At 41.3% G+C, this 144,179-nt stretch overlaps 2 protein-coding genes across 2 annotated transcripts; one reads left to right on the top strand and one right to left on the bottom strand.

Annotated features, from left to right (window-relative positions):
• The first annotated feature begins 18,337 nt into the window (after positions 1 to 18,337).
• On the top strand, positions 18,338 to 56,275 carry paxip1 (PAX interacting (with transcription-activation domain) protein 1). The gene is made up of 23 exons (XM_047368949.1): positions 18,338 to 18,532; positions 19,828 to 19,962; positions 20,957 to 21,000; positions 21,162 to 21,225; positions 21,352 to 21,462; positions 23,528 to 23,603; positions 23,783 to 24,286; positions 24,613 to 24,722; positions 26,437 to 27,196; positions 27,308 to 27,402; positions 27,522 to 27,617; positions 29,445 to 29,582; positions 37,595 to 37,716; positions 37,810 to 37,994; positions 41,056 to 41,099; positions 42,110 to 42,177; positions 42,285 to 42,387; positions 42,470 to 42,638; positions 42,819 to 42,919; positions 48,090 to 48,224; positions 48,431 to 48,506; positions 48,903 to 48,963; positions 56,053 to 56,275. Exons 1-23 carry the CDS (start codon positions 18,452 to 18,454, stop codon positions 56,066 to 56,068), a joined length of 3,294 nt encoding a protein of 1,097 aa, XP_047224905.1. The 5' UTR covers positions 18,338 to 18,451; the 3' UTR covers positions 56,069 to 56,275.
• A 13,088-nt stretch (positions 56,276 to 69,363) lies between these two features.
• si:ch211-207d6.2 (sickle tail protein homolog) lies at positions 69,364 to 133,267 on the bottom strand. Its single transcript, XM_047368961.1, has 19 exons — positions 133,077 to 133,267; positions 131,343 to 131,541; positions 127,440 to 127,533; positions 104,357 to 104,648; positions 101,928 to 102,195; positions 99,353 to 99,622; positions 97,898 to 98,002; positions 97,684 to 97,715; positions 97,421 to 97,590; positions 95,300 to 95,475; positions 92,777 to 92,910; positions 92,142 to 92,289; positions 91,763 to 92,057; positions 86,983 to 87,274; positions 84,873 to 84,968; positions 84,437 to 84,569; positions 84,277 to 84,349; positions 73,240 to 73,334; positions 69,364 to 70,304 (listed from the first exon to the last, which is right to left on the bottom strand). The coding sequence occupies exons 1-19, from the start codon at positions 133,186 to 133,188 to the stop codon at positions 70,259 to 70,261; spliced, it is 3,030 nt and encodes a 1,009-aa protein (XP_047224917.1). The 5' UTR covers positions 133,189 to 133,267; the 3' UTR covers positions 69,364 to 70,258.
• Positions 133,268 to 144,179: the final 10,912 nt, after the last annotated feature.

The raw sequence follows: 144,179 nt of genomic DNA, 5'->3' as shown, positions 1-144,179 counted from the left end.
CCGGACTATCGGCACTAAGCTCCCGCTGGCAGTCATCACAGTGAACGTTTAACACAAGTGATTTCTAACAGTTTACGTTATTATTTTAAGTGTTACTGAAAATCGATTTAACATTTCAGGTGATATTAAGGTTAACCAGAATAAATGGACAGTTTTATGTAATCCAACTGTATCGCTGGAGAGTGTGATTGAGAATAAATAAACTTTTCAATATGAATTTTTAATGAAGAAATGTGCTATATGTTTTAAAAGTTTATTTATAATTCAGTTAGCATTATAATTTCTGATTCCAGGTAAACCCGATGAGAAATACACCTCCAAATGTAAATGAATCTCAGTAAAGAAGTGAAAAGTTTGAAACAGCTAGTTTTAGACATTTGCATAGAAATATTTTCTTCAAATTAAGACAAATGTGAAATTAAAAAAGGCTTTATTTTTGCTCTGATATTAGTATCCAGGGTCAGGAGAGAGAGTCAGTGAAAAGCCCACTGCTGCTACTTGGCCCTGGTTTGTCATTATGGATGAGATGTTGGGACAGAGGTCTTCCACAACACCTCCTGTCCTGATTGCCTCCATCCCTGAGGACACTCCAGGGCCAAGCGGAGCGGTGGACAACCAGATGGAAAAGGAAGACAGTGAGCCAGCAGGAAGGGGTCAGAAAAGAAAGAGAGACATAGATGATGGAGTTGATCAGGGAGGACATGAGGGTACAAAGAATGGACAGACTGTTTTCCATCTTAGAAAGAATGGTACTGAAATAAGGTGCTATATAAGAAATTTTAAGTTTTGTTCAGATTGTTTATTAAAATTTTAAGGTGTTCTAATAAATTTCAAAATTGTTTTTGTCACTAATGTATTTTATTTCCATTTGATCCAACAATACATCAACTTCATTTAAAGTTATAAACAGAATTTATTATGAAAAATACAAACAGCATTTTAAACAGAATGTGGGAAGAAAACATTCAAACAGATCAAGATTACAAGACAAAAGGTATAAAATAAAACTATGTACAAATATTTACAATGGAGACAGCAGGATCAACCTGAGTGACCAGTTCCTGGAAAAACCTCTTGAACAGAACAAAGAGGCAGATGTCTTTCTGAACAGAAAGTCTCTGGAGATGTGGCTAAATCTTTCACAAGGTCAGAGACATGGATGGATGCTACTATTGAGACCTTTGGTTTGTCTTTCTGGATGTTGAGCGAAGCATCACACAGGTGGTCTACAGATGTTTGTGATGTCTCTCTCCACTGTCCACGTCATCGTCCATCAAGTGGGTTTAAAGGGCTGGCTGAATTGACGGCTGCCACATCACTAAGAGGTAATCGGAAAAATGCAGAATTAGAAGATGGTGCTCACAAAATATTACAATTAGTTATACCCCTCAAACATTAATCACATCTATAATATTATACTTGGCTGCACACAGTAGTCATGTTCTGGTGGTACCTCCTCCAGGGCAGACACCTCAGCTGAAAGCTGGTCCTGCCAGAAAGCAACGCTGACTGCCTCAGTCCAAACCTCACCCTCATCCTCTTCTACAGCCTCCTCTGGGTCATCCTCTGGGGCCATGACATCCCCAGCACCAAGGCAGATGTTGTGGAGGATGGCGCATGCTGTTATGACCTGAAAACAATTTAAAAGAGGGTGCATATATGTGTATATATTATGTATATATAAAATGGATCTAGGTCAAGACTTACGTGACGTACAAAGGTGTCATGCACCTCCAGCGCTTGCTGGAAGATGGCCCTGAATCTGGTTTTCATCATTCCAAAAACACGCTCTATTATAGAGCGTGTTTTTGGAATGATGGCTGTTAAAGCACTGGCCTCCCACACCTTGTCTTGTCCTCTTCTAGGGAGTGATGAGGGGGAGTGGATATTGGAGGCATGAGTACCCTCCATCAGCAAGGATAAAATACCCTGGAGGAGGATAAACTGTACAGTGGGCTGTGGTGGAGCACCCTAGAGTCATGCACTGACCCAGGCCAGCCCACATACGTGTCAATAAAATGGCTCTCAGAAACTGCCAGCAGGATTATGGAAGGGAAGAGTTTCCTGTTCCTGTAGCACTGACCATCAGGGCTGCTTGGACACCTGAAGTGGATATGGCAGCCACAGCTTTAAGAAAAACTCTGGCGTGCCAGCCCTGCAAACTCACGGGACACTGCCTTAAGTCCTCAGGGGTCTTTAGAAGGTAGATGACCTGGTGACAAATAGCCACGATCTCCTCTGTAACTCTGTGGACGATGGACAGTAGAGCGAGGCATAACAAACACTCTGCAGACCACTCTGTAGGATGTGCTACTTGCCACCAAGAAAAGAAAAACCAAGGTCTCAATAGTAGCATCCATCCATGTCTCTGACCTTGTGAGAGATTTAGCCACATCTCCAGAGACTTTCTGTTCAGAAAGACATCTGCCTCTTTGTTCTGTTCAAGAGGTTTTTCCAGGAACTGGTCACTCAGGTTGATCCTGCTGTCTCCATTGTAAATATTTGTACATAGTTTTATTTTATACCTTTTGTCTTGTAATCTTGATCTGTTTTAATGTTTTCTTCCCCCATTCTGTTTAAAATGCTGTTTGTATTTTTCATAATAAATTCTGTTTATAACTTTAAATGAAGTTGATGTATTGTTGGATCAAATGGAAATAAAATACATTGGTGACAAAAACAATTTTGAAATTTATTAGAACACCTTAAAATTTTAATTAACAATCTGAACAAAACTTAAAATTTCTTATATAGCACCTTATTTCAGTACCATTCTTTCTAAGATGGAAAACAGTCTGTCCATTCTTTGTACCCTCATGTCCTCCCTGATCAACTCCATCATCTCTGTCTCTCTTTCTTTTCTGACCCCTTCCTGCTGGCTCACTGTCTTCCTTTTCCATCTGGTTGTCCACCGCTCCGCTTGGCCCTGGAGTGTCCTCAGGGATGGAGGCAATCAGGACAGGAGGTGTCGTGGAAGACCTCTGTCCCAACATCTCATCCATAATGACAAACCAGGGCCAAGTAGCAGCAGTGGGCTTTTCACTGACTCTCTCTCCTGACCCTGGATACTAATATCAGAGCAAAAATAAAGCCTTTTTTAATTTCACATTTGTCTTAATTTGAAGAAAATATTTCTATGCAAATGTCTAAAACTAGCTGTTTCAAACTTTTCACTTCTTTACTGAGATTCATTTACATTTGGAGGTGTATTTCTCATCGGGTTTACCTGGAATCAGAAATTATAATGCTAACTGAATTATAAATAAACTTTTAAAACATATAGCACATTTCTTCATTAAAAATTAATATTGTAAAGCTTATTTATTCTCAATCACACTCTCCAGCGATACAGTTGGATTACATAAAACTGTACATTTATTCTGGTTAACCTTAATATCACCTGAAATATTAAATTGATTTTCAGTAACAATTAAAATAATAACATAAACTGTTAGAAATCACTTGTGTTAAACGTTCACTGTGATGACTGCCAGCGGGAGCTTAGTGCCGATAGTCCGGTCAGATCTCTACCGGGTCTAGCTCACCTCACCGCCGGTAGGGCTGGCGAGGCGAGCCGGTTACTACGCCGGGAACGGAAAACTCCGAACACACCGGAGCACATTTGAAAATAAGCGATGTTTAGATAAATCAAGCAGATATTTCACGTCTACATAGTTATATTCCCGCACTAAAAACATTGTAGAACTTAATTTGTGTCACAGAAAGTGTAATTTTCTACAATTTACTCACAGCTTTTGTTGCTATGGTCCGCCATGGCTTCCCCTGCTTGACCAATCCGCTTCGACCCGCAATGAATGATGGGAAATGATGGGCCGCGAAGGATACTCATGACGCATCCTTCAAATCGGGCAAAATAAGGACACATTTGTCGGCAGCATTTGCTCGGAATGATTCATGAATTGGGACAGCCTTCGTCTTCGTTCTGAAATGTAAATTTGTTTCGGTACTTGTAAAAGTGTTTTGCACCCCACGGCCACCGTACATCAGGCCGTTTACATCTTGATATCTTTAACTTCTGAGAATGCATTTGAGTAGGGCACTTTATTGGAAGCTAAACAAGTCCTTACTAAAATACAAAACTGTGAAAAGGAGGTTTCTCTATTAATTTCTCAGTATTTCAACAAAGCTCCAGCAGAAAGATCTTTTTTTTTTAATCAATTGAGATTTAGGTATGAATCAGCAATTACTTAAGAACATTTGGCAGTGACCTGGCTAAAAAAAAAAAGGGAAATTGAGGAACAAAATATAGTCACAAGCATTTTTTTATACCCACAACTTTCTCCTGAAAATGTATCGGAAGAAGATAAGATAGAATTCATTAACTTACAAGAAAGGCTAGACAGCCTTTACAAACAGAGAGCTGAAAGGGTGTTCATTAGGTCGAAGAAGGTGAACAGAATTCTTCATACTTTTTTAAATTAGAAAAGCATCATGCAAAATTAAATAAAATTATTCAGTTAAAAATTGAGGAGGTGGTAGCTGATGACCCTAAAATTATGTCTAGTGTCTGTTTGTCCTTCTATGAAAAACTCTATGAAACAAAATTCTTTGATGCTTTGGATTTTCTAAACAATTTGCAAATAACTCCCAAACTTAAACCAGCAGATAAGGAACCATGTGATGCCCCGTTATCAAAGAAATTGAAGATGCTATAGGTGTGATAATGGTTTTCTCAGACTCTGAATGGACACAACCACGAGGACCAAGGCAATGTTTTAAACAGTTTACACACACAATTCTGCAAGGTTGGTCTGGAACCTGGACTGGAGCAGCGAGCAAAATCAGGATCTCTCTCAGAGAGAGAGAGAGAGAGAGAGAGAGAGAGAAAAACACAAGGAGATCTCAGATTAGCTACACCTGTGCAGCATCATCTGCCAGTCACACCCTGCACAGAAAAAAACAAAGCACACAAACACAGCCTGCATGCAGCCTGCACACAGACCACTGTGAATATGACAATAGGACATCTGAAAAATAACAAATCTCCTGGGACTGATGGCACATCTTGTGACTTTTATAAGAGTAAGACCCAATGATTTTTCACACTAATTCCCAAACCAATAAAAGACTTACAGTACTTCATTTTGACAACTGGCGCCCTGTAAGACTGTTATAATAACGGTTATAATATTTTAGCCCTTATCTTTGCACAAAGAATTAAACTAGTTTTGGATCCTATAATAGATGAAGAACAATCGGGTTTTCTAAATAATATAAGGCTTGTTTTAGAATTATTGGTTTACTCATATTTAATCCCAGACAATGGCTATATTCTATTTCTTTAAGGCATTTGACATCCATTTTTTTACCTCACACTTAAAAAACTTTGGTTTGGCAATTTTTTTTATAATACTATCAGAACTTTATATAAAAATGCTAACTGCTCAATTAAACCCAAACATGGATCATCAGCCAGATTTCATGTTCAACGAGGTATCAAGCAAGGCTGCCCTATATATCCATATCTTTTTCTGCGTTTAGCCCAATTGTTGTGCTTCCACATAAAATCAAGTAATTTACAGGGGCTCACTGTTGCAAATAGGGCGCTCCTTATTAGCTGATGATACAACACTTTTTTTTTTTTTAAACAGTTTGCAAGTTCCCCTGGCCATTACTCTACTAGAATCATTTCTCAAAGCCTCTGGTCTCTGCCTTAACATTAAAAATCTGAATTACTGTCAATAACAGAATGTGATACTGACTATGTTTCAAATATTCCTGTCACAAACTCTGTTACATATCTAGGTATATAAATTATAAAGTTAAACGAAACGCAAAGATGGCGCAGCAAATTTAATCCTATAATTGAAAAAACCAAGAGAAAACTAAACCTATGGCTTCTGCGTGATTTATCTCTAAGAGGAAGAATTCTGCTCTCAAAGGTTGAAAGGCTATCAGGCTTAACTCATGCTGCCCAGTCACTACATCTAGACCGTTAATTAAGCAAATCCATAGATAGAGTCCTTTTAGGTTTTGTTAGATTTTGATTTTTGAAGAAGCATTTTCATTTTGTTAAGAAGACTGTTTTGATGAATGATTACTCTAAAGGAGGACTCATCTTTATTGATTTCACAACATTAAATTACACTTTTAAAATAAATTGGATAAGACATTATTCAAAATGTCCAACCTCTTTATGGAATGTAATTCCTCATCATATATTCTCCAAGGTAGGTGGTCTTGATTTTCCAATTACAATATTAATAAAATTCCGCTTCAATTACTTTTCTCCAGGTCACTTGCTCTCCATCTTCTCACTCCTACTGGTCCAGTTTTTCAAAAACATTATATTGGAGTAAAGTTTGCCTGTTACTGAAGTTTTTTGACCAATAAGGTTAAAGAATTTTTATTTAAAATGCTGCACAGATTTTATCCAACCATTCACTACCTTTTAAGACTCAAAAGTGATATTAATGTTAATTGCACTGTCTGAGATAGATAGATAGATAGATAGATAGATAGATAGATAGATAGATAGATAGATAGATAGATAGATAGATAGATAGATAGATAGATAGATAGATAGATAGATAGATAGATAGATAGATAGATAGATAGATAGATAGATAGATAGATAGATAGATAGATAGATAGATAGATAGATAGATAGATAGATAGATAGATAGATAGATAGATAGATAGATAGATAGATAGATAGATAGATAGATAGATAGATAGATAGATAGATAGATAGATAGATAGATAAGTTTTTCATATGTTAGAAGGTGGTAGCTCTCATCAAATGATGATGCTACAGCATCACTTACCAAGCTTACGTGAAACACATTACAGCACCGTTTTTCTCAGAATCTTCCAGACTACAATTCCTGCTATGTAGACCAGAGCATTTTTCACCAGACCACCAAATATAGTGGAAAGATAGCACTGGTCACACACAACAGCTGAAACATTGGCGAATATAGATGGTGCTCTTCAGCAGTTTCAGCAAAGGACATCTTTACAGCAGACAGGAGCATGGTGTAATCTTGGGCTGCTACAATGCCTTTCTCTCTAGGTGAGGCGCCACACAGAACCATCAGACAGGGAAGATGGTCTGGAACTGGTTTGCAGATGGATTGTTACTCCAGCCACCTTTTAGCAAAAACAGGCACACAATACATGCATTACTCACAAGATATAACATACAAAGATATTCATTAAGAATATTAAGAATACCCTATCTGACATGAATAGGAGCTCCAAGTTATCTTGGTTGAACCTGTATGTGAGGACATACCGCTGAACTTGGAGCAGTTCAGCAATCATCAGCATCAGCATGTCAAAGTTAATTACAAATCTGATGACAGACAAGACAGGCAATGTTGGTGAAAGAAGAGGTGATAGAGGTGCACACAGCCACCCAGGATCTTGCCTCACAGATGTCTCCAAGCGGCACACCCCTGATCGTCGCCCAGGATGTAGTCACACTCCTGGTGGAATGACCCACGACACCAGTGCAAGATCACCCAGAGATCTATACGGCAGAGCAATGTCCTTTACCACCCAATGCGACAGCCTGTGTCTAGAAAGTGCCTGCCCCCTGTTCCACAGGTGGTCCGACTGCAGGACGACATTCGTAGCAATGATGTACAGCTGCAGCGCTCTGACTGGACACAGCAAGTTTGCCAAACTCCTCGGACCGGAATTGGGGGAGGGCAGTATGCTCCCAGCTCGATGGCTGTGTTCACATAGCCCAGGGGCAGAACCTTATGAAGAAGAGTAATGTTTGGCCACAGTTTCACCCTGGCACCATCTGCCCTCTAATGCAGGCAAGCAGGGGTAATAGCAAGGGCCTGGAGCTCACTGACCCACTTAGCTGTAGTCAATGCTAAAAGACAGTCTGTTTTCAGTGACACCAACTTCTCTAGGGCGCACCGACAGCTCTCTAAACCAAGGGAAGGTCCCATATGGCTCCCAGCCTCTATCAGGAAGGACGCAGCCTCCTGGCCCTTTGAGAAACTGCGCTGGCCTGTAATGCGCCCCCACTTGTCTGCCGTCAACACGACAATGATTGGCTGAGATTGCTGCCAGGAGAACCTTCAAGGTTGACAATGCCCACCCAGTATCGAAAACCCATGAGCCACCCCTGTCACTACACCATGCTGCAAAGCATTGCCAACAATAAGCATAAGCCTTCAGAGTGGTAAGAGCCCCGGCATTCTGAAGTGTCTGGCAGATCGAGGGCTCCAGCCCCCTTCAGCGGCCGCACCATGAGCTGAAGGCGGCCCGGGGACGGATGCCACACCTTCCCGTCCATCTGGGACAACAGGTCCCCTCTCACTGGAAGCCACCATGGCTCCCTGTCAAACAGGCAGAGGAGCATCGGAAGCCAGACTCTCATGGGCCACTCCGGCGCCTGAAAGGTGAAGCAGGATGTAGTCATCGCCTCAATGGGTCTTTCTGGACCACAAACTTAAAGCATCTGTTTAATGGAAAAGAGAAACAAACTCGTCAGGGCGCTGGCTGAGATGACAGACTTGGCAAATATAAAAATATAAATATACAACATTCAGGACACAACGTGTCCTTATAATAAATATAAATCAGTGGGGATGGATAATATGTACACTTGGTATGCATATTTAACATCGTTATTGTAGAGGCATAAAGCTGTGTTTGAATAGATTAAAAGTGTTATTATTGTGTTTACCATTATAAGATTAATTCTGTGAATTCTTTCTTCTGTGCACAAGGAAACAGGCCTGTCTAGAAACAGATTACTTTAGAGGAAAAGTTCTTGGCGAGAGGTAAAGACTAATGAGTTTGTTTGTGCAGGCAGTCCAGTTGACCACAGGAAAAAGGAATGATGAGAGCTTTCAGCTGGGAACGTTTTGATATCCCTAAAGTCCTGCCAGGTCAATTTGACCTGAGAGTCTGCATCCTGATAAAGTCATGAGAGTGTTGTTATAAATGTCACGTACGCCAATCTGATGTTTTCCAGATGTTTGGCTAAATGTATATTCCCGGAAAAGTAGAGAAAAGCAATGTTGTGGATGCCAGATGTATTACGTAAATGAGTATGGTGATGTCAATTGGTCAGGATGCAATACAATACACACTAATGCTTTGTATCTGTATAAAACCACCCCGTAAGGACTGAACAGGAAGGAGACTTCTGGAATTGTTGTGAAGATGTTGTTTGTGCGCTTTGAATAATGTTCCTTCTCGTGAAGATTGTTTCAGGGGAGAATATTTCTGAGTACTGTTTTAATAATTTTGGCTCACAGATCCGACCGCTTGCTCCCAAATTATCAACCAAGGATACATTCAGCTTGCCTTTGACTTCACAGAGTCACAGATCCAAGGGTATTAGGGAAATAATGCAAACTAGAAGTAAAAAAACATTTTCATAACTGAAATAAAAATGAGACTTTGCAAAAAAAGAAACCTAACTGAAACTGTAATTGGTGTTTGTTTGTGTCTCACGCATTATAAAGTCTAGTTTCCGATTGTTGTTTTTATTCTCGCTGTGCCGCATTACGCTAGCAGATGGCAGGTACGTCAGTCAAGTCATCTATGCGCTCCGTCTACACATAGAGTCATGTCAGCAAAACTTGGGATAAAGCTCCAGAGTCCAAATTGGAACGTGACTGCGTTTTAGGTAAAAGCACGTGTCTTGTAGTATAGGGTGACCAGACGTTCCCTGATTTAGACGACCTGTCCCTGGTTTTGTAAATGTGAAAAATAAATGTTCTTTGTAGACTTATTACGGTAGCCAGGGATAGAAAGTACGAGTGAACATGTTGCGCCCAACAACTGTCATGTATGGAAAGCCAGCTGGTTCAAAAACATGTGACTTTTGACGTGTTGACAATTGAGAACGCGTCTTAACAACATGTTGTTTATGTGTTGTTTACATGTGAAAAACTAAAGCTAAACAACACGTAATCAACATGAATGTTTGCGCGTTAACAACACGTTGACTACAAGTCATTAACATGTTGTTTACATGTTGATTTCATGTGATTTTGAGCCATTTGGCCAGTTCTCCAGTTTGAAGCAGTCAGTGTGGTATTCTCCCATTGGCTGCTGAGTAGCAGGGTTAAACAGTTTCTGTCAGCCAGAGAGGGTTTTGCCTGCTACTATTTAACATGGTAAGCCTCATAGTTCTTGGTCCTTTTCTTCCTTTTGTGTGTAGCCTATCAAAATTGAATATTTCCATTGCAGTTTCATGACAAAAATAAATTGTGAGCGAGAATCACCTGGTTAAATGTGCATTTCTTCTGTTGTATGAGCATGTAGCTCCAAGTAAAAATAGTTATTGTTTTTTTTTTGCTAAATGGCAATTTTGTTATTTCATCAACTAAGGAAAATAGTTAAATAATTACAGAAAAGTTAACATTTAAAGGATTATCCTGGTTTCCTAGTACCTAAAAATAACCAACTACTAAAGGGTATCCGAAAGAAAAATAAAAAATAAAATTTGTTAAATTGTAATTTTTTAGTATGTTATACATAATGTTTGGAGAGGATTGTGATTATATTATGTCTCTTTTAGAATAGTGAGTGTCTGATAGAAGAGAGAGGAGGGAAATAGAAAGACAGTTAGAAAAAAAGAGTGAAAGAACAGAGGAAGTCATGAAGAGTTAGAGAGAAGGAAAATAGACTGATAGAAAGAAAAGTAAAGCCACAAGTCAGTGGAAGTCAGAGCGGTTAATGGGGCTTCAGTCTGACTGTAGTTTCTCATGAATCTACTATAAAAATTGGCAAAGCCCAAAAGCCGTTGAAGCTGTTTACATGAGTCTGGAGTGGGCCATTCAAGTACAGCCTTTATCTTGTCTGGATCTGAACGAACCTGCCCACCCTCTAAGATGAATCCGAGGAAGGTAACAGAGGTCTTGTGAAACTCACATTTCTCAGCTTTTACATATTATCGGTTCTGTAGGAAGTGTTGAAGGACCAGACGGACGTGTTGTTGATTTTCTGGGAGTAAATGAGAATGTCATCTACAGGTCCTTCTCAAAATATTAGCATATTGTGATAAAGTTTATTATTTTCCATAATGTCATGATGAAAATTGAACATTCATATATTTTAGATTCATTGCACACTAACTGAAATATTTCAGGTCTTTTATTGTCTTAATACGGATGATTTTGGCATACAGCTCATGAAAACCCAAAATTCCTATCTCACAAAATTAGCATATCATTAAAAGGGTCTCTAAACGAGCTATGAACCTAATCATCTGAATCAACGAGTTAACTCTAAACACCTGCAAAAGATTCCTGAGGCCTTTAAAACTCCCAGCCTGGTTCATCACTCAAAACCCCAATCCTGGGTAAGACTGACGACCTGACTGCTGTCCAGAAGGCCACTATTGACACCCTCAAGCAAGAGGGTAAGACACAGAAAGAAATTTCTGAACGAATAGGCTGTTCCCAGAGTGCTGTATCGAGGCACCTCAGTGGGAAGTCTGTGTGAAGGAAAAGGTGTGGCAGAAAACGCTGCACAACGAGAAGAGGTGACCGGACCCTGAGGAAGATTGTGGAGAAGGGCCGATTCCAGACCTTGGGGGACCTGCGGAAGCAGTGGACTGAGTCTGGAGTAGAAACATCCAGAGCCACCGTGCACAGGTGTGTGCAGGAAATGGGCTACAGGTGCCGCATTCCCCAAACCTGGGCTACAGAGAAGCAGCACTGGACTGTTGCTCAGTGGTCCAAAGTACTTCTTTCGTATGAAAGCAAATTCTGCATGTCATTTGGAAATCAAGGTGCCAGAGTCTGGAGGAAGACTGGGGAGAAGGAAATGCCAAAATGCCAGAAGTCCAGTGTCAAGTACCCACAGTCAGTGATGGTCTGGGGTGCCGTGTCAGCTGCTGGTGTCGGTCCACTGTGTTTTATCAAGGCCAGGGTCAATGCAGCTAGCTATCAGGAGATTTTGGAGCACTTCCTGCTTCCATCTGTTGAAAAGCTTTATGGTAATGAAGATTTCATTTTTCAGCACGACCTGGCACCTGCTCACAGTGCCAAAACCACTGGTAAATGGTTTACTGACCATGGTATCACTGTGCTCAATTGGCCGGACAACTCTCCTGACCTGAACCCCATAGAGAATCTGTGGGATATTGTGAAGAGAACGTTGAGAGACTCAAGACCCAACACTCTGGATGAGCTAAAGGCCGCTATCGAAGACTCCTGGGCCTCCATAAGACCTCAACAGTGCCACAGGCTGATTGCCTCCATGCCACGCCGCATGGAAGCAGTCATTTCTGCAAAAGGATTCCCGACCAAGTATTGAGTGCATGACTGTACATGATTATTTGAAGGTTGACGTTTTTTGTATTAAAAACACTTTTCTTTTATTGGTCGGATGAAATATGCTAATTTTGTGAGATAGGAATTTTGGGTTTTCATGAGCTGTATGCCAAAATCATCCGTATTAAGACAATAAATGACCTGAAATATTTCAGTTAGTGTGCAATGAATCTAAAATATATGAATGTTAAATTTTCATCATGACATTATGGAAAATAATTAACTTTATCACAATATGCTAATTTTTTGAGAAGGACCTGTAGATACACAAAGACGAAACGATTGATAAAATCCCTCAGATCATCATTCACTATTGCCTGAAATATGGCAGGGGCGTTACAAAGGCTGAAAGGCATGACGAGATACTCAAAATGCCCCAAGGGGGTTCTTAAAAGCTTATTTTCCATTCGTCCCCCTGGCGGATTCGGACGAGATAGTAAGCATTACTGAGGTCGAGTTTGGAGAATATGGTTGCATCTTGTACAGGTTCGAATGCGGAAGAAATGAGTGGAAGAAGATATTTGCTCTTTATTGTGATCATGTTGAGTCCCCTGTAATCAATGCATGGACAAAGGGATCCATCTTTCTTTCCAACAAAGAAAAACCCCGCCCCTAGAGGAGACGATGAGGGATGAATGATGCCTGCAGCTAGGTATTCAGTGATATATTTTTTGAGAGTTTGTCGTTCTGGGCATGAGATATCATAAAGTCAACTGGAGGGCAGAGGAGCCCCAGAGAGAAGGTCAATGGTGTATGGCCTGTGAGGGGGTAAAGACAGAGCCTTGGTCTTACTGAAGACCTGTTTTAAATCCATGTACTCTTCAGGGACTGAAGGTTCTGGTTGTTTGGGAAAAACGGCTGAATGTAAACAGGATGAAAGGCAGTTAGTGGACCAGGAACTTATTTGACAGTTGGACCAATTAAGGAGTGGATTGTGTTTCTGGAGCCATTAGGGGATTCTGAGAAACAGGAATGACGAAGAAGGATATCAGTTCTCGATGATTGCTTGAGATTATAAATTCTAGAGGCTTGGTCTTGTGTGTGATGTGTTGCAGGTTCTTACCATCAATGGCAGAAACCAGGTGAGGAAAAGGAAGAGGTTCAGTCTCAAACTGAGCCTGCTCCACCAAGCGTTGGTCGATTAAATTTTGCTCACTTCCCGAGTCAATGAGAGCTGGTAAGTGGAGTGAATCTTGGGAGAACAAGATGGTAGCTGGCATGGTGAATCTGTTATTGGTAGGGGTGAAGTGATGGTCCGTCAGGTTCCCCTTTACAGCTGGCGTACCCTCTCTTTTGGTCGCACCGGACAGAAGGCGGTGAAGTGTCCGTGTGTCCCACAGTATAAACATTGCTTGGATTCCATTCTTTGTTGGCGTTCTTCTGGGGAGAGTTGAGTTCGACCAATCTGCATGGGTTCTGGGGTGGGCAAAAGTGGTTCTGGGCGAGGTACCGGAGATGAACTCTGAGGTGCCTGTGATCTCACAGCAATCCTTTCGAAACGTGACTTTCTTCTATCTCTCAATCTATTATCTATTCGAGTAGCTAAAGCTATTAACTCATTCAGAGTTTTAGGTTCATCTAGCAAAACTAACTCATCCTTCAAAGACTCATCCTGGGACCGGAAATAGGTGGCTCTAAGAGCGCAGGTGTCCCAACCTGATGCGGCAGCTAGAGTACGTAACTATATAGAAAACTCTGAAATTGGTTTATTTCTTTGTTTTAATGCCCACAGATGATGGGCTGTATTGTAGTGTCAAAAGTCTGCTTGAATTCACATGTGATTATTATTTTCAAGATGGCGCCGACAATGGCACCCTTGGAGCTTCGCTCTCTCTTTGTTTTTGTATTTTGTGTGTTTTTATGTTTCTCGGGCCACAATTCTGTGGTCTCATTCAGTAGAGAAGAACTTCTTAACATCAGAGAGTCCTCTCTTGGGATTTATTTACCATCTTTCATCAATCCGAGGTTCACTGAGCTCCTGGCAAGCGGAGCTGCGGCACTATATGGGATACTGCGTCAAAAGCGTCGGAGGGGAAACCGTGCTGGCGCGCTGGTAAAGCTCCACAAAAGAGGACTTCGTACACCACTGCTTTCAATCCACCTGGCAAATGTCCGCTCTCTAAACAACAAGACGGACGAGTTGCTTCTCCTCACCGGTAAAAACACGGACCTCCGCGGATCAGCAGTTCTCTGCTTCACCGAGACATGGCTGAGTGAAAACATCCCGGACCGAGCACTGCTGATGCCGGACTTTCAGCTGTTCAGAGCGGATCGCAGCGCGGAGCTATCGGGGAAGAGGCGAGGAGGTGGAATCTGCTTTTATATAAATGAAGGTTGGTGCAGAGACGTAAAAGTGCTGGAAAAACATGTAGTTCTGATCTGGAGTCATTTTCCATAATCTGTAAACCGTTTTATTCACCGAAAGAGTTTTCCTCGTTTATAATAATTGGCTCATATTTTCCACCACATGGCTGCACTTCTGCTGCTGAAAAATATCTTACTGAGCTGATTACAGACCTGGAGAAAAAATACACGGACTCTTTCATCATAATACTGGGAGATTTTAACAGAGCAAACCTCTCCCATGAACTCCCCAAATACAGACAGCATATTAAGTGTCCCACCAGAGACAAAAACACACTGGACCATTGTTACACAGCTTTAAAGGACTCATATCATGCTGTTACCAGGGCTGCTCTGGGTTTTTCAGATCATTATCTAATCCATCTCATCCCAACCTACAGACAGAAACTAAGAGCTTCCAAACCCAAGGTTCACACTGTTAAGAAGTGGACTGAGGAATCAAAGCAGACGCTACAGGCCTGCTTTGAATGCACAGACTGGACTGTTTTTGAAACTTCAGCCACTGACTTAAACCAACTAACTGATGTGGTGACATCATACATCAGTTTCTGTGAGGACATGTGTGTGCAGACCTAGACCTTCTGCACCTTTGGGAATAACAAGCCATGGTTTACTCCACACCTCAGGAATCTACGCAGGGACAAGGAAGAAGCTCACAGCAGTGGAGATTGGGCACGGTACAGGCAGGCCAGGAACAAACTAACAAAGGAGATCAAAGCCGCCAAGAGAAGCTACAGTGAGAAGCTGAAGAACAGCCTTTCTACTGGTGACACTTCAGCCTTCAGGAGGTTGAGCCAGGTTCGTTCGCAGGAAGCCTGAGGAGCCTTGAAACCGGAATGCAGCCAACTTAGAAGATAATCCGTGAAGTTCCCTTGTAAAGAGTGGATCTGGGTTTTCTGTATTAGCAGACTGGATACAGATGCTCAGGACCGGAGGTAACCTGAGAAGGAGGACACGAGAAGGTAAGTACTCAGAATAATCACAAAGAGATCTGTTTTGGCCAGCTAGAGTTACCACTGTAGGTTAACACTCAGACACTGGAGTGTTGGCAGCGTTGGGTTCTTATGCTCCTCTCCTGATGAGGCTGATGGAGAACACCTGTGGACTCAGTTCCTACTGTGCGTCTGGTGCCATCTAGTGGTTGGATGGGGTTTGCAGCAGGCAAAATAGGTGAACCGAAAAAACTCCTATAGCTCTGACAGTTATAGAATTCTTGTGGTAATAAATGGGCTAATTTTTCAAACTCCTGATGCTTGACATTGCAGATTACAATGAAAAGGAAATTTAAAAGTGGAGACATTTCCAGTTTGGCCAAAGAGTGAGGGATGGGAATCAAGAAGAGATTGTGAGATTTGAGGAAGAAAGAATGATAGAGACCAGGAGGGTCATAGGTGAAGGTGGCCACTGAAAGTGAAGATAAGGAAAACTAGAAACCTGCAAGCAGCTTTGAAGGCCCTCGCACCCCTCAGCGCAACTCGGGCTGTTGAGCGACCGCAGGAGCCTGGCATCACCTCATACACGCCACCGACGATGACACCGCTTCACTATACTGAGTGATTTTGAAGTCTGTAAGTCAAAAGCTGTAGGAGGAGTTCGCTCAGATATGCGGGTTAGAAGTGGCCAAAACAGGGTCAAAATGGCAACTTCAATCCAAAATGGCCGACTTCCTGTGGTGTTTGGACCAATGCTCCAATAGAGTTTTTTTGTAGGTCCTGAGAAGTTACCTATGTGTACCAAATTTCAGAATCCTCGGTCAAAGCATGGCATGGGGCTGATTTTTTTTAAATTTTCTAGGGGGTGCTGTGGACGAATTAGGCCACGCCCACCAACTATGTCATCAGATCTCTGTTGGGGATTGGACAAGGTTCAATCACATTGAATTTGGTGCAGATCAGATGATCTATGTGGAAATTAGAGGCAAACGTATGGCCATGGCGTGACGTCTGAGTTCGCGGCGCCGCCATGGCCACGCCCTTTTATGAAAAGTCACTGTGCTTCAAACAAAGTTAGACCCACTTGTTATCTGTGTTCTGAGACAGTTTCAAGTGGATTGGGTCAAGAGGGTCAGAGAGGCACCTTTCCAAGTGAAAAAAGTGACTTCCTGTTCTGAGGGAGCGTGGCTTTGATGATGTCAGCATATGACCCCATAGGATCGTCGGGAACCTGAAGGCCCTCCTTCATGGCAACTTTGGTGTGATTAGGATTTTTTTTGGGAAAGTTGTTGCATTTTTTTATTTTGTGTGCAAACGCTAAGTTTGTGTCCCGGCCACGCCCCCTAAACATGGCCGAAAACTCAAGATTTTGATAACTTTTAATCCCCCATGCCTTAACTGCATATTGACGAAATATGAAGCCGATAGCTCAAAATCCCTAGGAGGAGTACCCCCAAGATACTTTTTTTCTTGGTTTGAGGAGCTCTAGCATTGTGCCGAATTTCAGATCTGTACGACTTACGGTTCGGCCTATCTCACGTTTGGGGGCGTGGCTAAGTAGTGTGGCCACGCCCACTGACGACGATATTAAAGAACAAAGATTTCACGCGGGGGACAATTTGGGTAAAATTTGGTGAGTTTTGGGGCATGGCAAAGTCCCCATATTGCGCCGCCAAAAGTTCCCGGAAGAATAATAATAAGAATTCGAGCGATTACAATAGGCCCTTGCAGTTTTCCTGCTCGGGCCTAATTATGTTAGCATACGTGATGAAGATGAGAAGATTTCAGAGTAAGAGAGAGATAAAGAAGATAGTGCAGAGGAAACTGATGAATGAGAGAAAGAAGTCACAGAGTCAGGGAATCCAGCCTATCCAGCTGGACCACCTGATTTGTATTTACTCTCTGTACAAATTCTGCTGTAGAGATATTACATGTTTCAAAGAATAACATATCAGCACAAGTCTACATGGGTTTTTGAAGTTAGATAGTCCAGACTTTATAGTTGTCAATTTAAGTTATAATTTTATGTTTTAATAAAAGCAAATTTGCAACACAGAAATGCAGTGAAAACTGAATTAGATCATTCTAATTGGCAATATATATATTTTTTTGGATCAATGAACTTCAATGGAGTCCATCATTGAAATGTAAATATTTTGGATTTGGGCTGAAGCCCCCAATGTTTTGAGACCCTAAAAACGCCCCTGGGAGAAACTAAACTAAACAGTCTTTTGTTTATATCATTTGCCTAATGAGTTAAACAATACTTTTATTAGGGTTTTTTTTTTTTTTTACCTGTAATTAAATCCCGTTCTTTTCAGAGATGAACACAATTTGACTAAACATTGATTGTTACCATTTATTTTAAAATAACTGCGTCTTAATTATTTGATCAAAAGTTTGTTGCTCAGCCTTATTCATATATACAGAAATGTAAATATATATGGGATATTTAGTGTAAAGCAATGTTTTTATTGCATATTTCTAACCAATAAAGATTAAAAGAAGCTATTGACAGACTGTATCCGTGTGAAGGTTGGAGAGAAATACCATGTCGGATTTGATGGGGTATTCTGTCTGCAAAAACATTGTTTCTATTCTTTTGAAGGTAAAATTAGCGTGATAATATTAAAATACATTCCTTAAGAAGAAAGTAGTGCTAGCCAGTGCGTCCCTGAGAGAGGACGAACCCCGAGGGAAAATAAAATCGAGCTCATGCCATTTTCCTCCCCCCTCTGACTGCAGACACAGTGCTGAAGTCCAAGGCGCGCTCAGTGATTTGGCGCTTCACTGTCCGGTTAATGTGCAGCAGTCAGGCACATACTTCCTTTCCACATTTCAAACAACTTTGCAATCATCCACCGTTCATGGACAGTCATGTCTGAGGAGGAAATCAAGGTCCCTGATGAACTTTTCAAAGATGTTAAATTTTACGTGGTTGGAGACATTGAGCCAAAGGTAAGGACCTGAACGTTAGCTTGTCGTTAGCTATGATGCTTACATGCTAACCTACCAAATACATTCAGAATGAACGAGAGGTTCGGAGGAAGCTAACTAACAGGCTAACACGACAACATGCTACATGATAACAGCGGGATTCCATCTGTCTCCTGTCTGCTAACGTTGTGAGACGCTGTCTGCGATGGTAGCCGATGGCTGACATTCTGTTGAATCTACTTTAGATCTACAGCTAGGCTCAGCTTGTAGAGTCACAGAGGAGTTTTCCAGGTTAGCTGTTAGCTTCCATGTTATAGACTTTAGATCTGAGGTTGTAGGAATACAGTCGCTTGTTAACTTCCATTATTTCTAAATCCAAGTTTAGTCTAACTGCGGTTACTGTGCTTTCCTTATGCAGGGTAACACAACGCAAAGCTCGCCTCTGTGTGTTTACATCAACCTGTTACAGTCATCGTTTCCGCTACTAGACGCGTTACCGTTACTTCAGCCGCCGCTGCTGCACACCTTCGAAAACATCTGCAAAGTTTTTGACAGCAAAAGAGATAATGCGGCGTATTTCTCAAGCAATAAAACTGAGCCTGAGGCTTCCGCTTGTGGGGAATTCATTCGTTATTTGAAAACAAGCCCACCTGTAGCTGTCCATGCAGGTTTGTATTGGGTGCGTTTGCTGTTGCAAAGTGTTATATGTCCAAAAAGATGGTTTAATCTGAAAAGATAATCAAAAAGCAATCTCATATGTGTTTTTACCATTGGACTACTAAAGTAAATGTCTCCAAAATCCGAATAGGCAGTGTGTGTACCTGCAACTTCTGTTCCAAATCAAGTAGTCCTGAGTGAACCCTGAAGTGAACGTTTTATCATTCGTTTTAAATATTTGGAGGCACAAGTGGGTTTTATTGGCAGTAATCAAACAGGAACTGGGCAAAGAGAGACAGTGGGGGAGACATGCAGCAAAGCATGGAGTGTGTGTTCTACTGCTACTCCATCCTGCCCAATGAAAGCTTTACTTAAAAGCTTTTTTGTTGTCTCAGATGCAGAGGGAGCCTAAAATGTTTTGCATGACTGTAGACAGTTTTAGAATTGAACTGCTGTGAATTCAGCCCATTTCTTCTAATAAATCATCAATACAACTCAGTCCAGTACAACCATGCTACGTTTCAGTGGTCTTAGTATTGTGATTGGGCTGCAGTGTAGCAAGTAAAGCTGTCTCCAGCTTGCTTCATCAGGAATATAATAATGCTTTAGTTGGTGTAGAGTGAAGCATGAGTCGACTGAGTTTTGTGCTCATTTTCCAGGTGGTTCAGCTACTAAAAGCAGGAAAAGGAAAGGAGGTGTCCTACAATGCTTTGGCCACTCACATCATTTCAGAGGACGGAGACAACCCTGAAGTGAGCGAATCAAGGGAGGTGTTTGATCTGCCTGTCGTCAAGGTAAACAGATTTTTTTTTGCCAGCCATGTATTTCTCATTGTTAAAGTTTGGTTGGCCTTAAGTTCAGTTACTTGCCCTGTATGACAGCATTAAAAGCTGGCTTCTAAATACTGTATCATTCTATGCGTCTCACTGCTTAAAGGTTTGGTGTAACATCTTGACATTTAAGCTGGAGACAGCAGAGTAACACACCAGTAAACATGTCAAAGCAGTGTGTGAACATAAGCTGATCTTTGTGCTGTTTGCATTGCTAGCAGATCTACCACTAACATTTTTATTTGTCTAACTAGTCTGTCTACTTACTTTTCGATGAATCTTTTATCCTAAATTATGGTTCTTCCTTCTGAACAACTACTTTAGGTTTATTTCTTTTAAATATTTTTTCAAATTTAAACAATGTTCTTTTTTATTTTTAAAATTTGACTTAAATATATAAAGTACCACCTCCAGTGTGACAAAACCCTTAGGCCCTTATTATTTCCATATTTATAAAAAAAGTTATTAGCAGAACCAGTGTTTAGTCAGACTGCAACTCAAGAGGAAGAAATCTGGATTTAGAACATATGTCTATAGCTTGAAAATGACTAGTATTTATGAATATATGTTTTTGTTTAAATGTGACAAATGGGCATAATCACACAAGATGAATCAAACAGGAAGAAGTAAAATATATTTGGACCTCTGCACAAAGTCCCAGGCAGACAGCAGGCCAGCTGTGCAGCGGACCAATTGTCTCTCCTCAGAGAGAAGTAGTCTCTGTGTTAGTCTCGTCAGCTTCTCCTGCAACAGAATCGCTGTCTATCGCTGCACTCCTTGAAGTACTTGCATACTGTAGTTCACTGCAAGCTTTGGAATATTTGACAAACATTTGTAAACTGAACTACTAATCAAACACTTTAGCTGCTTGTAGCAGTAGTAGCAGGTAGGGCGGCTGTGACCTGGGTAACAGAGAATGTCAAAGTATATTAAAATGCTTCTGTCTGTTGTGTTGCAGCCATCCTGGGTGATTCTGTCTGTTCGATGTGGAGATCTGTTACCGTATCTTTTTACTGTCAAGACCACAATACCTCGGACTGGTGTTGTTATAGAAAATAGAAGAGAAGAAAACTCAACATTTTAGAATTAAAAAACTTTATTTTATGTGGTTTAATTCATGTATTTTGACCTCAGTTGTTTTTCTGTGACTGTGGAAACTCCAGAGTAACTGGTTTCTCTCCAGAATCAGGACAGATATTCTTTGGCGTGACAGCTTGTCTTCCCAGGGTACGTATGTTTTTTCAACATATAGTTTGTATGGTCTGTGGTGCTTTGGTTTGAGCCTCTATGTGTCTTCATGTAGCAGAAGGTTTGTGTTGTACTTAAATGCTCTCTCTCTCTGTTTGTACACAGCTTCCAGATGATCTCAATGCGCTGTGGGCTTTTCTTACCTTTTATGGTGGTGAATGTCAGCTGAACCTAAACAAGAAGGTCACCCACTTGGTGGTGAAGGAGCCAAAAGGCGTAAGTGCATACTCTACTTGCAGTTTACAGAAACACTACTGAAAAGTGTTTCTTGAGTTGTAACTTTGTTCTTACTCTTAACTGAACATTCAGAGTGGGTGCTTGCTCGCTTCTCCTAGAGGAGTTGCTGGCTGATGTCCTTGATTCTCTGCTCTGTACTGCAGTAGCATGTACAGGGGTTGGACAATGAAACTGAAACACCTGGTTTTAGACCACAATAATTTATTAGTATGGTGTAGGGCCTCCTTTTGCGGCCAATACAGCATCAATTCATCTTGGGAATGACATATACAAGTCCTGCACAGAGGTCAGAGGGATTTTAAGCCATTCTTCTTGCAGGATAGTGGCCAGGTCACTACGTGATACTGGTGGAGGAAAACGTTTCCTGACTCGTTTGAACCATTGGATGCACATGGTCCTCAAGAATGGTTCGGTAGTCCTTGGCAGTGACGCGCCCATCTAGCACAAGTATTGGGCCAAGGGAACGCCATGATATGGCAGCCCAAACCATCACTGATCCACCCCCATGCTTCACTCTGGGCATGCAACAGTCTGGGTGGTACGCTTCTTTGGGGCTTCTCCACACCGTAACTCTCCTGGATGTGGGGAAAACAGATCAGAGAACTCATCAGAGAACAATACATGTTTCACATTGTCCACAGCCCAAGATTTGTGCTCCTTGCACCATTGAAACCAACGTTTGGCATTGGCATGAGTGACCAAAGGTTTGGCTATAGCAGCCCGGCCGTGTATATTGACCCTGTGGAGCTCCCGACGGACAGTTCTGGTGGAAACAGGAGAGTTGAGGTGCACATTTAATTCTGCCGTGATTTGGGCAGCTGTGGTTTTATGTTTTTAGGATACAATCCAGGTTAGCACCCGAACATCCCTTTCAGACAGCTTCCTCTTGCGTCCACAGTTAATCCTGTTGGATGTGGTTCGTCCTTCTTGGTGGTATGCTGACATTACCCTGGATACCGTGGCTCTTGATACATCACAAAGACTTGCTGTCTTGGTCACAGATACTGGTGCAATGTGCAATCAATGAAGACTGGCTACCAGGCTGGTCCAATTTAGCCATGAAACGTCCCACACTAAAATGACCGCTGTTTCAGTTTCATTGTCCAACCCCTGTATATACACACCTTAGTTGTCAGTGCTAACTTTATAATGGCTCATGGTCACATGCTGCGCTGAGGTCCTCAGATGGTATGCAGCTTGCATTCACCTTCTGCTGCTCTGCTCACATTTTGTTTTTTCTGCTTTGACTTACCTGGAAAAACTCTGTCTGGTTCAGAAATAAATGCAAATTTAGGCAGCTGCACTGAGAATCAGATGTAGGTTCTGACATTGTCAGTCACCTCTGAAAATAGCAGATTGCTTCCAGACACATTTTATTTACCCTGCAGGACCTTCACTGTAGATCTGAGTAATGATTGCATTTAAACATCTGTATCTGGATGTAGAATCTTTGCTTGCTGGATTCGATCAGGACAGCAGAAATTCCAGTTCAGAGTTGTGCGACAATACTAACATGTTTATGTTGCCAAAAACAGCAGAACTCATCTTTTTCCAGAGCAAAGAGCATTTTATAGAATAAACTGAGGTTTTACACGTCAGGGGAGACTTTTCTTCAGCAGGGACAGGAAGCTGGTCAGAGTTGATGGGAAGATAAATGGAGCTAAATGCAGAAAAGAATTAGATCCAAGCATATTTATGTTTTAGAATGGTCTAGTCAAAGTCCAGATATAATTGTATTTTAAACTATGTGGCAAGTCCTTAATCTTGATGATCACATTAGCTCTTCATCCGATCAGTGTGAGCTTGAGCTACTTCACAAAAAAGAATGAGCATAAATCTCTCACAGAAAATCCAAATGAAATACTTTAAAGTCTGTGGTTGTGATGGGACACCAGTTAGAGAAGTTTAAGGGAAATAAATACTGTTTAAGTACTTCTAAATGTTAATCTCATTGTTAGTTGTTGTTTTGGGGTCTGTGCTGTGATAACCACTGTATATCGCACGCTCTAATTTCATCCCTCCTGTGATTTGCTTGTGTTTCCAGGCGAAGTTTGAGTATGCCCTGAAACAACCGGGCATAAAGATCGTCACTCCAGACTGGATAACAGATTCTGTTAAAGGTAACCTGGAAACCTAATGCAAATACATGTACTGATAATTATAATATCTTTTCAAAAGACTGATGTTAGAGTGTTGACAGGCATGTACAAAGCCTGCCACATTGGTTGCTGTGAGTAGACATAACTTATTTAGTTGTAATACTTGTGGATAATTCTTTTTTTTTGTCTTTTTGTTTTAGATAAAAGCAGGAAGGATGAGAGTCTTTATCACCCCAGACTCACATATGTTGAGCCAGAGGAGGAGGAGAGCGAAGCAGAGTCATATGACATGCGCTCTCATTCAAATGGTAGCTACAGCCCGCGGCACTCCCAGCCATCCAGCGGGGGGTCATCTGGTGAGGAGTCCAGCCCTCGAAGACGGCCAGGACCCAAACGGCTCAACTCCATTTCGCCGACCTCTCCCCGAAAACCTGAGGTCCACAGTGAGAGGATGTTCGATGATTCTGATGACGACTCCTCCACAGAGAAGGAGGGCACCAACCTCAACTGGACACCAGCTGAGGTCGTAACACCACCGACAGTTGCTATTCCCACTGGCATCCCAAGACGGCGGGTTGGGCCAGCTGGCTGCAAAGATCCAGTGTCCTCTACAGGCAGTGGGCTGATTAACCTGTGTGCTACGGTACCTCCTGTTCCCAGCAGTGGAGGAGCGCTACCTGCAGAGGCTCGTGCTGCACAGCAAGGTCAGTACACCCAGTGTATGTGTGTGTGTAAAGAGCCACACCCCACATTTAGCCAATTATTTGGGAAGGTCTAGTAAACTGGACCCACCCCCGAGCCTGTTAAGTGAGATTAGCGGTACGTAAAGTTGGTTAGGATTGCAGAACATTCTATTCCAGCTACTGTTATTTAAGATTTTCTTCTGACCATGAAACTCCTTCCCTTTCCCTCCTTGTGGGTATTTGTAGATCCTTTTCTTGTGTGTGTTAACAGTGGACTAGTGTAGGTTACATGTCTCTTGTTCCTAACAGGAAGACCTGCTAATAAAGGTTTCATCTCTCTGTGTCAGGTGGATCAGGCCCGGAAGGAATGCCTGGATGGAGCCCAGCTATTAGAACGCTCCGCAATATCACCAACAACTCTGACATGCAGCCAGCAAATCGGCCCGTTGTTGCACATGTAAGTGACCCACCTTCCTCACAAGCATCTTCTCAAGTGTTCACACATTGGTCATGAAGGACCTTTCAAGCCATGTTGGATGCTCATCTCTGAGCTGATATATTTGTTGAAGGAAAGTTTGAGAGCTGTTTGGTTCTAGTGAGATGGATCCTGTACGTTCACTGATGGAATGAAAAAAACATCCACCTGCGTGTCGACTTTAGAGGTAGTGTGCATCTTCTGCCCTGCTTGGAGTCTGAGTTTAATCCAGTACCAATATGTCAGTATGTACCAAACTTCAGTGGGTGATACAGTGGGCCAAGAGTGTTTATTTCCTTCAGCCAATATGCTATTTTTGTCACTTTGAACAGAGTTTTGCTAATTTGTGTCACATAAATGTAAAGTAGTAGGGTGATGTGAGCTAGTACTTTTTTTTTTTTTCCTTGCCGTACCTCTCCTGATCTGGTGGTGGAGACGTTTCAGGTGCTTCGTGCGTTTTTATTTTTAGGTAACATCCTTTAGAGATTGGTCTACCCAACCCTCGAGCTGAATGTCACAGACGCCATCAGGCTGGCTGACAACACTAGAACACATAAGTAGTGAAGAAGGTTTACCACGTTTAAACGATTGCTCTGGTAACATTTTGGTTAGAGATGCTCTAATTCCAGATGTTTGATGTTCCAGTATGAACTGAAATATGTGCCAAAACCACTGTCTATTTTTTAAAGCATCTGGGAAGAAGGTGGGTCTGCAGCAGGGTCCTCATTCTGGCATAATAAATCTGAAAACCATATTTATTGAGGTATTTAATATCTGAATACACACTCTATGAGATCACTATTTATTTCACTTTTTCTTCGTAAACGTAAAGTTCTAGAGTCAAAATAAGACGTGCAGTAACATGCAACAATAACAGCATACTGTGCCAGAGTCCAGTTTCTGGAGCGGAACCCATATTGGACCCTGAAGCGGACCAGAGAACCATATGCATAACTTGCTTTGAAAACCAAAATAGCAACAGAAACCCAGATGAGACAGACGTTCTTCTTTATGCGTTTTTTTCTACTCGATCATAACCACTACTTCCAAAACAATCTGTTACAACTGCATGACTTAGTTCGGTCCAGTCTAAAAGATCAGTGTGTGAAAGCAAACTGGGCCAATTGGAGGTGTGAATTTTCTCACTTCTACCGATCCCTGGACCAGACCAGCAGTGTGAAGGGGCCCTCAGGGGCCGCAGCCTGACATCTGATCCAAGAATGTTCTTAGTATGGGGTCTGATAGCAATATTTAATTGGATCGGGCCCATCTCTGATTTCGGGTACTCTGTAGCAGACTTAAGAATCTGACAGAGAATACGAGTGATCTGTAAAGCAAGCTCTGTGACCATACTTCCACTAGCTAACTGATGGCCACAACTAACACTTAACGTTGGCATCTAATTTGGAACCTAAACCAAAGGACTGTTTCATTGTTTACGTATGAACAGCATCTTGAGTTCAAAACTGAAATACTTAAACTGATCAAAACTTGAACTAGATAATTCTACACTAGAAACAAAACAAAGAAAATGTGAATTATTGGTTTTCTCAACAATATTGCTAAAATCTTGCATTTCCAGATGTGGTCTGAAGTGTTCTTTAAAAGCATAGTTTTACAGATGAGCTCTGACGCCTGTTAAAAGCTCGGTCAGCCGCTTTCTGTCTTGCTTGATCTTCTTTGGTATTTTTTGCAGATCATCCAAAACCTGGCTGGCAATCAGACAAAGCCTGTGGAACAGACAAATCAGAGCCATGTTCAGACCCTGAACACTAACAACCCTCCTCAGTTTAGTCAAAGTAAACTTCCTAGACAGCCACTTACTGCAGAGCAGCAGCAACAACTACTCCAGCAGTCACATCAGACTGGCCAGCAGCATCAGCAGTTACCACAGCAACCACCACACCCCTTGATGCACCTCCAGCAGCAGCAGCAGATGATGCAGCTGCAGCAGCAACAGTCACAGGTGCCACAGCCGCAAGGTTTCCCACAGTTGCCCCAACAGCAGCAACAGTTTCTTCAACAGCAGCAGCAAATGCACCAACAGCAGATGTTCTCCCAGCAGCAGCTGCGACCTCAGCAGCTCCTTAGACCAGGCCTACAGCAGCTGCAACACCAGCTGCAGCAGCAGTTTCAGCAGCAGCAGCGCATGCAGATGTTACAGCAGCAGCAGCAGCAGCAGCAGCAACAGCAGAATCAGCAACAGTTCCACCAACAGCAGCTTAAGCAGCAACATTTGCTTCAACAGCAGCAACACATGCAACAAATGCAAAAGCAGCACTTGCACAATCAGCAGCAGCAGGTTCTGCAGCACCAGAACCAGCAGGTCCTGCAACAGCAGCAACAACAACAACAACAGCAGCATCATCAGCAGCAGACGGCCACGACGCTGCCCCCTCAGCTGCAGCAGCCTCCTCACATCTCCCAGCTGTTTGGCCATGAGATGGGTCAGGACAGTGAGTACCACCAGAGGAAGATTTGCTTATTGGTCACACTTCTTGGTTCAGAATAAAATATTACCTCAGTCTGGATTAGCCACTATCACCTCAGTTCTATTCTGTCCTCAGTTCCTCAGGATGGCTTTCTGCTGGGCTGTGTGTTTGCTATTGCTGACTACCCTGAACAGATGGCTGACAAACAGCTCCTGGCCACATGGAAGAGGGTAGGACTTTAACACGGCTAAGGCCTGATGGTTGCACAAGATAAACCAGAGAATTTAAGAATGAAGACAGACTTGTTAAAGATGTAATGTTGAAGTTGTTTTCCAACTTTCTGTTTTAGGTGATCCAGGCATGTGGAGGTGTTGTTGACCCCACTCTTACCAGCCGCTGCACTCACTTGTTGTGTGAAAGTCAAGTCAGCAACATGTATGTACAGGTAGGAATGCATCATGTGACTTAAGTCATGGAGTGAGAGGCAGTGGCGGTCCCACCCACATTCAGCCCTGCTTTAAAGAACATTTAGTTGACTGAGTTTTTCTGCAGTGCTCACTCTGTGTTTAATTTAGACCATTATTCTGGTTGGCTTCCTTAAACAGAAATGCTTAGTTTTGTCTCAGCTTCTTCTTAACATTGCTTCTAATCCTTCTTTGAAAAATGACATTCTTATTTTATGGTCAAATCCAACAAGGACCATGGGTTTTGTATTATCTTTATTGTGATTAAATTGGTCATTGTTATCAATATTATTACAGTTTGTTGAGATGTATTTTATTGAAAATGTTTAGCATGAGCCCTGAGAAAAACTGGTGACCCATCCAGGGTGGACCCTGCCTCCTACCCAATGAGCGCTGTTAAATGGACAAAGTTTGAAATTGTGTAATCACCAAATAGAAATGTATTGCCCACTGAGCATAACTCAGTCATGTAACTTGCTTTTGTCAGTTCTTTTCTATTTCTCATTTAAAAAAATGCTGTTCAACTTTGGTTACTTCCCTTGACTCCTCTTGAGAAAGGTTTTTTGTTTTCTGCTGCCCGCTTAACACCAGGAATGTAGCGACACATTTCTAAAGGTATTGTTCAGTTTTTCTTCTTATAGTGGCATTAAAATGGAAATAAATGACATGTAATAGAATAACCAAAGTGGGCAGTGCCAAGTGTGAGGATGAGCAGAGGGGGTTAAGCAGGGGTGTGGTCAGGAGGGAAAGTGGCAGCTAGCTTAATTTGGTATACTAAAACATGGAGAGTGAGCAGAGCAATGCTGGTACTTTCGCCATGGACAGATCTTTTGAGGTGGAGGATTTTTCTGCTCCCTCATCTCGGAAGGTTGAGAGAGGCTTTTTGAAGCCCAGTGGGCCTGAGCCTTATTGTTTGGAGCCGCTGGTTCAATGCGTTGACTCAGTGATGCCCAAAGCCGATACTCCAAGTGGAGGCAGTGGAGGAACCATTCCAACTCCTGACTTGCTACAGGGGCGTGTCTGAGTAAGATGGTTTTAGACCTGAATGCGGAGTCTGTGACGTAGGCATGTACCAGGCTGTACTGTTTGAACCAATAGGAAAATTCAACTGCAGTGCCCATCGTTCAACCCAAAGAGGACAGCACTGGTTTTAGTAAATGTCACAGAATAAACAAGTTTACATGAAATGTAAAACAAATAGCACAGTAACATAAAGATTGCACCCTTGAGGCTGAGTTTAGTTCCTCTTTAAAAGCAGAGTAGCAGCAACTTATGCATATTGCTGCCTGCGACAAGTCAGCTGTGCAAATTGAACCCAGTTTTTGTTTTTCTGTTCAAATTGCAAACCCACCCCTGTTGCTCATGTGTTGTTCGAATCTACCTGCCACTTCATAAAAGTACCCGCATTTGGCCAGTGGCAGGTGCTACTTTCTACCCCTGCATCCCATCTGCTTGTTGGTTTTATTGTAAAAAGATCTTATTTAGTCAGTATTGAATCAAGTCTGTTTTGTAAAATAGTTCTTCACTGTGTGTGACTGCAGGAAACGAATTCTGTTTTACTGTAGCGTCTGTTCACCTGTTTCTGGTAACAGTAGTCAAACTTTTGGCCTTGTTGGTCTTTTCCTCTGACCAGCTCCTTGTTATCTTCTGTCTGTTATGAGAGCTGATGTTTAAGCAGGTTGAGGAGTACAGCAATAAATGTGCTGGTGAAACACAATGAGCACTGATTAAATACTATCAGATTAGTGGTGGGCCAGTATGTATCTCTAAGGGAATGTGTAATGTTGTTTTTCTGTTTTCTTTGAAAGGCCCTTCGAGAAGGGAAGCGCTGTGTGACTGCTCACTGGCTCAGCACGGTGCTGAAGAAAAAGAAGATGGTTCCTCCTCATCGGACTCTACATCTGCCGTTTGCTTTCCCTCCTGGAGCCAAACCTTGCTCTCAGCATGTAAGACCAGCTTCCATTAGCTACAACTTGAAATCACCCATCACCTGTTTGTCTCTTATTTGTATATGAGTCCACAGCTCCCTTCACACATCTTCTATACAACTGGGTCTTCATTCCTTTTTGGAGTAATCAGTGGACTATATCTACATTAACAACCGAACCAGGTCAGCTGTAATTCCCTCTACTGAAAACATATTGGTGCTTGGGGACATGGCCATTAATGTAGAAAACTAATTTTAGATTTATGACAAGACCGTTCGCCTGCTCCCAGTGGAGCTGGGAACCCTATTGTTTTTACTTCGTTTTTTCATCATTATTATTATTATTATTATTATTATTCTCTGCTAAAAGTCATTTGGCGCAAGAACCAGAAAATGCTGGAAAAAAACTGACATAGCAGCCTAGTAGGGAATCGCAACTGCTACTCAGATACTAAAATTCAGACCCCCTAACAACTAGGGGGCGCTATTACATATGACAAAGCATTTGGGCTTATAACTTCCAAACCGTAAGTCCCACATTTCAAAGGTTTATATCACCTTGTTCCTTGGATAATTCTGCATCACTTTGCAAAGGCCACGCCCACTTCCTTCTAACTAGATTTTTTGCTACGTCGCGACTAAGGTAAAATCTATTTTCCGCAACTCCTTCTACATTCTGAGCTCAATCAAGATAAAACTCTGTACATAACATTTACAGAGTTAGCGGGACACAATGGTATGAAATCTTTGTCAAATGTTCGAAAGTTTTTAAAGCTACATGCGGACAAACTTTATTCATGAACTAGCCCAAAAGTTAATTGACTATATCTCTGCCATATTTCATGATTTCCAAACAAGATTGGAGAACCTTGAATAATAGGGGGCGCTATAGGCACCAGAAGTTTATATCTGCATAACTGATTGATGGATTGACACGCAACTTGGTCATATGCTCAAGACCTTGACCTCAGGACATACTTTTAATATGATTAAAAATTGGGCGTGGCTTATATGCTATCTCACATTTGATCTTTGAACTCAGTGAATTTGAAAGATTTTGTCAGGGAAATTACCGATCATATGCAGAATTGTGCTACCTAGGTACATGAAAATAATTTTTAACGTAAAATGCGTTTCTGTGACTATCTCTGAAACTGTTGCTTGCAGAGACTAAATCTCAATTCCTGGATGCTCTTTGAGTTATTCTTAATCTTGTGAGTTTTGAAAAAAACAAAAAATAGAGTTATGCTAATGAGCAACAACGTTGCGTAATATGCAAAACCTATTTTCATTAACTCCTCCTTAGGGGCAAGGCCAATCAAAGCGAAACCGGGCCTGGTAAGACTGCAGACATAACCGACAAAACGATATGGAAAACATTTCAAAATTATTTTTCGGTTTGCGAATTATAGGCAATCAAACTTTTTTGAAGCGAAAAAAAGATTTTTTGACCAAACTTGAAAATAATTAAGATGTACAAATAATTTTCATACCAGTAGTGCATAAGGTCAAACTGTAGGTATGTACTCATTTTCAGAGGGATCTAAGCCTAGGGGGCGCTATAAACAAGATAAATTTATATAGCCAAAATAGCTGAATGGATTTTTATAATATTTGGTACATTTCTTCAGGTTACCACCTAGAGAATATGTTATCAATATGGTAATGTTTAGGCAAAGTGGGCGTGGCTTATGTGCGAAAATGTACCTCCAACCCTTCACTTATAAAGAAATTCCCCAAAAATCCCTTGTGGTACCTAGAGAGCCCAAACCTTCAGGATATGTTCTGTGCATAATCCTGAAAAGTACCTATTCTAGCTAAAGCTCTATCTCAAATGCGTCACTACAGTATACAATGTTTGGTAATAAAGCTAGCAGTTGTATCTCAAGTTCTGTTGGGCCAAATGCCATGGAATTTTGCACACTACTTAAGTAGACAATGCCTATAATCCCCAATAAACATTGTTCAGTTTGGACTGCCCACTTATGTACAATTAATTCATAACAATATATGTTAATCAATAATGGCGATTATAAAGTAATTTTGATGAACTCATTAAAGTGTGGTGGCTGAAGAAAATCAGGCCTATTCTACATATGAACAAGGTTCTTGGTGAATATTTTGAGATTTTTCTCACAAAGTATGGATTTTATGTGAATTTTGAGATTTTGGTCATTATTACTAATATCATTGAAATGATAGTTAACTATTTCTTTTAAAACAATCATTAAAATTAGAGACATGACAAACAATGTATACAATTCCACATATAGATATGGTTTTTTGAGAATATTTAGGGAATTTTATGAAATACCATATATTTTATATACATTTTTAAATTTGGCTATGTACTATGGATATGACAGTTAACTATTTTTGGTTGAAAGGGTAATTAATTTAGGCACTTGAATAAACAGTTATATTGTTTCTTCTATAGTCACGGAGATCTAAGAATATTTTGGGAATTCTTTGATGAAATATGGATTTTTAAGGAATATTTTAAAATTCGGTTCGTTATAGGTTGTTAATGAATAAACAAAGCATTTTCATTTTTTTGTTCAAGTACTATTACATTTAGGGACGTTATAAACAATATATATTATTGTAGATATAGACAGTTGACTGAGAATATTTTGGACATTTTTAATGAAGCAGCCCTGGTAATTTTTTGATGAAATATGGATTCTGCAGAAAGCTCTCCGTCTGCCGCTCGTGGAAGAAACAGTGCCCCCCCAAATTACGTTAGTGGCCAAAAGATATATTGCATTTGTAGTGTTCAGAACCACTATCTCCGGTCAGTGTTTTGGTTCGGGGTTCAATAACAGCAGTAACCTCTCTGTTTTATTTATGTTTTTTCTGACACAAGTATCAGAACCCTTCTTCCTCCATAGCTGCTAATATCCCTTAAGGGCCTTTCAGACAAGACTCGGTTTGCGCTGTGCTTGCCGCTGGGTTTAGTGCATTCTTTTCCTGCTCTCGGTGGAGGTGGACGCTTTTTCTCTGTCTCCCGCACCCATCCCATATCTGCCCTGCTTCAGCTCTGTGTCTTGTCTTTTTTTTGGAGCCTCTTTTTGCATATCTTCCAAATTCTTCCAAAATACGGATTTGGTCAGCTGGTCTCTCAATGCAATTGATCAAATTTTCTCGACGAGAAGACAGGGGTCGGGAGAGCCCACTTGCCCGGACGGGACATTTTTCTCTGGATACACAATGGACTCCTGGCAGAAGTGGAGGATTGTGTGTCTGTCGACAATGTCAGTCGAGGATGTGGAAGATGTGTATATAATTGGATGTTTGATATCAGGATTTCTGCTTTTTGGAGTCAGCGATTACCTGGCATATTGAGAAATTCAGAGAATGTCATCAGCTGTTCTGGCCATTGTAAGGCTGCCTGGCATGTGTGATGGGATCTTCAGGGCAATCAACACTCAGACCGAGATGTTACATGAGCTGAATCACAGACTGGATGTGATCCTTAGGATCGCAGGCAGGTTGCGGTTCCTGGACTCAGGGGTGAAATGGGATTAATCTTGGAGAAAGTTGTTCGCTCGGATCTGGCGAAAGACCAGGAATTTGGCTGTTTGGATTCGCCTTTGAGAAGCACCAGCGAGACTCTCAAGGCTGACGGAAAATTAAGAGTCAGCCTAACCCAAATAATTATTGTTTTTCTGAATCTGGCTCCCCTGCACGGCCTTGATGGCTGGTTATCTTCAACTTCTCCTGGAAGTTATGTAAACATGACGCTCTGCTCCCTCTGCCCCCCTCCCTTCCCTGAGGACATCTGTGGACCTGCTCAGAACTTGGCCGGTTGATGTACATTCCAACGTACCATCAAGGACAATGGTCTCTGGGACAGTGCTTCATGGACTTACTTGCACACACTCACTTGCACACACACACATGCTCAAGATAAACATATACACCCCTCACACCACCTTCACCGTTCCCGGCATGATGTTGTTTTGTCAACTTGTTGCTTCTTTGTGCTGAGGTTTTTTACAATCTCAAACTGTATCCTGCTAAGGATAAAGTGTGAAATATGATTTTTTCCCTCTACTTACCTAATGTGGTCTCTTTTCTCATCTAGCAAGGGCAGCACCTGTAAGTGGGCAGCAAAGCCTCGGTGACCCCCCCATTGTCTTGTGTCATGATGTATGTTTGGATGGGTTGTACTGGAATTCTAATTTCCCCTCGAGGATCAATAAAGTATCTTTGAATTGAATTTGAATTGATTTGCGTTGCATGCCCCTAAGCCTTTGAGGTCTGAGTGCTTTTGCAACCAAGATCTGACCTGAGCCTTTGGAAAATGTGGTCATGTGTGACGTGGTAGTCTGGAAGGGGCGGGGCAGGGAGGGGCTTTGAACCCGATCATAACTGCTTGCAGTTCTAGTTTAGTTATTGAGTTTATTTGACAGAGACAGTTACTAAGCAGCAGTCCCATGCATGCATCATGGTGCTTATAGCCCGAGCTATTTTGCAGAACTTGGCCCTATATGGACTTTTGTGAACAGTATATTGAAAATACTACAATAAATAGAATATAATAAGGATTGACAGTGATACTAACCGCATGTTAAAATATAGGCAAATACAGCAGAGAGACTAAAACATGACAACAAACCATATTAAATATGATTACAGTCTATTTTTGACACAGACAGGGTTTGGATTGTTATTTAAAAATGTTGAATCTGGTTGAGAGCTGCAGGAAAATTTTTAATTTTGAAAACTATTGATGAAAATTGCCATGATGATATGCATTTGAATCAACCCACATTTTCCAGACTCTCGTACTTGTACTCGTCGTCTTCCGCTTTATCCGGGACTGGGTCGCAGGGTCAGCAGAGACGCCCAGACGTCCCTCTCCCCAGACACCTCTTCCAGCTCCTCCGGGGGGAGTCCAAGGCGTTCCCAGGCCAGCTGAGAGACATAGTCCCTCTTGGCTAGATGGGGCTAGCAGGACCACGTCATCTGCAAAAAGAAGAGACGAAATCCTCTGGTCCCCAAACCAGACCCCCTCCGGCCCTTGGCTGCGCCTAGAAATCCAGTCCATAAAAGTTATGAACAGGACCGGTGACAAAGGGCAGCCCTGCCGGAGTCCAACATGCACCGGGAACAGGTCCGACTTAGTGCCGGCAATGCAGACCAAACTCCTGCTCCGTTCGTACAGGGACCGGATGGCCCCTAGTAAAGGCCCCCCGATTCCACACTCCTGGAGCACCCCCCACAGGGCATCACGAGGGACACAGTCGAATGCCTTCTCCAGGTCCACAAAACACATGTGGACCGGTTGGGCAAACTCCCATGAACCCTCAAGTACCCTGTAGAGGGTATAGAGCTGGTCCAGTGTCCCACGGCCGGGACGAAAACCACACTGCTCCTCCTGAAGCCGGGGTTCGACTATCGGCCGGACTCTCATCTCCAATACCCTGGCGTAGGACTTACCAGGGAGGCTGAGGAGTGTGATCCCCCTGTAGTTGGAACACACCTTCCGGTCACCCTTCTTATGTAGGGGGACCACCACCCCAGTCTGCCAATCCAAAGGCACTGTCCGCCACGCAATGTTGAAGAGGCGTGTCAACCATGACAGCCCCACAACATCCAAAGACTTGAGGTACTCAGGGCGGATCTCATCCAACCCCGAAGCCTTGCCACCGCGGAGCTTTTTAACCACCTCGGTGACTTCAGCCTGGGTGATGAAAGAGTCCAACCCCGAGTCCCCAGCCTCTGTTTCCACCAGGGAATGGCAGGATTGAGGAGATCTTCGAAGTACTCCTTCCACCGGCCAATAATGTCCCCAGTCGAGGTCAGCAGCTCCCCACCCCCACTATAAACAGTGTTGGCGAAGCACTGCTTCCCCCTCCTGAGACGCTGGACAGGTTGCCAGAATCGCTTCGGGGTGAACCGGTAGTCCTTCTCCATGGCCTCACCGAACTCCTCCCAGGTCCGAGTTTTTGCCTCTGCCACCTCCTGGGCCGCGGCACGCTTGGCCCCACGGTACCCGTCAGCCGCCTCATACTGTCTTTGCGTACAAAGCTCCACGAGCCTTTGCATCCCAGCTACCAAAAATAAGCATCACGCATTAAAGTACAACTTGACTGGATTCAAGTGGCCATCTACCTGTATATTATTGTTACATTCATTCCGTGTCAGAATGCATTGAAACACTTGAAATATTACATTGTAGCACTAAGAAACACAAAAACTGGCCTGGAACATATTTTTTTACACAAAATATAAACAACAAACATTTCTGGCCAAGAATGGTGAAAATACCTTCTTGACACATTAGTTTAAATTAAATCATATTTTCATTCCACAGACTATGCTTTTGAAATTGCCCATATGTAAAGACTATGAAGTTGTTAGTGAACTTTAAATAGTGTGAATACATATTAGGGTTGTCACTATACTAAAACTTCAAACCCGATACCTATACTAGGAAAACTACTATGTACCTTTGATTCAGTCATGCATTTATTTTATTTTATTATAACTCCTTATCTTTATCATGCCACTGTGTGCTTCTGGTTGCCTGTCAATTTGATGTTGATACAAATAAATGTTACCCCTACGGCCTGAGCGACCGTTAGATCATCATTAGAAGAAGAGAATAAGAATAATCCTAGTTTCTTTATGGTTTTTTTTTTTGTCTGTTGAGCCATCCATTCCCTTAGCTCTCAGCAGTAATGACTTTATGGGTTTCTTTATAAATAAAATTAATCTTATTGAAGGTAAACAAATGCACGCAACAGGTATGAATCTACCAAATGCTTGAATGACTTTGTAGGCACCTTGTGACAGGATAACTAGGGTAACTACTGCTGGAGGACATAATGACCACTTATACTCACTGTGCTACATTCTCCTACTACTCTCCAATGTTAAATTTTTAAACATTTTAACCCTGTCTCTCTCCTATACATGGCTATTGACTGAGCTTTTGTTGTGACTGTAATGAACTGTATGTGCTCTCTTTCATACTTTAGACCTGAAAACTGGCTCAGAGTTCATCTGCTTAGCTGTGTTTCTCTCCTAGATGAAGCCACTAAATGAGCTACAACTGCCATTAACCTTTTACGCTCACACTAAGCCTGCTTCTGGTGAAGGTTTCTTCCTGTCAAAGGGGAGTTTTCCTCAATGCAATCTGCTGGGTTTCAGATGGAAAACTTTTGAACTAATTTGAAAAATAAGCTGAATTTGACTGCATTATTTGATAACTAGGATTGAATTGGAGTGTAAGCAACTGACTTTGAATCTATCTGTATGAGTAGATTGAATTCACTGTTTATTGTATAGTGCCTTGAGATTTGTTGTGAAATGGTGCTATATAAATAAACAGATTTGAATTAAATGTTCATTCTCCAATTCTTTCAAAATTACTTTTTAAGTATGGAGATTCTTCTAAGTTGAATATATTAGCGTGATTACTAAAAGTTTATTATTTTTGTTTCCGTAAGTGACCAGATACAGTATGATCACTCAGTTAATAGTGTAATTGTCATTCTGATTTTGACCGTAAATATATTCTTAAAATAAATTTCTCTAATTTCTTTCAGGCTTCCCTAAAAAGAGAATATTCCTTTCAGACAGATAGACTTCTGAGAGATTTAAAACTGCTAATATTTTGTGTAATGAGACTGGTATGATTTTTCTATACACGCAAATGCTTTTTATGCATCATGCCTTTAATATTGAATCATTTATCCAACCAGATTAACTCTGCTATAATATCTTACTAAATATTCTGTCTATGCAGTCCTTTGTGACTGAACACTTTGATTTAAAGGTGCTGAAAGCTGGATAAAAAGTAGTCTGTAAAACACGATGGCAAACTTTCTTCTTCTGCAGTGAATTGGGACAGTTCCTGATCTCCGACAGTAGGGGCTTTGGTCACAACGGTCAGATCTCCAGCCTCTATGCACGTTGCATCGCTGAGGCTTCTCTGATCAACACAACCGCTCAGCGCTGTCTCCTAAATGTATTGTGACTTCTTTCTCTCTCTGAGTGTTTCTCTGTTGCTTCTTTCAGATCCTTTCAGTAACGGGCTTTGTGGATGCAGACAGGGATGATCTGAAGCTGATGGCGTACCTGGCTGGGGCCAGATACACGGGGTATTTGTGTCGTGGTAACACGGTCCTCATCTGCAAAGCGTAAGTCAGAGAGGATTGTTGGAAAATATGTACTAATGAGTTGGACTGCTTTGTGTGAGAGGCTACAGTTTATGATGGGTCCTCTCTTCTCAGACCCAGTGGGATGAAATACGAGAAGGCCAAGGAGTGGAAGATCCCATGTGTCAACGCCCAGTGGCTGTGTGATATACTGCTGGGCAACTTTGAAGCACTGCGACAGATTCAGCACAGCAGATACTCGGCGTACACTCAGCTGGAGCCGCTGATGCCAAACCCCCAGCTGGTTCAGAATCTGCTTGGTATGTCCAACATAATGGAAACAAACACTGCAACAGATGAGGAAAATATGACATCACTGTTTAATACAGTCAAGTCTTGTTCTTGTATACCCAAAAGCTCAGTTATAATTTAATTTAGTTCAAAAATACTTTATTAATCCCAAAGGGAAATTAAATGTTGTTATAGCTCATATTATGAAGGTTTCCTCAAAGAGCCGTTGTAGATGCTGATGGCTGTGGGCAGGAAGGATCTCCTGTAGCGCTCCATCTTACAGCAGATCTGAAGAAGCCTCTGACTGAAGACACTCTGTTGTTGTAGGACAGTCTCATGAAGAGGATGATCAGGGTTCTCCATAATGTTCTTCATTTTATGAAGAATCCTTCTTTCCACAATGATCTCCAGAGGTTCTAGAGGAGTCCCAGAACAGAGCCAGCCTTTTTTATCAGCTTGTTGAGCTTTTTTAAGTCCCTGGCTCTGATGCTGCTTCCCCAGCAGAGGATGGAAGAAGAGATCAGACTCTCCACAACAGACTTATAGAAGAAATGCAGCATCTTCCTGCAAACACTAAATGTCCTAAGCTTCCTCAAGAAGAACAGTCTGCTCTGTCCCTTCTTGTAGATGTCTTCACAGTTGCATCTCCACTCTAGTCCAGGTGAACACCAAGGTATTTATACTCCTCCACCACCTCCACTTCTTCTCCCATGATAGAAATAGTGTTTGACCTATTCCTGATTCTCTTAAAATCTACAATCATCTCCTTTGTTTTAGTCACGTTTAAAATGAGATGATTGTTTCCACACCATGCCACAAAGCGGTCCACCACGTTCCTGTACTCAGCTTCTTGTCCATCTCTGATCCACCCCATGACTGCAGAATCATCTGAGTATTTCTGCAGATGACAGGAGTCTGTCTTATACTTGAAGTCTGAGGTGTACAGAGTGAAAAGGAATGGTGAGAGTACAGTCCCCTGTGGTGCTCCTGTGCTGCTGACTACCTGGTTAGACTCACAACCCTTCAGTCTCACAAACTGTGTTCTATTTGTCAGGTAGTCTTTAATCCAGGAGATTGTTGAGGCCTCCACCTGAGTCTTCTGGAGTTTCTGACAAAGCAAATCAGGTTGGATTGTATTAAATGCACTGGAGAAATCAAAGAACATGATCCTCACAGTGCTACTGGCTTTGTCCAGATGACAGTGGGTTTGTTGAAGCAGGTGTTTGATGGCATCTTCAACTCCAACTCCACAGCAATAAGCAAACTGAAGGGGGTCCTGATGGTGCATTGTTTGCTTACTCAGGTGGGCCAACAGGAGTCTCTCTAGGACCTTCATGATGTGAGATGTCAGGGCAACAGGTCTATAGTCATTGAGGACTGATGGGTGAGTTTTCTTTGGTACCGGAACAAGACAGGAGGTCTTCCACAACACCGGAACCTTCTTCTGGGCCAGGCTTAGGTTGAAGAGGTGCTGCAGAATCCCACAGAGCTGCTCTGCACAGGCCTTCAGGACTCTAGGGCTGACATGATCTGGACCTGCAGCCTTATTCCTATTCAGTCTCTCCAGTTGTCTCTTCACCTGACTTCTTGAGACACACAGGTGGAAGGGGGAAGTAAAGGAAGCATCAGCATCTTCTGATATGGTTGAAGGTAAACATGTAGAAGCTGAAGGGTCTAGGGCTGAGGTGGAAGATAAAAAATGTGAGGTGTTACTGGACAGCTGTGGGTCCTGTGGGTCAAAGGAAGATGGAATGTCTGTTTGGCTGTGAGCAGGAGAGGAGGATGCGAAGCTGGTTTCTGAACTGAACCTATTGAAGAATGTGTTCAGTTCATTGGCTCTGTCCAGACCTCCAATGGTCTGATCAACCTTCTGCTTGAAGCCTGTGATCTTCTTCATCCCTGTCCACACATCTCTGATATTGTTTTGCTGGAGCTTGCTCTCCAGCTTCTTCTTGTACACCTCCTTGCTGTCTCTTATCTTGACTTTAAGTTGCTTCTGTATAATCCTCAATAATTCTCTGTCTCCCTCTCTGAAGGCTCTTTTTTTCTTGTTAAGCAGGTCCTTCAGGTCACTGGTGATCCAAGGTTTGTTATTGGGGAAGCATCTCACGGTTCTGGTGGGGATGATGTTATCCACACAGAAGTTTATATAGTCGGTTACACACTCAGTCATGGCATTGATGTCCTCTCCGTGTGGCTGGCACAGTGCGTCCCAGTCTGTAGCCTCAAAGCAACCTTGCAGAGCTTCTTCAGCTTCCTGTGACCTTTTTCTCACAGTCCTCTTTATTACAGGTTGTCTCTGAACAAGGGGCTTGTATTTCAAGCAGAGAAAAACAAGATTGTGATCTGATTTGCCTAGAGGAGGTCTTGCTGTAGAGATGTATGAATCCTTGACATTTGCATAAAACAAATCCAACATTTTGTTTTCTCTGGTAGAGCAGCTGACAAATTGTTGAAACGTTGGAAGTGTAGCAGAGAGTGAAGCATGGTTAAAATCACCAGAAATTGCCACAAACGCTGATGTTGATGACACTTCCTGTCATCCCACATTTCTGGCTTTATTTTTAAAACTCGCACTGGTGTGACATATCGCTGTATGCACATAAATAGCCAGAGGCAGCCCATAGGCACTGGACTTTGCAGGTATGATGTAAATGTTTGGTCAAATAAGCTGAAACTTTTCTGAAATACTGGAACTTTTAAAACCTAGTGGCCCTGCCAGAAAACTGGAAAAAATGGTAATCATTAAGTCCAATCTGGATTTAATGTTTTATATTCAATCAAAGTTCTTGTACACAATCCTCAACAAGAATCTCCCTCAGATTCTGCGTATCATTGTGTTTTCTCATATTAGTTGTACTTTGGAGGATGATGTGGTGCCCAGACAGAGGTGCTGCCTTTGTTTCGAAACTCTCTGTCATACTCGTCTTACCCTAATGGCTCATAGTCCTTACAGTGCTCCTGAGGTTGATCAGGGGCATAATATTACTGACCACAGTCAGCTGACGGTGGGGTGGTAATAACTTGGGTAGATGACAAACTGAAAGGATGATCTGAATACTGAATGGATTTTTGGTTGTTTTTTTTTAGCTGCTTGGAGAACTCCAATCAAAGTTACTCCTGAAGCTTTGGTGGTAAGTCTACTCCACCTTAGTTCTGAATAAAAATCTGTATTAATCTTTATTATCCCCACATAAACAGGTTTACCTGAACATTTTGACTGGTATCATTTCAGAAACAGATTGTATCTCGTTATTGGAACCCTGTTTGCTCTCTTTCAGAGATCTCTAATTTATATGGTCGGTTCATTTTGAGGTGTATCACAGAATAGCAACTTAGAGTATACAAACAACGCGTTTATCAGTTATAGAGGGATTTTCATGTCACTGTGGAAAATACATTTTTGATCCGCAATCAGTCCAGTCAGAATGCTGGTTCCCACATTATATCTGAAAAACTGTTCATTTCAGTGGCATAAATTTAGTTTTTAAAATATGTTATCAGTGTTTCCTTTCCATTAACGTAATTGGGTTTATCATGTAAATTTGATGTAACAGGCACTTTAAGTTGCCAAGTGGCAGCCAAGAAACCTGAAGAATGTAGAGTTTCTGTAACCAGGAGTGAGATGTGTGAACAGCTGATGGCCTGATGACAGTAGTAACCTGGGATTATGGTTGGCAAAGGTTTTTTTTTGTTCTTGGGGAACACTCCTTGTTTTGACTCGGTTACATTCACATTATAGGTTGATGTTCTGCTTCTCTATGTTAAAATAAACACACCATAAATATTGGGTGCTGTTTATATCTTTGTTTGGCAGCACAATCACTAAGTTATCATCACCAACAGAAGGAACTAATAGTTTTACCACATAGTATTTTCCTTTAGCACTTCTTTTAAAATTGTTTACTTTTGAATTTTGCCACCATTAAAAAAAATGCACGGTATGAAAATATTTATTGTAAATGTTTTTTCTGTTAGGCTGCCTTAAGACTTTAAGACAATAAATGTCCAACATTTTTATTCACACAAACAACACTTGGATGTGACAATGTGTAATATTTAGTTGTGTTACTCCACAAGCAGAGTGGACAGGAAGTGCTGTGCTTCCGTCTCATATGGTTGTCTTTTTGTTTGCGTTGTGTAGAGCCTCCAGCTGCTCCAGAAGCAGAAGATCTCCGATTCTGCCAACCAACCTTCAAACAAGAAGGCCAGGTCTGTGGAGATAATCTGCTTTCACACTGCTGCTCTGTCAGAGAAGAAAATTGGTTCTTTTTCTCATCTTGTTTGTGTTAACACAACCTTCGTGGGTTTCTGCACAGACTGGAACCGATCCAATCACCCAATAGGAAGCTTCCTCCAGAGTCCACTCCACGGGTCATGTTCACAGGCTTCGAGCCTATGCAAGTACAACAGTACACCAAGGTAATGTGTTCTACATCACAGAAACAAAAAGCTGCTTGGTTCCTGCTGCATGTGTCCCATGGTGCCTGTTTTTATCCATCAGAGGCTGCATGCTTTAGGTGGTGAGGTGGCAGAGAGCAGTCAGACAGCCACACACCTGCTGGCCAGTAAGGTGACACGCACCGTCAAGTTCCTCACTGCTATGTCTGTGGTGAAATACATCACCACACCAGAGTGGCTGGAGGAAAGCTGGAGAAGCCAAAAGTTTGTGGGTGAGTCCGTGCTCCTGCAGAAGAATGTGGCTGTGTAGTTTTTCTTTTCTGGTCCATTTCAGTGTTTCCTGATGGCTGCTTTTCTGTGTACCCTGATTTGTGTGTTACACTGTGTGTGTGTGTGTGTGTGTGTGTGTGTGTGTGTGTGTGTGTGTGTGTGTGTGTGTGTGTGTGTTGCAGATGAGCAGAGTTACACTCTGAGGGATGCAGAGGCAGAGGTGTTGTTCAGCTTCAGTCTGGAGGAATCCCTGACGAGAGCCCACAGTGCACCTCTTTTTAAGGTTGGACCCATGTTCTAAAAATGTACACAGCTGTCTTCATGTAGGGGCTAAGGGTGGAAAAGAAAATGTAAACTTTCTAAAGAGAAGAATGCTGAGGTGTCTCCTGAGCGATCAGTCTTTGTTCGGTGCTGCTGATGATTTTAGGTTAGCTGGAAGTCTATATATATATATACACTGCTCCAAAAAATGAAGGGAACACTCAAATAACACATCCTAGATGTGAATGAATGAAATATTCTCATTGAATACTTTGTTCTGTCCAAAGTTGAATGTGCTGACAATAAAATCACACAAAAATCATCAATGGAAATCAAATTTATTAATCAATGGAGGCCTGGATTTGGAGTCACACACAAAATTAAAGTGTAAAAACACACTACAGGCTGATCCAACTTTGATGTAATGTCCTTAAAACAAGTCAAAATGAGGCTCAGTATTGTGTGTGACCTCCACGTTCCTGTATGACCTCCCTACAACACCTGGGCATGCTCCTGATGAGATGGAGGATGGTCTCCTGAGGGATCTCCTCCCAGACCTGGACTAAAGCATCCAACTCCTGGACAGTCTGTGGAGCAACGTGACGTTGGTGGATGGAGCGAGACATGATGATGAACCGCACCAGCATATGGTCTCACAAGGGGTCTGAGGATCTCATCTCGGTACCTAATGGCAGTCAGGCTACCTCTGGCGAGCACATGGAGGACCATGCAGCCCTCCAAAGAAATGCCACCCCACACCATTACTACACTGACAGACACAGCAAACCTTCTTGCCACAGCTGGCATTGATGTGCCATCCTGGATGAGCTGCACTACCTGAGCCACTTGTGTGGGTTGTAGAGTCCATCTCATGCTACCACGAGTGTGAAAGCACCACCAACATTAAAAAGTGACCAAAACATCAGCCAGAAAGCATAGGTACTGAGAAGTGGTCTGTGGTCCCCACCTGCAGAACCACTCCTTTATTGAGTGTCTTGCTAATCGCCAAAGATTTCCCCCTATTGTCTATTTCATTTGCACAACTGCTGTGAAATTGATTGTCAATCAGTGTTGCTTCCTAAGTGGATCGGGAGAAGATGCTTCCTAAGTTTGATTTCATAGATAATGAACTTTATCACAATATGCTAATATTTTGAGAAGGACCTGTATATTGAGAACTTCGAAGTGAAACCAAAGAATCTTGCAGTTTGTCTTTGTTCACAGAAGTTTCATTTATTTGTAGTTATATTATGTTGTTTAAGTGTTCCCTTAAACAACAGTATATATATATATATATATATATATATATATATATATATATATATATATATATATATATGACCAACAGCTGTGCTTTTCATAATCATCTTTTTATTGCCCCAAATCAGACACTCAGTTTGTAACTCTGTTTTATGGTGCATTACAGTACATCTGGTACACTGAATTGTCTAAATATCAAAACTCCAAATTGATTTAAACCTTTTTTATTCCCAAATGCACAGTAAAAAAATTATAATATTAATTAATATTAAAAAGGTCCAAAAAAACAACACTGACATCCAACCATCCAGCCAGTAGCTATACTCGCGTGTCATTTATTAATTAAAAATAAATCAAACCAAATCTGGGTGATTTTAACCACAATGTTTCAGCTGTTCTACCAGAGAAAACGTAATGCTTTGTTTTCTGCTAATATCAGGAATGCATACATCTCTACAGCAAGACCTCCTCTAGGCAAATCAGATCATAATCTCGTTTTTCTCTGCTTGAAATATAAGCCCCTTGTTCAGAGACAACCTGTAATAAAGAGGACTGTGAGGAAAAGGTCACAGGAAGCTGAAGAAGCTCTGCAACATTGCTTTGAGGCTACTGACTGGGACGCACTGTGCCAGCCACATGGAGAGGACATCAATGCCATGACTGAGTGTGACCGACTTGTCAGAATTTTCTTTTGTAACAAGAAAAACACCAGAGTACTTAATTTTGTCGATAGTATGGTGTATGATATCTCAGAGAAAATATTGACGATCATGAATGAGCATCAGACAGTGAAAAGCATCATCATACACACAGAAGCCGTTGATGTTGTGAAGCAATTATCGGAAATCTTGAAAGAGGATTCTATTCATTTACTGAACAGAGTTGAAGGTCTCAATATTGAGGTGTTTTTCAGTGGACCTCTGTCGACAGGTTGTTGTAGAGATTAGAGATTCAGCAGACTGCTGCTGCGAAACAAATGGCTTAAAGCTGCATGTGCTGTAAAATCTGTAAACTACAGGTCCTTCTCAAAATATTAGCCGTTTCTGGTTCAAAAGTGGCTTGACCTGGGGAATGCAGCACCTGTAGCCCATTTCCTGCACACGTCTGTGCACGGTGGCTCTGGATGTTTCTACTCCAGACTCAGTCCACTGCTTCCGCAGGTCCCCCAAGGTCTGGAATCGGCCCTTCTCCACAATCTTCCTCAGGGTCCGGTCACCTCTTCTCGTTGTGCAGCGTTTTCTGCCACACTTTTTCCTTCCCACAGACTTCCCACTGAGGTGCCTTGATACAGCACTCTGGGAACAGCCTATTTGTTCAGAAATTTCTTTCTGTGTCTTACCCTCTTGCTTGAGGGTGTCAATAGTGGCCTTCTGGACAGCAGTCAGGTCGGCAGTCTTACCCATGATTGGGGTTTTGAGTGATGAACCAGGCTGGGAGTTTTAAAGGCCTCAGGAATCTTTTGCAGGTGTTTAGAGTTAACACGTTGATTCAGATGATTAGGTTCATAGCTCGTTTAGAGACCCTTTTAATGATATGCTAATTTTGTGAGAAAGGAATTTTGGGTTTTCATGAGCTGTATGCTAAAATCATCCGTATTAAGACAATAAAAGACCTGAAAAATTTCAGTTAGTGTGCAATGAATCTAAAATATATGAATGTTAAATTTTCATCATGACATTATGGAAAATAATGAACTTTATCACAATATGCTAATTTTTTGAGAAGGACCTGTATATTGACAACTTCGAAGTGAAACCAAAGAATCTTGCAGTTTGTCTTTGTTGCACTGCTGCCATTCAGCCTTTCTGCATTACTGACTTAGTTTATGTGGTACTGTTGTTGAGAGAAAGTCATCAGGACATAATGACGTATCTAGACCTACTGATGAGTAGAACTGTGAGTCCATGAAGTAGTAGTAAACTGTCCAGCAGTAGCAGAGGTGAAAATGCAACAATGACAAGCTGAGGATGAGGAGCTGCAAATGAAATGACAAGGAAATAATCTGAGATGGCTGTCTCAAGAAACTTTGCCATTTGAAATAGACAGTCCATGGGATATTACATGGTCCAGAGTAGGCCTGAGGTGATGCATTGGTCCATTTACTAATTCTGTTACATTAAAAGAAGCCTTTAAGCTTTTTAAGGACAATTCAATTGGGTCCTTTAACTAAGTTTACTCTTTCATTTCTACTTTGACCTGTAGCTCAGTCAATGAGCTGGTAGATAACTTCCATTCTACAATTTCAGACATCAATTATTTCATTACTCAACTATAAGTGAAAGTTGTGCCTGGTAAGAAGAAAACCCTGTGGAGAAAAGCTCCATTGGTGAAAAGTGACAAACAGCAGTGTCAAAAGGTCAAGTGGAGGTGGTGAGAGACTGGACTTTAGGTTCACTGTGACATCCATAGAGAAATACTTTATAGATATAACTTACAATGCAAGGGAATCTTTCACTTCTGAAATCATCAACAAAAAACATCAATCATGATCATCCCTTGTTTGCTACAGTTGACAGCTTAACAGACCCTCTGTGTCTTTAGCATCCGAACTCCACTTTGACAAGGCCTGCAATGAAACTGGTAACTTTATTACTGAGAAAATTCAGAACATTAGAGGAGAAGTTTAGAAAATTAGAAGAAGTCTGTACATCAATATGAGGTCCATCACCAGTGCTATGTCCAATCAAAATAAATTTTGACAAAATGACAGAGTTCTTTCAAATCAACCACAAAAATCAACTAAGCTCCTCCTGCTGCTTCGATATTTTACCCACAGCTTTCTTTAAGACGTTTGGCCAGTCATAACGTCTGATTTGATTCAAATAATAAACTCATCCATGTTGTCAGCTGTTTTCCTACCAGACCTTAACAACAGCAATTATCAAATCACTGTTAAAAAAGAATAATCTGGACAAGTTGGTATTGCAAAATTAGAGGCTCGTCACAAATCTCCCGTTCATTGGAAAGATTACTGGAAAAGCTGTTTCAACAGTCAAATACCTTCTTAGCAATGACCAGCTGCTTTGACGCTTCCAGTCAGGTTTTTGTGCTCACCATAGTACCGAGACTGCCCTTGGCAAGGTATTTAATGACATCTGCATAAATGTAGACTGTGGAAGAACCACGATGCTAGTGTTATTGGACCTCAGCGTACTATTTGGCATTGTTGATCACAGTATATTACTGGAGTGACTGGAGAACTTGGTTGGTCTTTCTGGTACAGCACTTGACTGGTTTGAGTTTTACTTGAAGGATAGGAACTTTTTTTGTCAACTGGTAACTTTACATCAGAGTTGACAAAAATCCCATCCGGGGTTCCTCAAGGTTCCATCCTGGAACCCCTCCTATTTAATATCTACATGCCCCCCTCGCTCAGTTTATAACACACCAGAAAAGTTACCATAACTACGCAGATGATACATAGCTCTACATAACAGTTACCATGGTGACTTTGAACCTATTCAAGGGTTGGGTAGATGTGCCATAATTTTCTTCAGTTGAATAAAAACAAAACTGAAGTAATTATTTTTGGATCAAAGGAGGAGCAAACAAGCAACAGCACACAGCTTTAGTTTATTACTCCTAAAAACCACTGATCAGGCCCAAAATATGGGTGTAGTGATGGACTCCTAGGAAAGTAGAGCACATCACCCCAGTTCTAAAGTCTTTACACTAGCTCTGTTTCTCAATGAATAGACTTTAAAATATGTATGTTAGTTTATAAATCACTGAATGGCTTAGCACCAAGATACATTGATTTGTTGTTTTTGTATCATCCGTTCTACTCGGGTCTTCTGGTTCAAGTCTACTCTGCATCCCCAGAATCAGAACCACAGTAGTTCTTAAGTAGAAATAAGAAAGACAACTTACTAAAATAACATTTCTGTTTTTCACTTTGTCTTTATGGTGTTTCTGTGTTCCCTGTAATGAAGGGGAAGTATTTCTACCTCACTCCGGGTATCTGCCCCAGCCTCAGCACCATGAAGGCCATCCTGGAGAGTGCTGGAGGAAAACTGCTGGCCAAACAGCCCTCGTATAGAAAGATCATGGAACACAAGCAGAACAAGGTGCAGTCAATTTGTTGCTTCAGATACGCGCACAAACACACCAAAAAAGTGCTCATATGCAGCTGTTCTATTGAAGCAGCGCTAATTACCTTCAGTTGTTAACATCCTCTTTAAAAAGAACAAAGTCAGGGTTAAAGATTATTGTATTTATCAAGGCAAAATAACATGACATAAGCATCAGTTTTTATGAGTTCTTTCTCTTGCAGAACCTTCCTGAGATCATTTTAATTTCCTGTGATAATGATCTCCACCTGTGCAGAGAATATTTCATGAAAAACATTGGTGGGTTTTTCTCTCCCCCCCCTCTCTCTCACTCTCTCTCTCTCTCACACACACACACACACAGAGCTTAGGTTTTTCTGTCCTTATGGAGACTTTGCATTGACTTCCATTTATTTTTTATTCAGTTATATGGCACCTGTGTGCCCTTGCCCTAAACCTAACCATTACTAGTACATAACCAAACCTAAACCTAATCTAAACGTACTTCACAACTTAGTCCCAAACCTAATCCCTAACCCAACAACAGTATTTTCTCCCATGGGGACCAGACTTTACTCTCCACAAGGAGCAGTGGGTCCTCACAACATAGTATATTTTCAGAAGATTAAACATGAAACAAACACACGCAATCACTGCCCTATATCTCTAATGTTATCTTTGCTTTTCTTTTTCCAGATGTCCACAATGCAGAATTCATCTTGACGGGAGTTCTCACCCAGAAACTTGACTACGAATCATATCCTTTGCCAGAGCACTATGACTCAGTAACAGCTAGAATTTAGATCACTTTCCTTATCCTTTTTCCTCGAGGCAGACTGCCTTGCTAGTTTTAAAGTTTTCTCTGCTTGACACAGAGAAAACTAACAAATGACTTGTGTTTAATAACTACATATATTTTTGATCAGTTGGTTTAAACTTAATTTAGTTGGATGTTGATAATGACATTGACTGCACACTGTTGGGAGGTTGGTAGTACTGTTGCCTTGCAGCAAGATCGTCCTGGGTCAAATTCCCAGCTTAGAGACTCTGTGCATGGAGTTTTCATGTTCTCCCCGTGAATACGTGCACTTCCTCTCAGTCCAAAAACATTACTGTTGGGTTAACTGGTCTCTCTAAACTGCCTTCAGGGCAAACAACCATGCACTCACGCTCATACATGTTTGTCTCTGTGTTGCCCTGTGATCAGTGGGGCTGGAATAGGGGGGGGGGGGGGGGGGGGCCGTGATCTGGTCCCAACAAAAATTCACGCGGGCTTGACCCGATTGTGCTGAGAGGCTGTGACGGATCTCTCGCTGTCTAGAGACAGAGTCACAAACAAAACTTTGTGCCTCTTGAAACCTGACAGCATCCGCAGAAACACGCGCAGCACGATATGCGTCCATGCGCAATGAAATCGGAAGCGCAAGAAACACCCCTGTCCAGTTGCCTCAATGTATGTGCAATACTGGATGTTTCAGCACAGAGTTGTCAAATTCTGGGAAGAGTTGATGCCAATATGCTTCTAAAACACCTGTAGTGTTAGTATCTCACTAAAACTGCAAATAGCTGCATTCAGGCGACTGTGGCTCAGTAGGAAGAGTAGTCGTCTTGCAATCAGAAGATTGTGGGTTCGATTCCAGCTTCCTCCTGCCATATGTCAATGTGCCCCTGGGCAAGGCACTTAACCTCAAGTTGCCTACCGATCTGTGTATCGGTGTATGAATGTGTGAGCGTTAGTGAGTGCAATTGGGTGAATGTGGCTCTAGTGTAAAGCGCTTTGAGTGGTCTGTATGACTGGAAAGGTGCTATATAAATTCAGTCCATTTAACATTTTTTTTTTTTTTTTCTCATTATTAGTCTGTCATCTATGCGTGATCCAAAAGCAGCTGACATTTGCAACAGCACCGCCAGTGCGCACCGATGGCAGGTCGCTATGTGGAGATGAAAAGAACAGCAACGACCTTCTCTGTTCGTGTGAACATCTTTAAAATAATAGAATAAAAAAATAATCAGGATCTCCTGCAGCCTGTCAGGGTCATTGTTTAGTTTTCTGAACGCAACGCCAGTCAGGAACATCATCCCTCCAGACACCAGGACGCACAAAACCGTTTTTAATGAATGGAGAACTTCTGTTTGTCTTTTTCTTTTATGAAAGACAATATTAGTTAATATGAAAAGCCCTGCGATGGACAGGCGACTTGTCCAGGGTGTATCCCGCCTCTCGCCCATAGACTGCTGGAGATAGGCACCAGCTCCCCTGCGACCCACTATGGAATAAGCGGTAGAAAATGACTGACTGACTGAAAAAAAAGGTTTTGTCAGCAGAAGTTCTGCAAAAACTGTTCAACAACATAACGACAAAACGGAATGCAATGTTTTATTTTATTTTTTAATTTTCTTTATTTTAATAAGAAAATATTACATCTGATTAATCAGATTTACAAAGAAAACACCCCAGTTTATCATTATTCTACCGGTTCGTGTATCAATGTAGGCCTAATGATTTTTCTTAATAAATAGTTGTTGGGATTATTCGTGATATAATAATAGCCTGGAGCATGAACATATTTGGTATTTTCCGCTATATTAGATCTCAGTTCAGTGATGTGAGGTGAGGTCCTTGACTGGTGAACCCCTTAGAGTCGGATGTACAAATATACAGTGCCTTGCGAAAGTATTCGTCCCCCTTGAACTTCTCAACCTCTTGCCACATTTCAGGCTTCAAACATAAAGATGTAAAATTCAAATTTTTTGTGAAGAATCAACAACAAGTGGGACACAATCGTGAAGTGGAATGAAATTTATTGGATGTGTCAAACTTTTTTAACAAATAAAAAACTGAAAAGTGTGGCGTGCAATATTATTCAGCCCCTTTACTTTCAGTGCAGCAAACTCACTCCAGAAGTTCAGTGAGGATCTCTGAATGATCCAATGTTGTCCCAAATGACTGATGATGTTAAATAGAATCCACCTGTGTGTCATCAAGTCTCTGTATAAATGCACCTGCTCTGTGATAGTCTCAGGGTTCTGTTCAAAGCACAGAGAGCATCATGAAGACCAGGGAACACACCAGGCAGGTCCAAGATACTGTTGTGGAGAAGTTTAAAGCTGGATTTGGATACAAAAAGATTTCCTAAGCTTTAAACATCCCAAGGAGCACTGTTCAAGCAATCATATTGAAATGGAAGTTGTTGTATTGCTCTCACACCCAATACTGCTCTATATTTACTCTCACTCACTTAAAACTGTGCACATATATTTATATTATATTGTAGATATGTTTATACTGTTTAATTTGAGTACTGTATTGCACCGACTACGCCAAAACAAATTCCTTGTATGTCCAAAAACATATTTGGCAATAAAGCTTTTCTGATTCTGATTCTGATCAGACCACTGCAAATCTACCAAGACCCAGCTGTCCCTCTAAACTTTCATCTAGAACAAGGAGAAGACTGATCAGAGATGCAGCCAAGAGGTTCATGATCACTCTGGATGAACTGCAGAGATCTACAGCCGAGGTGGGAGAGTCTGTCCATAGGACAACAATCAGTCGAACACTGCACTAATCTGGCCTTTATGGAAGAGTGGCAAGAAGAAAGTCATTTCTCAAAGATTTCCATAAAAAGTCTCGTTTAAAGTCTGCCACAAGCCACCTGGGAGACACACCAAACATGTGGAAGAAGGTGCTCTGGTCAGATGAAACCAAAATCAAACTGTTTGGCCACAATGCAAAATGATATGTTTGGTGTAAAAACAACACAGCTCATCACGCTGAAGACACCATCCCCACTCTCAAACATGGTGGTGGCAGCATCATGGTTTGGGCCTGCTTTTTGTCAGCAGGGACAGAGAAGATGGTCAAAATTGATGGGAAGATGGATGGGGCCAAATACAGAACCATTCTGGAAGAAAACCTGTTGGAGTCTGCAAGAGACCTGAGACTGGGACGGAGATTTATCTTCCAACAAGACAATGATCCAAAACATAAAGCCAAATCTACAATGAAATGGTTCACAAATAAACGTATCCAGGTGTTGGAATGGCCTAGTCAAAGTCCAGACCTGAATCCAATCGAGAATCTGTAGAAAGAGCTGAAGACTGCTGTTCACGAACGCTCTCCATCCAACCTCACTGAGCTCCAGCTGTTTTTCAAGGAAGAATGGGAAGAATTTCAGTCTCTTGATGTGCAAAACTGATAATCATACCCCAAACGACTTGCAGCTGTAATTGCAGCAAAGGGTGGCGCTACAAAGTATTAACGCAAGGGGGCTGAATAATATTGCACGCCCCACTTTTCAGTTTTTTATTTGTTAAAAAAGTTTGACACTTCCAATAAATTTCATTCCACTTCACGATTGTGTCTCACTTGTTGTTGATTCTTCACAAAAAATTATAATTTTATATCTTTATGTTTGAAGCCTGAAATGTGGCAAGAGCTTGAAAAGTTCAAGGGGGGACGAGTACTTTCGCAAGGCACTGTATGAACCAAATATAGAAACTGATATTTAATTGTTTTTAACTCTGTTAAAACTTAGTTGTTTTAAAAGCTTTTAATTATGCTTTAATTAATTCTATACTGTTCAACAATACGACAGCAAGAAAAACAAAATATTTAATATGAGGTCAAATTTGATTGTCTAAAATTATTCTTTATTTTCCGCTGATCCTGCGGCTTTTCAATGGGTTGCAGGAGGAACTGTGACCCGATCCAGAAGCTGCGGGTTCAGCCGAACTGCAGCAGCCTCTGGATCGGGCCTCAGCTTCCGCCCTGATTTATCCTCCCTGTTCATTTGCGCAGGTGCCTCTGACTGCGTATTTACGCACTCGAAGCCTTTATGCTTCTCTTTACACTTCTCCCTTAAGAATCTGGGGTTACATAACCCTAGATTCTATGAGAATAGGCACAGCCCTTTAAGGTCTGGGCTTCACTGGTTCCTAAAGGCTGAAGAAAAAACGTCTTCTTTGGGAACCGCTTGTCCGGTCTCATCATTTATACTGAAACTGGGGTGAGCCCACTCAGCAGGTAACTGCAGTCAAGTGAGCCGACAGTCAGAAATACGTGGTCACGCCAGCCGACACCAGCTCTCTCTTAAAGATTAGCTTCGCGCATACAAGGTGTATTACGGTAATGGAGCAGAAAGAATGCCGATCCAGGCAACGGTTGAGAAAATTAGAGGAAAACAGAAAAGTAACCTTCAGAACACTTATATTAATGACATTTTTACAACTTTCACATTCAGGAGTTGGACAATGAAACTGAAGGAAAACTGAGGAAAACGTTTCCTGACTCGCTCCTCCAAAACACCCCAAAGTGGCTCAATAATATTTAGATCTGGTGACTGTGCAGGCCATGGGAGATGTTCAACTTCACTTTCATGTTCATCAAACCAATCTTTCACCAGTCTTGCTGTGTGTATTGGTGCATTGTCATTCTGATACACGGCACCACCTTCAGGATACAATGTTTGAACCATTGGATGCACATGGTCCTCAAGAATGGTTCGGTAGTCCTTGTCAGTGACGCGCCCATCTAGCACAAGTATTGGGCCAAGGGAATGCCATGATATGGCAGCCCAAACCATCACTGATCCACCCCCATGCTTCACTCTGGGCATGCAACAGTCTGGGTGGTACGCTTCTTTGGGGCTTCTCCACATCGTAACTCTCCTGGATGTGGGGAAAACAGTAAAGGTGGACTCATCAGAGAACAATACATGTTTCACATTGTCCGCAGCCCAAGATTTGCGCTCCTTGCACCATTGAAACCGACGTTTGGCATTGGCATGAGTGACCAAAGGTTTGGCTATAGCAGCCCGGCCGTGTATATTGACCCTGTGGAGCTCCTGACGGACAGTTCTGGTGGAAACAGGAGAGTTGAGGTGCACATTTAATTCTGCTGTGATTTGGGCAGCCGTGGTTTTATGTTTTTTGGATACAATCCGGGTTAGCACCCGAACATCCCTTTCAGACAGCTTCCTCTTGCGTCCACAGTTAATCCTGTTGGATGTGGTTCATCCTTCTTGGTGGTATGCTGACATTACCCTGGATACCGTGGCTCTTGATACATCACAAAGACTTGCTGCCTTGGTCACAGATGCACCAGCAAGACCTGCACCATCAATTTGTCCTCTTTTGAACTCTGGTATGTCACCCATAATGTTGTGTGCATTTCAATATTTTGAGCAAAACTGTGCTCTTACCCTGCTAATTGAACCTTCACACTCTGCTCTTACTGGTGTAATGTGCAATCAATGAAGACTGGTTACCAGGCTGGTCCAATTTAGCCATGAAACCTCCCACACTAAAATGACAGGTGTTTCACGTTCATTGTCCAACCCCTGTACATGTTTTATGTAAAAAATAATTTATATTTAATAATTTTACTGTAGATTTTTGGAGAAATAACGGGTCAAAGTACCTACTAATGCTCATCCAGTATATGCTTTTCTCCCACTTTCAGCAATTTATTTCTCCAAAACCATGGGAGTTTACAGCACACTCTCTTCAGATTATAGTAAAGGGTTATCAATACTATAACCAGAATAAATATTTCATAATTTTACTGTAGAGCTTTGGAGAAATAACGGGTCATACATATAGAAGAGCGTGTTCAGTCCCCTTGGACCTCCAGTAATCCACTGAACACCACTGTCTCAGATGTTGGATACTGGATGAGCATTTTGAGGTACTTTGGCCCGTTATTTCTCCAAAACTCTACAGTAAAATTATGAAATATTTATTCTTTATTTTGCCTGGAACGGCATTCTTTCAGCTCCATTATCGTATTGCACCTTGAATGCACGAAGCTAATCTTTAAGAGAGCTGGCGGGACCGCGGTAGCAGGAGGAATAAACATAGTGGTCAAAATACATAAACAGAGACTGTAAAGGGCAATTTTTAAAGAGAGAGCAGGAGGAAGGGGGGTCCTGGGCTAAAGCATCCAATATATCAAGACCATAAAAGTGCCCCTTAAGTACGCACCAACATTATAGTGTGACAAAATTGAGTATATGCGACGCAACACCCACAAGGCCCCCCCACCTCTAAAATGAATCCGGCGCTGCTGCCTGTGATGGACCGGTGACCTGTCTAACCCGTACCCATCTGCTAGACACTGTTTTAAGCAGATCTCTCTTCTAAATGAGATTTTAGATCTCAATGAGATGTTACTGTTACTTAGGTAGTTTTTTTCTAGCTAGACAAACCAGAGAAACTGTGCTCACAGCTCATTGTAACATGAAAGCTCAAACATACTCATATCAACTTCTAAGAAGTTTCAAATGTATCTTTGCAATGCCACATAAGATGTAAGGACTCCTCAGTCTTGTTAATGGTACATCCGTTCACCTATTTTCTTTGCGGTATCTGTCAAGCCTGGTGGAGCTCTGCCTCCTAGTTCTCCTTGCTGAGCTTGTTGCTCCTAGTGATGCAACATCGTCAAAATGCTTTGTTTGTTGAACTTTACTGAAGCTTTTCTGTTGAGCCACAGACAGACATGATGAATATTTGTTTGCAGAATTGGTCTTTCTGCCCGTTAGGCACCTTGCAGGCCAATGCTGGTGTCATAGTGTCAGTTCATCATGTTCTGAAACTTGGGCAGTAATTACAAAATTACAACCAGACTTTATTCCAACAATTTAAAAATGCTGTATTTTCTTGGTTGTACTATGGGATTGATATATCTATTCCAGGGGGAATCACTGACAAAAAGGTTGATTATTATTATTATTTTTTTTCCTCTAAAAACTTGTACCAGTGAAGCATGACCCTGTGACCTGAGGGGCACACATTACAGTGATTGTCAGTAGATGATAAGTCTTGTTTTTTTTCTTAATTGCCACACATATAAGTTCACCTGATGAAGTGGGAAGATCCTCGCTGACGTCTCTTTGGACATCTGTGCATAGTTCGTTTTTTAGCTTTTGTTACTTGTTTTAAAAGGAATTGTATTTTTGTGAAACGATTGGTAAAAATTATGACGTTTAATCTATTTACTTGTTGAAAAACGTTGTATAAATGCTTCAGCTTGTACACAATGCTTTTTAAAAATAAAATATTTGTGTAAATTGTTTGCATCCTTTTTGATCCAGATTGTGTTCAGGATGGCATCTCTTTTTTTTACATCTGCCAAGAAAGTTATGTTTTCAGTTGAGTTTGCCTCTGTGTGTGTGTGTGTGTGTGTGTGTGTTCCCTGTCTTGGCATCACAGTGAGAACCATTTTCCCGATTTCACCTTCAAATTGAGGACCGTTTGTACCAAAGTGAGAACATTTTGCTGGTCCTCACGACCTATTTTGCTAATGGTTAGGTTTAGGACTAAGCTGTGAATTGAGTTTAGGTTAAGGTTAGGGTTAGGTAAGCACTGGTAATAGTTAGGTTTAGGGTTATTGTCAGGGTTAGGGCATAGAAAGGGTTGAAAATGACTGAAAATCAATGGAAGTCAATGGGAGTCAACAGATGGTCCTCACTACATATAGCAAAACAAGAGTGTGTGTGTTTGTGTCTGCACAAAGGCTTGACAAAAATTAAGGATAAGCATATTCTACCCTGTGGCAAAGTTTCTTGATAATTGCAGTAGAATTCCAAATCGGGTGACAATGTGGAAAAATAAAGGGCCACTAGTTTCTCTCACATCCCCAGTCGGTCGTGGCAGATGGCCGCTCACACTGACCTCACCTAACCCTGGTTCTGGTTCTGCTGGAGGTTTCTTCTTGTTAAAAGGGAGTTTTTCCTCTCCACTGTCGCTACATGCATGCTCAGTATGAGGGATTGCTGCAAAGTCAACACCAGTGACTGTCCACTGTCTCTACATGCTCATCCAGGAGGAGTGAATGCTGCAAGTCACTGACTGGATGCAATCTGCTGGGTTCCTTAGATAGAAAAACTTTTTATCCAATTTGAATAAAAAGCTAACTCCGACTGCACTGTTCAATTGTTAGGATTAATTTAAATGTATGAACCTGACTTTGTGAAGTCCCTTGAGACGACGTGTTGTGAATTGGCGCTATATAAATAAAACTGAATTGAATTGAATAGAAAATTGGTTGGTGTAAGGTAACAAAGCTGAGATGGACAACTAACACCAAATTGTAGCTAAAGCCCTACTGGTCTGGTTAGGTGCAAACAGATTTGTATCCTTTGAAGTAATAGTAATTTAAATTTGAATTGAAGTGCTAGTGGTATGTTCTCACGGTCAAAAACCTTTATTTTTCTTTTACTGAATTGGAGTAGCTCACTTTGCCAAGTAGGAATCTGCAGCGTCAGTAACCCTGCGTTGGGTGGTGGAGGTATGCAGTTTCTGTCTTGTATTAGATGTTATTGTTGTCTGCTTATAAAATACAGCTTTAAATAAGAAGGTAAATAAACCCGAACGTGATGTTCTAGTATTCAGTCCCGCAGTGAGACTATGCGAGAGCTCCACGTTTGAGAACAAAGTCCCTTGGTTCCTGAAGGTATTCCTCCCAGCTTGGAGCGGGTAATTCCTGATAGACATGATTTAATTAACTGTTAATGAGGGTCTGGGGTAGTTACTGGTAAAGCTCCAATTGTTGGCTGTCAGACAGATAGCCTGGGGGTCATCTGGGGGAGGGTGCATGGGTGGGACTGCCTCTGGTGCTGCCCTCAAAAACTGACTGAAAGGAAGACAGGCCAAGGTCATGAGCTAAATATTCTATGTTTCACATTTATTTACATGAACACGATTTGTGACATTAACTGAGTCTCTTCATTTTAACTCAATGACCATCTAACAGTTGTTTAAGTCAGTTTTACCTTATTTCAACACTTACTTGTATCAAAGGGCTTGATGCAAACCTTCACCATTTTCATCCAACCTGCTGTCTTCAGAGGGTCCAAACGCCAAAGAGTTTTAGAGCCTGTGGATCAGCTAAATTTATAGTAGAAATCACAACAATAAAGTCATCTCAGGCCACTTTCTAAAGCTACCAGATCTGATTCAAGTCTAGTGTTTATTTCCATCAAATAAGTCCTATTCATATTTATACCAGTAACAAAGAATCTAATTTCATCTAAACAATTAGCAAACAATTAGATCATGATTTTAAATGCATTACTTTCAGACAGTTCCTCTTGCTAGATAAGCTTGGATTTGGTTTAGTATTGCAGAAATCCGGCTGGGTCCCGGTCCAGCTCTTTAACTGTGGGATTCTGGGTCAAGGAAAGCCAATCTGTGATCATAGAAAATGAAAATGCTAAGAGTTCTTAAGGGCTTATAAGAAATTCCATCAAGTCGTTTTTTTTTTTTAAGATTTGGCACTAATGAGCCTTACTTAAGAAACTGGCAGAAAGGGAAGAGGAAATGCAGCAATAACCCAAAGTTGGTAATGAAACTACAGATGGAGATGCATCATCTTAAAAAGATTTGTTTTTTAACTGATGGCTGATTGTCATGCAGTATAGTGAAGAATGGCATTAATCAGATAAGAATTCCTAAAAGTGGTTGTTTGAAATTTGAAATGTTTTGGGTGCAGCTGGTTTGTAGATAGAACACAGGGTTGAACAGGTATTAGCACTGTCAGAGCTAGCAAGACGATCCTGGCTTTAAATCTCAGTTGGGGCCCCCACAATCTAAAAACATGCATACTAGTTTAACTGGTTGCTCTATTTGTCCTGTTCATCCCTGTGTTGCCATGTGATAGACCTGTCCAGGGTGTAACCCGCTTCTTGTGCAGGGAATGCATATGAGGGAAGGCCAGCCCTGATGATCCTCTCCACAGAACTTATTGCCTTTTGTAGTTTGGACCTGACTTGTTTTGTGAATGAGCACAAACCACACGATGGAGGAACACAGGACAGACTGAATGATGGCAGTGTAGAAGACGACCAGCAGCTCCAGTGGAAGGTTGTACTTGTTGAGATGCCCCATTAAGTACAGTCTCTGCTGGGTCTTCTAACGAACAGTGTCTATGTGTGAGGACCATCTCAGGTCCCAGGAAAGAGTGGTTCCTATGAACCTGAAGTGATCCACAGTAGACACAGTGTTGTTGAGGATGGTGAGGGAAGGGAGTGTGAGGGGAGTTCTTCAGAAGCCCACTGTCATCTCCACAGTCTTGAGCGGGTTAAGCTCCAGGTACTTCTGACCTCACCAGTGGACCAGCCGATCCACCTCCTGTCTGCATGCAGACTCGTTGTCCTGGATCAGACCAAGGAAAGTGGTTTTTCTGCAAATGTCAGAAGTTTCACAGACGGGTCCAAAGAGACTGCAGTTGCTCAGCCATTCGCAAACAACTAAGAACCCTGGAAAACTATTAATTCAAGAAACTTTTAATCAAAATGAGAACTTAAATACTTCCAAGAGACTCAGGCTTTAGTTTCTACTGTATGAGAAAGCTAGAGCCATGTGAAACTGCATGGAAGAAGGTTGCACAAACAGGCAGAACAAGGACTCATCAGTTCATCACAATATTGTGTTTTTGTCTGCAAGGAAAGCAGCCCAAACTGAGTTTATGATGTTGATGATGACATCTTCTAATAAATGAAGAAATTCCTGCAAGTATCTATCAGTCCTATGAACACACACAGAGTATTTTGACAGTCCTAATTAATTCCAATTAGAAATGCAAATAAGGAGTCACATCTTTGATTAAACAGCAGACGGGTTCCTTGTTGGTTTTATATTGTCCTCTGATGCAGCCTGATTACAGGGAGAAGAAAGGAAAAAGTATCAGAGATGGGAAAATGTTGTAATTAATATAAAAATGCTTCGTGTGAGACATTTCTAATTAGTCCCCAGTCCCTCCCTCTGCTCTTCAGGACTGCCACCGTCCCCTGTTCCACAAGATGCAGAGGAATTACAGACTAATTACACAGAGTGGGTGCTGGGATTCATCTGGCCCAACAAATTAACTTATGAGCTAATTAGCATATGATGGATCTAATGACTAATAATTTTGCCAATTACAGGGCTGAGCTTTCTCATTACGCTTGTGGAATATCGATGATTGGAGGACACTATATTGTTTCAGTCCCTACTCAGTGACTCCTGGCCAGAGGAAGTGTGCATTTCTCATTTATATGTGGAGATGGTGGATAAACACCTTCACCTAAAGTCCATTAACAGTTTCCATGAAGCGAACACAGTGTAATCTGATAGTGATCAGTGTGTAATCTTAAGGATTTAAAAGACACAAATGTAATGTGCTGGATTTAGAGCCCCTAAAACACAGGCACAAAAACGTTTACACCATTGTTTGGTTTGTACTTCTGGTCTGCTGTGTAATATTTCAGTCTCTGACCAAGAGGGAAATGGCTGAATTTGCAAGAGGTTGCCATGTCTAATATAGAATCATAGGTAGTGGCATCACAAAATTTGTGATTCTGGAGAATAAGTCACCACACTGAGGAGTGTTTGTAGGTGCAGTAGCCAGAGAGACCACCACTAGATACCATTTGATAGGGACCACAATAGTGTGGGACATAATCTTCAGATCAAAGTGCTGGTTAAATGATGTGTGCTGATGCTCTCATCTCATTGGTTCCAATATGTGGCCACTGTGACATGTGTTTGCGTCCATAATAAGCAGGACGCATCATGTGACTTAAATTATGGGCATTATAGACCATGGGTACCTGACCCCCTTCCTCGAGCGCTACCATCCTATATATATATATATATGTATATATGTATATATATATATATATATATATATATATATATATATATATGTATATATGTATATATATATATATATACATATATACATATATATATATATATATATGTATATATGTATATATATATATATATATATATATATATATATATACATATATACATATATATATATATATATATGTATATATGTATATATATATATATATATACATATATACATATATATATACATATATATGTATATATGTATATATATATATGTATATATATATGTATGTATATACATATATATGTATATATATATGTATATATATATACATATATATATACATATATATGTATATATATATGTATATATATATATATATACATATATATATATATATACATATATATATACATATATATATATATATATATGTATATATGTATATATATATATATATGTATATATATATATATATATACATATATATATATATATACACACTACCAGTCAAAAGTATTAGATACATTTTTTCACTCGATGAGTTTCTTTGTTTTCATGACTATTTACATTGTAGATTCTCACCAAAGGCAACAAAAATATGAATGAACACACATGGAATTATATATTAAACAAAATGTGTAAAATAACTAAACATTTTTATATTTAAAATTCTTGAAAATAGCCGTTCGCTTTAAAGACTGCTTTGCTCTCTTGGCGTTCTCTCCATGACCTTCATGAGGAGGTCACCTGAAATGGTTTTCCAAAGAGTCTTGAAAGAACTTTCCCCGAGGTTCATTGAGAGAAGGTCAAAGGTTAATATTTCAGTCATTACAGGAAAGGGCGGCTACTTTAAGGAATCTCAGATAAAAACATATTTAAAGTTTTTTTTACAATTGTTCGTTTGCTACATAATTCCATGTGTTCATTCATCAGTGAGAATCTACGTACAATGTAAATATTCATTCAAATGAGACCAGTAAATGAGAAATATATATATATATATACAGTACTGTGCAAACGTTTTAGGAAGGGCTGAAAAAATGCTATAAACAAAGAATGCTTTCAGAAATATAAATGGTTGTTTATTTTTGATCAATTTACAAAATCCTAAGTGAGCGAACCCATACAGTCATAAGAACTATCTTCAGCATAAAGAACAAGACTTACTGGAAGTGATGGTCTGGCCCCACAGAGCCCTGATCTTAACATCATGGAGTGTGTCTGGGATTACATGAAGAGACAGAAAGATGTGAGAAAGTCTCCATCCACAGAAGATCTGTGGTTAGTTCTCCAAGATGGCGCCAACGATGGCAGCCTTGGAGCTTCGCTCTCTCTTTGTTTTTGTATTTTGTGTGTTTTTATGTTTCTCGGGCCACAATTCTGTGGTCTCATTCAGTAGAGAAGAACTTCTTAACATCAGAGAGTCCTCTCTTGGGATTTTTTCACCATCTTTCATCGATCCGAGATTCACTGAGCTTCTGGTGAGCGGAGCCGCAGCACTCCATGGGATACTGCGACGAAAGCGTCGGAGGGAAACCGTATTGTTGCGCTGGTAAAGCTCCGCCAAAGAGGACTTCGCACACCACTGCTTTCAATCCACCTGGCAAATGTCCGCTCTCTAAACAACAAGACGGACGAGTTGCTTCTCCTCACCGGTAAAAACTCAGACCTCCGCGGATCAGCGGTTCTCTGCTTCACCGAGACATGGCTGAGTGAAAACATCCCGGACCGAGCACTGCTGATGCCGGACTTCCAGCTGTTCAGAGCGGATCGCAGCGCGGAGCTATCGGGGAAGAGGCGAGGAGGTGGAATCTGCTTTTATATAAATGAAGGTTGGTGCAGAGACGTAAAAGTGCTGGAAAAACATGTAGTTCTGATCTGGAGTCGTTTTCCATAATCTGTAAACCGTTTTATTCACCGAAAGAGTTTTCCTCGTTTATAATAATCTGCTCATATTTTCCACCGCATGGCTGAACTTCTGCTGCTGAAAAACATCTTGCTGAGATGATTACAGACCTGGAGAAAAAATACACGGACTCTTTCATCATAATACTGGGAGATTTTAACAGAGCAAACCTCTCCCATGAACTCCCCAAATACAGACAGCATATTAAGTGTCCCACCAGAGACAAAAACACACTGGACCATTGTTACACAGCTTTAAAGGACTCATATCATGCTGTTACCAGGGCTGCTCTGGGTTTTTCAGATCATTATCTAATCCATCTCATCCCAACCTACAGACAGAGACTAAGAGCTTCCAAACCCAAGGTTCACACTGTTAAGAAGTGGACTGAGGAATCAAAGCAGACGCTACAGGCCTGCTTTGAATGTACAGACTGGACTGTTTTTGAAACTTCAGCCACTGACTTAAACCAACTAACTGATGTGGTGACATCATACATCAGTTTCTGTGAGGACATGTGTGTGCAGACCAAGACCTTCTGCACCTTTGGGAACAACAAGCCATGGTTTACTCCACACCTCAGGAATCTGCGCAGGGAAAAGGAAGAAGCTCACAGCAGTGGAGATTGGGCGCGGTACAGGCAGGCCAGGAACAGACTAACAAAGGAGATCAAAGCAGCTAAGAGAAGCTACAGTGAGAAGCTGAAGAACATCCTTTCTACTGGTGATGCTTCAGCTGTATGGACTGGTCTGAGAAACCTGACTGCCTATAGGAGCCCCTCCACCCATCCTGAACAGAGTTGTCTCCTGGCCAACCGTCTGAATGGCTTCTACTGCAGACATGACAAGAAGCCATTCACACCTCAAATCATCTCCTCCACATCCCATTCAGGAACAAGTTCTTCCCACAAAGCTACCAACCCTCTACCTTCAGATCCTCTGCCTGCACTAAAGATCTCCGAGGAAGATGTAAACAGACTCTTTCAGCGCATGAAAACAAAGAAAGCTGGAGGACCTGATAACGTCTCCCCATCATGCCTGAAAGCCTGTGCAAATCAACTCGCTCCGATCTTCACAAGGATCTTCAACAAGTCACTGGAGAAATGTGAGGTCCCCTCCTGCCTCAAATGATCCACCATCATCCCGGTTCCCAAGAAACCCACCATCCTAGGATTAAATGACTACAGGCCTGTAGCCCTGACGTCTGTGGTCATGAAATCCTTTGAGCGGCTGGTGTTGAAGCACCTGAAAGACATCACAAGCCCCCTGCTGGACCCCCTGCAGTTTGCTTACCGAGCAAACAGGTCGGCAGATGATGCTGTTAACTTAGGTCTACACTTCATCCTGCAACACCTCGACCGTCCAGGGATGTACGCCAGGATCCTGATGTAGACTTCAGCTCAGCCTTCAACACCATCATACCAGACATCCTCCACCAGAAGCTCACACACCTCAACATCCCAGCCTCCACCTGTCAGTGGATCAACAGCTTCCTGACGGACCGACAGCAGCAGGTGAGACTGGGGAGCATCTTCTCCCGATCCAGATCAATAAGTACTGGTGCACCCCAGGGTTGTGTTCTATCCCCACTCCTCTTCTCCCTGTACACAAATGACTGCACCTCATCGGACTCGTCCGTGAAACTCCTTAAGTTTGCAGACGACACCACTGTCATTGGACTGATCCAGGACGGTGATGAGTCTGCATACAGACAGCAGGTGGATCGGCTGGTCCACTGGTGCGGTCAGAACTACCCTGAACTGAACCCACTCAAGACTGTGGAAATGGTGGTAGACTTTCGGAGAACACCACCCCATACACCCCCTCACCATCCTCAACAACACCGTATCGGCCGTGGACCACTTCAGGTTCTTAGGAACCACCATCTCTGAGGACCTGAGAGGGTCTTCACACATAGACACCGTTTGAAAGAAGGCCCAGCAGAGACTGTACTTCCTGAGGCAACTCAAGAAGTTCAACCTTCCACAGGAGCTGCTGGTCATCTTCTACACTGCCATCATTCAGTCTGTCCTGTCTTCATCCATCTCAGTGTGGTTTGGATCATCCACAAAACAGGAAAGGTCCAGACTGCAACGAATAATCAGGACTGCAGAGAATAATCAGAGCTGACCTTCCCTCCATCCAGGACTTATACAGGTCAAGGGTCAGGAAAAGAGCTGCTAAAATCTCTGCAGACCCCGCACACCCTGCACATAAACTGTTTAGAGTTTTACCTTCAGGTGGCGCTACAGAGCACTGTTCTCTAAAACCAGCCACCACAGAGACAGTTTCTTCCCCCAGGCTGTTTCTCTGTTGAACATTCAATAGAGTACAAAACAACAGCATACAGATGTTGCAAATGTACCTTTTTATTATATATGTGTATATTGTACATTGTAAATATGAATATTCTGTAATGCTAAAACAAAACCAAAGAGCAAAGTGTACCGGAGTCAAATTCCTTGTTTGTATGTACGAACTTGGCAATAAAGCTGATTCTGATGTTTGGAACAACCTACCAGCCGAGTTCCTTCAATAACTGTGTGCAAGTCTACCTAGAAGAATTGATGCTGTTTTTGAAGACAAAGGGTGGTCACACCAAATATTGATTTGATTTCTGGAAGCATTCTTTGTTTACAGCTTTTTTTCACACCTGCCTAAAACTTTTACACAGTACTGTATAGATAGATAGATAGATAGATAGATAGATAGATAGATGGATGTGTTGGACCAGGGGAACATCTTGTAAAACAAAGGTGGGGAACATTAGTCCTCAAAAGGTTGGTGTCACTGCTCCTAGCAACCAGTCACAAGGATGCACTGTCACTGCCACTCTCTGCGCCGTACTGAGGTTTATACCTCTTCTTCGTCACTAGTCTGGTTTAATGGCATTTAACACCTTCTTTTCTTTTGTTTTTCCAAAGCTACACGGCGAATTAGCTCTTCCTCCTTATCCGATGATGCCATGGCAAAAAGTGTGGGAAATGTAGGAATTTGTCACGAGAAATGTAGGACATTGATACGCTTGACTATGACATCTCAAATGTCCACAGACAGTGTGTGCAGAGTCCGCCCTGCCCACAGTACATACAATGTATGCTCAGTTCTGTGTGAGCCTTAAGAGTTCCAATGCTCCTCAGCTCTGGAACAAACTCCCTGAAAACTTGAGTTGTGCAGGAACAGTTGGCTCCTTTAAATCAGAAGGACAACTTTACTGTAATACAGCTTGCCAATAATGGTCCAATGATATTTTTTTGTATAGCACCACATAAGCTAAATCAATTTCTTTATTTTTCTGGTAAACACATTGATTTAGCTTATGTGGTGCTATACAAAAATAATTACTTTGCCTAAGTGATTGGGCAAAGTTGCTGTCACCTGATTTCCTCCTGATTAAAAGGCTCCTTCACCTCAGATGATCAGCCTTTCCTAACACATTTATCTAAATGTTTGCATTAACAAACAGTTCCAAATTGTGAGAAACCCCAAAGTAAAGTAAATCCATGAATATCCCTGTATTTATAGCAGTCACAAGTTTGATCTAGCTGCTTGAGTTATCATAATCAGTGAATACAGAGCCAGCCTGTCTTTAACAGGTGAGATGAGCTACTTTACAGCGTGTTGCTGGTCTCATGGTTTTATCACCTCTCCATCACTCTGTTTTCCTGATGAACCGTGGTTTTGAACCCAGTTGTTTCTTATTGTCATGTTAAGCTTGATGTGTGTTTTGTTTTTATTTTGTCCTTTACACTGGTGTCAACTGACAATACAAAAACTAACAACTTTATTTTAGAATCTATAAGAGACACGGTGATGGTCGGTGCTCCTCAGGTCCAGCTTTCAGCAGATGCTGCTGACATGACAACACAAATATGGCAGACTAACTCCTGTATGTAACAACATTTACCCACAATATTATGTACACTTTGTCACTACGTTATGAAAATGGTATAAATGAGGGCAGCTAAGCAGTGTCTTTAGGTTTTGGAACAACCGTTGTAGGTTGCAGTAATCACTGAGGCTCACGGATGTCGGTTACCAATGAACTCATAACACGTTAATCCGTAAAACACACCAGTCTTTTTCTCTGTGGCTTCCAGAGGGTTTTGTTGTGTTCTCTTTCCATCATGTGCCCAAAGCTCTCAGCTTTCACCATAGCAAGCACAAAATAATGAATAATTATGTTGTTATTGTGTCAACACATTATATGTTTATAAATAAACAATAATCTAAATAACCTGGAATCTTAGGCCCCATTGGGAAAAAAAGACAATCATGTACAATACTACTAAGGCTGTTTAAATATCAATAAGTCTTTCCATATCCCCTCTAAACAATAACAGTACTGTTTGCTGAATATGTGGTGGTTAGACTTGGTGTTAGACTGAAATCTTTTTAGAATGTTGAACAGATTTGTCAGAGGTGTACTTTGTTTTTAACGTTAGTATTCTTAGTTTGAGATCGGGGAAGATGAGTCACTACTGCCCTCTGCAGGCGCATCCCAGCACAACAGCAGAAAGTCTTTGTTACCACAAAGGATCCTTTAATAGTTCTGCATTCTAGCATGAAGCAGACTCTTATGTGAGGTTATTGCATAAAAATACAGTCAAATCGAGAAGCACATTTTTATATTACCAGACAAACAACACAGACAAGCAACAGTATACAAATAATACAAGCATTTAAGTTCAATGAGTATTTTTCAAACTGTCATATTTTACTTCATCTAACTCATCATTTGAATTACAGCATGATATCATGCCTGAGTGTCTCATCAGTCAGTTGGGTTCAGTGTCTGATAGGTTTAACAATGGATACAATCAACCAAAAACAGCATCTCATCACACATGAACACAACAGTGGAAGGAGGTGACATTGCTCCTTTAGAAATCAAAACACAGACTAACCTCAAGTCAGATCAGATAAGATGACATACTAGATCTCCATGCAAAAACATTGTTCTAGTTAGATTTATATTAATCTCCTGAGTATTTCCATTTTTTGTCTTGGTCCTACTGATGAATACATAATTTCAACTAGATCATTAGTTATGTTGAAGACATCCAGTAGTCTGTCTGCTGCAGCTGCTTGTTCGGTTTAGCAACAGGTAAATCTGATCTGCACTGTCCTGGACAGACACATTGAGGACATTTTTGCCACATTTGTACACATATGGAGGCTCTGAATGTCCATTTTTACTGTTCCAATAAAATGGCTAAACCTTCAAACCTTTTAAAAACCTCCATAGAGACAGAAAACAATGTGAACTGCAACTCTACACGCAATCTACTCTAATACAGTTTTGCTACATATTTGATCTTTGCCAAAGAACTCCATTTTAGAAAACAAACAGTATCTATTATTACACAAAATGGCTAGAACCAACTCTGGTTGTCAGTGAGAGTATATAGGAGACTTTTCAGGAATTCTATATTTCTGGCCTTTCTACTGATGTTTCAGATCGTCACACTGACACTGTTGTTACAGTGGCTTGTAAAAGTATTCATACCCCTTGAACTTTTCCACATATTGTCACATTACAACCACAAACATAAATATATTTTATTGGAATTTTATGTGAAAGACCAACACAAAGTGGTATACCATTGTGAAAGCTAAACAAAAATTATACATGATTTAAAACATTTTTTACAAATAAAAAACTGAAACGTGCAGCGTGCAAAAGTATTCAGCCCCCCTTTACTCTGAGTACAACCAGTGGCCTTCAGAAGTTGCCTGATGACTGCTAGTGTCCACCTGTGTGTAATCTAATCTCAGTACAAATACAGCTGCTCTGTGACAGCCTCAGAGGTTGGTTAAGAGAATATTGGGGAGCAAACAGCATCATGAAGTCCAAGGAACAACCAGACAGGTCTGGGATAAAGTTGTGAAGAATTTAAAGCAGGCTTAGGCTATTAAAAAGATTTCCCAAGCTTTGAACATCTCACAGAGCTCTGTTCAATCCATCATCCAGAAATGGAAAGAGTATGGCACAACTGTAAACCTACCAAGACAAGGCCGTCCACCTAAAGTTACAGGCCCAACAAGGAGAGCACTGATCAGAGATGCAGCCAAGAGGCCCATGGTCCATGGTAACTCTGGATGAACTGGAGAGATCCACAGCTCAGGTGGGGGAATTTGTCCACGGGACAACTATTAGTCATGCACTGCACAATTGTGGTCTTTATGGAAGAGTGGCAAGAAGAAAGCTATTGTTAGCGCTTTGAGTGCCTTTGCTGAAAAGCGCTATATAAAAAAACTTGACATGACTTGACTTAAAGAGAAAATCACAAGAAGTCCAGTTTGCTGTTTGCCAGAAGCCATGTTGAACACAGCAAACATGTGGAAGAAGGTGCTTTGGTCAGACAAGACCAAAATTGAACTTGAGCATGAGCTGTTTTGCAAAGTAGAATCGGCAAAAATTTCAGTCACTAGATCTGCAAAGCTGGTAGAGACATACCCTAAAATACCTGCAGCTGTAATTGCAGAAAAAGGTGGTTCCACAAAGTATTGACTCAGGGGGGCTAAATATTTTTGCACAATGCCCATTCAGTTTTTTATTTGTAAAAAAAAAAGTCATACATAATTTTCGTTCCTCTTCACAATTGTATACCACTTTGTGCTGGTCTTTCACATACAGTTCCCAAAAAATATATTTATTATTTATGTTTGTGGGTATAATTTGATAATATGTGGAAACGTTCAAGGGGTATGAATACTTTTACAAGCCACTGTATTCCTAATGACATGATAAAAATTCAGAGGATGTTTTACAAAGACAATAAACCTTGTGTTGGCTGAATTCAGTCACTGTTTTAGTGTTAATGACCACAGACAGTTCCATAGTAAGGTTTAGGACCACACAGGAGTTAGCTGATATTAGCTAAACCTTTACAAGCCCACAGCAAACCTTTAGTTTTTCCTGTCTTAGAAACACTTCATTCATAAATACCTGCACACACACCACAATATTGCTGTAGGAATACAGTGTGCTTATTAGTCCTCTCATTTTATTGTATACTGTGTTTTTATGAGGCAACCATGGCAAAGGGTTTGAACCCTCTGCTCTGTCTGTCCAGTTGTTGTGTCCTTGGGGCAAGACACTTCACCCACCTTGCCAGCTGATGGTGGTCAGAGGGCCCAGTGGCACTGATTATATGACAGCCTCACTTCTGCCAGTGTGCCACAGGGCAGCTGTGGCTACAGTGTAGCTCACTACTGTCAGTGTGTGAATGTGTGTATGAATGGGTGGATGACTGATTGTAGTTTAAAGTGCTTTGGGGTCCTCGGACTTGATAAAGAGCTAAAAAAGTACAAACTCTTTACCATTTAATCTCCAAATAGTTGCACAGTACTTCCACAACATGTCCTTTGTAGACCATGTCCAGAAGTGCAGAAGTCCAACAAAAACATCCAGATCCTACTGTGATGGAGAAGAAGAAGAGGGATGGGCAAGGAGGAGCTGATGAGTAGAATAAATTCGTAGCTGTAGTGATGACAGGGCAGTGATGGTCCTTCCTGCCTAGAGACCTCTTCCTATGTTAGCATGAAGCGGGGACACGATGTTGCTAGGTGAAGGAAGTAGATGATGGTCAGACTGGTAATCATTACTCTGTGAAGACAAAGGGCTAAAAAAGGGAAGCAAGATGGGAAGTTTGTTGGAGAAACTGATAAAGAAGATGGCAGAGGGAAAAAAAAGAAACTGTTGCCTGGTGTTCAGGGAAGAGGAAGGAGTGGCTGAGGCTCTTGAAGGAAGTGGATGAGATTGAAGGGAGTGTTTCCCACTGCAAAAAGTGGAAAAAATGAAGGTGAAGAAGCACCAGAGGAGGAGGAAGAAGATGAGGAGGTCATGTCTGAGAAGTGAGGAACTGAGAGGTGAACAGGTGTTTCCCAGAACTATTGCATTAAACAACACAATACTTAAGCATACAAAATGGAAAAGTGCAGCTAACACAGCTCACAGGAGTACAAAGCAACATGAAGCTTCAGCACTCAGTCATGATGTTACTGGCTCAGACCTGCCAGTCCTGAGGCAGAGTCAGGACCTGCTTACACCACAAACTGATGTTTTTGAAAACCTGCATGTTGCTGAATGTTGCTGAATGCACAGTTTTACACACACATATCTAGCAATTATGCTTGTTTTCACAATGCAACCCAGAACATTTCCCCCAGAACCTATTTCCCAGATCCTTCTATTTTATCCCCATTTGCTATAGGCTTAGGTTGCTGGAGGACATAATGACCACTTTCACTTTATCTGCTGCATTCTTATACTACTCTCCAAATTTGTGTTATTTGCTGTTATTTCAGCTTTTAACTCTATGTTCTATCTCTGTTTTTTCTCTTCCTAGAAGCTACATCTGACCTGGCTGTGTTTAGGTGTGGCACCTTCCTGGAGGGGGACATCACCTGAGCTGCTGCTGCCATCAATTTAATGCTCACCTTCTACAGATGACACACGTGGCCCTGTCTCAGTGTTTAACCCTGTCTCTCCTAGACATAGCTATTGACTGAGCTTCTATTGTGACTAACTCTATGTGCTCTCTTTCTTCCTCTAGACTTGAAAACTGGCTCAGAGTTTATCTGCTTAGCTGTCTTTCTTTCCTAGATGAAGCCACTAGAGGAGCTATAACTATTAATGTTTTACTTTTCTTTCCCTTAGAAAGTGACGCTGGATCAGTGCTTCTGTGTTCTTTTTGTGTCTCTGCTCTGTTCTGTCACACCCCCAGTGGGTCGTGGCAGATGGCTGCTCACACTGAGCCTGGTTCTGGTTCTGCTGGAGGTTTCTTCCTGTTAAAAGGGAGTTTTTCCTCTCCACTGTCGCTACATGCATGCTCAGTATGAGGGATTGCTGCAAAGTCAATACCAGCTATTCTCTCTACATGCTCTTCCAGGAGGAGTGAATGCTGCAAGTCACTGACTGGATGCAATCTGCTGGGTTTCCTTAGATAGAAAAACTTTTTATCCAATTTGAATAAAAAGCTAACTTCGACTGCACTGTTCAATTGTTAGGATTAATTGGAATGTATGAACCTGACTTGAAATCTGTATGATTTGACTGAATTGACTTTGTAAAGTACCTTGAGACGACTTGTGTTGTGAATTCGTGCTATATAATTAAAACTGAATTGAATTGAATTGGATCCCTTCTGTCAGTTGTGTGGTCCCAGTGTAGGGTCAAAGAAAACTGCCTTTTTAGATGTCTTGTTCCTGCAGGTGTGTTGTTGCTTTAGTTTCCGTGACCTGTGCACACAGATCTCCTTCCATCGAAACACAGCTAAGAATGTGATTAAAAATCAGACCAATCAAGCATTGATATCAGCAGTTTATAGGTTCAGTATGTATTCCTGGTTTTAAAGTCAAGGTTTGGTTTGTTTGTCACTATTCTTTAATCAAGAAAAATAAATTAAAATAGGTGTCTCAAGTTTCTCAACTGCAAGCCTCCTTAAACTGACAACGACTCCTGGATAGGTGCCGAAACATATTAAGAAAAACAGATTGAAAGTCTGGTTGCCTTCGTTTTAAGCCTGTTGTAATCGACACCAATGTTAAGAATGTAAAAAGTAGAGAGCCAGTCCAATCATACCCAAGAGAACTGGTGACAGATCTACCACCAGTTCACCTGAGACATTTTTAACCTTCATCCTGGTCCACTGGTATAGATTGTTTTGGACACTTTGTTATAGAAGATGGAAGCCATACTGAGAAAATGTGGGGGATAACCTTTCAATGCATAACAACATGCTGCATAGATCCTAAATGACTTAACAGCAAGGATGCAGAAACATTTCTAATGACTTTCAGCCTGTTGAACAGCTCTGCCTTTGTGGAAACAATTTAAAAGCAGGAGAATCAGAACTGCAGACTGCTCCTCAACCAATGGAACCAGACTTGAAGAAATACCTTTCAGTTTAATCTACCCTCTGCCCCATATGTGTGTGGTAACTGGGATCCCTCCATGCTGCTTTAGGAAGTCAACCAATAAGAGAAACAGCCCTTGTTGAGGTAGAAGGAATTCTGAATTCCAAACTTCTAGGAGACATTTCATTTGATACTTCTGATCCAGTAACATTAAACCTTTATTAGTAGGTTAATAATTCGTATTTTTTTTGTTTTTGGTGTTTTTGTCTTTTGTAAATGAGCCAGGAAAAACCATTGGTTCAAGAAGTAAAAGGACCAGCATGCACTGGGGTGGGCCTATGTTTTATGTTTTTTTTAAATTACCAAGGCAGGAAAAGCAGCAGGACACAATAAAGACTAGATCAATGTTTATTGCTTGCCAAATTGGATAAATAAACCATTAAATGCAACTTTTAGATTTGGACAGTAGATGTCTCTTTGCCTTCAGTGCATCAGTGGCTCTTAAATCTTTTGTTTTTGGACGTTTGGTTTATAAATCCCCACTACAGGGTGTTTAGCCTGCAAGCTGGACACAACCAACCTTTAAATGTTCCAGTGATTCCCAGCTGCCAATCTGAGGCCACTTCATAGCTCATTTACCTGTTTTTGTTGGGCTGCTGCAGAACTTCCGTTCCTTCCTCAGCTGAAGCACGCAGTAAATTACTGCGGGGTATCTGAGCAGAGATGCTGGAGCTCTGTCAAACAGACACATAAACAAAAGCTTAGTTAGTAGGCACTACTATTGTAGCCAGTTAACTCACTATGGTATTTACATGTATGTAAAGTACTGTCGAAAATACTTTCTAATAGAATACAAAGTCAGATTATTTACAAGATGGGGATTTGCTTGAGCAAACCACACACAGTAAGATGCAAAATTTTAAAATTGTAATTTCAATATATGAGACTCAGTTGATGACAACATCATTGTGTAAGGCTTAGAAACATTTTTCAAATTCATTGCCAGTTAACATTTGTCACCTTTTTGTTCTAAGTAGCTATAGTTAAAGACAGGATTGAGTTTGAGTTTAGATAACACACAGAGAACACTTTTTCCCAGTTTTATTAGCGACTGCATTTAACTGAAATAAACTGTGGAAGACATTTACAACAAAATGTTGAAGTCAGAAAGTAAAGGGTTAAGAGCCCACACCAGTTGACCCCACTAAACAGAGAAAGTTTTGTTTGCAGAAGAACATCAGACCTTTTTGCTGGTTGAGCTGTGTGGAGGTTGCGATCTGAGTCTCTCACTCTGTGGAGGATTTGGGCTTTGGAGGATCTGAATGGCTTGTCTTTTGGAAGTGGTTGTTTGGATGTCTTGTTTCACTCTTCCTTTGAGCTGATCTCGGTCAGATGGTGTAGTTATACTGTCCACACTGAGTTCCAACTGCTTAATGGACTCTTCCAAACTGCTGATTGAATCTAAGGTATTCTTGCGGAGATCCTCCACCCGAGCGTGTGAATTTGAGAGTCTTATATCTGCAGTAATGTCTTTTTCAGAGGAACTGTTTAGAAATAATTGTTTGGTCATGTTCACCTCAGAGGTCTTTTTGCTTTCCGTCTGTTGTCTATTCTGCTCTTCCTCATGTATAACTATTTCCAAATCCTTTTTTCCTCTTTTGTTTGTTCCTTTTCGGATAGCCTGGCCAAGTGCAGCCAGTTTGTTTTTGGGGAACTTTATCTTAAATTTTCTTTTGGATTGTGCCTTCATGCACAAGTCTGTCTGATTCTGGCCTTGGAAGTCAGAAAGAGACAATGATTCTTCATATTTTGTATTCTTTATATTTCCTATGATGTCAATATCGGTGCCAGTGGGAGATTTTATTTTCAGATCTGGTTCTTCTTCCAGAATCATGTTGGGAACCAGAATCCCATCGTTCTCTTCCTTACACTCAAAGATGGTAGACAGAGGCTCATAAACAGACTCTGTGTCCTTGAGCTCATTTAAAAAACCTATCACAGGTTTTGTGTCAGAATCATCATTGTCTGTAAAAGTACCTTCAAAGTCCTTCGTATTACCTGGCTCCTCCTTTCTGAACGTCTGGGAGCTTCTATGAATAAAGTCTGGAGTCTGTGGAGAAAGGGTAGGTGGTCCATCATCTCTACCAGTTGTGGGGTTCAGGGTACCTCTTCCTCTACATACTGGTTGATCCCTGGGTACCGGTGATGCTTTCTCCTGTGTCTGCTGCATGCTGCTTGGCCTGTAGGTGACTCCAGGTAAACAGGTGGCAGGTTTAAGGATTAAAGGAGAAGTTACATGTCGTGGATCCCAGCTCAGGAGCAGGTTCCGCTGTAACCTTGGTGATGGTTGGATCCTGCAGTCCTCTGGATTGTTTTCGTTTTGTAAAGGTAAAACTAGCATTACATTAGAAATCTCAGCATCTGCTTTCTTGTCAACTTTATTTGTCTGTTCAAGATTTGTCCTTTGATTTTGTCCTTTTTGACAAGTTACAACCTTTTTTTCCCTTGCAGTTGAGATGTGGCCAACTGCTTCATGATTGAACTGATCAGGCAGGTTCGTCACAAGAATATCTTTTTTCTGTTTGGCTGGAACAGTAAGCACCTCCATCTCCCTCACTCCCACCTTCTCTACTGACGCACAGTTTAAGGAAGGCACTTGAAGAACTTCCTCCATGATCACAGCAGAGGTTCTTGTCATCCTAGCCCTATAAAGTTCTTTCACTCCACCTGCTTTTTGGAGTTTAAAAGAAGAATCATTTGTATTTTCTAACAGAGGAGCTAACTTTTGTTCACATTTTGGTGTGTCAGAAGAGCACTTTTTGGCAACATGAATGGGTGGATGTGTCTTTCCATTTTCTTTGGCCTTTCCTTTATTTCCACTCGGCAGATGGATTTTATTTAATATTTCTTTAGAAACCTAAAATCAAAAAAAGTTACATTAATCCTGTTTTAATCCCAAAGTTAATAAGACAGAATTGTTTTCATCAAAGTTATAAACAAATTAAGTTAATTACATACAAACCACATACCAAAAAGCAATAAACCAAAGAATCAGTCTTCACAACTAAACAAGCAAAGGATACAGTTAAACATTTATGTGCACTTTCATCAGAAAGTATTTTTTATACTGACAGTATAAAAAAACGTCTTAAAATGCTCTACGGGATGCTGCACAAAAACTATTGTACCTGTGTTGTTTATGTAGTGTTTGCTGTTTAAAGTAAAAAACTTCTACGGCCGAAGCCAGGCACACAACTGATTTCCGACTTCAAAGATCATGCAGGACTTGAACATGTCTCACTGTGCAAGCTTAAATTGACAGTAACTCCTGTCACCCCGCATAATGTAAATGTCTGACTGTAAGACTTTGCTGCAACGTTGCTGCAACAGCATAACATCAGAAAGGTCAGACAGAAATATAAGTCCAGCAGTGAATGGACAAGTTGGATGTTAATGCACTTATTATTAGAGTCGGGGGATGACAGAAGACAGAAGTAGACGCTGGGCAAAAATTCAAAAAGATGTCTCTTCCAGAAGCTGTCACACTCCTCAATTTTCCCAGAGATTGCCTAGAACTGCTTAATATTTGTTATACGTCCGGTCAGAGGAGAGCTAAATCTTTGGTCAGTGAGTTTGTCAAACTGAGCCCAAACTAGCCCAAAATGGCTGATCATTTCACAATGTTAACCCTGTTTTAGGCTGGAGAGCTGTTAATACCGTTCACCCAGGGTTGGGACCAAGTCATTGTTTAAAAGTCTTTCTACCCAAGTATTGAGTTAAACTGAGACACGAAATTCCTAAGTTGAGTCCAAAGTCAAGACATGCATGTCTTGACCGGCAGAGTAGCGCTCAGAATTGTTGTCTGAGTGCCAAGAAAAAACCCAACAGATTTATTTGGCAGCCGTCTACCCCAGAGCAGATCCAGCCATGGACCCAGAGACCGGAGATCCCACGACACATCACTCCCCAAGCAGAGGCCCAACAGAGCCCAGGGGTCCAGGCCCCGGCAAGCAGTCACCAGAAGTGAGCACACACCAAAGCACCCAGCCTCGGACACCAAGAATTACAAGTACACCAGCAGGTAGAGACACCAAACCCCGGCAGGTAGTGTGGCGGGGAGGAAATAGGCCCCACATTTGATGGGGAGCCTAAACTGATCCAGGAGAGGAAGCAGTCCAAGACCTAACCTGACACAAAAACAGGCACACAAAGTCACAATCACACATTCCCACCCTCATGCGTACACATAAAAACACCCACGCACCCAATGTAAAGATACACAATAATGGACGTAATTTACTCACTCACACTCTCCATACATACTTTATACTCCCAGATTCAAGTGCCAAAACCCCATAGGGGCAACTGGACCCAGGAGGTGGTCCCTGTCCATCCGGGGGTGGAGACAGCAGACCACCCAAGCACCAGCCCAGACTAGTGCTGGCACAGCCCGTCACTAGTCTGTCGAGACATGCCGGTCTTGAGTCAAGTCCAAGTCCTAAACTTTTAATCTTGAGCATTAAACAAGTAATTTCACCAAATATAATTGTGACATGCCATGAGTAAAGTAGGAACAAGTCGGCAGAGCGCAATTGAGAAAAAACCTTCAATTTCTGAGAAGAGAGTGATTTTCGTTTTATTGCAAAATGTGCAAGTTTAAGTTATGAAGTAAACATTCAGAGCTCTAAATGATAGTTTCAGAGGTTTTAAAATGGTAAATTTTGTGTTTCAACTTGGCCTGTTTTCAGCGTAAAACCCAGCCGTCCTGCATCTGCATATCAGAGCGGGAAAACCCACAGCTCATTTATATCACGGCCTAATTTGTCTATGCGCTGGCTTTTGTTATGCGTAGCGGCCAATAAGTTGCGTGCTTGAAGTAAGCACTAACTAATTCAAGCAGCTGCTATTTGAAATGTGTTAAAATTTGTTTCTTCAAGATGGGCCAAGCTGAACCATGGCTGTTAGAACGCTTCGCTGTGGGTTAACATATTCACCAAGACCGATGACGATGCCGGACTCTCTTCAGATTCCGAATCAGAAGGAGATGAAGTGGAAGAAATTGATGATAGCCACTGCATAACTTTGGAGAACATTCCTAGTTTCCAGCTGAAGTTAACCCAAGATGAGGATGATGAAGAAAGCTTTGGACTGGCGACAGAGGAGCTAAACGTAACATATCAGAAGCTATTGCTATCACAGCATTTGAGGAAAACAGAGACAGTGAAATGGAGAAGATCCGTAACTTTGACTGTAAATGCGACGGAAGAAGAAAGGAGAACTCTCCACTTGGGACACAGTCCTGTAGCTGCAAACTTTCTCCAGATCTCATGTACAACATAAAAATGGATTCTTTAGCAGCAGAAAGGGAGTGGCAGGACATGAGAATCAGCAGACATGTTGAAGCAAACAGGCCTACGTTAGAAACTTCAGCGATGACAACATGCACCAAGAAGACACCAACGAAGAGAAAACACGCCAGGACTTTGATCGGGGACATTGAAGTCTGCAGGAATACCTTTCAGTTTCTTATGGTGTGAGTTTGACAACTTTAAAAAAAAATTATTATGATTCATCATATTGAAAATAAATCATGTATTTTCAGCAAAGCGGACAAGTTCATGTAAACCTGACCAGTCAAATATTAAAAGCTGAGAGAAATATTTGAAAACTATTGGCCCATAGCTCTATTCATACCTGCATTCTGATCAGACACACTTTGATCACCAACTCCCATACATATCTTTGTATTTTAAAATGGCTCATAAAAGTTTCTTTAAAAAAACAAAAAACAGCAATTAAAAAGAGCAGGAATAACAATGTATCAATTTGTTACTTGTTAATTTCAGACCGAGTTCTAGTCATAATGCAATTTGCAGACACAAATAACATGCAGAAATTAAGACTTGACTTGAAATATGTATGATTCGAGTGAATTGACTTAGCCCATTTTAAAGTTACCCACCTGTCACACAATGCAACACTCTCCAATTATTTTGACCTCTGCCTTCCTCCCTGTTGGATGGAGTAAGGGGGAGTCAGGTTTAGCCTCAGTTATGGTTGAGGTCCAAACACACCCTCCATTTCTGCTACCTGTATGACCCCTTCTCTTTTCCAATGGTTATAATCAGTCTGACAGAGAGAGGTATCCTAATCATTGTGGTTTTTTAGTATAACAATGACCACCAGTGGGCTCTACATGGACAAACTTTATCAGTTTATTATTTAACTTAGTGCCCCTACACATAACCCATTCTAAAATGGCCAAACTCTAATACTCAGTAGTTTAATCTAACCTCCCCAACAACCCGCAGCATTCCAAACCCTTTGTGAAGAGCCTTGAGACGACATGTGTTGTGAATCGGCGCTATATAAATAAAACTGAATTGAAAAGAAACAAACTTAAACAGTTGACAATTTTGTAAATGTCGAGAGTTTTAAGTTATGTTTTTTACTTAGTTTTTCTTGTGTGTGTTACCGTTAAATTTGGTGTTTTAATTGTTTGGACAGTTGAAAGATGTTTGTGAAATGCACACAAATACTGTAATGCAGTGCTGTGAATTATATTTACATAGAAAAATAAAGTTGTGAGTTCAATGACAATGCAGTCATTGGAGCTTCTGTAGACAAACGTTGAGATGTTATAGCAAGCTATACAAAGTTATTCAAATGACCAGCTTTTGTTACTGCCCAGCTTCGAGGTGATTCTAACAAAACTTTGAAGCCTGTTTTCTCCTTAAAGTACTTTAGAGAATGCCAACATTTAAATGGCTATATCTTCTTAAGTTCTTTTTTGATTTCCACAAGTTTAAAATCATTGGAAAGCTTATACTCCACTCTTTCAGGATATGTTAATAACTGTAAATGACCCCAGGTAGACTTGTTCCTGGTTTTGCCAGGGCCTGTCACAGTTTAAGCACGATTTATATTACTGTTGGAGTCGTCCATTTTGGTCGGGCAGTTCGACACACGCAGCTCAACAGACATCACAACTCTGACGTCACCCGGGATTATCAAACCCGTGGAAAATGAACTTTTGTTGCCATTTCCAGCGTGTCTTACGGGACGAGGCAACGGAGGCACATATCTGGAGAGACAAAAGCTCACAGGCGAACATTTGCTCCACAAGGCCATTCCCGGAAGAGCTTGAAAGCTGGAAATCTGTCTGATACGAGAAGATCAGAAGATTCATATACTGATTGAAGACCATGCAGACACCTGGCGCAGGTGAAAGCCCACAGAGGTTTTATTTCCAAGGAGATGAGTTCCCTCCTTGTTGATTCAGTCGACTAAACGGTTCTTCATATTTTCCCCTCCTGGACGGATGAGAAGTTTACCTTTTTTTTTTGAGGTGATTACAGACGCGTGATTCCCCGCCACCTCGATTTTTGTCAGACCTGACCCAACCGGTGAAGAGAAGACATCAACGTCAAAGTAATTTCCTTCTTTTTATATTAAATTGGATAGGTGCATTTAGAAGTCTGGGCAGGATGGGGCATAGTTAAGGTGATTTAGAATCATCAGTAGTTAATCCAAGGTATCAACTTGTTGCATGCAATACTGATTGAAGTATTTTATGCTCAATTCAATTCAATTCAAAGATACTTTATTGATCCCCGAGGGGAAATTAGAATTCCAGTACAACCCATCCAAACATACATCATGACACAAGACAATGGGGGGACGGGTCACCGAGGCTTTGCTGCCCACTCACAGGCGCTGCCCTTGCTAGATGAGAAAAGAGACCACATTAGGTAAGTAGAGGAAAAAAAAATCATATTTCACACTTTATCCTTAGCAGGATACAGTTTGAGATTGTAAAAAACCTCAGAACAAAGAAGCAACAAGTTGACAAAACAACATCATGCTGGGAACGGTGAAGGTGGTGTGAGGGGGTGTATATGTTTATCTTGAGCATGTGTGTGTGTGCAAGTGAGTGTGTGCAAGTAAGTCCATGAAGCACTGTCACAGAGACCATTGTCCTTGATGGTACGTTGGAATGTTCATCAACCGGCCAAGTTCTGAGCAGGTCCACAGATGTCCTCAGGGAAGGGAGGGGGGCAGAGGGAGCAGAGCGTCATGTTTACATAACTTCCAGGAGAAGTTGAAGATAACCAGCCATCAAGGCCGTGCAGGGGAGCCAGATTCAGAAAAACAATAATTATTTGGGTTAGGCTGACTCTTAATTTTCCGTCAGCCTTGAGAGTCTCGCTGGTGCTTCTCAAAGGCGAATCCAAACAGCCAAATTCCTGGTCTTTCTGCCAGATCCGAACGAACAACTTTCTCCAAGATTTATCCCATTTCACCCCTGAGTCCAGTAACCGCAACCTGCCTGCGATCCTGTGTAAGGATCACATCCAGTCTGTGATTCAGCTCACGTAACATCTCAGTCTGAGTGCTGATCGCTCTGAAGATCCCATCATACATGCCAGGCAGCCTTACAATGGCCAGAACTACTGCTGACATTCTCCGAATCTCTCGATATGCCAGGTAACCGCTGACTCCAAAAAGGAGAAATCCTGATATCAAACATCCAATTATATACACATCTTCCACATCCTCGACTGACATTATCGACAGACACACAATCCTCCACTTCTGCCGGGAGTCCATCTGCCGACCCCTGTCTTCTCGTCGAGAAAATTTGATCAATTGCATTGAGAGACCAGCTGACCAAATCCATAACTCAGAATTTGGAAGATATGCAAGAAGAGGCTCCAAAAAGAAGACAAGACAGAGCTGAAGCAGGGCAGATATGGGAGGGGTGCAGGAGACAGAGAAAAAGCGTCCACCTCCACCGAGAGCAGGAAAAAGTTCTGAGCTGTGTTTTGATTTGCTGCGCAAGCGCTGCTGAATGTGTGTGTTCATGTTTTGTCTGGCTGATCCCAAACCAGCCAGGAGTTAGAAGTTGGACTTTTAAAAGTTTTTCATCCAAAGCAACTGTGGTCTGGGCCTCGACTGACCACTCCTTTGTCCCAGTTTTATTCCTGGAGTTTTTCCACTGAGTTCCCGTCTCACAGTTTTATGACTCTTTATTCGAGGTTTGGGGCGATCAGCTGCTAGAGGCTAAATGGGCGTGGCCCCACCGTTTTAACAGCTGATTGCTGCAATCGAAACATCAGCACCCGGAGGACTTCTCTTTCCATTTAACCCAAATTGCATATTTTGTCCATAAAACTGCTGGTTTGACCTTCATAGACACTCAATGTGCATATATTTTTCTTTTATTATTATTGTTATACAGTCATTGTTATTCCCTTTGTGTAGAATAGTGCTTGTTAGTTAGGTGAAGGTTTTGGACCAAAATAATGGTATATCAGGATTATTTGGCTTGAATAAATCTTCACATACAGGGGTTGGACAATGAAACTGAAACACCTGTCATTTTAGTGTGGGAGGATTCATGGCTAAACTAGACCAGCCTGGTAGCCAGTCTTCATTGATTGCACATTACACCAGTAAGAGCAGAGTGTGAAGGTTCAATTAGCAGGGTAAGAGCACAGTTTTGCTCAAAATATTGAAATGCACACAACATTATGGGTGACATACCAGAGTTCAAAAGAGGACAAATTGTTGGTGCACGTCTTGCTGGCGCATCTGTGACCAAGACAGCAAGTCTTTGTGATGTATCAAGAGCCACGGTATCCAGGGTAATGTCAGCATACCACCAAGAAGGACGAACCACATCCAACAGGATTAACTGTGGACGCAAGAGGAAGCTGTCTGAAAGGGATGTTCGGGTGCTAACCCGGATTGTACCCAAAAAACATAAAACCACGGCTGCCCAAATCACGGCAGAATCAAATGTGCACCTCAACTCTCCTGTTTCCACCAGAACTGTCCATCAGGAGCTCCACAGGGTCAATATACACGGCCTGGCTGCTATAACCAAACCTTTGGTCACTCATGCCAATGCCAAACGTCGGTTTCAATGGAGCAAGGAGCGCAAATCTTGGGCTGTGGACAATATGAAACATGTATTGTTCTCTGATGAGTCCACCTTTACTGTTTTCCCCACATCCAGGAGAGTTACGGTATGGAGAAGCCCCAAAGAAGCGTACCACCCAGACTGTTGCATGCCCAGAGTGAAGCATGGGGGTGGATCAGTGATGGTTTGGGCTGCCATATCATGGCATTCCCTTGGCCCAATACTTGTGCTAGATGGGCACGTCACTGCCAAGGACTACCGAACCATTCTTGAGGACCATGTGCATCCAATGGTTCAAACATTGTATCCTGAAGGCGGTGCCGTGTATCAGGATGACAATGCACCAATACACACAGCAAGACTGGTGAAAGATTGGTTTGATGAACATGAAAGTGAAGTTGAACATCTCCCATGGCCTGCACAGTCACCAGATCTAAATATTATTGAGCCACTTTGGGGTGTTTTGGAGGAGCGAGTCAGGAAATGTTTTCCTCCACCAGTATCACGTAGTGACCTGGCCACTATCCTGCAAGAAGAATGGCTTAAAATCCCTCTGATCACTGTGCAGGACTTGTATATGTCATTCCCAAGACGAATTGACGCTGTATTGGCCGCAAAAGGAGGCCCTACACCATACTAATAAATTATTGTGGTCTAAAACCAGGTGTTTCAGTTTCATTGTCCAACCCCTGTATATAATAAAGAGAAGCGTTTATGTTTATTTCGTGCAAGAGTGATTTATCTGTCAAAACAAGGTTGAAGTTCCCCCAGCTTCGGTGAAGTGGTTGAATAAACAGTGACATTTTGTGGTTTTGGTTAATAATTTAACAATTTTTAATGATGAATTAAATCACAACACCAGAGGACATCTCTGATTTCTATTTGTAAGTGATGATTTTTGGTTAAGAAATTATTTTCCTGAATTATGATGTTTAATTATAATGTTTGATAAATATTAATTAATCAATAATCATAATCATTTCATTATTTTATTTGACTTTTATTATTCTCATTGAGAATTAGTTCTCATTTTCAAGAGAGACCTGTTTGACCTAAATAATATTTCAGAAATTTGACAGAAAGTCTATGAGAAGATTTTAGATTGAAAGATTCTTCTGTTTAAAGCAATGATACAGTTATACAGTAAATCACAGTGACAGATCTAGCATAGCACATCTGACAGAGGTTAAAGATCATTTAAGATCAGCATGCTAAGGAAATAGTATTAGTTTATAATCCCATGCTGACAATTTTGTATTGACAATTTGTATCCTTGAATAAAAACTAAATGCAAAGAGTTGTACACATTTCACTATTTCAGTGAGTTGTACTCACACAGAGCTTTTCAACTGGATTTATTATGTTTTGTTGGAAGTCTTTCCAGACATGTTCGTTCTTCTGTTTCTACTAATTTCACCATTTACATTTTATTGTTTAGTTTTGCCTCGGATTCAGGAAGAGCAGTGTGGTTTTCGTCCTGGCCATGGAACACTGGACCAGCTCTACACCCTCAGCAGGGTCCTGAAGGGTTCATGGGAGTTCGCCTAACCAATCCGCAGGGTGTCTCCCTTAGAGATAGGGTGAGAAGCTCCGTCATCCGGGAGGGACTCAGAGTACAGCCGCTGGATAAGCGGAAGTCAGTGGATGGATGCTTTGTTTTGTTAATTTTTGCACTTTGAAAGGTGTTTCATAATCAAAGTCACAGTTATGTTTACAGATTAACCTTCCCATTTCCTGTTTTTTGGTCCTACCTGAATTCCATCAGTCTCTTTGTAGGTGGTGATGACTGGTTCTCCTGACCTAACTGAAGAGATGCCATGGAGGCTGAAAAAATAACAGAAAGAATACAATACTGAAAAGGGATTAATAGTTCTTGTTTGTCAGGAGCTCCACTTGATGCAATCTACTGACTTCTGTGGGGGAGGAAGGGACTTGCTGCCCTGCCTTTTGTCACTGGAGCGGCGAGGTTTCTCCAGCTGTGGCCATCTGCTGCTCCCTGTACGTGGATAGGCTGCTGGAGGTGGATTAGCAATGGCGGCAGGAGCTGGAGCAATGTCATAAGAAGGCTTTATGTAAAAGCGTGTTAAGATAATTTGACATTTACTATTTCACATCCACTTAACAGCTTGCATTTGTTTGCCAAAGGTTTCCATCATTCTCTGATGTAACTGATTAGGTTGATGCTCTTGTTACTAAACTGCACAGAATCAATGGAAGCAACTTTATGGAACATAATAAATATGAGTAAATAATAGCATTTGCTTCCTCATTTGTGTTTCTCTTTGACTGATAACCACATATTTATAAAGGTATAGCAGTAATTATGGCTTTCTAATTACATTTCTACCTGTGTTTGTACTTCTTTTCTCACTGCAGTCCCCATCATCACTTCGCTTTGGAGCTGTGTTTTTCTGGGTGTCAGAAATCTCTGCTTCCTGCTCTGCTGAGTTTTTACCAAAAAACACAGTAGACGTTTATTAAAAGGTTTATGAGGACTTAAGCACAATTATGCCCAGCTAAAAAGATGTTCTGGAACAGAAAACACATTTAAATCACATTCTGTGACTGAAAGCAGGATTTCTAGAAAATAAGTGCACTTAAAGAAATCACCAAATTTGACTGAGAACGTAGTGATGTACCGATCAGGCCTTTTCAGGCTGATATCAATTTCTGATCTTGTCTTTGGTCTGACCTGCCAAAACCAAATTCAATCAAAGATTTTTTTTTTTTCAAATTGCAGGTTCTTTAATATAAGTAGTAGGTTTAAATTCTATAGAAAATGAAGGAAATCCAAAATTATCCCTATCTATGTTCCCAACCTTTATTTAATTTAATTAAAGTCTAAAAAGTAAATCAAATTTACTCTATTCGTGGATTGGGCTATGGACAGAAGATTGTGGAATATTTTAGTTTTGATGTATTTAATTAATAGGAAGAAATACATTCTAATTATTTAGTATTTACAGTTCAGGGAAGATTGGGGAAAATTTGATGATTCTTATCTCTGGCCAATTGATTGGTGCATCTCTATGAGCAACAATATTAGTTTCCACCAGATGTTCACACAGCATATTTCAACAGACACTGGCTGCTATCTTATGCAAAAATGTTGTTTAGACTAGAACATAGAGCCTAGGGGTAACCTGACTAGTGAATGCACTTTAATAAAATGTTGATAACTGTATTTCTCCACCAATGCATTATTTGTAAGATTTATTTTTTTCACTTTCTTAAGGCTTTTTTTTTTAAAGTTGCAAATTTCAGCAAATTACTCAGCGAAGCTTGCAGCAGTAAAACAGTGTTTCTGTGCATGTGAACAGATTAGTAATCTATGTCAGTAAAATACTCCTTACTCTGGGTGAACAGTTCTATTTGTGAACTGATGGGGAAAAAAAACTGTTCTGGACTTAAAAACTGTAATCAAGACACATCTAGAATTGTCACTAAAGCATTAAGGACAAAAGTTGAAAATAATTAGTCAGCAATGCAAGATGCCAAAGGTCTGGAATGTGGAATCAAATTAATAGCCCGATTGTGTCACAATTCATTATTGGTGTTGAGTAAATTAAGCATTTTCTCAGGTATGTAAGTATAGGCCAATGAGTTTTCTGCCTCTATTTATCAAGGTTCTGATAAAGGTTCTGGCAAATCAACTCACAAGGTACTAAAAGCCTGTAATTATTTACATCCTATACAATTTTGTTTTCATCCACTTTATTTAGCAGTATCTGCCATTTGCTTCTTAATTGAGTACACACAATCCTCACTTGATCAGGGTAAACTAGTTGGAGCATTTTTTGGGATTTAAAAAAGGTATTTTAAACTTTAAATCAGTAAATTCCTTTTCAGAAATAATAAAACTTAAATTTTCTAGGTTAAGTTTAGAATGTTTAAAACTTATCTTGTGAGTGAATCAAGTTTAAATCATATCTTGTTTACTGTCTCAATGCAGCTCTCTAGGTTTTTGAGTCTGTTGCAGCATGCAAAATGATCTTAGGCCATTAATGTTAAAGTGTTTGGTATTTATTAATACATAACACTTGTCACTGTTCAATATATTTAATTTAGTACATGCAAATGATGAGTATTACTATCTTGATTAATAACCCTGAAAACAAGTTCCATGTAAAATATGTAAAAATGATGATATTTGGACTTAATTTATTGTCTGTAATCTGTTTTCTTGTTTATTTTGCCGTCCAGACTTCAGGATTGTCTCCTCTACAGAGGGAGAGAATCAACCTGTTGGCGAGATAGTTTGATGTTTCAGATAATGCTCATAAATTCTGTTCTATAGGCTTTCAGTACCTCCATAACAGACAAGGTTCTTCAAACTAAAAAAAGCATTGCCCGAAACATTTGAGCAACTAAAAGCAGAAGAAAAAAAATCCAAGTATGAGAAGAGGAACAGTTTGAGGTGGAGTTCTACTGTATAAATATTGGTTCTACAGGCCTACCTTGATTAGTCAGCTCTACAGGTGTGTATTGCTTTGATGGCGATTCCTTAAGAGATTTCTTTCCTGAGGCAGAGTCACAGCAAACTTCCTTGTTCTCTGAGATGTTGACAGTGGACTTTGATGCAATGTGTGGCGTCTCCTGGAGAACCCAGACAGAATCTGTGGCAATATGTATTGACTTGGTGTCACTGTGATCATTACTCGTGAGCTGGGAGTCTCTGCTGGTCCAAGACTGGTTTATGCTCTTGATCTCTACAAGTAGACTGCCCTCTGGAGATTGTCTCTGTGTATTCTGTAGATGAGGGAGAACCAGGTAATCCTGGGTTATTGGTTGGAAACAAACATTCTGTGAGTAAAAGAGGATGTGCTGGAAACCAGTAGGATGTAAGGTGGAGAATGGCAGTGGTGTTTTGGAAGTGTTTCCAACACTGATAATGTTGGGCATGTTTTAGATGATTAACCACTTTAACAAGACTGTTTTGAATTGGTGAGTAAATAATTTGCAGAGCTTGAAGCTGCTGATATCATTTGTAACTTTAAATCTAGTAAACTGTACCCAGACGACTGTCAACTGCAAGAAATATGGAGCCAGACTATATCCAGTGTCAAAATCAAAACAATACATTGTTGATTCGGTTGATTCTCCAAATAAAACAACTTGAGAGCTGCAAAACCAAACTGAAACCGTATTTGAGCAGGGATTTGAAAAGTTTGCTAGTAGAGATGATTATTCCTACACTTAACAGGGAAAGACATGGATACATGAAAATGTAGAACAGCCATTAAAATCCCTAGAAGCAACAAAAACTTTCATATATCGTTTAAATGTATTATAAGCTAATATAACATTGAAAAACAGAGACACAAATTTATTTGATGGGGTCACACGGTGATGCAGTTGTTAGCACTGTTGCTTTGGAGTCTTAAAGTCCTGGGTTCAAATCCCAACCTGGGCTTCCTGCCCATGCATGAGCTTTCTCACAGCACCCTGGCTTCATCCTAAAAAGACATGCATTGTAGGTCAAATTGGCCTTGCTAAGTTGTTATTAGTTCTGAGTGTGTGTGTGTGTGTGTGTGTGTGTGTCTCTGATGGTGGGCGTATAAAAAATCACTGAAATAATACACGGGTGCAGCACAGCACACAGCGTAGAACCAACACAGGAGAAGTATGTTGGGGCGCTCTCTGTTGTGAGCCAAATGAACAACAACACAGCAATGGGTGTCGAAGCTCTGACGTCATCAAGGCTTATAAAAAGTAGACGAAACACATTTTTAACTGCCATTTCCAGTCGTAGCAAAATGTTACTACGCATGGAGGCAATCTCTGGAGAAACAAAAGCTTGCAGGCGGGTTTTCATTCCATTCTTCATTAATGGCCAACCTCATGAGAAGCTTGATAGAGCTAGAAATTTTGCTGGGATAAGAAGACCAGGAGATTTTCTTTACCGATCAAAGCCGTGTCTGTAATGTGCAAATCAAGAAAAACCCACAGAGGTTTTCCAAAGGAGACAAATTTGTTTGTCTTCTTTTGTTTTATTCCAGTCGACTGCGAACGGTCCATAATTTCCCCCCATTTTTTCCCTTTTTCTGCTGAAATTGGAGAAGTTGACCATTCCTGAGTTTGTCATGGTTACATAAGAAACTTGCTGCTCAGAGAAGACAACACCAAGTAATCCTGTTCCTTTTATTGGTACAAAAGAAATTGCTGGGGCAGGATAAAGTAGGATAGTTAGGGTGATTTGAGAATCACCATTCATTTAACTCACTCATTTAATGTGTTTTAAGTTGCATGTTGCATGCATTACTTTATTGAAGTTCTGCGGAACCGTATGATTGCTGTTTAATACTGTTGAAGTGTTTTCTGTGTTTTAACCAACTGAGCGCTGACTCAGTTAAAGTTAAAGTCGATTTTTAAAGCAGACTGAGGCTACGGACTGAGCCTCATGTTCATCTTATTGTTTCACAGTTTATGGCCCTTGGTGTTTGATGAAGTTCCTGCTTTGGGAGATTTTATGACTGTATGCTGCTAAGCTGCTCCCGAGGTCGCTGCCTGTGTGGAACTCGTTGAGTCCCACTGTTTCTGCTCTTCTTCCCAAGTCAATCCAAAGTGTGGTGTTATTCTCATTTGTCCATAAACTGCTGGTTTGATCTCCATCTTAGTAGCGTACCCCTTTTTGTAGAATAGTCATGCTTAATTAGGTGAACGTTGTTGGACCTGAATAGTTTGATTGTAAGGACGACTATTGGTTTAATACATTTTCACATAGCTAAAGAGACAGTGTTAGTGTTTATTTTGTGTAAGAGTAATTATCTGTCAAGAGAAGGTTACTGTTTCCCACCATTTGGTAAAACGGTTGATAACACTGTGACATTTGGCGTGGTTTTGGTTAATAATGATCAATTATTAATGATAATAATAATAAAAGTAAGTGCAGTGAGCCCAATAATAACACCACCTGTAAGAAATAATTTTTTTGGTTAGAAATTCCTTTTAATTATGATTTTTAATTATAGTTTTTGATAAATATTTATAATCAATAATCATAACCCTTACAAGTACACACATCAAATCTAAAGTGTACATAACTAGCAGCAAACTGGACTGGTTTGTCCTGCAAAACAAAGTTATTGATAACATGTTCCGGAGCAGGGCCTCACCTCAACCACACCTCTAATTACGCGTAGTCTACTTACACCCATTTCACCCAGTCTGTCACGTTCTTTCAAAAAACAGACAGTGCTTTTGTTTTTCTCCAGTGTTGACTCATACACACCATGGATGGCAATCTTACTATTCAGCTCAATCCCTCCGACCCAGACGACAACCTGCCCAACAATCTATTCAGCACCGAAACGTCTCCCTCTGTGATGAGACAGGTTTCTTGTTCTGTGATCTGCAATCCTCACTTTGTCTTTGAAACGCTTTAAGTTTGCCGATGACACCACTGTCACTCGTCTGAACCAGGACAAAGACTAGTCTGCAGACAGTATCACCTGAAGCTTAGAACTGTGAAGATGATGGTGGACTCATCCCACACAGCCATTGAAGCCGGAGCTATAAAAAACTGAAGAAACAAAGTTTTTGCCGCCATTTCCAGCGCGTCTCACGGGACAACACAACGGAGCGACATTAACTCGCAGGCGAGTTAACTTTCCTCCATATGTCCATTCCCGGAAGAGCTTGAAAGCTGGAATTCTGTCTGATACAAGAAGGTCAGAAGTTTCATAACCAATCTAAGACCGGGTGAAAACCAGGTGAAAATCCACAGAGGTTTGTATCCAAGGAGATGAGTTTTCCTCCTTGTTCATTCAGTCAACTTCAGCGGTTCCTCATATTTTCCCTGTTTTGGACGGATGAGAAGTTTACCGTTTTTGAGTTGATCATGGATGCTTGACACTCTAGTCCCCCTCCCATTTTTCTTCTTCACCCATCCTTAACCAGTGAAGAGAAGAAATCAGTGTCGAGGTAATTTTGTTCTTTTTTATATTAAACCGGATAGGTGCATTTAGAGGTCTGGGCAGGATGAGGCATAGTTAAAGTGATTTAGAATCACCAGTAGTATCAACGTGTTGCATGCAACACTGATTGAAATATTTTATGCTGAGCTGTTTGATTTGCTGTGCCAGTGTTGCTGAATCACGGAGCGCGAATGCGATCAGCAAGGTGTGTGTGTATGTTTTTGTCCGTCTGATCCTAAATCAGCCAGGAGTTAGAAGTTGGACTTTTAAAAGTTTTTCCATTCAAAGCAACTACGGTCTGGACTTCGCCTGACCACTCCTTTGTTCCACTTTTATTACTGGAGTCTTTCCACCGAGTTCCCGTCTCAAGAGTTTTATGACCCTTTGTTCGAGATTTGGGGGCGATCAGCTGAGACGCATCAGGACACCAGGAGGGCTCCACTTTCCAAGTAAACCCAAATTGCACATTTTGTCCATAAAACATCTCCCTTTCTGTATTAAGTAAGGTGTAGATTTTAGGACCAGAATAGTATTTGTATTGCTATGTGGTTTCAATAAATGTTCACATATATATTATCTGTCAAAATAAGGTCAAAGTTTCCCCATCGTTTGGTGGAGCGCTTGATTAAACAGTGACATTTAGCATGATTTGGTTAATAATGATCAATTATTAATGGTAATTAACCAATTGTAATTATGAAGTGCTTTGAGCCCATAAGCACAAAACCAGAGGACATCTCAGATTTCTATTCGTAAGAAATTATTTTTGGTTAAGAAAATTATTTTTCAGAATTATGATTTTAATGATAATTTTTTGATAAATATTCATTAATCAATAATCATAACCCTTACACCCTGAGTCACTATAGAGATGAAAAGAGTAGATGTTTTTGGGAAGGTTAACATTGTTAATAATAACTTTTCAAACTGCAATCACAACAAAAAATAAAACCCTATTTCTAAGGGGTAGGCACAGTCAGTAGACTAATCACCAGGCAAGCGTTTGGAGCAGAAATGGCAGCCACAGACTCTCACCATTAGCATATCCTCAACATTTACTATCTTTTGCACCTCTCTATCATTTTGTTAATTTGTTTGTTCTTTGGTTGGTTGTTTATTGTTTGTTTGTTAATGTAATTGCTTTTTTGTTTTCCAGGTTAAGCAAACCATTAACAAAAACTGATTCAGTCTTTACTTGGATTATGCTGCCTTGGTAAAAAAAACCCACAAAGGGTAAATTAGAATGTAAAAAGAATGTAAAATGTGTAGATGTTTTACCAGCAACATTATTAGCAGTGCAGGCCCATATTATCTATGATACCTTGGCCACAGTGGGTGAGTCTAGTCCATGACTGATTGTTGGAAAGCTGTTGTGGTGATTGAAGGTTGCTGTCCTCTTCGTTTTGCAGGCAATGATGGGGGAAGCTGAGGCAACTGAACTGACTTCAGCCTGGCTCATAGAGGGAAGCGGGGTAAGAAGGGAGTCTTTGACTGGGTACCGAGGCTGTAGTTTGGGTGAACTTTGTGGGCTCTGAGTTGTTGCTTTTCCCTGGTTTTGGATTTTTAGAGGCTCCACTTGTGCGAATCTGGTTGAGGGCGTAGAATCCGACACACATCTGTTTAAATCAATGACAAAAAAGGGAAAACTCAAGTTTTTTTCAGAACAGATGAAATTTACCACAGATTAAGTTGCTGAATACCTGTGGAGAGAACTAAGAGTTTCAGTCAGGGCTTTGACCCTTGTCAACATGGAGTCCATCTTGTGAGGCTCTTCTTTCAGAAAGCGCACTGCCTCCACTTCCAGCCTCAGCACTGAGCGCATTTTTGCCTGCAGTAGTGGGAACTCTCCTGGCAGCCAAACAGTAGAGACAGAAAAACAAAACACTAGTGAGATTTCAAATATGACTGGAGAAGTAAAACAAAAAGGTATTTTATATATATAAATGGTAAATGGACTGAACTTATATAATGCTTTTCCAGTCATACAGACCGCTCAAAGTGCTTTACACTAGCGCCACATTCACCCAATCGCACTCACTAACGCTCACACATTCATACACAGATCAGTAGGCAACTTGAGGTTAAGTGCCTTGCCCAGGGGCACATCGACATATGGCAGGAGGAAGCTGGAATCAAACCCACAATCTTCTGATTGCAAGACGACTACTCTTCCTACTGAGCCACAGTCGCATGGTGTCTGTTTTTAGTCTGTCTTAACCGCCATAAGTAGCATGACCTCTGGCTATGCCATGGTTGACTTTAAATCCTAAGCACTGGTCTGTTGGCCAAAAGGACAGGGTTACTTCCAGTGATGTCTGCGTCAGTAGTAACTGACCTTTAAGGACAGCCAGAGCCTCTCCAAGCCTTTGAAGGCTCACTGCTCCCTCTTCCACATCTCTGAGAGTGAAGGATGGCTGACCGGGAAGAGAAGAAGAGCTTTCCAAACACTCTGCATAGTCCTCCAGTTCGCTGCATCAAGAAAAAAGCATCCAAAAGTTAATGCAGGGAAATCAGCATTGTAATGGCCTTTTCTGGACTGCAGATGGCAGCAGAGACAAGCTTTAGGTTTCTCCACAGTTTTCTTAGTGATCTTGGTTTCACATAACAATGAAATAACTCTTCCCCTTTGTGTTTAAACTACTACTGACCTTGACTGTCTCTTGAAACAATGAAGTGACTCTCTGACACATACCTTTTACCTGTATATGGTGCAACAAGCAAACTGATCTGTGTCTTTGAACTTTTATTTGAAGGATTAATCACTTCTACATACATACAGCAACATAACGGTTTTTTTTTTTTTTATATCAATTTTAACACATCTAAAATGCTTGTTTCGTTTTAATATAACCAGTCAACACTATGCCTTGGTGTTACTGCTCTCAATCTGCAGTTGGGTTGGGTGGTGAAATAGATATTCAACAGCAGCATCAGTTTTGCTTTAAAAACCAAATTAAAAAGTGCTGCAAAGCTGATGTGGGTCATGCAAGGATACATTGGTACATTTATTTTGGAGTAACGAGCATACTTCCTGTTAATTATTCTTCTGCTGCTATATCTGTTGTGTCGTTGGAGTACTTTCTCCACAACAACAACTTGTGTTTAGGTTGACTACCATTAGAAAGGAAGACTATGATCAAAATAAACATGAAACAGGACAACTTAACCAGTTATAAATGAGAGTTTATTGAGAAATAAGTAGTTTACTCATAATACTATATAAAATCCAGTCTTCCTACATCCAACATGGATCCATCTGTCAACCATGAAGGATATGGCTCCAGGAAGATTTATGAGAACATGTTAACCTGATGGGGCAGTACACACTGTTAAAGAAATAAAGCTTGAGTCCAGACACTGAGGTGGTTACACTGACCAGTGCCACTTGGCTTCTCAACTAAATATTCAGCCATATACAGTATGTACAAATATACTGTACATCACCAGTCAGTACCTATTTCTGGCAATAGCACAGACATTCATTATATGAGCTTGAAACACCCAACTAAAACCTTGCTACTGAGATACTATACAGATATGAAGTAGTCTGGGGCAACCTACTGCTAAACTACCTGAAGAAAGAGGTAATCTTTAAAGAACATGTTTGAAAAATAAGTGGCTTCAAAGACTGCATACTGTCATCACAACCAATCCAATTCATTTTGATTTTCTTTGAGATGTTAAAGCATAGTAGGTTGGATAAAGTGCAGAATGATGCACCATGAAAAGATACACAAAGATGTAAAGTCTACTGGCAGCTTTGGTGCGCCTAAACCTTTAGCAACAAATGCACTGATTTATTAAGTAATGCAGACAAACTGATGCTGACATTTACTGAGATTTTCTTCACCCATCATCCCCTCCCAGAAAGTTCACGAGTGAAGCCAGTGCTAGCTTGACGTGTTGGTATTTCTCCTAATGATGTGGGAACTGATTTAGTGTGTAGAGGCATTTTGCATCACACTCATCCAAAGACTCCTACTTGTGGTCCTCAGTAAGTCTTAACTCTCTGTTGGCAAAGTCATCCGAGGTATAGACTTAATGTGTAGCATGCTAACATCAGAATGAGCTCTGACGTCTCTGGAAGTCCATGTCACACTAAATCAAATCACCTTCCAGCCTCTGCCTCTATTTTTAACAATACGGGTTTTCCCAGTTTCTGCATGGCTAAACATCTGGCTGTGCTGTTCATGTTGTGTTCTGCATGTCACCAATGATTTTATTTCAGCTGCAGTTCCTTCACTAAGCATTTCATCCAAACAAGCATGCAAATGTTGAAAGAGCTACATAATGCCTTTAGAAATCATACCAAAAATAGAAAGACAACTTCCTGTTCACTGAACATCATGTCAGTGAACACGCTTAGCTGTGTGTTGCTTTGATAAAATGCATGAATAACATTCTTGCATCAGATCTGCAGTAAGAGTTCTGATGAAAATTAAAAAGAGAGATAAGAGAGATCATATTTTTCTTATTTTAGCTTCGCTTGGCTCCCTGTTAAATCATTGTCAGAGAATCCTCACACCCTCTCAATGAACATCTTAAATTGCTACTATCAAACTAATAGTACCAAAACATCAGCAGGAGAGCCACCAGACTGCTTTCTGCAACAAGCTGTTAAAATGCTGAAATGCTTGCACTTATTTTATGTCTGTAAATAATTGGTTTCCACCCAAATTACATCATTAATTTAAGTAAAATTAAACTAAATTGATTTGATGACTTTTTTTTATTATTTGTTATTAAACTTCTCAGCTGTGGAGTAAAGAAGCTATGAAACAAGCTTTAAGAGATGTATGGAACAATATTACTGCCACTTGTTGAACTTTAAAAATAAACCTTGAAAGTTCACACTTACCTGAGCTGTGTAAGGATTTTCTTCTCAGAGGAGAGATAGTGGATTCGGTCCTCCTCCATCTCAGCTCTCTGTCTGTACTCTGCATCCTCTGATTGGGCCAGCTTCTCACACATCAACATCACCAGCTTGGGACTTACCATACGCAGCATCGAACTCACACTTTCCAGGTTGGATAGCTGGAAGACACAGGCAATGTCTTTCTATCTGGTAGCTTCAATGTGTAAATGAACTAGACTAAACGGTGCCTGGCAGCCATAACCAGATATCCCTTTCATATCGGTGTATTTATGTAGTGCCAATTCACAACAAATATCGACTCAGGGACTTCACAAAAATGGTAGAAAATGTTCTATTTTATTGAAGATGCTCAAAGTGTCTTCATTGCAAAACAGAATTGTTGTTTAGAGCCCCAGCAACTCCAGATAGATTAAATGCTGTATGTTCACAAAATGGATGCTACAGAGAACACCACCCCTTTAACAGCGTCCCAGGTCTGCGAGCGTGACAGAGAACATGAACCAGTATAATGTTTGTATATGTGTGTGCACTGGTGGAAGCAGAGCCATACAAGCAAGGCTGAGAAAAGTCACCCTAAAAGCTGATCTCTGACTTGTAATGTACAAAGTGTTTGCTACTTCCACTGGAAGTTAACAAGTAGCAGGTTTGGCAGCAGGTAGAAACAAATCTGATGAGGGAATTTCATCTGAGCCACAGATATTAGGAAGTAGCCAGACAGGGAAAACAGTAAGACCCCTCTCAGTCAGCTTCTAGCTGTTAACTGGATTTGTGTTATGAAGATGTTGAAAAATATGTTTGGTGCTGTCAGAATAATGCATAAAATCTTAACTATCAAAGGAATTTCAAAGAAAATTCTAAAAACACAACATTGCATTTTGTTGCTATAGCTACACAGAAGCCCATGATGCCTGATGAAAGTAGTAACAGTTATCTACTGTTAACACTAAAATATAGTAGTTAGACTGGCAATGGGCCAAATAAAGCTCCATGTTTAATCAGACATTTGGGCAGAGAAAATCACTTTGACGTAGTTTTATGTCTGATGACTGTTTTTTTTCTCCCTTTGTCTTTTTTTCTATTTCTGTGAGTGGTTATAAGGGGACTGACACTTAACATAGATGCGGCTATTTTAAGGATCAGTGTTAAAAATAAAAATAAAACATTTTAACCACAGCTGGGTTGTATAAATTATTTAATTGTTTTGTCATTTGTCAGTCTGAGTGTAAGGAAAATCACAACATGACACTAAAGTTATTTAATAAACTAAGCTAATTGTTTTATAGAAAGTAACATGCAAATGTTATGGAATAGTTAGTAGTGAGGAAAGTTCAGGACTGCAGAGGTGGCATCCTATCACAGTACTAAGGTGGAATTCACTGAGCTCCTGAGAGCAACCCGATCTTTCACAAAATATCTGCATTTCTTGGTGCTGGAGTTTATAGACCTGTAGCAATGGAAAGGTATGGCACACTTGAATGTATTGTTTTTGAGGGGGGAAAACATTCTTTTGGCATTATAGTGAATGTTGATATCAGGACAACCGTGTTTGGGGTTTTACACATGCAGATAGCGGTCCTAGTTAAGAGAAAGTCCAGAGCTGTTTTTTAGTCCCAGTCTGGCAATGTATACAAGATGTCAAACTTCATCTTTATTTCTATTGCAGGTTTTGATAATAAACAAATAAATAATAATGAATTCTGGACTTCATAAAAAGAAAAGTGGAATTCAGGATTCAGTTTGGTATTGTGCCCTTATCCAAAGTTTACCACTGCACTGGTAGAGCTGTAATATTACCAAGGTCACCAGTGTAGCATAATAAAAGTATCTGGTTCGAAAATAACATAAAATAACTTCGACACAAGCTGAAAATGTTATGTTCTATTTAATGCCATTGTTATTTCTGTGTTATTCTGTTATCTGTTGCATTGGCACTAAACATGTTTTTATGGATGGTAATGAAAGAACTCACAACCCTCCATACATTTCTCACATGTTGAATGTGATGCAAAAAAATGAATAAGACAGATAACAAATGATATGTGTAGATTTAAATCAATAGCTGAAATAATTCACAATACAGCATTGAAATGTTTAGTTTAGTACCTGTAAACACTTAAGTTGGCAAAGCTGCAGTCGCAGTTCACAAATATCTCTCTTCACAAACATCAAATTCTGTCGCAGCCGGCCATTAAAGGAAGGGGCCTGGAGGGCAAGAGGGGTGGAGCTGACGCTTTCAGTCAAAGCATCAGGAATCTCTGAGTCAAATACTGCCTCTGGAAATCAAGAAAGAAGATTTCCAAATTTTCAGCATGTTCTGAACAAAACAAATGTGCCTTAGGTATCAGGTGTATTTAAAAATAACTCACCATTATTGGCGAGTTTGTGTTCTGCATTCTGACTAGAAAACACAAATTCACACAATGTTTTAGAAATATTCAATGAAATTTGACAAAAGTTAATTCAAAATATATACATTATATTTACTCTGTGAAATCCCTATTTATAAATAAAAATGTCTTCATTATATAAACTAGTACATAGTGATAAATTGTTACTGCAGATGCAATCGATATTACAAACCTGATAGCTTCCTTTGGTCCAACAACATCTGATCCCATGGACAGAGCATGGTGCACCAGTCCTGCTAAACTGGCTATCTGCTCCTCCATGGCTTTCATTCTCTCACTGTAAAAAAACAAACCCATGTTAGGCTAAACAGTTTTTCTATTTACAGCCTGCAATCATGGTACTGCTAAATACAGTTAAGGAGGTTGTTGGCCAAGGATTCAAAGTACCATTATCAGGAAATACAATGCTAGCACAAATGCTAGCACCAGGGATAGCACTGAAATGCATTAGAATATGACAGGACTAACTTGTATGTTTGTTAAGGCTACAGTGATGCTGCACCATATTTGAAGATTTTTATGCAATATATTTGGCCCTGTGTTGACATTTTCTTCAGGAAATGTCTTCATAATTTAAACAAAACAAAATTCATTGTAAGCATATGATACCAATATTATTTCATGGTAGTTTGCATGGTGGCGTAGATATTTAGCACCATTGCAACAGAGTGAGAAGACTGCTGGTTCAAATCTTAATTTGGCCCTTTTCTTGCATACATTCATTTTCTCTGAAAACTCTTCCTCCTACTGTCCAGAGACATGCATCTGTGGTCAATTAAATAAAATTAAATTCAATTTCATGTTTCATGTAAATATGTGGGTATACATGTGAGAAGGTTAATGCACAGCTATTGTACGTGTCTCTCTGTTTGTCCAGTAACTGACTAGGGGTGAGGGTGACCCCTCTTGGGTGTACCTTGTGCTGTTAAAAAATCACGTGGTTGAAGGTGGAAACCAGACCTTTGAAATGAAATTTGGACATTTCTTGTGGGGCCTCTTGTTTAATGAGAAGGCACACTTCCAGTTACCTGGATAGAAGGGTCTGTGTTCACACCTGTCTCTTTGGATTCTGCCCCCACTGAGAGAAAGGAAGCGCTGCCCTTCATTTTTTAGGCCCAGCTGCTTGGTAGCGGAGAGACCAGTGATCCCTTTCTCCTTGAATCAACTGGCTCCCACAGTGAGGATGAGTAATGCCTTCCAAAAAGCCATTGCAAGCCTCAAGTTCCCTACAAAGATCTCAATCACAAATGTTTGCTTGCAGCAGAGCTGTATCTGTTTCAAGTTTTACCATCCATTTAGGAAATCCTTTGATGTGTTTGTTGTTGGAAATACGACGATTTTTAGTAGTCAATTGTCTTAGTTTAGCATGACTGATTTATGTCAGTATTGTAACTTAAAAAACTCTATTGTAGTGTTTAAAGAAAACATGATTTGTCATCATTTGTGTATATGGGCTGATAGATGCTGGTTAAAAAGCCTAAATTCAAACCTTAGTAAATCTGCCTTCAAGGCCTCATCTGTACAGATTGACACATATGGGCCAGTTAACACAAAATAATAATTTGGGGGTAGTTGCCAACTCAGACTCTGCATATGTATCCAATGATAACATCAGGTTTTAGCTCACCTTTGGGTATTACAGGCTGTCATATGGGCCGTAAACAGTGTTTCAGGTTGTTCCAGAGGACTGTCACAAAATACTGATGAGGTGGAAGATGATGAGCCTCTTTTGCCGATTACCTCCACTCTGAGCCCACTGCTGTTGTGATCTTGGCTTGGACCTCTAATCACCTGTTCATTGAACATCCTGACTTCATTTCTTCTGTGAGGAGAAGGAGGTGGGCTGTTGATTCCTAGTGGATGAATGTGATTGTTTCCATACTTCCTGCTCTTTTGCCTGAATGGGTCAAAAATAAATAAATAAATATTAGATAGATTCAGACACAAATTTCCAGTACACTGTTCTCATGGCAGACAGTCCCCAGTTGGAATCTGAACATCCTAACAAATCCAGCTACAGGGGTTGGACAATGAAACTGAAACACCTGGTTTTAGACCACAATAAATTATTAGTATGGTGTAGGGCCTCCTTTTGCGGCCAATACAGCGTCAATTCGTCTTGGGAATGACATATACAAGTCCTGCACAGTGGTCAGAGGGATTTTAAGCCATTCTTCTTGCAGGATAGTGGCCAGGTCACTACGTGATACTGGTGGAGGAAAACGTTTCCTGACTCGCTCCTCCAAAACACCCCAAAGTGGCTCAATAATATTTAGATCTGGTGACTGTGCAGGCCATGGGAGATGTTCAACTTCACTTTCATGTTCATCAAACCAATTTTTCACCAGTCTTGCTGTGTGTATTGGTGCATTGTCATCCTGATACATGGCACTGCCTTCAGGATACAATGTTTGAACCATTGGATGCACATGGTCCTGAAGAATGGTTCGGTAGTCCACAGCCCAAGATTTGTGCTCCTTGCACCATTGAAACCGACGTTTGGCATTGGCATGAGTGACCAAAGGTTTGGCTATAGCAGCCCGGCCGTGTATATTGACCCTGTGGAGCTCCCGACGGACAGTTCTGGTGGAAACAGGAGAGTTGAGGTGCACATTTAATTCTGCCGTGATTTGGGCAGCCGTGGTTTTATGTTTTTTGGATACAATCCGGGTTAGCACCCGAACATCCCTTTCAGACAGCTTCCTCTTGCGTCCACAGTTAATCCTGTTGGATGTGGTTCGTCCTTCTTGGTGGTATGCTGACATTACCCTGGATACCGTGGCTCTTGATACATCACAAAGACTTGCTGTCTTGGTCACAGATGCGCCAGCAAGACGTGCACCAACAATTTGTCCTCTTTTGAACTCTGGTATGTCACCCATAATGTTGTGTGCATTTCAATATTTTGAGCAAAACTGTGCTCTTACCCTGCTAATTGAACCTTCACACTCTGCTCTTACTGGTGCAATGTGCAATCAATGAAGACTGGTTACCAGGCTGGTCCAATTTAGCCATGAAACCTCCCACACTAAAATGACAGGTGTTTCAGTTTCATTGTCCAACCCCTGTAACTTCATTATCTGTTTTTCTTTTAAAGTAAAGAGAGATTACATCAGAGATGTTCTAAAAAAGTCCTGTTCAGACTCTTGGCAAGTTTCAAGTGTGGAAGCTAGAAGGTACCAGAGGTTTACTGGGATTAATCCAGGTTAAACTTGCTCTGTCAGCCAAGTCATGAGAGACAACTTTATTTAGATGTTTTGTGTGTGTCTGCTTGGCTAATGTCTTTTTTCACACTGTATCAGCACCTTACACATCACACATATTAATTACAACATTTACACCTACATGGTTGTGATCTGCTCCACCAATCATGTGAACAGAATAAGAAGCTTGTCAAATGTTGAGTTTCTGACACCTAAGATCAAGCCACAGAGCTGTGAAAAAGTATTTTCCCCCTGACAGATGGCTGTTTACAGCTTTCAGATCATCAAACTTCAGTTTTAAAAAGGATAACTTGAGTAAATCCAAAAATTGTGTTTTCAAATTATGATTGTATTTATTAATGGAAAAAAGCTATCCAAACCAACTTGGCCCTATGTGAAAAGTAATTGCCATCTAATTCAATAACTGGTTGTTCCACCCTTAGTGTTTGTGAGAGCTGCTAATGAGTCTTTAACATCACTGGAGAGATTTTGGCCCCTTTCAGAATTGTTTCAAGTCATGCACAATAAAGGGCTTTCCAGCACAAGTAAATTATTAAAGGAAATTTGAAGTACTGTATGTTGGCTATTTTTGCCTATTGTCTATTTTTAGTGAGTCCTACAAAGCTTTAGATTATTTCTGCGTTCCTATGTGACTTCATGGAAAAGTCATCAATGTACTCTTGGAGCCAACCTTTCCCACTTGTGGAAACGTTCATCAATGTTAAATCTGCAAATTACTTAATACCTTTTTACAGCACTGTAGGTGTGATCAGGGTACCCAGCTTCTGTTGTGGAACTGTTTGATTTATCTGGAGAAAGTCCTCTTGGGTCTCTAATAGGAGGTTCATCAGCAATTGGACCATATGTTTATGGCAGTATTTTTCAACCCTGGTCCTCAAGGTACACTGCCCTGCATGTATAAGATGTGTCCCTGCTTCAGCACACCTAGGATTTCTATGGAAGGGCTTCTCTGAACTGGGCACAAGGAAGTCAGTCTACCTGTGAACAGGGTTGGTATGGCGTTCCATGCTTTCCCCGTAGCCCATCAGGGGTTTGATGGAGGCTCGATACTGCTGCAGCCCAACTGGGATCCCAAAGACCCCCACGTCCACTGAGCCACGAGTGATCACAGGGGGACTGCTACAATAGGAGGCTATATTGTGGCGACCTCCTCTTACATCCACTGATGCGGAACGGTAGCACTCAGGGTAATGTGATCCTCCATCTCCACATAGCACCAAGGCTGTGCTTGTATCAATGTCTCCATCTAAAACACACATAAACACACAGGGGCACATAAAAACCTTTAAGAGAGAAAGGAGTGCAGAACGGTGCTTTACATTATGACTACAAGCAGGAAGCTAAGCTTTTAGAAATGGTGCAGATAAGAAATTCCTAAATTTGGGATAACATCCCAAATTTTACAGTCAGCCCTTCATCAGATAGTCTGATTTGGGGAAAAATACTCAGATCTTACCACTAGACAGAAAGGACAAGCATAAGCATTTACTGAAGTAATTTTCAGGTATTTATATTTTCTTATTGAAAATCTGAGGAAGAGGTTTACAACTCTGCTTTAAAGTAACTTAAATTGCAGAAGACCTTTCTTCTCACTTAGTATTTCCAGTTATAAGTGGGAAATAGCTGCATATAAATATAGCCACTGATTTCCTGTTTTGATTAAAATCTCAGCTAATTGTCATGTTTGAGGTTTTGTCTTGTAATGTTCGGTTTTTTCTTTTATTTAGCTGCGTAGTCTTGGTGTTAGAAATCCAGTCTAATCTTCCTGTCAGTTGCTGCTATATTATAAATTGTCTCCATGTTCAGAATACCAATCAACTGTTGATTACTCAATATTTGTTTTTGTATCAAGTATACAGTACTACTAGATTTGGCTTGTTCAAATCCAGTTCACTACCTTATTTTCAAAGCCAAAGGCAGCTTATAGATCCTGCAAAAGCAAATAATATCAAGGGTATTAAGAAATGCAAAGAATAGTTACAAATATTACCAGATTCAAGGAGTAACACCCCTCTTGGAGGCCACCTCCTTCCTAATTAAGGCTAAATGTTTACCACTGGTCATTGAAATGTTTCCATTACCTTGTCTCTGCAGGCAAGCCTCAATGTGTAATGCCTGTCTCTGCGTCTGCAATCATCTCAATTTATCTGTTTTTTTTTTTCGCCCACAAAGACAATTCCCGACATTCTCTTAGAGGTAATACTGGACCAGCTGTGGCCAACCCCTGTGTCTGTCCTCAAGAGATTGTTATTGGAGCTGTCTGGCCCCTAAGTTGAGGTCCCTCAAGGTACATTGTCTACCACCCAGCTCCCTGTCTTCACAAGCACATTTATCTGGTGTGGGTCCTGGTCACCCTGCTAAGCAAAGCTCTCCATAAACCTTGTTTGCATTGTGTCTCGACTCGACACAATGTTTATTCTGCTGGACCAGCCTTTACCCTTGATGACTCCCAGTGTTAGCTGTGGACAGAATTACCTTTAGACGAGAAAACACCTCTAGGTGCCCTGCTGGAGAGCTCCCGGGCTTTCGCCCTGAAATGTTTCACAAGTCCAGACAGTCCCTACCTGAGGTATCAGGCTTCTAGCTAGTTTCAGACTGCCTGTCAGAGTTAAAATATATTGCATCCAATTTATTTATTTACAAAACTGCTTGTTTATTTCTTGCCTTTAAATGTTCTGCTGTGAGCCACTTCTAGTATGGTTCACTTGCTTCTTTAAGATTTAGATTTCTTGTGTTCATTTATTAGTCATTGATAGTGGAAGAATTTAAATAGGCCATTCTGATTAGTATCGCTCTTGCAAGGTCAGCATGCCACACTTGGAGATGCCTGGAATGCAGGGCCTTCCTCTATATGGAGGGTTCTATTTTCTCAAGAGAAGATACCTCTGTTCTCTCCAGGGCTAGATATCTGAAGCTCAAGGACTGTTTAATCTCCTTGTCTTCTGTGTGTTGTGAATTATGCAACTGTCTGTGTAGAGCAGAGCGGGCAGACGAAGACACTAGTTTGATTGTATTCTCTGTCCGTTCTCAATTCTTGCAAGAATTAATGCCACTTTAATTGATTTTCACCAATCTCCTTTGTTAACTGAATTTATTGAGATGCATTTTTATTTTTCCATTTACAACCAGCATTTGGATCCTTAACATTCCTGTGTGACATAAAGGCATATATTTGATTGAATCAATAAAATACACATATATTGTTTGTTTATTGCATATTCTTTGAAGTTCAAAATGAACCATTTCATTATTTTATCTTGCATGTTGCAGACTGACTTTATAAAACAGGTTTCTGGTTTTTTTAGGCACCACGACACTTTAGAGTTGCTAAACGTCAGAAATCATACCTACACACAGTGGTTACTCATTAAGCTACTCCTGAACTAAAAACCCCTACAACTTCTCACCAGGTTTGACATCTCTTCTCTCCAGTATGGCACTACTGCTGGAGAACACAGTGCTGGATCGTCCCCTCCCTGGCTGGCATTGATGTGGCATTGGGGCACTGCCTGGGTCTACGATTCCTTTCTTTCCATGGGCGCCACCTCCAACGTAGGCCACTCTGGAAGGCGAGGAGGGCATGGATCGGACCATAGGTGGGGACATTGATCCCTGCAAACTGTGCAGGGTGTTGCGGCCAGATGAAGGCTTGCTGTGGATTGGACTGTGATTGCCATAGAGCAGCTCTTTGAAAATCTGCTGAAAAACAATTATACAATATCAGTCATCCGAAACAAGACCAGTAATAATCATGTGGGGGCCCGGGAAGAGACAACATACTTTCCTACATTTAGGTGACAAATTACAACATTTTTACAAGGGCCAAATACTTTGCAAATCTCAAAGCTGCCAAATGAAAAAAATCCTCCAGTCTTGTTTGATACAGTTAAGAACATTGTATCACCAGTTCTGTCACTCTTGCTTTCTCAATAGAGGATTGCAATTAGGTTTTAAACTTATTTGTGGACAAAGTTTTCAACACTAGTTCAACTTTTTCTCCCACACCTTCCTTGTTAAACTTTACTATTGTAAACGCTCTTACTCAACATGTTTCAATACTGCCACCTGTTGTTGTTGTTATGTATGTTACTCCTGGTGTGCGCATGTGCGACGTCATTATGTCATGATTTTACGTTTTACCTTTGCTGAAGAGGATGGCGCTGTAAGCAAAAGGGCTTACATGTAACTTTGTTAAAGTTCTTCAATAAATATGCCTGATAGAGGCTGAAGAAACTCACAGACTCACTTATTTTCATCTCTCTGCAACGTAAATACTTCTGCACACCACTCATCGCAACAGGTTATGGGCCCAGGGAGCAGAGCAACGATCGCGACCAGAGAATTATATTTTGAGGAAGAAAGCCGCACGGATTGAGCGGGACTTCTACAAGCTATGCTAAATTCATTAGCATTGAGATAAGTGAGTGCTTATACTGAGTTGAACGCGACGTATTACGCGGGAACTACTGAGACGATAAGGTTCGCAAGATGGCAAGCAGAGCTGCTGGTTTAATGGCGTCACCTCAACTTTTCTTCGATGGGTCGGAAGATAAGTATGACTTGTGGGAAACAAGATTTCTTGGCTATTTGCACATCCTAAAGCTAAAAGAGACTATCTTGAAAGAGCCTTCGAGTGATGAACAGCGAGCACAAGATAATCAGAAAAACGCAGACTGCTATGCTGAGCTAATAAGGCTAATAGATGATAAAAGCCTGTCTCTGATAAGACACGATGCCGCAGACAATGGCAGAAAAGCTCTGAAGATACTAAAAGAACACTATTCAGGCAAAAGTAAGCCAAGAATAATAAACTTGTACACATCTTTGACAAGCCTAAGAATGTCAGACAATGAGACTGTTACTGACTACCTGATAAGGGCAGAGAATATCATTACGGCATTAAAAGATGCAGGAGAGAACCTAAGTGATGGATTAATTATAGCCACGATACTAAGTGGCCTGCCAGAGTCATTCAAACTACTGGCTGTACATGTGACTCAAAATGAAGATGAAGTTACATTCACAGACTTTAAAAGAAGATTAAGAGTTTATGAAGAAGCAGAAAAAATGAAGAAAACAGATGGTAAGGATAATGTGATGAAGACAGATGTGAAGCTGAAAAAAAGTATCAGCAAAATCATTACTGCCAACAGAAAAGATGATTATTCTAACCTGAAGTGTTACAAATGTGGGTTAAAAGGACAAAAGGCAAGAATGTGTTCCAGGAAAGTATGGTGCAGTTACTGCAGACGAAATACACACCATGAATCTGTGTGCAAGAAAAAGGAGGGATTGGAAAGCACTAGAAAAGTCTCTGAACAACAAGAGGAAGAAGAAGACAGACTCTTCAAGGTCAAGCACGCAAAAGAACACAGGCCAGCGGACAATGTAAAGAAGAAAGGCATTATGGTAGATGCAGGAGCAACATCTCACATCATCAACAACATCACAAAGTTTATAAGTTTTGACAGCGCATTCCACCCGGAGAGCCACTCTGTTGAGCTAGCAGATGGAACCAGGTGCACTGGGATGGCACAACAAAGAGGGACTGCGGTGATCCACCTTCTAGACAACGAGGGACGACAGCAAAGAGCACAGCTGCGAGAAGCACTCTACATGCCATCGTATCCACAAGACATTTTCTCAGTTGCAAGGGCAGTAAATGGAGGAGCAACTATCACCTTCCAGCAGGGGAACTGTCATGTGATGGACAAAGATGGACTCAGGTTTGACATATATGAAAGTGGTAACCTGTACTATTTATCCACAATTGAGGTTGTGACAGATGAATGTAAAGTATGCCATGATTTGCAGACTTGGCATGAGATTTTGGGCCATTGCAATTATGAGGATGTAGAAAAGCTTCAAAAGATAGTTAAAGGTATGGAGATAAAAGGAAGCAAAACTAAACCAGGGCAGTTATGTGAGGTGTGTGTGTGTACAAAAGGGAAATTCACCCAGACTAGAAACAGAGAGCCAGACAAAAAGGCTGACAGACCTTTACAACTAGTTCACACTGATCTAACAGGCCCCATGTCAACACCCAGCATAGAAGGTTACAGATATGCACAGTCATTTACAGACGATTATTCTGGCATTATCATGGTCTATTTTTTGAAGTCCAAGACTGATACTCTTCAAGCCACTGAGAAATATTTGGCAGACATGGCACCTTATGGGGAAGTGAAGTGTATCCGCTCAGATAATGGTACCGAGTTTACAAACAAAGAGTATAGAGCTATGTTAACCAAGAATAAGATCAGGCATGAGATTTCGGCACCTTATTCACCACACCAGAATGGAACAGCAGAGAGAGCTTGGAGAACCCTCAATGACATGTCCAGATGTCTGTTACTAGAAAGTAAGTTACCAGATAAGTTTTGGAACTATGCTATGCAAGCCGCAGCATATGCGAGGAACAGATGCTACAACAAACGAACAGATAAGACACCTTATGAAATGATCTCAGGAAAACAACCAAATGTGTCCAAGTTGCAGAAATTTGGGTCACAGTGTTATGCTTACAAGCAGGAGAAGAGCAAGTTTGACTCAAGAAATGAGCAAGGTATCTTTATCGGTTATGACAAAAACAGCCCGGCGTTTCTAGTGTATTATCCTAACACTGAAAAGATAAAGAAACATAGACTGGTAAGATTCACAACTAAAACAACAAGAGAAGAAGAGTCACAAACTGAACCTACCATAAAATATGTTCAAGAGGATCTGTACACAAGAACTCTTGAAAAAGACGATGGAAGTGTTGAAAATGAACCTGATAAAAGATATATTTCTGAGGTTGCACCAGAACAGACTGTAACTAGAAGGAACCCACCAAGAAACAGAAAGAAACCAGAGCACCTACAGGATTTTGAGACTGAGGATGCAGTAGATAAACTACAAATGAGTGTAGACTCTTGTTACAGAGCAGTTTGCAATATTCTTCAAACTTATATGGAAGCTATTGCATCGCCTAATTCAAGGCAATGGAAAGAAGCTATGAGAGAGGAAATACAGTCTCTGAAAGAAAATGAGACTTTCATACTCACTCAGCTACCAAACGGCAAAACGACAGTGGGGGAAAAATGGGTTTTTGCACTAAAAAATGAGGTTGATGGAATTGATAGATTTAAAGCAAGGTATGTGGCGAAAGGTTACAATCAAAAACAAGGCATCGACTATGAAGAGACTATTACATCAGATGGATGTTAAATCCGCATATTTGCATGCGCCTATCGACCACGAAATTTACATAGACCTACCAGAAGGTTTTGAGAAAAAGTCTAAAACAGGAGAAAAACTTGTTTGCAAGCTACAAAAGTTTCTCTATGGTCTAAAACAATCAGGTAGAAATTGGAATGATTTACTGCATGTTTACTTGAGTGAAAATGGTTACAAACAAAACCCTAGTGACCAATGTTTGTATAGTAGAGAGAAAAATGGTGAAAAGATCATCTTACTGGTATGGGTGGATGACCTTATCATTGCAGCCAACAGTGAGGAGGTTTTGAAGGAAGCTAAGAAGATGCTAAATGAAAAGTTCAATATGAAAGACCTAGGAAGACTGAAACATTTTCTAGGAATAGATTTTGATCAAACAGAAGAACAAGTTAAAATGTCACAGAAGAAATATGTCACCAAAATATTAAAGAGATTTGGAACGGAGGATTGCAAACCAAGAGAGACTCCATGTGAACCAAAGCTAGAGTATTCAGATAATGAAGACAGAATGGAAAATCCAAGAAAGTACAGAGAAGCAGTGGGGAGTTTAATATATTTGTCCACATGTACACGACCAGACATAAGTTTTGTGGTCAGTAAACTGGCGCAACACCTCACTGAACCAACAGTAGAGCACTGGAATACAGTGAAACACGTTCTCCGATATCTAAAAGGTATAGCAGAAAAAGAGTTAAGTTTTAAAACAATTAACTCACAAAACCTCAGACTAAAAATGTTCTGTGATACTGATTGGGCATCAGATACAACTGATAGGAGGAGCATAACTGGGTATTGTGCTAGGTTAAATGATGAAAGTTCTTTGATCTCTTGGAAGACGAAGAAGCAACCAACAGTGGCACTGTCTACCTGCGAGGCAGAGTACATATCATTAGCATCTGCAATACAAGAATGTCTTTTTCTGGAACAACTTCTGAAGGGCATAGATAGTTACCAGTATTCACAAACAAAAGTTTATGAAGACAACCAAGGCACTATTGCACTGGCTAAGAACCCAGTGAACCGACAGAGATGTAAACATATTGATATTAAGTACCATTTTATTAGGGAAGTAGTTAACACTGGACAGGTAGTGCTGCAATATTGTCCTACTGATCAAATGCTTGCAGATTTAATGACAAAACCTGCTACTAAATTAAAACTGAAAAAGTTTTCCCAGGAGATATTTGGCACATAAATGTGCAGGGATATGTTTTCAAGATAACTCAGTGAGTTACGAGTGAGCGGGGCTGTTAAACTTTATTATTGTAAACGCTCTTACTCAACATGTTTCAATACTGCCACCTGTTGTTGTTGTTATGTATGTTACTCCTGGTGTGCGCATGTGCGACGTCATTATGTCATGATTTTACGTTTTACCTTTGCTGAAGAGAATGGCGCTGTAAGCAAAAGGGCTTACATGTAACTTTGTTAAAGTTCTTCAATAAATATGCCTGATAGAGGCTGAAGAAACTCACAGACTCACTTATTTTCATCTCTCTGCAACGTAACTACCTCTGCGCACCACTCATCGCAACATTCCTTCAGTCTAGATTCTACCTCGTCCACTGCTTATTCTTGGTCCTCTTTTACTCCAGTATCACTAGAGTATATCATGACACTGCAGCTATAGGCCGATCTCTACATTATAGCTTCTTTCAAACGTCCTTGAAAAAGTTTTCGCTGAACAATTAAATGACTTAATGGAGGCCAATGCTGTCTTTGTTGTATTTCTATCCGGTTTTGCACTCCACGGAAACGGAAATTTGTTGAAAATCTTAAGTGATCTGTTGATGGCAGCTAACTCTGGAGTGTACGCCGTTTTGATTTTACTGGATCTTATCTCTGCTGTGAATCATGATATTTTGATAAGGATTTCTTTGGCTTTTTTGAGTTGTTTTAAACTGGTTTAAATCATATCTTGCTGAGAGATCTTTTACTGTTTTTATGAAAAACCTGTTTGCAGACACAGCTTCTCTGTCTTGTGGCGTGCCTCAGGGATCTGTTTGGGGTCCAATCCTCTTTTTATTGTATCTTTATCATTTAAGTAAAATCCTCTAAAGCTATAAAAATGTATCTTATCACATGTATGCTGATGAAATTCAGTTGTATTGCTCCTTTGAAATCTCAGAACTGCAGAAACTGCAAGAACTTAACCAATATTTGTCAGAAAAATAACTTTGACTATATGTCATTAATCTAATCATTGCTCCCAATGATAAAATCCTGGTTATCAGGCAGTATTTGACCTTTTTATCTACTTCTGTGAAAGATGGTATTAATAATTTGGGTGTTTTCTTTGACAGTGTTTGTCTCTTAAAACTCACTGTAAGCATCTTGTTAGAAACTGTTTTTATTCACCATAGATACATCTCTATGCTTAGATCTTTTGTATCAAACACTGAACTAGAAATGAATATCCATGCTTTTATTTCATCCTGCTTGGACTATTGCAACAGTCTTTTTACTTGTTTACCCAAGGCAGATTGTGCAAAATACGCTAGGCTTTAACTGGGGCTATGAGAGAGACCACATAACCCTAGCTCTTGCCTCGTTGCACTGGATCTCTGTTTATTTTAGAATCTAGTTTAAGATTTTGGTTTTGACCTTTAGGGCACTCCATGGTGAAGGCCCCAAATATATTGTTGACTTGTTGGAGCCCCTGCCTTCTTCACGGCCGTTTAGATCATCTAACCAGATGCTGCTGGTGTTTCCCCGGACACATTTCAAACCCCATGGAGAACAGACCTTTCAGGCAGTGGCTCTGAGGCTCTGGAAATCCTTCCTGTCTCTCTGCACATGACAGTATCTACTGACTCTTTTAAGAAACAGCTAAAGACATACTTATTCAGACAGGTTTTTACTTAATTATTTGTTTTTATTATTTATTTTATTATTGTGAAGCACTTTGTGATTTATATCTGTCAAAGGTGCTATATAAATAAAAATTACTGACTTACATACTTATAATAAGGTGGAAATGGGAAAAATTACATTGTCTTTTGTGATGGAAATTCTTGCAGTAAGTGTTCCAAAGTGTATGACCTTTTTTATCTCACTCCTCAGAACATCTGTGTTAGAGGAAGAAGCTGTAAAAGCCATTATCAGAAGTTTAATGGTTAAGACCCATCTTTTAGGACAATGTCAGGAAGGGCAGTTAGGTCTCTTCCTAGATAACCTTGTCACCTTTGAACTCAAGAAGGGTTTGGGCCATAAAACACAGACTCTTTGAAGTTGAGATAACACTGTCATGTTCTGGTATAAATACTGTGTGTAACTGTTGATCGGGGCTCTGTTCAGCTGACTTGCTCGGTGACAGGGTCATTCAAACGCTGAATGCCTTTGAATAAAACTTATAAAGACAAAGTCTGGATTTTCTCTTGTTATGAGTCAACTTCTATCCACTTTGATAAGACAATTCCACAACACTTTCAAATATTTTTGCACTTTATTTCTAAAGCAACCACAAAAACAAATAATGAATAATAAGCATGATCTAAATCAAATATATAAATTAGTAGTAGTATACCACTAATCAATGTCATTGAGATTAAATTGGTCATAGTTATTATCATTATTATTTATTTTTTTTGCTTTTCCTTTTCAAAAGGCGAAGGCTCAGAAAATGTTATTTCTGACCCCTGACTTAAACCATTAATACCACTCTATATATCCAGATACTCATGTTTGTTTTAAAAAGAGATAAACTGCCATAGTGAAATAAGTGAAAATATTCTTTACCTCACACTGTCCAACAGTGTCCATCTGTAATACTGAGAATGAGCTCTGTTTGTGGGCTGTTTGATAAACTAAGCAATATCCTATTACATACTGCATGTGACTGAGAACCATGAATTAACTGAGCATGATAACCCTTACAAAACCTGATTAGAAATGAAGGTTTAACCTTTCACTAAATTAAAACTTCCCTTGATGAAGATGACTTGATATAAACACACCACCATCTAATTTTCCTGTCTTATCAAAAATTCTTAAAGAAATAGTTGCTAATCAGATTAAAAGTTTAAAATTATGATAAAGTTTTCTACTGGGGACAAAGGTGATTTGGAATTTTGCACCTTAGAGCTGAGCGAGGCGGACATTGGTGTGTGCAGTGAGAAGCAGTTCACTGCAGAAGACCCCTCCCTGACTGACCATGGCTGAGCTGGGCTCTCCTAACAGTAGCTAGGGGAAAGGTTACAGACTCTTGGTCCAGACGTGGTAAAGTTTTACAGAAATATTTCCCCAGACGAGTAATGGGCCAGAAGAGTTCTAAGAAAATACTTCCTTCCCAGAAAGAAACATTTGATTTTTTGGTGAAAAAATACGAACCAAAAAGCATCAATTAATGGGTTAAAGTTTTAAATTGTCCTGCAGGGGGTTGGTTTAGTATTACAATTTTACACAAAGTTGAGGTTATTAATTTCAGTCTGTAGTCCAACTTTCCTTTATTTTCTTTTACTTTCCTTTATCATACCACTGCAATGTACTTTTTAAATGTGTTCTGTCATCATGTAAAGTACTTTGAATTGTCTTGTTGCTGAAATGTGCTATACAAATACACTTGCCTTGCCTTGTCTTGCCAGATTTGTTCTACAGTTATTGAGGAGCAGGCTCTGTGTAAACTCGGTAGAACAAGACCTATTTTCCTCTCATATAGTCGCAAACCCATGCTAAGAAATGCACTGATTACTTTTTACTGCAGTTTAACCATATTGTTTGATTCAGAATGCTACATCTACCTGTTGATGATATTGTGCAGACTAAATATGGAACTGCTGTCCCTTTTTAATATAAAAAAATGTGTAATACATTTAATACATCATGCTTCTACTTTCTAATTCCAAAAAAAAAAACAATAGCAACATGCAGATATGTGTATAAACTGCATATGATGGAGTTCAAGTTTAGTTGTTGCTGAAAGCTACTTTCATTGATCATCTAAGTATTTATTTTTAATGCATATTTACAGTCTCTCTACCATTAAAATCCTGCACCGTTTTGCTGCAGGGCAACAACTGCTCCACCAAACAGCGCACATACAGCAGAACATATGACAGAAAATACAGTATTTTCCTACCTATCTCAGTTTTCTAAACACCACCATATCCTGGTTAGGGTCATTAGGGGATGAAGGCTATCCCAATTTCCATTGTACATTAAAGGCCTGATCTACAAAATATTGGCGTGTGTAAAAACATGTGCTAACTTGATAGCACATGTAACGATGATGTACTAACTGAGTGCACCGAGGACTGGATCTGTCAAATGAACAGAATAGCAAGCGCAATCCATTTAGCGTGTCTGACTTCATAAATATGCAGAACATAAGCTGATTATCAGAACATGCAAAATACTGGGAGGAGGATATGCAAATATAATCATTCAGCATCCGCAATGTGATTTATAAAAAAAACAAAACTGATTGCGCTTGCTGTTTTGCTGTCTATATTTAGCAGGTTTTAAAGGCAGCTTCAAACTCGCACAGCTTTATAAACAAAAGTCTGCGGTCACTGTGGCGAGAAAAGGGCATAGGTACAATGAAAGATGACTGAGAGAGAGGATTCTGTGTAGGATTATCTAAAGTCTGGTTTGGAGCCAGTCACAAACAGAAGTCATGCCATATCTCCTGTGAAAAAAACTTGCAACACTGCATTTTCTTGCGTCTGGATAATTCCAGCGCACCAGCGCAGTTAATGTCGTCTCCCAGAGGAGTTTTTCTGGTTTGCTATTCCAAGTGTTGAATGCTGTGTTGCTGGCTTCCCCAAAATGATAGATGCGATAGACTGCACTCATTTGCAACCTGTTCCCCCTCATATGGGGAACACCCCTATTGAAATTGCAACCACACACATTCTCTGAATGTTCGGGTTGTGTTTGACTCAAAAGGAGAAGTAACAAACATCATACCAAAGTACACAGGGTCATTGAATGACCTCAGAAACAGTGTGCAAAACAAAAAACACCATGACGGAACTTAAATATTGTGGCATGTTTTGAAACAAACAAAACTGAACCTTAACAGCCACCAGAGAACAGGAAACAATAGATAAGAGTTCTAAACATGATAATAGTGCTAATGACTGTTCCACTAATTGCTTCTTTTCCTCAAAATAAATGTAATAATTGGGGCTTTGCATTTTTGCAGGTTGCACTGGTTCCCAGCCATGCTTTCTTCTCCCTTTTCATTTGTGGGTGGCTCACTTGAAGGACCACTGGACTGAATTGTCTCCCAACTGTTGCCAGGACATTGGCGGCCATTGTTAGCCCAGACACAGCACTGACCTGCTGCCTCATGTGCATAACAGTGGCCCAGGTGTCATGGCGGAGGGCACGCGCCACATTCGACACAGCTCTCACTTCCTGTACAATGGCCTGTAATTCATCAGTCTGATTTCTTTGTTGCTCCAGCAACTCTCGATCAATGTCGTAACATGTCTGGAGCTCTGCTGAAGAGTTGTCTGGTCTAAGCTGATTTAAGAAGTGGGGCGGGTGGGGATTGTTTGATAAATATTCTCCATTTAAGAAGAAAAAGATGAACGTTAGTTTTTACAGTCATGACAGACAACTTATGAAAACAGTTTTGGAATAATGAAATCAAGTTTTTTTTTTACATATTCAATGACACACATTCATGTTAAAATAAATAAATGTGTCCAATACGAGTAATGTGTGTATGTATTATGGAAATACCTTGGTTTGAAATATCCCTTGATTCAAACAATCTGCTCATCACAAAATGTTACTTGAATCTGCTGCTCAGTTGGAGAGAGCAGTATCTCTTCTACCGTCTACTTATCTGTTTTATTCACAGAGGTTTTATGGTAGGAACGTTTTGCTCACAGCGTTTACCTTGAAATAGATGGCCTCCCAAATCGTTTCTTTTGGCAACGCTTAAATGTATCTAGTGGAGTTCACCAATATGTTTATTTGCCTCCTCCGGTAGGACCTTCATCTACATGGCTTGGTTTGAATCCAGCTAGCAAAACTATGACAATTTTACCATCATAGCAACTAAAGCCCTTTCTTGAGTCAACAAAACCTAAGTTTTTTTTAAGCAGCACTGGTGGCCTTTGTTTTTGTAATTTTTGCGACAGTAAGCTGACAGGAAAGGGGTTGAAGGAGGGGGAAGACATGCAACAAAGGTCTCCCGGGCAGGGAGTTGTACCCGTAACAGCTGTGCCGAGGACCGAAGCTCGAAGCCCCTAAACATAGGCCATGCGCCCCAGCCCTGTGCCACCACCCCCACTAAATTATATCTAACTTTTTAAATACACAAGTATCTAGAGCACCCTCAACTTTACTTTTGTAGAATCAACTAAAACATACATCAGTGACAAAATATCATCATTAATAGCTAAAATATTACATACTTTGTTTAATTTTCAGTGAACTCAGTTTACACACCTTGTGCTTCAGTAACACATAAAGCCTTTTCCAGTGAAGTATTGCTGTTCATAAATCAACCTCTCTAAATCTACACAGAGCCAACATGTCAGGATTCATAAACTTCAAGAAATGTATAAAGAAAGCCAGCAGTGGCATGCCCTGACTACTTACACAAGGAGAGGCAGCTGTCAATCAAGCAACTGTTCCAGCATTAAATAACACATATTCTCTTTGACAACACATCTTCATTCCAAAACAATTAGCCCTGACTACATTCCTCATCAGCTTTAGGCAGTACAATTTTCCTTAACATGCAAACCCTCAGTCCCCCCAAACAATCTAAAAAGCAAGTCAGTCTCTGACTGATGTAATAAACCCTTCCTTCTAGCACAACTCTGTTGACATTATGTTTCCAACATGGTTGGCTTGTGTGACAGCAAACTCAGCCTACCCTAAACCTGATATATATAGAATCTTCATCCCTAGACGTAATACTACTTAATGTTTTTTGTCCTCAATAGAAATTGAAAAGTTACAGAAGTGACTAAGTACAGATCCACTCACACACAATCTACAATTAGTTACATATTGTTCACACCTTTTGCTATATGTTCTCTCAAATCCGACTCGGTCAGAAACAATGTCTGCTAATACTGAGTCTGGTTCTGCTGAAGGTTCTGACATTTTACTTTCTACATTTATACTTGCTCTGGAGAAGGGGTTGTTGCAAGGCCAATGACTAGATTCAATTGACTGGACTTAGTTATATACCTTTTTAGCATTTAGCATAGTAAGCTTTCACTGCTTTTCACAATAAGTAGGGTAGTATTGGAATGTGATTGAATTTGAACCTCCCTATATGACTGGATTATCCTGGTTTGGTCTGATTACATATTTCTGAAAAAGAATGATGTAAATAATAAATTGTCCACCTCTCACAGGCATTTGCCCTGTTGGGTCAACTGATCATTCTAATATGACTGAGGGAAAAAGGCTGTAAATGGTAAATCTAGAATAGAAAACATTATCTTTCACATAATCTTATCTAAGTTCAAAAAAGCACTTTAAATATGCTTCTCATTCATCTATTCACACAATTGCAGATAACTGCTTAGTTTACTGTATAGAAAAAAGGCTGGATGTGTGATGATTGTCTAACATAATTTGATAAATGTAAAATATGTAATGCCATCCATTTCTAGACTCCTGGACTATCCTACATGTTTCCTAAAATCCTTAATGGCCAGTAAAACCTTTCAAATTCTAGGACTAAGAATTTGCTGTAGGTTATACACTTGACTTGACTTGAACTCAGTTGAAGATGTATGCATCAGAATAGAATTTGAATTATCAAGCAGTGCAGAACTAGTACATAATTTGAATGGAAACCAAAAAGTCTGACGTATCTAATTGTTTTAAGTCATGACCAACTCAAAAACTCCCCAGGTTATTAAATGTTCCTTCTTTTATAGTGATTTCAGATCTACAGAGGAATGTTCTGTCACTAATCAATCTCAGAGAAGAAGAGATCTGGCCTTGTCATTAAGGTCAAAGCAAGATGACATGTGTGTTGCTAATTGGGCCTCAGGCAACTGGCACACACCAGTTCACTGTAAACTTGTTGAACCTGTCTTTCCGCATTTCTCTCTGCAACAAGAGCCCAAGTGGAATAAAGTCCCAGCGGACTGCTTAGGAGAAAACTGTGTAGCTGTACAGATTCTATCTTCATCTTGTTCATGTGGTGATTTTACCAAAACATTTTCTAACTAGTTAATTTGGTTTCAGTTTTTGTTTGATGTTTCTTTCACCAAACATCTTTCAGATTATCGGAATGAAACATGGCTGAATAGACCTGCGATGGACTGGCGACCTGTCCAGGGTGTACCCTGCCTCTCGCCCATAGACTGCTGGAGATAGGCACCAGCTTTCCCGCGACCCACTATGGAATAAGCGGTAGAAAATGACTGACTGTCTGACTGACATGGCTGAATATAGATTTTAACATTATTTTGATGAAGCTGTTTTGATGAAGGTGCTACCAACCAGATTTGTTCCCAAGCTAGCAGGTAGAAACTATACAGTAATAAGTGGAGTGTCAGGATTTCAAGGTAAACCTATTTTACCTAAATTAATTGTTTATAACTATATGGAGTGAAAATCTGTTCTGACAGTGGAGTCAATAGTCAGTATAAAGTTCTGCAGAGATTCAGACCTCCACAACGTGTAAAAGACCCACCAGTCTACCAAATGTTTTGGAAAATCTGCTGTGAGTTGAATATTTTACCAAGTGAACCTCATTGGGTAGGGTGACCAGACCTCCCCAATTTCTGAGGACAGTCCCTGTTTCAGATGACCTGTCCACGGATTAAGCTGTCCCAGGAAATGTCCCAGATTTTATAGTTTTGTGAACGAGAAAAAAGTGTTGCATGTAGACTGTTATTGCGGTAACCGGGGGTAGAAAGTGTTGTGCACAACAGCAGCTGGTACAGTAGCTGGGTGCTATTAACATTACAAAGGAGAAGAAGAGCTGAGCATGCTGCTTTGGGCTGGGCTGTCCTTGCTGTGATGAAGGGTTGGTTCACAGTAGGAAACGTTACTAATGTTGTCAACATTCACTGTGCCCAGGTCAAAAAAAATAAGGCAGGTATGTGTTTTGTGTTACTAAAGGCAAATGCAAATAAACCAAGCTTTCATGAAGGAACAGAACAAGAAAAGGCAAGACGAGAGTTCAGGGAGCAACTGCAGCTGAGTGAGGGAGAGTGGCAGATATAACGGAATGATTAAAAAAAAAATCTTTTTAAGTGCTGCCTTACTGTACCTTTTATTTATATTTTGAGATCTAGTTAGGAGGTTTTTTGTGTTAATCTTTTGTTGTGATTTGTGACTTTCATGCTGAGGGGTGTGTGTCTACTCAATTTGGACATATGAAAGTTACTTGCAAAGAAAAAAGAAGCCAGTAAAAGGGAAAGTGAGGCAAGAACTGCATGAACCGCGAATGATGAAGAGGGAGATATAATCACCTGGTTAAATGTGCAGTTCTTCTATTGTATTAGCCTGTAGCTCCAAGTAAAAATAGTTGGGTTTTTTTGCTAAATATAGCAATTTTGGCATTTCAAGGAAACTAGTAAAATAATTAAAAGAAACGCTAATATTTACAAGATTATATAAGGATTACCTTATTTCTCATCTAAAAATAATCAACTTCTAAAGGGTATCTGAAACAAAAATGAGATTTTATTTGTTCGTTCGTTCGTCGTCTTCCGCTTATCCAGGACCGGGTTGCGGGGGCAGCAGACTCAGCAGAGACGCCCAGACGTCCCTCTCTCCAGACACCTCCTCCAGTTCCTCCAGGGGGAGCCCAAGGCGTTCCCAGGCCAGCCGAGAGACATAGTCCCTCCAGCGTGTCCTGGGCCGTCCCCTGGTCCTCCTCCCGGTGGGACGTGCCTGGAACACCTCCCGAGGAAGGCGTCCAGGAGGCATCCGGTATAGATGCCCGAGCCACCTCAACTGGCTCCTCTCGATGTGGAGGAGAGCGGCTCTACTCCGAGCCCCTCCCGGATGGCCGAGCTCCTCACCCTATCTCTAAGGGAGTGCCCGGCCACCCTACGGAGGAAGCTCATTTCAGCCGCTTGTATCCGTGATCTCGTTCTTTCGGTCATGACCCAAAGTTTATGGCCATAGGTGAGGGTAGGAACGTAGACCGACCAGTAAATTGAGAGCTTTGCTTTTCGGCTCAGCTCTCTCTTCACCACAATGGACCAGCACAGTGCCCCCATTACTGTGGCAGCCGCACCGATCCGTCTGTCGACCTCCCGCTCCATTCTTCCCTCACTCGTGAACAAGACCCCGAGATACTTAAACTCCTCCACTTGAGGCAGGAACTCCCCTCCAACCTGAAGAGGACAAGCCACCCTTTTCCGGTCGAGTACCATGGCCTCGGACTTGGAGGAGCTGATCCTCATCCCAGCCGCTTCACACTCGGCTGCGAACCGCCACAGCGCATGCTGTAGGTCTTGGCTAGAGGGGGCCAGCAGGACCACGTCATCCGCAAAAAGAAGAGACGAAATCCACTGGTCCCCAAACCAGACCCCCTCCGGCCCTTGGCTGCGTCTAGAAATCCTGTCCATAAAAGTTATGAACAGGACCGGTGACAAAGGGCAGCCCTGCCGGAGTCCAACATGCACTGGGAACAGGTCCGACTTAGTGCCGGCAATGCGGACCAAACTCCTGCTCCGCTCGTACAGGGACCGGATGGCCCTAATAAAGGGCCCCCGATTCTATACTCCTGGAGCACCCCCCACAGGGCATCACGAGGGACACAGTCGAATGCCTTCTCCAGGTCCACAAAACACATGTGAACCAGTTGGGCAAACTCCCACGAACCCTCGAGCACCCTGTAGAGGGTATAGAGCTGGTCCAGTGTTCCACGGCTGGGACGAAAACCACACTGCTCCTCCTGAAGCCGAGGTTCGACTATCGGTCGGACTCTCCTCTCCAATACCCTGGCGTAGGCCTTACCAGGGAGGCTGAGGAGTGTGATCCCCCTGTAGTTGGAACACACCCTCCGGTCCCCCTTCTTATAAAGGGGGACCACCACCCCAGTCTGCCAGTCCAGAGGCACTGTCCCCGACTGCCACGCAATGTTGAAGAGGCGTGTCAACCATGACAGCCCTACAACATCCAGAGACTTGAGGTACTCAGGGCGGATCTCATCCACCCCCGAAGCCTTGCCACCGCGGAGCTTTTTAACCACCTCGGTGACTTCAGCCTGGGTGATGAAAGAGTCCAACCCCGAGTCCCCAGCCTTTGTTTCCACCACGGAATGCGTGATGGCAGGATTGAGGAGATCCTCGAAGTACTCCTTCCACCGCCCGATAATGTCCTCAGTCGAGGTCAGCAGTCTCCCGCCCCCACTGTAAGTGTTGGCAAAGCACTGCTTCCCCCTCCTGAGGCGCCGGACGGTTTGCCAGAATCGCTTCGAGGCCAACCGGTAGTCCTTCTCCATGGCCTCACCGAACTCTTCCCAGGCCCGGGTTTTTGCCTCTGCCACAGCCCGGGCCGCAGCACGCTTGGCCTCACGGTACCCGTCAGCCGCCTCAGGAGTCCCACAAGCCAACCACAGCCGATAGGACTCCTTCTTCAGCTTAACAGCATCCCTTACTGCCGGTGTCCACCACCGGGTTCTGGGATTGCCGCCACAACAGGCACCGCAGACCTTACGGCCGCAGCTATGGGCAGCAGCATCGACAATAGATGCGGAGAACATGGTCCACTCGGACTCTATGTCTCCAACATCCCCCGGGATCTGGTCGAAGCTCTCCTGGAGGTGGGAGTTGAATACATCCCTGGCCGAGGGCTCCGCCAGGCGTTCCCAGCAGACCCTCACTATGCGCTTGGGCCTGCCAAGTCTGTCTGGCTTTCTCCTCCTCCAGCGGATCCAACTCACCACCAGGTGATGATCAGTGGACAGCTCAGCCCCTCTCTTCACCCGAGTGTCCAAAACATGCGGCCGAAGGTCTGATGATACGACAACAAAGTCGATCATCGACCTCCTGCCTAGGGTGTCCTGGTGCCAAGTGCACTGATGGACACCCTTATGTTTGAACATGGTGTTCGTTATGGACAATCCGTGACTAGCACAGAAGTCCAATAACAAAACACCACTCAGATTCAGATCGGGGAGGCCGTTCCTCCCAATCACGCCTCTCCAGGTGTCACTGTCGTTCCCCACGTGGGCGTTGAAGTCCCCCAGCAGAATAATGGAGTCCCCGGGAGGGGCACTATCCAGCACCCCCGACAGGGACGCCAAGAAGGCCGGGTACTCTGCACTACCACTCGGCCCGTAGGCTGAAATAATAGTCAGAGACCTCTCCCCAACCCGAAGGCGCAGGGATACGACCCTCTCATCCACTGGGGTAAACCCCAACACGAGACGGCTGAGCTGGGGGGCAACAAGCAAACCCACACCAGCCCGCCGCCTCTCCCCGTGGGCCACTCCAGAGTAGAAGAGAGTCCAACCCCTCTCAAGGAGATGGGTTCCAGAGCCCACGCTGTGCGTGGAGGCGAGCCCGACTATTTCTAGTCGATATCTCTCGACCTCCCGCACAAGCTCAGGCTCCTTCCCCCCCAGCGAGGTGACATTCCACGTCCCTAGAGCCAGCCTAAGCATCCGGGGATCGGGCCGCTGAGGTCTCCACCTTCGTCCGCCACCCAATCCTCTTTGCACCAGTCCCTCACGGTTCCCCCTGCAGGTGGTGGGCCCACTGGGGGATGGCCTCGCGTCTCTCGTTCGGGCTTGGCCCGGCCGGGTCCTGCGAGGAGCAACCCGGCCACCAGGCGCTCTCCGACGAGTCCCGACCCCAGGCCTGGCTCCAGGGTGGGACCCCGGCTCCGCCGTACCGGGCGACGTCACGTGCCTCGATATTTGAGATTTTATTTGTTCAATTGTAATTTGTTTTTGTATGTTATAGGTTCTAATGTTTTTGGAGGGGATTCTGATTATATTATGTCTGTTTTAGAACAGTGAATGTCTGATAAAACAGGAGAGAGGAGGAAAGTAGACTGTTACAAAAAAGAGTGAAAGAGCAGAGGAAAATGGGTAGAGTTAAAGAGAGAGGAGGAAAATAGACTGATAGAAAGAAAAGTAAAGCTAAAAGGAGGGAAAGAAAGAGTGTTAGAAGTATATGTGCTAGCTTTGTGTTGGTTTTTGCTTGGTAAAGCTTGGTAACAATTCAGAAATCATACGTGTAGGATGCACATACATGCTGTGCTGGCGTCTGTTTTCATCTATAGGCAAGAAGACGAGGTACACCTTAGATATGTGGTCCTTTTCAACATATTGGCTTGGATTTTTTTTAAATTTAGCTGAGGTAAGAGTCAGTAACATAACTCTCTTCAGCTCTAACACACCAGAGCTTAGATAATGTTACTATATCATAATGTTAGTTTGCTAACATCTCTACTCTTTTTGTACCTGGGTGTTGTGAAGAGACACACTATTTCTCATTAAAAAACTGTGTCACCTTGATTGCAAAAATTGACCACTACCATATTAGCATTTTAGCAACTCTTGGCTGATCATATTATGAGCTAGCCCATAATCTCTTAAAGTTGGTAGCCTTCTAAAGTTCTCAGAGTTCACGTTTAGTAACGATTTTGTGCAATGGCTCCTGTTGAAAGTTGAATGTGTAATTTGTAAAGTACTACTGCAAGGATTGTATAATGCGTCCACTTTTTAACTGGTACAGGATGGGGATACAGTTAGTTGCAACGTCTTTTAATGCTACTATTAATTTGTCACAAAAGACAACTTTAAGTTTTACTCAAGGCAATAATAGATGACAAAACCTCACATATACATTAATTTAATCAATAATGGACATAGATCTAAGGTTGCTCCAGCATTTTCAGACTTATTCCTGGTCAGAAGCTGACAGGCTGCTCCTGCTGCTGCATGACCTGGTGGTCGATGTTCATTCATGACACTGAGCACCGCCTTATCTGGGTGAATACAGGATAATTTTTTGTTTATATAACAGCAGATTAAACACTGATAATTCTCAAGAGCAATTAAATAAAAATAAACAGCGTGATTTGCTAATTTAAGGCATACATTTGTAAACAGGCGAGACGTAGCCAGGCACCAATTTAAAGTAGGCTCCTTTCTGATCAACTAGTTGCATAACTGAAGTTCTGAATTATTTATTTTCACTTAAATGATACTAATTTACAGTTTGTGACAAATTTATTCTATTTATAAACCATAATATGCTGCACTTATACAATGCCTAGCTAAAAAAAAAAGTCGCCACCAAAAGAAATGGTCACACACTCGTTTGTTGGCTTTAGCTTTGATTACATTCACTGTGGCATTGTGTCTTCTGCAATGTTACACGATCATTACAATGATCAGGAGAGTGCTTCAGGATACCTAGACGCTACTAATGAATACAAGCTGTATTTGGTGGTAACTGTGGCTCAATATAGAGCATCTGTGTATCTATTACCACCTAAATCCAAACCCTGTGGGTTTACGTGTGAACGTGCTTGTGTATATAAGGTTTCTCCATAAAAATATGCAAAAGCAAATTTAAGAAGCCACAGACCTGTCCCCCTGGACCTAAGACCGACACGGAGGACATCTAAGCCACAAACATCCAAAGGACCCCCAGTGCAAAACCCACTGATTGGACTGCCTTAACCCCGAAGGAGAAGAGCAGAGGAGAGCCCAAGGGGAACCACCCAGCATCCACAGTGCAGAACCCCCAGGGCGCTGCAGCGGTGAGCCTGCAGATCCAGCCATGAACCCAGAGACTTGAGACCCTGGGGCACATCACCCCCCAAGCAGAGGCCCAGCAGAGCTAGGGGGCCCAGGCCCTGGGAAGCAGCCGCCGGGAGTGAGCCAGCACACATCAAAAGGACCCAGCCCCAGACACCGAGAACCTCCGATACACCAGTGGGCAGAGACACCAGCCAACAGCAGGGAGTGTGGTGGGGAGTAGGCCTAACCACATTTGGTGGGGGGCCAAAGCTGATCCAAGAGAGGGAGTAGCTCAAGACCAAACCTGACACAAAAACAGGCACACACAGTCCCAAATCACACATCCCCCCTTCACGCTTACACATAAAAACACTTCCACACCAATGTAAAGATACACAACATTGGATGTTGTACACTCACCCACACTCACCATACATACACTATACTCCCAGGTCCAGGTACCGATACCACAGAGGGGCAAGCAGCCCCCAGGCCCAGGAGGTGGACCCCTTCATTCCAGGGTGGAGACAGACAGGCCGCCCCAGCACTTTTTTTTGTCTTAAGGTGGTCGGCCAGGCCATGGTCAACCTAGGCCCTTCACTGTTGGGGAAGTGCTGACGAGGAAGTGGAAGCTGTAAGAGATGCTTTGAAACACAGCAGTTTTCCCAGTCTTTCTATGGTTTCTGGATACACCTGGGCTGGTAAAACATCTTCATTTTTTATTTAACTGAAATATAGCATTAGCATATAGCATATGTAGCATTCCATGTCTCTTATCACTCCATGATATGTAGTTTCAATACAGATTGAACAAAATTTCAGACTTTTGTGCCATCAATGTTTTGTAAACGTGGTCCACTATTTTCAAAACAAAGGTTACAAAGGGAAACCATTGACTGGTACCCACCACTAAGCTTTTTCCGTTATTGTGCAATGCAGGGTTGGCTACTGAAGCTACTGAAGCTGAGGACGGTAAGTTGCAGTTGTGATTAATCAGTTTCTGGTATAATGGTAAAATAGTGTCTGTTGGTCTATAGATTGGGACAGTGACATGTCTGCTATATAGCTGCTGCTACCTCTGCTACCACCATCTGCACAAGGACAAAAGAGGCTGGACTGAACTGGGACGACCACATCGGTCTTCTAAAGGTACACTAAACAGCTGTTTCAAATGAATTTCCCATCTCTTCAATTTCACACAGAATTTGATTCTATCTCATGTGTTGCCAAAGAGTTGTCAATAAATGATACAGTTGAATGCGTTTTGTTGTAGGCCTGAGACAGTTTGCAGCACTTTTAGATGTATCCTTGGTCCAACACACCTGTATCAAATGGCTGAATTACCTCCACAGTATGCAGTCACATTCTACACAGACATCATAATGAGCCATACATTTGATTCAGGGGTGTTTTGGATGTCATGTTTTAGATGTGTCCTGGCTCTACCACACCTGAATCAAATAATGGCATTACCTCCTCAGCAGCCATCAGGTACTGCAAAGGCCTGTTAATCACCTATTTATTTAAGTGTGAAGGCAGGAAAACACCTAAAACGTGCAGAACAATAGGACCTGAGGACCAAGACTAATAACCACAGTTTTAGAATACACTTTAAGGACTGGAGTTCCCAATTTCTATTCTACATGGAGATCACCAACTGTGCTATTCCATGTATGGCAACATGTTCAGTAGGGAAACTGCAAGAGCTGCAAGCCAGAACGTTGCATCAATATGTATAAGAATCAATACCTGAAGGGTTTTATTTGCAAAAGTAACCATGATCACAAAACAGCTGTGTAAAACATCTTCAATGTATAGTTCAGATTTTTCAAAGTGAGGCTTTTTGATGTTATTTGTAACATTTCCCCTTGCTGTAGTAGAATGATGTCATATCACTGTGAGCTTCTTAATAAAGTAAATTAATTCTCGAAGTGGTGAAACGCTAACTAGCTAGTCAGTTTTATGATAGTTCAATCAGCTGTAAGCTGCACATTCTGGCTGTGTTGTTGCCAAAATGTTCAATAATGCACAATGTTCACTTTAGCCAAAAAATAAATAAAATGAAATATTGTAATATTATGTTTGTGCTGTATTACCCACAACTACGGCAAGGTAAAAAAAAAAAAAGCCGGTGGAGAAATTAAATAAATATTATTACGCATCTGGCAAATCTGGTGTAAAATTAATGCCATAAAATATTTTATATTACTCTGTGTGGTGTATACAAACAAAAATAGTTAAATATTTGTACATATTTCAGTGTTAATTGTGACACTAAGATTAATAAACCTAATATAGTGTGTAATACTAAAAGTTTACACTGATGCTAAGTATCTGAAACAGAGTTCTTGTTCTTGGTCTTCTTTACTTTAGGTGCTAACAGGAAACGTTTTTTTTCTGCGCTTTTTAAAACTAAAATGTAGGTATGGTTTTTAGAGCAGATATCTGGATCAGTTATTTCAGAAAATTATTTTGAAATTAGTTTGTTTCTTTTTTAAATGAGATAAATCCAAAGAACGAAGAGCTGCAGAACATGCCAAACTTTGGTGATGCTTCTACAAAGTCCATCTAAAATAAGAAATCCTCTCAAGGCTGAGATTATCTCATGTCATGAACCCTTTAATGTTGACTATAGTGCTGTAAAAAGGGCTTAATTCAGGATATTTATTCAGGATAGTAAATTTGGCAATCAAGCTTTAAGGGTAAATAAGACCAAACAAACAATAATACAAGTGTGTTTAAAACTAACATAGATTTGTTTCAATAAGTAAATTGCACAGAAACCTTTACCTTAAGCAAACATTTTGCATTTAAGTTTAACAATATTTAGAGTTTTCTTTTGTCTAAACATGTCAAACAATAATCAAATAAGTTAGTCAATTTTGATAAAACTGCCCTGACATAATTCGCAAAGACATGACGTGTATTATTCTTGATTAGCTAGGGGTATCACATTTAGTTGTCTTCATTTTGATTTGGTTAGTCTGTTCCATTTGTTCGGTGTTCTCTTTAGTTCCTGTTTTCCTTCTGTTTCTGAGTTTCCCAGTCCCCTGTTGGTTTTGAGTCTTTCTGCTATCTAGTTGTGTTCTGTTTGTGTTTTGCGTATTTGTTTCTGGTCTGTGTTTAGTTCCTGTTCTGCCATTCATGCTGTGTCCTCTGATTACACTCTCATCTGCTTCCACTCTGCTCATTAGTCTCAATTGTTTCTTGTTCCACTCCTCAGTGATGTCTCCTTGTAGTATATTCCCCTTTGATTCTTTGGTCACTGCTGGTTCATCTGCTTAACACTGCTTAGTTTAATTTTTCTCTAATCGTCTTCCCTCCATGTTCCTGGTTTGTTTTTGGATTTAAAAGTTTCATGATCTCTAGTTCACATTTTTGGATTTTTTGGTCTTGAATTTTGTTTTTGTAAGTTGCTTTTTGAATCATTAAACATCTTTATTTTTTGCTCCACCTCTGTCTCCTTTTTGCCTGCATTTGGGTCCTCCACCAACAGCTCCCTTTTGTGACACTTCCGTGTTTAGAACACAGAATTGTGTTTCAGATACCACAGCAGTTTGTTTATTCACTAAATATACATTTTTAATTCACCTGATTAAGCTACATACACTTGTCATTTCACTTACCTTTCCTTCAGAGTTGGCAGGCCTGGCATGGAGGCTGAACACATGTCCTGGATTTCTATGATATGCTTTTAGACAGGAATATGGTGTTATGTCTCTGGAAACAAGAATAGAAAGGATAGGGAATTAATTAAATTGATGCATAGTTTTCAAAACATTTTACAAACAAAATCAAAAACTAATAAACTTGCATCTATTTATATTTTATAATTTGTACAGCCACCTTTTGCTGCAGTTACAGCTATAATATTGTACTGTCTGTCAATTTTTAATAACTTTTAAGTTTGATATGAGTATTCAGTCCCTGAGAGCTAATGTCACTAGTATATCTTTATCCGGCAATCCTGTAAGAACTTTTAAAGAATCTGTTCCATTTTCTGTGTTCTCATTATCACAGAAAAACACAGCAAAGGGCACCAACTTAATTCTTCCCCTCACAATTGAAAGCCCTTGTTCATGGTGTTACTTCCTCACTGCATGGTGCATTAGATAGTGTAGCCACATTGAAAAAGTCGGTACTTACTCATAGAAGGCTGGCTTCATGGTTAAATTCAGAACCGCTTACTTTAAAGCACAATGGTAGGATATTAGAGAGAAAATGGCACTCTACGCAACTTTTGTTGTATAAATAGACCCTTTGCCAAACTAGAATGCATTTTGTTTTCATCATTAATAGAGGGGGATTACAGGGTTTTTGAGCGCATCCTTAAAAAGTCTGAAATTCATGTATTTAAAAACAATGCCTTGAAATGTCTTAAATTCAGGGAAAAAAATCCAAAATAGGCCTTAAATACAATAATCATAGGTCTTAAATTTTGTCTTGGCTGAACTACGTATTTAAATACCGTATATTCTCGTATACGTAGTTTTTTTTTGCAGGACTTTTTTCTCGACAAATGTTTGAGATGCACAAATGCATCTTCATTGCCTTCTGTGACTCGAGGCATTTAAGGCTACAGGTAACTTGCTGCTAACATACACTTGCTTGCAAGCTTTTTGCGTCGATTATGGGCAAGTGCAAATTTATCGCCAGTTGGCTGGATGATGTTCGTTTTTGCCACTGGCTCAATTCTGTTGCCTACCTATACGAGGCTAGGTGCATTCTGTGCAAAAAACCTTTTAAGATTTGCACTATCGGGGTTAAGGCTATAGAGAGCCATTTGAAGTGTTAGAAGCACAAAGCCGCTGCCAAGAGTCACAAACAGACCCCAGAAGTTTCACTGTTTTGCTCCACTGGCGTGGCTAAAGCTCCTCAGAAAACGGTCGCCGCTGCTATGAGCACTGATTTAAGAGCAGCATTTGGTGCAACACAAACTCTGAAGTCGGAGATTTTGTGGATTTTTAACACAGTGGTCAAGCACAAGTCTTACAACTCTAATGATGGAATAGGATATGTTTCGTTTGATTTTCCCTGACTCACAAATTGCAAGCACATTTTCTTGCACATGTTCATACAACGATTGAACGAGAGAGTACTTTTAACACTTTTGCCCCTATTCCAGTAGCTCGATTTGGCCCTACTCGACTACACTTGTAGGGTATCCATTACTGTTTATTCCGTACTGGTACCTACTTTTTTGGTCACTGCTTCTGAGCAGGTCCAATCGGTGCTGAGTAGGAACTACATGTGATTGGCCATGGGACCAGGAGAAATGAGAAGGTTTTTACTGAGGTACAGGGAAAAGTCAATAAAACTCAAGAGCGACTACAATAATATTAAGGACTACAGTGGCCTGAGTGGGTCAAATGGAAATATAATTTTACTATTTGCAAATAATAATAATACATGCCTGAAGGCTGAAAGAAAAGAAAAATGACACAATGTCAGTTTTCTGAATTACAGCAGGCAGAGCGCTGTATTTAATGACATCCTAAACCAGCTGATCACACATAAAATCAGCAGTTCAGACGTACAAACATTTCCCCCAAAACACAAAGTAACACCACCATGAAACAGCGTTTAATTCGGAAATTTATTGACGGCCCTTAAGGGAACCAGCGTCTGTAGGAGGAGGGAGCAGGCAGAGAGCAACTGGCCATCATCAGACTACTTTCATCAGATCAAACAGGAAGCTCCCGCTGACTCCGTGGAGCACAAATATCCAATATCTAACCTAAAACTAACTTCACCACAGTCAAAAGTCTGCAGTTGTGCGCTTTAAAGTCCTTGTCCTTGTTATTGCCATGGCTGAGACAAAAACTTCCTTAGGCAAACATTGGAGAGTCACCAGTCCAGACAGCAGCGACTCTCCTCTTTGCTTCTCCTGCCACACCCTCCTCCCATCAGAACCCCTGAGCCTTATTTTATAAGTTCAGGCTGCACTGAGTTCCAGATAATTATTTAAGTGGATCATTTAATACATGAAAAAACATATACAAGACATTTTTGCATATACATTAAAACATGTTATTAGTATTTAGTTTATTTATGTTTTTATTTTTTATCATTTCACGCAGATTACTTTACTGTGACAATGTAACACAGTAACATTAATAGCAGCAAAGCCCTACACCGACCGACGGCTGGAGTTGGTGTTTCAGCCATCAGCAGGTCATTGGAAACACAACTGTTACCATAACGAGTTGAATGAAACCGAGAGGAGCACAGCCACACCACCTAAAACGAGCCAGTGGAAAAGGGGCATTTATGTTCAATAAACAGACAAAAGCTAAACGTGAATGTGACACACATACTATGCTTGATTGTAATGCAGCAGGATTCCTTAACCATCCCTCACATTCAGTTTTTTTGGGTCTTAAATATTACACAAGGTGGCATTAAAAATGTCTTAAAAAGTCTAAAGGTTGACTTGCTGAAACCTGCAGATACACTAAGAATAATTCAAGGTTCCCTTTTAGTTGCCAGTGTTGAGTTGTCTGTTCCCTCAGCTCTCAGTAGAAATTAATTGACGGGATTCTTTATAAATAAAGTTGATTCTATTAAAAATAAAACCATTGGCAATCCTCCCACTATCACTATATTTTATTATACCTTGTCATGGGACAGCCCTGCTGTCCTTTCAAAGTTAGTCAATACACAGCCATTAATGTCCAAACCACTGGCAACAGAAGTGAGTTAGGGGAAAAAATCATAAAGGTCATCCTGTTTAGAATCTGTTTTACTATGTGTGTCCTAAATCAGCTTGTTGTCCATGAAATGTCCACTTCAGATTAGATCACCTCTTGCCAGCTCAGCATGCCACACTTAGAGACACCTGGAATGCAAGGCCTTCCACTGATATGATTGTTTGCCCATGAAAAAATACCTTTCGTCTCTCTGGGGCTTTACCTCATGCTGACTTCCTTGTAGATATCTGAAGCTAAAGGACCATTTCATCTCCCTGTCTCCTCTGTATTTTCAACTACATTCTCAGCTTGTGAAGAACTATAAAAGGTCTATGTTTTCCTGTGTGCAGCGAGGCGGGCAGACTGAGACACTGGGTTGGTTGTATTCTCTGTCCGTTCTCAGTTCTTGCAAGAATGAATAAAAGGGCCACTTTGATTCTCACAGTTCTCCTTGTTAAGTGAATTTATTATGGTACACTTTGTTTTTTCCATTAATGATCGGTGTCTGACGTCTGGAATCAGTCTGTCCAGTCTCTAAACCCGGTTTTAGATAGGAGTTTAAGGGAGACAGAGGACTTCTGGACTTCCAGGAGGTCAGCGGAAGATCCAAACGAACTGAGGCGATGAGATAATCCTCTTTTGGCATGCCTTAAAACGAGCCTGTGAGCTTGTATATATATATATATATATATATATATATGTGTGTGTACACATGTACAATATTTTACTCTATGTATAATGTATCTCTATAAAACGGGTTAAATTCTCTGAAATGAGTGACCACCAATACTCAGCTGTTCCATATTATTCTAATTTTGAGATGTCCCAACAGTCCCTTACCTGAGGTCTTCTAAGTTATGGTACACATTACGATTGGTGTCCTTGATGCAGACGGCCATGTTTGGAGGCAGCAGCATCTTCATGGTAAGCTGATGGGGAAAGGCAGTGACAAACAGAGACCGCAGGGAGTCCTCACTGCTGATCTCAGTTGAAATCACGACCTTCTTTGTCTCCCCCCCATACTGCAGGTAAAGCACACCTGACAAGACACACAGAGAATTTTACAGGACTTTAAACTGTAACAGCTGGAACGCATTAGGCATAAGTCCTTTCTACAGTTAGAAGTCTAATCTAGCAATGGATATATGCAGCAAAAGAGATAAATTACTGCATTCCAAGACTATAACAGTTTAATCGTCAACCTCAGACTTTCAATCTTAAAGATGAATTACAAGCAATGCCAGTTTTTAGTATTCAATCCACTGTTTCTATAACATATTGGTGAGGAATGTCATAAAACATACAAAGTGCTAAATAAACAGAAAAAAGGGAAAACATGATGTTAAATTGACTTTCAAATACAATTCATTACAAACAGCATTTAGCAAAGATACACCATGTTTTCTACCCTCAACTCCCTCTGATTTGTTAATAAATATCTATTACTGCATTCTAGGATGGCAACGATAGATAGATTGACTCATTCTGATCTTGGTTTTGCTCATGGTATTGTCCTGTTAAGAGACTCATTTATCCACTGTCACCCCATGCTTGCTCAGGATAAGGAAATGCATCAAAATAAAAACCCTATGCCATCTTCAACTATCTTCAGACAGACAACTTTTTAGCAACTGGCATTCTATGAACAGTGGAGGCTGACTGTACTGTATAATGACTGGTTGGAATTTAACTTTGTGTAATTTAATTTCTGACTAAATCTGATTGTATTGGAGTGTACTACACTGGAATGAAACTGATTAAATTGTTTGAAGATATTTGGATATGTAAAGTGTACTTAAATGAAGTTTGATGTAAACTGGAAAAGGATATCAAATAAACTGAACTGAAGATAACCTACTGCATACTACTTTCTAATGTTTCAGTCCCTACAACACCAAATGGTAGTTGCTGCAATAAAGATATTAAGAAATTAGACATTTTGGGTCTTATTTATTCATTTTAATTCATTTCAGTCATCACCAAATTCCAAACATTTGTTTACCATATCAGTTATGCTTCAATGCCAATTTGTAAAAAGTTGTCTGGCTGAGGAAGTCAATATGTAAATTTTCTCCTGAACTGAAATCCCTGTTCTGAGCATGCCCAGCATGTCCTTTCAACAGGAAGAGGCATTTTGCAAAACCATTTTAAAGAAACCTTGATAAAGGCTGCTCAAAGCGTGTTTCAATTCCCCTAGTGGGGGATGAGAGTACTAGGGTGACACAAATACAGAAAGTGTACAGTTCAGGCTTGCTGCCTTGCCTTTTTATATGTTAAAATTCCTCAAGATTTCCTTCATTCCTTCATGATATTTCTAACTATGAAGGGAGAAAATGCACCATTGAAACATTGAACAGTTGGACATGTGCATTCAAAGGTTTAGAGAAGGTCACATGAAGTTCACCTGTAATGGTTATAGTGCATTTTAGGTTAATCCTGAAGTTTCAACTGGAAGCCGAATATCCCTAACATTTTGTGAGTAGTGCATGTGTGTTGCTTCAGATGCACTACTGTTGTGTACATATTCAGAGTGCGTGTGTGTGGTTAATTGAATGTGCATGTTTTTCTGTTTACCTGGTGGCATCTCGCTTGTTTGACAGCTGGAACGTGATACAGGTAGACTTGCTCTGACTTTACAGCCTCGTTTGAAGGGGACTGATGTAGTTAGAAGCTCTCCATCAGACATGGTCTCAAATACCCAAGGGCCTTGCTCTTTCGGCAAAGTCACCACACCTGAACAGTCAAGCCTTTTAGAAGAGTGGAGATTCTTCACCTAGATCAAAAAAGCAGAAGGCACTGACGTTATTAGAGAAACAGTTTATCTGTTTTAATCTGGAGTATATATTAATTAGAGGCCATTTGTAACTAAACATTTTTGAAACACTTTCTTGAAAAAGGCTCTTTTTTTTAGTGCTTTACAGTTATTTTTTGACCATGCGACAACACTGGTACTACTTTGACAAGTATTTTAAATGACACACATATTAACAGCGATGCATCGGTGATGAGTATTTTTGCTATTAATAACATTCCAAATGAGAGACTGGTAAAGAAAAAGGGTCTTTGTTACTGTTCCAAAATTGTTCAAACCATTCTTGGCAGGTCAGAACTACCATGTGGAATTTTTCAGTTGGAAATCTTAATGACCCTCCATTAAATTGCCACTTTAATGTGGTGAAGAGTTTGTGTACCCCAATAATCCTGAGGGATTATTGGGGTACAGGCCTCAGGGGAAGGGTCAGACTAAAAGCAATTGATGGATCCTGATGATACCGAAAAAGACGAACCTCTCCCAGATTAGGGCAATTGGGGCACCCTCCTGGAGCCCGTCCCGGAGGGGGAGCTCGCCTGCGTGTCCCTGGTGGTTGAGCATTAACTCCTGGGGCTCAGCCAGGCTCAGCCTGAAGAAGCTACCAGAAGCCTCTTTATGTAGGCTCACCACCCACAGAAAGCAACATTGAGATTGGGTGCCTTGAAATTGGGTGGCAGGCAAAGGCGGGAATCTCGGCATGCTAATCCTTGGCAGCATAATCTGGATATAAGGATGTGAAATATCATTTCACTGGAGGATAAGGATTCAGAGCTGTTGTGTGAAAGCTGGAAATCTGTCTGATACAATAAGATCCATATCCCGATCAAAGACTGTCAGACGCAACCCAGGCGCAGGTGAAAACCCACAGAGGTTTTTTTTTCAAGTAGAAAAGTTTCCTCCCTGTTTTTCCAGTCAGACCAGAATGGTTTCTTATATTTTCCACGTTTTGGACAGAGGAGAAGTTAACTGAGTTGATCACGGACGCGTGACAACTACAGGTCTATCCCTGTTTTTCTTCAGACCCATGAACCATCCTCAAGCCGGTGAAGAGAAAAAATTGACGTCAAAGTAATTTTGTTCTTTTCATATTAAATTGGATAGGTGTATTTAGAAGTCTAGCCAGGGTGAGGCATATTTAAGGTGAATTTGGATCACCGCTATGTAATCCAAAGTAATACCTGTTACATGCAATATTTATTAAAGTGTTTCTGCTGAACTCTTTTGATTTGTTGTCTAAATACTATTGGACTGTAAAGCGCAGTTGCGCTCAACAAAGTTTGGGTGTGTTTTCAGCTAAGAGTTCAAATTGAACTTTTTAGAAGTTTTTCATTCGAAGCAAACTGCAGATTGTGGTCTGGCCACACCATTGTTCCATCATTTTATTGCCCTTGAGGTTTTTCCACTAAGCTCCCGCCTGCCTTAGAATTTTACAACCCTTTGTTCAAGATTTGTGGCTATCAGATGTTAGTGGCTAAGGGGCCGGCTGCTAGATGATCTGCATCTGGGGCATTGCCTTACTGTTCTACAGCCTGATAAAGGCTTCACCGTGTAGTGGTTCTGTTCCACTGTTCCACTTTGTTATTCTCAATCGTCCATAAACTGCTGGTTTGATCTAAATAGATACTCGGTGTGCATATATTTTCTTTTTTTATTCTTTTTTTAAATTATATTTAGTTAGTAATTTAGCCCTTTTGTAGAATAGTGCATGTTTAATTAGGTGAAAGTTGTTGAACATGATTAGTCGTTTGTAAGAAGGACTATAGGTTTAATAAATTTTCACATAGTTAAAGAGACAGCGCTTCTGTTTATTTTGGGTAAGAGTGATTATTTGTCAAAATGAGCTTAGTGTTTCCCACAATTCAGTAAAACGGTTGATAACACAATTTTGGTGTGGTTTTGGTTGATAATTATCAATTATTAATGATAATTAACTAATTGTACTCATTAAGTGCTTTGTAAGAAATGATTCTTAGTTAGAATTTATTTCTTCTAAACTGTGATTTTTAATTATAATTTTGATAAATATTTAGAATCGTTAATCATAATACCTTACAGGGCTTTCAAAGCTCATGTGGGCAGCAATAGCATTAGTTGGAGCAGTGTCATCGCAAAGAATGGCCTCCCCCAGAAGTGGCCACTTTAGGCCATAGGTAGATGATTGATTTTGTAATCAGACCTCTGGTAAGACGCTTGGGTAAAAAGAGAGGCAGAGCTGTCAACCACGCAGTAGTGAACTGGATTCAAAGGTGACCGGAAAAAGGTGATTGGGGTACATTTTCAGCCTCAAGCAGAGGAGTTTAACTACCTTGGTGTCTTGTTCACAAGTGATGTTTGGATGGAGAGGGAGATGGACAGATGGACTAGGGCTTCATCAGGGGTACGTGGGTGCCGCTCTAGTCGTTTGTGGTGAAAAAGGAGCTGAAATGCGACCGAAATGAGCTTCCTCCAGAGGGTAGCTGGACTTAGCCTCAAACATAGGGCTTGGAGTTCCGTCATCCAAGGAGGGCTCAATGTAGAGCTGCTGCTCCTCCACATCAAAAGAAGTCAGGTGAAGGGGTTCGGGCATCTGATTAGGATGCCCCCTGGGTACCTCACTTCGGAGGTTTTATGGTCATGTCCCATTGGGAGGACCTGGGAATGCCTTGGGATCCTCCATAATGAGCTGGAGGATGTCACTGAGGAGAGAGACGTTTGGGTTTCTCCAGACCTCTTGCCCCTGTGAACCGACCTAGGGGGATGATAATAGGGGAATAAGAAGGGGAAGATAATAGATGGATGGATGGATAAATCTGAATGAACAAATACCATAGTCTCTTACAACCACAAAGGAGTGCGTCTAAAATGTAATTGATTGTATAGGCTAGGCATCTGGCAGAGAAACTGACCTGTCAGTGGACTGCCTGAAAAGATTGGGAGCTTGGCAAGTATAATTCAATTACTCGTACTCGTACTCGTATTCGTACTCGTCGTCTTCCACTTTATCCGGGACCGGGTCGCGGGGGCAGCAGACTCAGCAGAGACACCCAGACGTCCCTCTCTCCAGACACCTCCTCCAGCTCCTCCGGGGGGAGCCCAAGGCGTTCCCAGGCCAGCCGAGAGACATAGTCCCTCCAGCGTGTCCTGGGCCGTCCCCTGGGCCTCCTCCCGGTGGGACGTGCCTGGAACACCTCCCGAGGAAGGCGTCCAGGAGGCATCCGGTATAGATGCCCGAGCCACCTCAACTGGCTCCTCTCGATTCAATTAAATTCTGTTTTATACAGCATATATTGTATCATAGCACTTAACTCTAAAAAGTTGATTCAGTTGAGCTGAGTTCAGTTAAAACATTTTGTACATACTATTAGTGGGGGTATTGCTGGTGATCTACTAAGATTGAATCCACAATTGAAAACAAGTGCAAAAGTGGTGCAGATAGCCCTATTTGAATGAGGATTATGTGTGTGCTTCTAGTTGTCACAGAGAGTTTCGACACATTCAGGGACGTGCACAGATAGACTCTGGTGGTGCTCCAGCAGGAGAAAAGGGCCCTCCCTGCTGGAGCCCAATTTCTTTCTCTATGCATCATTATTTAAATATAAAAATTACTCTCTCTGCCATCAATTCCCCCCAAAAGTGTTTTGTTATTATTTGAGTGCACGTGCACAAGCACCCCACAGGCTCCACCTTGCCCCTCCCTCTTCCTACCTCACTTTTCCGTCATGCAATGTAGAGAGCAGGGACAAACAGCTGCAGCCACCACACTTCTCCTCTGAACCACATGAGACAGACAGGTCAGTGTTTCTGGAATCTCAATAGGGTCATTGGACAGGACATTGACAGAATTAAAAATATTAAAAAACTTTCAGGGGTGCATCAGATTTTTTTTCAGTTGAACCGAAAAAGCCTTATGGGTGGGATGTGAAATGTCTTCAAGAAACAAGAGAAGAGGTTCAGTTGCCTTCTATTCAAGCACTTAAGATTGTCCAGATCACTGAGAATCTGGCAGTGTGATTCCTTGTTCAGTGTTGTGTGACATTGTGTCTGTAAAAGGTGCTCTGTAAATCGACTTTACTTATTTACTCACTAGATAAAAGCATTTTCATGTGTTAAAATGGTCCAGATCTAAATCTAATTGAGAATCTGCAGCAAGCCTGTAACACTGATGTTCACAGACTTACTCCGCCCTGTCTGACTGAGCTTGAGCTATTTTGGAAATAATGGTTAAGACACTCTGATTCACTGGAGGATTGTGAAAGCGTGGATTATTACCACTTTGAGGGAATGTTCTTTAATCATAAAGTTTGACTTTTGAATATAAAACAGCAATAACAGTTTTTCAAACATTGTTTCACAATCATTGTTTTATTTGTTGACTACCTGAATAATTTCTAGGGCTGCAACTAACAATTATTTTGCTAATCAATTATTCTGTCGACTATTTTTTTGATTTATTGATTATTAATCAGATAGCAAAAGGTGCTTAAGAGGGGATATTTTACACAATCTGAACCAGGTGAAGCTAAAGCTATGCCACTTGAGGAGTTCTGGATAGAGCATATTTACAGACAAATGAGGTTATTCATCTTAAATGCAAACTTTAGATATTTCTTTGTAAAAAAAAATAGCATTTAGGGTAATTTTTAATTGGTATTGTTTCCAACAATACCGTTCTGTTTCTCTGTCTTTCCCATTGATATCCAGGACCTTTTGTAACATTGTTCTCCTACCTGAGATCGCGTTTAGCGCTTTGGGTGTTGCTACATCAAATTGTGTGCTTCTATCTACCCACCGCTAACTTCCACCACGGTTGGTGTTCCCCAGCACGCTACGCACCAACACCAGTCTCACTATCAATGCGCCAGTCTTTTCTCTGACAGTTTCTTTTTGTTAAACTGGTTATTTATTTCCTGCTTTTTCTCGTGGATGAAAATGATCCCCTCCTTTCCGGACCAGTGCCAGTATTTCTCAGTAACTCAGTGTCACAAAGAGTGCTGGCCTTTGGAAATTAGAGGCTTTTTGTGTGACAGTAATTTGGATACATTTACATAAAAAAGCATTTTCCCTAAATGGATTCATCTGCATATCATCTCACTACATAAACACAGAGAGATGGTATTTGTTAGCAGCACAATTTGAACAAACTTTGAGAATAAAACAGGTGTGGATGTTTCATTCCTTCAAGTCAAACCAGAATAGAAACAAAAGAAGCACTGGCAAACCAATTCATCTTCAAAACAAAATATCCAACTGTCCTTGACACTGTCTGCCTCTGAACCTAATCCAGAATTACTTTTATAAAGTGAAGAATTCCAGCTTCAGTTTAGCACGCATCCACACTCTTCATTTGAAAATGAGGCGGATTAATTTAGTGTCCTAATTCTGGTAATGTTTTAAAAATGTTTTTGCCAACAAGACGTTGCGGTGCTAAAAGCACTGAATGTTCCCTTCGCTCATGCGCAGTTTGAGTAATTATACCAACACAGTCACAACTGTGACACACCAGATGGTCACTCCAAAGCTATATATGCTCACATCATCGGAGGCTCTATATTTCTTCTCGTGTCTGGTTTGCTTTGAGCTTTTGCTTCCCCATTGCTGGACGCCCTGTCCCTTGATGGATGGAGTTGTGGTATTTTCACCCTCCCTTGGGTTTGCTCTCTCTGCGTCCTTTGCAGAGGTGGCTCAACAGCTTTTGCCTGGACGCCAGGCTGTACATGGACGTGCCTTCGTGCCCTGGCTCTATGGCGAGACAGGACTATTTGTCCAGAAGGAGTCCCTGTGGGGTCAGTGGTGTGTCACAGGGAGGTGGTCACAACAGATGCCAGCCCTACAGGCTGGGGCAACACAGAGCTGTTCGGGGTCTCTGGTGTTGACAAGAGCGCTCTGAACACATAAACGTGCTGGAGCTGCGTGCTGTACACATGGCCCTTGGGCACTTTCTGCCCCACCTAGAGGGAAGGCATGTGCTGGTTCTAACTGACAACACCTCTGTTGTTCACCACATCAACCATCAGGGAGGGACCAGATTGGCACGCCTTCTGAAGGTGTCCAGGGATCTTCTTGATTGGCCTTTCCTTGTCTGTCCACTCCACGGGCAATGTATTTATGTGGAGGAGCAATGTATCTCGATGTGGAGGAGCAGCAGCTCCCAGATGCCTCCTGGACACCTTCCTCGGGAGGTGTTCAAGGCATGTCCCACCGAAAGAAGGCCCAGGGGACGGCCCAGGACACGCTGGAGGGACTATGTCTCTCGGCTGGCCTGGGAACGCCTTGGGCTCCCCCCAGAGGAGCTGGAGGAGGTGTCTGGGGAGAGGGACGTCTGGGTGTCTCTGCTGAGTCTGCTGCCCCCGCGACCCGGTCCCAGATAAAGCGGAAGACGACGAGTACGAGTACGAGTTGGCAAGCTGCATGCTCTGTCAGTCCCTCATGTCTCCGATGGGGTCCGGATGTTTTGGTGTCGCCTTGTGGACTAACCCTGCATTTGTGCTTAAGGTGTTGTCATCATAACCAGCTACTGAGGTTGGCTCGGTTTCAGCCTCAGTCAGGTGCAACTGAGGATAGGTCTGAGTTATTGTGCCCAGTACAGGCACTGGAGGCATATGTTGCGGCCACTACAGATTTAAGATGCTCAGACCAGCTTTTCTTGTGCTATGATGGTCCCAGGCTAGGTTGGCCTCTTTCTAAACAGTGTCTCTCTCACTGGATTGTGGATGTCATCTGCCGTGCCTACAGTGCAGGACGCCATCCGCTGCTGGTCAGTGTGAAGGCCCACTCTACCAGGAATGTCTCTGCTTCTTGGGCTGCTACAAGGGGGGTTCCGGTGGAGGCCATAATTGCTGCTGCATCATGGGCTTCCCCAAGCACATTCACCAGGTTCTACAACATCAATGTGGCCGCCCCTCATACTCTGGGCCAGGTTCTTTTGCAAGGTTCTGCTGGGCCCTCTCAGTGAGGTATGTGCTCTGATGACATAGTTGGTATTAGCCATTTAGTGCTTTCAGGATCTCCGTCTGGCAGTCAGTAGCGATGAAATAGAACAAACGTTATGTATCTAATTAGTTTTATGAATCCCGGATGACCGCCAGAGGTTCTCTGTCACTCAGAATCCTTCCTTGCTGAAGATTCTGTAGGAACAGAGCCTCGGATGAGGTTAGCATATTTAGCTTTGGAGTGGTCATCCGGTGTGTCACAGGTGTGACTTTATTGGTGTAATTACTCAAACTGTGCATGCGCAAAAGGAATTTTCAGTACTTTCAGCACCACCATCTGCCAGTCATCCGGGATTCATAGAATCGCAGTTACATACGTAACTTTTGTTTTAAAACAGTACCTTCTAAAGCCAGTACTTACACAGCCTAAGGCTGACTTGGTCTTTATGGCCTGCACAACATTACTAACTACAGGAGGCCATTTCCACACACTGTGAAGATCCCCCATCTGACAACTTCAACAGCCCTCTTCCCCCCATTACCTCTTTGACCTCCTGCCTGCATTAAATACCTTTGAGAAAAATGTGAATAGGTTCTTTCAGCATAAGAGGACAAGGAATGCTCTAGGACCTGATGGTGTCCCGCTTTCTTGCCTGAGACCCTGTGCTGATCAACTGACATCCATCTTCACATAGATTTTCCACAAGTCACTGGAGCTGCATTTGGTTCCCTTATGTTCAATTGCTCCACCATCACCAAGATACACACTATCACGGAATATAATGACTACAGGCATAGTAGTCATTATTTTTTTTTGAGCTTAGCCCTCAAAAACATAACTCAGACATTCCCCACCAGAGGCTAACCCAGCTCACAGTGCCGGCCACAACATGATCAGATGGTCAGTGGATCACCAGCTTCCTGACGGCTGCAACAGTTGAGGCTGTGGGGTGAACCACCAGCACTGATGCCCCCCAGGGATGTGTTCTCTTCCCACTCCTCTCTTCACCAAAATGACTGCACTTTCAGCTGACTCTGCTGCGAAACCTGAAGTTTGCCAATGACACCTTTGTTATTGGTCCGATCCAGGCCAATAATAAGTCTGCATACAGACCAGACGTGGATTGACTATTTTGCTGGTGCAGTTGGAACCATCTGGAGTTTAACCAACTCAAGACTGTGGAGATGATGGTGAATACCGGAGAACATGAATACTCTTTCACCCCTCAACAACACTGTCTACTGTGGATCATTTATGGTTCCTAGAAACCACCCTTTCTTGGGACCTGAGCTGCTCCTCACACACAGACACTGTTCAGAAGAAGGCCCAGCAGAGTCTTTTCTTCATGCAGCAACTTGAGAAGTACAACCTTCCACAGGAACAGTTTGTAATCCTTTACACTGCCATTATTAAGTCTGTCCTGTGCACATCATTTACTGTGGGATTTTGATCAGCTACAAAACTAGACAGGTCCAAACCGCAACAAACAATTAAGTCTGCATAGAGGATTATCAGTGCTGACCGTCTCTCCATCCAGGACATGTACAGGTTTATGGTCAGGAAAAGGGCAGCTAACATCTCTGCGGACTAGTCTGCATAAAATATGTCTGCATAGTCCTCATGAACTTGGTAAATTGTGTCTCCGTTATCTCAGCTGATAATGCTAAAGCTCTGCTTAAGATCTGCTTATTCTAACCACTGCCACCATTAGTTCTGCTATGTTTACAAAACAGCTTGCTCTGTTTTTGCTGTGATCAGCCATAGCACGGTGCCAGCGTTCATACACACATTAATATGTGTATTAATGGTACTCAGAGGTTCATGTTGGACTTAGAGGGGTTGCGCAATAGCACTGCAGCTGCTATCTTTGTTGTTAAGCTGAACCACTACCATGGATGTGACATCATCACATCTGCTGTCCAAATGGCCAAATTTTAAGTGTCTATCTGTTTTAAGCCAACAATCTTGGTATGATGGCTAGTTAACTTTGGTGACCAGATGTTCTCGTTTGCGACCAGAGCTATCCCAGGAAATGTCCTCGATTTTAGTGTGTTATGAATGAGATAAAAAATGTTGCGTGTAGACCGTTATTAAGGTAGCCAGGTAGAAAGAGCAAAATGGCCTTTACAGCTTTTACAGCAGCTGGTTGCACTGCTGTTAAAGAGTAGAAGACGAAGAGCCGGGTGTGGTGCCTTTTTAAAAGAAAATATAGAAGAACAGAGCAAGATCTTTACACCGAAGGGGAACGATCCTGTGATACTGTTTGAATCAATTTATTTTGTATGGACTGGGTTGATCCTCATATTTTCTACCGCATGGCTTCACTTCTGTCGTGGAAAAACATCTTGCTGAGCTGATTACAGACGTGGAGAAAAAATACACGGACTCTTTCATCATAATACTGGGAGATTTTAACAGAGCAAACCTCTCCAATGAACTCCCCAAATACAGACAGCATATTAAGTGTCCCACCAGAGACAAAAACACACTGGACCATTGTTACACAGCTTTAAAGGACTCATATCATGCTGTTACCAGGGCTGCTCTGGGTTTTTCAGATCATTACCTAATCCACCTCATCCCAACCTACAGACAGAAACTAAGAGCTTCCAAACCCAAGGTTCACACTGTTAAGAAGTGGACTGAGGAATCAAAGCAGATGCTACAGGCCTGCTTTGAATGCACAGACTGGACTGTTCTTAGAAACTTCAGCCACTGGCTTAAACCAACTAACTGATGTGGTGACATCATACATCAGTTTCTGCGAGGACATGTGTGTGCAGACCAAGACCTTCTGCACCTTTGGGAACAACAAGCCATGGTTTACTCCACACCTCAGGAATCTGCGCAGGGAAAAGGAAGAAGCTCACAGCAGTGGAGATTGGGCGTGGTACAGGCAAATTTGACCCGTAAAACAACCAACCCCCTACCTTCAGATCCTCTGCCTGCACTAAAGATCTCCGAGGAAGATGTAAACAGGCTCTTTCAGCGCATGAAAACAAAGAAAGCTGGAGGACCTGATAACGTCTCCCCATCATGCCTGAAAGCCTGTGGACATCAACTCGCTCCGATCTTCACCCGGATCTTCAACAAGTTACTGGAGAAATGTGAGGTCCCCTCCTGCCTCAAACGATCCACCATCATCCCGGTGCCCAAGAAACCCTCCATCCTAGGATTAAATGACAACACGCCTGTAGCCCTGACGTCTGTGGTCATGAAATCCTTTGAGCGGCTGGTGTTGAAGCACCTGAAAGACATCACAGGCCCCCTGCTGGACCCCCTGCAGTTTGCTTACCGAGCAAACAGGTCGGCAGATGATGTTGTCAACTTAGGTCTACACTTCATCCTGCAACACCTCGACCACCCAGGGACGTACGCCAGGATCCTGTTTGTAGACTTCAGCTCGACCTTCAACACCATCATACCAGACATCCTCCACCAGAAGCTCACCCAGCTCAACGTCCCAGCCTCCACCTGTCAGTGGATCAAGTGAGTCTCAGGTGAGACTGGGGAGCATCTTCTCCCGAACCAGATCAATAAGTACTGGTGTCCCCCAGGGGTGTGTTCTATACCCACTCCTCTTCTCCCTCTATACAAATGACTGCACCACATCGGACTTGCCCGTGAAACTCCTTAAGTTTGCAGATGACACCACTGTCATTGGACTGATCCAGGACGGTGGTGAGTCTGCATACAGACAGCAGGTGGATCAGCTGGTACACTGGTGTAGTCAGAACTACCTTGAACTCAACCCACTCAAGACTGTGGAAATGGTGGTGGACTTTCAGAGAACACCACCCCCATACACCCCCCTCACCATCCTCAACAACACTGTATCGGCCGTGGACCACTTCAGGTTCTTAGGAACCACCATCTCTGAGGACCTGAGAGGGTCTTCACACATAGACACTGTTCGAAAGAAGGCCCAGCAGAGACTGTACTTCCTGAGGCAACTC

Source organism: Girardinichthys multiradiatus, chromosome 6 (genome assembly GCF_021462225.1).
Source record: "Girardinichthys multiradiatus isolate DD_20200921_A chromosome 6, DD_fGirMul_XY1, whole genome shotgun sequence".
Classification (NCBI taxonomy): Eukaryota; Metazoa; Chordata; class Actinopteri; order Cyprinodontiformes; family Goodeidae; genus Girardinichthys; species Girardinichthys multiradiatus.
Note: the sequence above shows the minus strand (reverse complement) of the source record. Positions and strands in the feature narration are given on the sequence as shown.

What these genes read in the sequence shown, in the direction of transcription:
- paxip1 (XM_047368949.1), top strand. Translation starts at nt 18,452, where the DNA reads ATGTCTGAGGAGGAAATCAAGGTCCCTGATGAACTTTTCAAAGATGTT. An exon ending in TCCTGGCCACATGGAAGAGG is followed by an intron (nt 27,403 to 27,521) that starts GTAGGACTTTAA and finishes TTTCTGTTTTAG; the next exon opens with GTGATCCAGGCATGTGGAGG. An exon ending in ACGGTCCTCATCTGCAAAGC is followed by an intron (nt 37,717 to 37,809) that starts GTAAGTCAGAGA and finishes CTCTCTTCTCAG; the next exon opens with ACCCAGTGGGATGAAATACG.
- si:ch211-207d6.2 (XM_047368961.1), bottom strand. Translation starts at nt 133,188, where the DNA reads ATGTCTGATGGAGAGCTTCTAACTACATCAGTCCCCTTCAAACGAGGC. An exon ending in ACACAAACTCGCCAATAATG is followed by an intron (nt 97,591 to 97,683) that starts GTGAGTTATTTT and finishes CTTGATTTCCAG; the next exon opens with AGGCAGTATTTGACTCAGAG. An exon ending in TGTAGAGCTGACTAATCAAG is followed by an intron (nt 84,969 to 86,982) that starts GTAGGCCTGTAG and finishes GTAAAAACTCAG; the next exon opens with CAGAGCAGGAAGCAGAGATT.